Source organism: Oryza brachyantha, chromosome 12 (genome assembly GCF_000231095.2).
Source record: "Oryza brachyantha chromosome 12, ObraRS2, whole genome shotgun sequence".
In the NCBI taxonomy this organism is placed as follows: domain Eukaryota; kingdom Viridiplantae; phylum Streptophyta; class Magnoliopsida; order Poales; family Poaceae; genus Oryza; species Oryza brachyantha.
Window position 1 is genome coordinate 1 of NC_023174.2, and position 126,654 is coordinate 126,654.

At 39.6% G+C, this 126,654-nt stretch overlaps 13 protein-coding genes and 2 pseudogenes across 17 annotated transcripts; 5 read left to right on the plus strand and 10 right to left on the minus strand.

The window, feature by feature from the left end:
* Window positions 1-7,631: 7,631 nt before the first annotated feature.
* On the plus strand, window positions 7,632-11,877 carry LOC102715170 (cathepsin B-like protease 3). The gene is made up of 12 exons (XM_006664899.3): window positions 7,632-7,747; window positions 7,847-8,000; window positions 9,097-9,171; window positions 9,260-9,340; window positions 9,433-9,589; window positions 9,718-9,722; window positions 9,815-9,889; window positions 10,001-10,126; window positions 10,277-10,495; window positions 11,231-11,344; window positions 11,467-11,502; window positions 11,607-11,877. Exons 2-12 carry the CDS (start codon window positions 7,929-7,931, stop codon window positions 11,733-11,735), a joined length of 1,089 nt encoding a protein of 362 aa, XP_006664962.1. The 5' UTR covers window positions 7,632-7,747; window positions 7,847-7,928; the 3' UTR covers window positions 11,736-11,877.
* A 298-nt stretch (window positions 11,878-12,175) lies between these two features.
* LOC102715817 (protein LEAD-SENSITIVE 1-like) lies at window positions 12,176-13,614 on the minus strand. 2 transcript variants are annotated; one of them, XM_015843488.2, is made up of 2 exons: window positions 13,239-13,354; window positions 12,176-13,148 (listed from the first exon to the last, which is right to left on the minus strand). In XM_015843488.2, the coding sequence occupies exons 1-2, from the start codon at window positions 13,303-13,305 to the stop codon at window positions 12,439-12,441; spliced, it is 777 nt and encodes a 258-aa protein (XP_015698974.2). In that variant the 5' UTR covers window positions 13,306-13,354; the 3' UTR covers window positions 12,176-12,438. The 2 variants fall into 2 exon arrangements, with proteins under 2 accessions (XP_015698974.2, XP_006664965.2); XM_006664902.3 differs by lacking the exon at window positions 13,239-13,354 and adding an exon at window positions 13,367-13,614 and having other exon boundaries at window positions 12,177-13,148.
* Window positions 13,615-14,256: 642 nt separating this feature from the next.
* LOC107305505 (mucin-2-like) lies at window positions 14,257-17,092 on the minus strand. Its single transcript, XM_015843489.2, has 4 exons — window positions 16,915-17,092; window positions 15,071-15,685; window positions 14,933-14,978; window positions 14,257-14,783 (listed from the first exon to the last, which is right to left on the minus strand). Exons 1-4 carry the CDS (start codon window positions 16,979-16,981, stop codon window positions 14,522-14,524), a joined length of 990 nt encoding a protein of 329 aa, XP_015698975.2. The 5' UTR covers window positions 16,982-17,092; the 3' UTR covers window positions 14,257-14,521.
* A 2,359-nt stretch (window positions 17,093-19,451) lies between these two features.
* On the minus strand, window positions 19,452-30,267 carry LOC102716092 (ABC transporter G family member 41-like). The gene is given in 24 exon segments (XM_040529448.1): window positions 19,452-19,718; window positions 19,815-20,020; window positions 20,023-20,068; window positions 20,181-20,352; window positions 20,484-20,717; window positions 20,985-21,118; window positions 21,880-21,963; window positions 22,558-22,848; window positions 23,094-23,402; window positions 23,585-23,658; window positions 23,732-23,869; window positions 23,981-24,134; window positions 24,229-24,332; window positions 24,466-24,626; window positions 24,940-25,253; window positions 27,132-27,416; window positions 27,987-28,149; window positions 28,151-28,283; window positions 28,437-28,527; window positions 28,608-28,661; window positions 28,895-28,971; window positions 29,059-29,218; window positions 29,356-29,440; window positions 29,509-30,267. Coding segments are annotated over 24 exon segments (4,437 nt in total). The 5' UTR covers window positions 30,210-30,267.
* Window positions 30,268-31,595: 1,328 nt separating this feature from the next.
* LOC102716373 (autophagy-related protein 8D) lies at window positions 31,596-34,279 on the minus strand. The gene is made up of 5 exons (XM_006664903.2): window positions 34,249-34,279; window positions 34,122-34,186; window positions 32,332-32,384; window positions 31,880-31,998; window positions 31,596-31,793 (listed from the first exon to the last, which is right to left on the minus strand). The coding sequence occupies exons 1-5, from the start codon at window positions 34,277-34,279 to the stop codon at window positions 31,702-31,704; spliced, it is 360 nt and encodes a 119-aa protein (XP_006664966.1). The 3' UTR covers window positions 31,596-31,701.
* Window positions 34,280-35,239: 960 nt separating this feature from the next.
* LOC102716650 lies at window positions 35,240-39,265 on the plus strand (annotated as a pseudogene).
* A 984-nt stretch (window positions 39,266-40,249) lies between these two features.
* Window positions 40,250-43,173, minus strand: LOC102716927. Its single transcript, XM_006664904.2, has 2 exons — window positions 42,400-43,173; window positions 40,250-41,855 (listed from the first exon to the last, which is right to left on the minus strand). The coding sequence occupies exons 1-2, from the start codon at window positions 43,171-43,173 to the stop codon at window positions 40,284-40,286; spliced, it is 2,346 nt and encodes a 781-aa protein (XP_006664967.2). The 3' UTR covers window positions 40,250-40,283.
* A 4,892-nt stretch (window positions 43,174-48,065) lies between these two features.
* Window positions 48,066-51,856, minus strand: LOC102715366 (caffeoylshikimate esterase-like). The gene is made up of 3 exons (XM_015843523.2): window positions 51,271-51,856; window positions 50,498-51,036; window positions 48,066-48,685 (listed from the first exon to the last, which is right to left on the minus strand). Exons 1-2 carry the CDS (start codon window positions 51,694-51,696, stop codon window positions 50,509-50,511), a joined length of 954 nt encoding a protein of 317 aa, XP_015699009.2. The 5' UTR covers window positions 51,697-51,856; the 3' UTR covers window positions 48,066-48,685; window positions 50,498-50,508.
* A 1,052-nt stretch (window positions 51,857-52,908) lies between these two features.
* LOC102715639 (caffeoylshikimate esterase-like) lies at window positions 52,909-57,501 on the minus strand. 4 transcript variants are annotated; one of them, XM_015843524.2, is made up of 8 exons: window positions 57,349-57,501; window positions 57,059-57,152; window positions 56,907-56,939; window positions 56,360-56,506; window positions 55,484-55,605; window positions 54,753-54,890; window positions 53,983-54,081; window positions 52,909-53,337 (listed from the first exon to the last, which is right to left on the minus strand). In XM_015843524.2, exons 1-8 carry the CDS (start codon window positions 57,397-57,399, stop codon window positions 53,104-53,106), a joined length of 918 nt encoding a protein of 305 aa, XP_015699010.1. In that variant the 5' UTR covers window positions 57,400-57,501; the 3' UTR covers window positions 52,909-53,103. The 4 variants fall into 4 exon arrangements, with proteins under 4 accessions (XP_015699010.1, XP_006665023.2, XP_015699011.1 ...); XM_006664960.3 differs by having other exon boundaries at window positions 55,484-55,614; XM_015843525.2 differs by lacking the exon at window positions 57,349-57,501 and adding an exon at window positions 57,268-57,345 and having other exon boundaries at window positions 55,484-55,614.
* A 3,886-nt stretch (window positions 57,502-61,387) lies between these two features.
* On the minus strand, window positions 61,388-62,851 carry LOC121055963 (exocyst complex component EXO70A1-like). The gene has a single exon (XM_040529348.1). The coding sequence runs from the start codon at window positions 62,849-62,851 to the stop codon at window positions 61,388-61,390; it is 1,464 nt and encodes a 487-aa protein (XP_040385282.1).
* Window positions 62,852-70,912: 8,061 nt separating this feature from the next.
* LOC102709803 (phototropin-1A-like) lies at window positions 70,913-82,736 on the plus strand. Its single transcript, XM_040529290.1, is given in 23 exon segments — window positions 70,913-71,287; window positions 75,786-76,266; window positions 76,338-76,520; window positions 76,638-76,729; window positions 76,835-77,153; window positions 77,155-77,395; window positions 77,508-77,578; window positions 77,757-77,863; window positions 77,971-78,020; window positions 78,127-78,210; window positions 78,735-78,794; window positions 78,875-78,964; window positions 79,220-79,296; window positions 79,417-79,501; window positions 79,615-79,695; window positions 79,911-80,014; window positions 80,219-80,268; window positions 81,199-81,305; window positions 81,668-81,790; window positions 81,871-81,922; window positions 82,047-82,159; window positions 82,225-82,365; window positions 82,470-82,736. Coding segments are annotated over 23 exon segments (2,823 nt in total). The 5' UTR covers window positions 70,913-71,274; the 3' UTR covers window positions 82,569-82,736.
* A 4,654-nt stretch (window positions 82,737-87,390) lies between these two features.
* LOC102709239 (protein TONNEAU 1a-like) lies at window positions 87,391-90,221 on the plus strand. Its single transcript, XM_006664943.3, has 8 exons — window positions 87,391-87,641; window positions 88,183-88,315; window positions 88,671-88,759; window positions 88,861-88,983; window positions 89,416-89,552; window positions 89,641-89,666; window positions 89,747-89,903; window positions 89,985-90,221. Exons 1-8 carry the CDS (start codon window positions 87,555-87,557, stop codon window positions 90,007-90,009), a joined length of 777 nt encoding a protein of 258 aa, XP_006665006.1. The 5' UTR covers window positions 87,391-87,554; the 3' UTR covers window positions 90,010-90,221.
* A 14,444-nt stretch (window positions 90,222-104,665) lies between these two features.
* On the minus strand, window positions 104,666-107,933 carry LOC102709524 (annotated as a pseudogene).
* A 3,183-nt stretch (window positions 107,934-111,116) lies between these two features.
* LOC102708769 lies at window positions 111,117-118,031 on the plus strand. The gene is made up of 14 exons (XM_040529254.1): window positions 111,117-111,347; window positions 111,434-111,734; window positions 111,809-111,936; window positions 112,144-112,303; window positions 112,397-112,509; window positions 113,305-113,388; window positions 113,477-113,525; window positions 113,614-113,705; window positions 113,969-114,098; window positions 114,187-114,263; window positions 114,336-115,936; window positions 116,289-116,486; window positions 116,578-117,327; window positions 117,552-118,031. The coding sequence occupies exons 1-13, from the start codon at window positions 111,340-111,342 to the stop codon at window positions 117,114-117,116; spliced, it is 3,480 nt and encodes a 1,159-aa protein (XP_040385188.1). The 5' UTR covers window positions 111,117-111,339; the 3' UTR covers window positions 117,117-117,327; window positions 117,552-118,031.
* A 623-nt stretch (window positions 118,032-118,654) lies between these two features.
* On the minus strand, window positions 118,655-124,066 carry LOC102704208 (probable LRR receptor-like serine/threonine-protein kinase At1g67720). The gene is made up of 15 exons (XM_040529786.1): window positions 123,643-124,066; window positions 123,011-123,548; window positions 122,417-122,922; window positions 122,195-122,327; window positions 122,036-122,107; window positions 121,886-121,954; window positions 121,729-121,800; window positions 121,468-121,536; window positions 121,117-121,271; window positions 120,802-121,043; window positions 120,282-120,408; window positions 119,961-120,029; window positions 119,665-119,848; window positions 119,399-119,534; window positions 118,655-119,274 (listed from the first exon to the last, which is right to left on the minus strand). The coding sequence occupies exons 1-15, from the start codon at window positions 123,722-123,724 to the stop codon at window positions 118,954-118,956; spliced, it is 2,775 nt and encodes a 924-aa protein (XP_040385720.1). The 5' UTR covers window positions 123,725-124,066; the 3' UTR covers window positions 118,655-118,953.
* Window positions 124,067-126,654: the final 2,588 nt, after the last annotated feature.

Sequence of the window (126,654 nt, forward strand, 5' to 3'; positions counted from 1 at the left end):
ACCCTTGGGAGTTAACTAACCTAATCGGATAAGGATTTGTACTAACAACTAACTATTTACATCTGGACTCTAATTACACAAAATCCAAAACAAACTCTAAGATAAAAACTAACTAATTTACACGGACTCTCGATTAATACCGAATCTATCTCCAACCCTTGGGCCCAATCGGACTCTAATTTTTGTCCGATTCAAACTCTATCGGCTGTATCCGTGTTGTCTTCAATCTCTCGTTTCCAGCCGATGCGCCTTTTCTTGTCCAATTCGGTATTTAATCGTGTTTCAATTCATAACGGTAATTTGCCAAAATCTGACGTTAACACATATGCAACAATACATCATTATAATCCCCATCCTTCCAAGCAAGGAGAACACCCCCTCTTGTTCCAACAGCCGGGAGGTACACATCCACCACCTCTAGTTTAGTCTCTTGGAGGCACACTACGGCAACTTGGGCATTAACAATGGCATCTAACAGCCGCTTGTTTCGCTGCATTATTTAAACCACGAATGTTCCACACAAACAAACTGAAACTTGACATGGAAACAAAACACAGCCACACTAAACCACCGCATTTCCAGCATAGACAACCCCGCCTACGCCGACGACTCCGTTGCTCGGACGGGAGAAGCGGCAGCCGCGATAGGCAGCTCTGCTCCAGACGCAACCTCTAGACCTAGTAAGGCAGCTAGGGTGGTCACATGCTGCGAGGAGAGCAACTCGTCGAAGAGATCAACGTACTTGTTCACAGCCACCTGATTCGGCTCTTCCTCCTCTGCAATCAGCCCCATCTTCTTTGTCACCACTTTTTGCGCCTTAGAGATCGAGTGGCACCTGGCCCCTCCGCCCTGCTGCTCGATCCACGAGCTCCTCCTCAGCCTGAATCCATCGGGGAGGACCACCTTTCGACCTTGCAGCTTTGGCACCGAGGCGGGAGGCCTTTGACCGAGCAGCGAGGGAGGTGGTGAGTTTGAAATTTGAGTGATGAAGGCCTCCACTCGGCCTTGTTCGGTCTGGCTCATGGCAGTAAGTGGTGGGCCTTTCATCTGGGCGGTTGGTGGCCTACGACATGTGTAGGTTAGCAGCAGCCCAGCCGCTAGCGGCCCGGAATACGGCCTAGAAAGCAGCGGGGAAATCCCAGTATGCGCCGTGATTCTCGCCTCCGACGAACCCTCTTCAAAACTTGCCACCCCGCCAAGCTCATGCACTTCCGCCACAGCGGCTACTAGTGTCATCAATGCACCCCTCCCCCTGCCATTAATGCTGCAGGCGCCACATTCGACAGGTAATCTTTGAAGAGCAGACGCCTCGGGGAGGCCCTCTATGTTGCTCTGACCGATAGGGCACCAGGAGCAGATACCGGGCGTGGGCCCGCTTCGGGTGGTGTGCCTCCTATTGGGAAACGTCTCGCCGGCTAGGCCCTCCTTGCCCATCGCCGGCGGCCTGGCTGGTCTGATCTCCACCGCTGCGCTCTCTTGCTCCAGGCACTGGGAGACAGAGCACCATCGCTCCATCGGTCACCTCATGTGTCGCCACCGCAGGAACAAAAGACATTTCTGGCGCCACCAGCGCGCCCCGGGTGCCCCTGCCCGGAGTAGTCGCTTGCTAGATAGGGACCTCTAGTACACCCGTGCCCGCCCTCCGACGACGACAGTTCCGCTAGCGCGAGGATGGCGTTGAAGCTCCGGTGTTGTTGGTAGGGAGCTCGCTGCAGGCCCCTGGCCGTTCCGCTCGGGCTGCCGCCGAACGACTGGCTTCCTCCCTTTGTGCCCCGCGTTGGTCTTGTACCGTTGACCCTCCCCGGGAAACACTGGAAGAAATTTTGACGGGGACCTCGGCCGAACTCATTGTCGTCGTCCCCGCGCATCAGGTCAAGATAAGCCTCGCACCCAGTGGGTGGTGGAGACGGATCCACCACCTCCAGCACATGGACCAACACTTTGTAGTCCAAGCATTTCTTCGTCGGGGGAGGCGGCGGTGACTGCAGGGAGGCCGCGTTCTCTATCTCCATGGCGATCTCGTCGTTCGGGTCTGGGGGGTTGACGGGGGTCGAATTAGGGATGGCCAGAAGAACTTCCTTGGGGATGTCGTTCGGCGCCGCCGCCTAAGCAACCACCTCCAGAGTGCGAGCATCCATGGAGGAGATGACAGCGCCATCCCGCCAACAGAATGTGCACCGCCCCTTCTTCCCATGCGTGGGTTGGTAGGCCGAGCTTGGTCAGGTACGTTGGCTCTGATCCTTCTGCCCCCGCCCGTTTGCTCCACTGACAGAAATCAATCCGGCAAGCCCGGACGAATGGGTTGCCGAAGAAGTACAGGACCACCCGACTGCAGTCATCAGAGTTGGCGAAGGAGACCAAGATGTCGTGCGGGGCACAGACCTCGACGCGGACGTTGTGGCAAGGGACCCCGCAGTCGGTGCCCAGGGCCGCCACTAGCATCTCCGAGGAGATCGGCAAGTGGCGCCCCCGGACTGTGGCGAGGAGCGCATGCGAGTACAACTGTTGCTCCCTGTCTTGCATCCCCGACGTCCAAGGAATGCAACAACGCCAGACGCCGGCCAAGCGGAGCGTCGGGTCACCGCAACAAACGAACTCCATTAGCACAGCTGTTGATGGGGGACAGGAAGCTTGGAGGCCTTCGCTGCTTCGAGCGGCTTACTAGCCGCCGGAAGCTACCGCGCGGGCGGGGGACACCGGAGCTGTTGTCGCTGGAGCTTCTCCAGACAATCACGTTCAAGATGGCCGTCGAACCAGCAGGAGTAACATCTTCTCGTCCCTGGGCAGGTGGCTTTAATGTGCCCCAACCCTAGACACTTGAAATAGTGCCCTTGGAACCAGCGGGGGATCAGGCAGCCTGCGGCCTGCAATAATGCCGGTGGTTGGCTGGTCGGAGGTCGCCATAACTCCTTGCCCTTATGCTCGGTACCAGGGCCCAGCCTTCTTCTTTGTCCGCCGCAGACAGCACTAGGCCCGCTCAGCCATGGAGGCTGCCACATCACGCCACGACTGAGAGGACGCGGGCCCCAGATGCCTCGTAGGTTGTCGCAAAGCACCGCCGCCTGCCGCCGAGGAAGACGAGCCAGGAGCACAAGGGACGCTCATGGAAAGAATTCGCTAGAGCAGAATCATGAAATGTCCGCTAGGTTTGAACCCCACTAGAAGCAGCAAGAACTCTTTGCTGATATTTTGGTACTTCAATTCTCTCTTGGTATCCTTTGTCCACGTCAAGTTTTGTATCCCACTGCCTCTTGCATTGGTGACTCCTTTCTACATATGACATTTGCAGCTTACCAATACTGTAATCAATGTGTTGGTAATTGTGCCCTGCGTAGCTACATGTTGCCAAATGTGAACTTAACTAACTCGGATATCAAAATTTGTACGTTGGATTCTCTTAGTTTTTTCCAGGGTTGATCAGTGGCGGAGCCACCAATATGGCAGGTATGGCGGCCGCGGATGATCTTTCAAATATAAAGGATCAACTTCAAACCTTTATTCGCCATGTTAGAAGAGTTGATGAATTTGCTAGTTGTTTTGATTTGGGGAGTTTGGCAGTGAAGATGGTTGAAACTAAAAGACATGTGATGTTTCCATTGGTCTATCGTCTAATTGAGCTAGCACTACTACTTTCAGTGGCAACTGCATTTGTGGAAAGAGCCTTCTCGGCTATGAAGATTATCAAGACTGATCGACACAATAAGATGGATGATGACTGGCTTAGTGATTTAATGATATGCTACATTGAGAAGAAGATATTTAAAGAATTAGATGATGATATAATCATGAAGCGGTTTCAAGCCTTAAAACATCGAAGAATGAGTCTTCCTCGAATAGCTCGTCGCAATTAGTGGTTAGTGCTTATCCACATATCAATTAATTTTTGGCATTTTCATACTATTGTGATTCATATTGAGTACCGAGTACCATTCGTATGATGATTTATAAGTTAATGCATTATAGCTTCATTTTATTTTACATATGTGGTTTTTATATATAAATTAGAACTTAGTAGTATTGAGTTCGCCATAGGTAGATTTTCGTCTTGGCTCCGTCATTGGGGTTGATGAGTGTTGTATTCAATACGCATGTGTTGGATTTGCCTGTCTTCATTAAGCATTTATGCTATTTCATTTGCTGCAGTAACAAGGAAAACTTAGGTTGCAACCGTGGCAAGGTGATGCTGGAGGTTGTTATTTAATCACGTTGAGTTAAACTCGATGGGTTATATGAAGAGATATGGATCATCAAGGAGAATTTTGACAGAGCACTTACTATAGATGATTAAATAATTTATCTAAGCTTTTTATGACAAGTTACACTGTTATGAAACTTGAGGTTATCTTGTAGTTCTGGTTATCTAAGTTGCTATTCGAACAAGTTTGTATGACAACTTCAACAAGGAAGTGGTCATACGGGATGAAAATCTAGTCTTGTTTTTGGATGATAGTGTTAGACAAAAAAAAATATGTTCTTCTTGAAGGCTTGTTTTCTAGCAGATGTTCGGACTTTATATTCTTGTCCTAACTGTATTTGAGTGAGTTGCTGTAAGACAACATGATATGTTCATGTTTGCCTTTTTTTTCCTAGGCTCTGTACACCCCTGGTTGATGTAGAGCCCAGGTGTAATTTTATTTTAATGAAATTCTTTTCATTATCTTAAGAAATAACTCAGTGCAAATCCATGAGCACTTACCTATGGAAAAATTCAAGAATATTTTTATCTAGGCCAAACTTTGGACTGTTTGGCACTAGATTCGTGTGTTCATTGTTAAAAACATATTTTGGACTGTTTGGCACTAGATTCGTGTGTTGTAACGTTGTTAAAAACATTGTGGGCATAAACCTTTGCCAAGCAAATCTCATCATTTAGCTGCGCCCCTGAAGAAAACAATAACATATCACAGATGCAACTGAAAGAAAAGGGTGGCGTAGCATGATTTTCACTACACAAGAAATGGTCGAATAATAGCCAAAAAGGAAAGGAAAGTTGTCACTATTTCATGCAACTACGTGGACAAAGTGCTCATTCGTTTCGATTGCTCAAAGCCACAAATATCTGTAGTAAATATTGGTGCTATATGTATACTTTTTTATGTACATGTTGACTTGATCTTCTATCTTCTACGTACGTGCCTATCTTCAAAATTTGTCGGGTGTATTGTACAAGAGTGTTGTGATTTGATCATCCCGTTTTGCCATCCACGACAAAAGGTGGTGCTAGCTAGCTATCTGATCTTTTACGACGTGTCTGAATTTGTCCCTTCCCGTCTGATTTCTTGAATCCTTTGCTGTAGCCTTCTCCTGTGGTCATGTATTTTCCACAATCCATGACCAAGAAGATGCAAGAATATTATCGGTCTGCCATAATAAATCACATATTAAATAATTTGCTCCTATTATTGATCGACCCATTGTCCATTCATAAAGCACAAGAACATAACAGTATCAAAAGGTTACCAGGATCCACTCAAAGCCAAGGTAGAAAGCCAAGATTCCTTCAAGAAGAGGGGAATATATCTTCCTCATTTTCCTCCTTTCATACCAAGCTGAAAATCCAAGGGCTAGAGACTTCAGTTATCTCTGTAGTATAAATTCATGCTATATTCAGTTAACATTCACGAATACTTAATTCGAGAGAAAAATTATCAGTTTTAGCCATAGTACTATATTTTTGGTAATTAACTTCGACCAAAATTGATGACTGGAAAATAGCAGATGTTTCTCCTGCCCAAATTTCATACTCCCTTCATCTCATAATATAAGGCATAACTATTTTTTTATTTGTCCCATAATATAAGGCGTGCATGTAAACATGTATTAACTAGCACATATCTTTTCCCTAAATTTGATTATCTAAGTTTTTCACTATTAAAACGTCTAACCACATTACATGTATGTATCAATGCACCTAGGTAATCTAAACGAGAAGGTTGTTATAGGTCTTTCTTGGTCTTTATGTTGGTGTTAGTTATACCCTATATTATTTAATAGAGGGAGTAAGTTCTAGCACTGGGATCGTTGGACCATAAATTAATGAAAGAGAAAAATAATTCAAAAATTTTAGCCATCGGCCGCTATTTCCATGAGTTCTAGCATTCGATCAATATTTATAAGCATTATCGCTTGCAAGAATTGAACAGATAGTTTTCAACTTTTTAGCATTGGAATAGTTGCCATCAACATTCACGAATGCTTACCTTGAGAGAAAACAATTCATAATTTCATTTATGAGACTAAAATGTATATATTATTTTCATTCTTATTCATGTTTGGTAGTTATGAGACCTGGAATATAAGTATTTACGTAATCATGACTCTGTATATCTAATTACCCTAGAGAGTCTCGATTTTATCCACGGTAACAAAAGAAATATCATATTTTCTCTTATATTTATCCTTACGAATCGAATTTTTAGTTTTCAGTCTTTATTTTTTAAACTTTTTTATCGTAATTTATTTTTTAAACATTTTCTTTTAGATTTCTAAGAGTATATATACATCTTATTTATAAACTATTTTTAATTTATAAATATTATATTTGCATATTTTTTTACCGTCTGTCACAGTTAGAAAGAGCGAGACGTGGCTCCGAGAACAATAACAGTGAGCACGGCACGCAAGTAATAATCGGTTGGTGGAGGAATAGGCGGTCTCCCAAGGATAAGAAAAAATCGGCGGTCTCTAGTGTGCATCATCAGTCATCACTGCCGCTGCACGCCCATCTCCACTAGTCCACACTTCTTTTAATTTTATTTAGCACAGTTTCCAAAAAAATTTCCGAAAACATTGAATTTTTGAACATAAGCATTAAATATTGATGAAAATAAAAACTAATGACATAGTTAGGATCCCTTTGAATTATAGGAATGAAAAAACGGAGTAATAGAAAAAATATAGGATTCTGATAAGAATATGGCCCTATTCGTTTTAAAGGAATTGCAAAGGAAAAGTGTAGGAATATGAAATCCTGTAAACTGTATACTGTAGCAACGTTCGTTTCAAAGGAATACACCTAAAGAAAACTATAGAAAAATTTACTATCTCTTCACTATTGAGGTCAAAACATAAGAAAAAAATCCACTCCAACCTCATTTCACAATACAAGAGGAAAAATTCCTATGTTTCTGAAACCTATAGGTTTACACATGCATTCCTATCCTATTTTTATATTTTTCCTATTCCTACGTTGTAGAAATCCTATGAACTGAATCAGCCCTATAAATATAAAACAGAGGATTGCAAAACACAGGAAAAATGTAGGGTTTTAGGACCGTTTAATTGGATTACAGAAAAACACAGGAATTTGAGAAGAGATAAAGACTCAAAAGGATTTTTTCCATAGGTTTAACCTCTTGTTAAATTTCCTTCAAAACTTGTATAAAAGACATTCCATAGGAATTTCATAGGATTTCATATGATTCATTTCTTTGATTTAAATGGCTTTGTAGGAAAAATTCCTATAGGAATAAAATCCTCTAAAATTCCTATAAATTTTCTTTGAATCAAATGGCACCTTAGAGTACTTTCAAGCCTAATTAATTAATTTTTTCGTCTTGGTAGCAGCAAGGGGAGCTAGCTGGTTTCGGAAGGAGTCACATCAGCACAGGTATAAATAAATAAGGAAGACAGAGGCGGGGGAGCAGAGGCAGGGAAAGGAGAGAAGAGAAGCAAGCAATCAAGCAACTAGGGAGGTGAAGCCGTGAAGGTATCCAGGCTCCAACATATTTTGCTCTCCAGACTCCAGGTTAGGATCTCTTACCACTCCAACTCCTCCTGACCCTCTCCGATCCGCCATACACATCTCTTAATTAGGAGTAGCTTGTTGATTTTTGCAAAGTCGCAGGACGGGAGAGCGCAGCCTACTGAAGAGGGATCTCGCATTCACACCACAGGCAATCAGCTAGCTTACCTGAGAATCGAACGACATGACCACGCCTCTGCAGCATCAACTGTTGTTGCTTATCATCCTCGTATTCACCTGTGCTTCTGCACCCCAGGTCCCCTTTTTTATTCCCCCTCATCACCTGCACTTCTTTCTTAATTTCTGCTCTAGTCATCTGATTACATCGATCCATTTCGACCAGCAATTCACCTTATTGTTGTACAAAACCAGTAGATAACATTAAGATCCAATCAAGTATCTTTAATTCTTTACTGGTAGAATCCAATCGAAATTTCTTCTGGCTTTTTCTCCCACAGATCTGTTCCATCCATTAATTCATTTTTACCTGTGCTAGTTCCGCCAGGCACATAGCCAGTAAGTTTTGCTGTTAGAGAAAAATATTGAGTCACGGGACAAGTCCCCAACTCCTCTAAAAGGATAACATATCAATTAAAAGCTAAGGAATTCTAGCAAGTAATTCTACAGGCACCACACCATCCAAAGATGAATAAAATAACGTTGGTTACCAATTCCAGGAGCAGCACTACACATAATATCCTTCGCCTCCAGTGATAGCATCGAAAAGCAAGAGTGGAGCTAGCTGGTAGACATGAACATAACCTGCATAATATTAGCCAATTTTTGTCATAAAAGTTTATCATTGACCAACATAGTTCACTACTCCCAGATAAAATCAATTTTGTGTAGCTTCCATAAGCCAATTTTCCAAAACTTGTGTACATTGAAGACATTTCTACAGCCCATATAGTGGATGGTCCTTCCTCTGATTGTTGAATGGACTGTAGTGGTGTTATAAATTTTCTGCTATGGAGGAGGCAGATATAGATCTGAGTTAGCATACTTGGTCGGGGAAAGAAAGGTTCTGATTACTGCAACTAAGGAAAGTTACTAACAAAAAAAATTATCATTCATAGAATGACAGAATAGGAAGATAGGAGCAAGCCCCTTCAGGCTTCCAGTCTAATAATTACTCTATCCTCAAATTGCTATGTCCAAGGAAATGTCTCTTGATTAATGAATCTCCACATTTCTGGCGATTTTTTTAATGAATTTCCTTTTCCCCTGCAAAAATGAAAGAATAGAAACACCTACAGGCCTCCTGTTTCCTCTACACCGAAAGGAAACAGAGAAGGAATTGTACCTTGAGTTATGTTGTGAGCTGAGTCACATTTGTACATACATATGCACAGGCAACCAAAGCTGCAAAGTCAATCCCAGATCCCCAGCTCACAATCGAGGAGGGCGACAGTTCGAGAATCATCCAGGTGATGCCTTCCCTTTCAATGTCGTCGTTCTCACCTTATCTTTACCCATGGTATATTATTGAATTACTATCCTATTTTGTTGTCACAGGACGACATCATAAAGACAATAAACAAGCATCCCAATGCTGGCTGGACTGCTGCACAGAATCCATACTTTGCAAACTACACTGTAAATAACAACACCCTCCTGTTGTTAGTATTTCAGCATCAAAACATTCATCTCCTGTTCATTCAGTGGCAGAGAATAATCCTCCTGTACAGGTTGCGCAATTTAAACATATCCTTGGAGTGAAGGCAACACCTCATAGCTTGTTAAGCAATGTTCCTGCCAAAACTTATTCAAGATCACTGATGCTTCCAAAGGAGTTTGATGCCAGGTCTGCATGGTCACACTGTAGCACAATTGGGACAATTCTTGGTAAACTCAATAAGAATCTCATTATTCAACTGTAGTTGGTTCTAGTTACTCAATGAATCCACTCACCATGCTTTATTTCCTTGATAAATTCCCACCCAACCATGGGAAATGCTGATTTTCGTGGGCAGATCAGGTAAACTATGCACATCACCTTAAATTGTTAATCCCATGATGGTTTACAACGCAAGATTCTAAAAGTTATAATGTCTTGGTTGATCATGGCAGGGTCACTGTGGCTCGTGTTGGGCGTTTGGTGCTGTGGAGTGTCTCCAGGATCGTTTCTGCATTCATTTCAACATGGTCAGTGAATATGAATGTCAAGTCTGTTCTTATTGTGAAGGTTTCTAAATTCTAACAGGTCTTGTTGGTCCTTATCTTACATAACCAAGCTACTGTTTTTGTTCCTTGTAGAACACTTCGCTTTCTGTCAATGACCTACTGGCATGCTGTGGTTTTATGTGTGGTGATGGTTGTGATGGAGGCTACCCTATCATGGCATGGCGCTACTTTGTTCAAAATGGTGTTGTTACCGATGAGGTATTGTCCTTTTTCTACATGCTACCACATGAATGTTTCTGCATGATCCAGCAGCAATTCCTATCATTGTGAATTATTTACCTGGGCTCTTACAACAATAGTTCAGCTTGATATACTTAGAGAATGCTAAATATTTCCATTGTTTTGCAGTGTGATCCATACTTTGATCAGGTTGGTTGCAAACACCCAGGATGTGAACCTGCTTATGCTACGCCTGTGTGTGAGAAGAAATGCAAGGTGCAGAACCAAGTTTGGCTGGAAAAGAAGCATTTCAGTGTCAATGCATACAGGGTAAACTCTGATCCACATGACATCATGGCAGAGATCTTCCAAAATGGCCCTGTAGAAGTTGCTTTCACCGTTTATGAGGTACCATGGACTTTATTTTTTTTCCATGCTATTTTTGCAACGAATTTTTAAATGAAGGTTAACAGAAGTTATACATGACTGTAGGCTGCTCAATTACTGCTATGTCAGCTTTAAATAAAATATGATATGCAGAGGTTTAGGAAGGACAAGGTCGAAGGAGGAAAAAAAATGAAAAACAACCCAAACAGAAAACCATGCACCCTATTTATAGGATTTTTTTAACATACCCTCGAATGATTGTTAGCTGTTCGTTGCGTTAGATCCAATGGATTTGATTTATTATACTACACCGGTAGTAGAAATTTTATAGGGGTAAAATTGGAACTAAAATATATCACATTGCGATAAATTTGTGTCATATATCATATTAAAATAAATGAATTCGTATATATATATTGCTAAAGTTTTAAATAAAATGTTTAATATATACTTATTAAAAATGCATAGTTAGATTTTAATTTACTACACTACTACTGTCCTAGTTATAATATTTTATGAAACCTGGAACATTTATCTGAGCATTTTTTTTTTTGGTGCACTGGATGGGAACATGTGCGTACTTCAGTAATATTTCAAACATTAATTGATACAATCGGCTGGACACTTAATTTACAGCTCGTACATTTTGAGACTTCATTTATAGCCTTCTGTGGTCTATTACATGAGCAAAAAATAGTATGTTTTCTATCTTGGATGCATATTATACTGCTGATTTAATACTGCAATATTGTCAAGGATTTTGCACACTACAAATCAGGAGTATACAAGCACATCACAGGTGACGTGATGGGTGGTCATGCTGTCAAGTTGATTGGATGGGGAACTACTGATGCCGGCGAGGATTACTGGGTATCTTGTTTCTTTTCCATACTACGTCATTTTTGAACGAACATTTAAGCCTTAATTTGTTTTGGTTTTTGACCCAGAGAACAGTTCTAATTTGCTTTATTTCGTCTTTTTGTGTGTTGCAGCTGCTTGCAAACCAGTGGAACAGAGGATGGGGAGATGTAAGTTTGTGGCAAATACCGTGTTTTTTTATAAGTTCAATAGTGAACTGTAGCATAGTTTGTATTTGCAGCTATTATTAATCTTTGGTCGGTGATACTCATAGGATGGGTACTTCAAGATCATAAGGGGCAAAAACGAATGTGGCATCGAAGAAGATGTTGTTGCTGGTATGCCCTCGACGAAGAACATGGTCAGGAACTATGGTAGCGCCTTCGGAACGGCCATAGTTTGAACGATGTTTTTGGCCTCAGATACGGTTGGAAACATGTAAATTGTCCTGGGTGGTTTGTGGCTTTTGCATATGGGCAGACCTCTCGAGACTGATAGAAGTTAGGTTACTTGTCCAGAAACATATTGGACTAATATCTGAATAAATTTTTTTTATGCTGGCTAGGAGCACACGGTGATCTCAATGTAATCGAAAAACACTGTAACTCTCATCTTTTAGCTTTTGTTTATGCTTATAAGCTAAAATTTAAATTTTTAATCTTAAATTTAGAGTTGATTTTAAAGTTTTTATTGTATTTTTTTTAGTTCTGACTTTTAGATCGCTATAAGAACGTATATAAAAGTTTTATTTGCTAAATTATTTTCTCAAAAAAATGAAAAGGTGACCTCAAGCATTTTGTTCAGTCAACTGCAGCAGCAAGCAACTAGATACACCTGGTTCAAATTACTGGAAAACACTGCAGAAATTACGCAAAAAACCCATCTTAGTTCAATGGAAACCGAGTGTTCTGACAATGGCTGCATTAATCGATTTCCTGGAATGACTAAAAACAGATGTACAATTGATCAATACATTTTGCATCCCATTCAATGTACAGAATGCAGATAGAGTAAAATGGAAACGATGGCCGGTCAATCAATAACATGCATATGGTCAGAATACAAGTATAACAAGCAGAAGCACACTGCTTTCCTGTTATTAAGCGCTAGCTCAGCGACTCTGAAGCGCAGCCGCCGTCTCCGTCTACATGGCATTCTTGTTGACGTTGTTGAGAAGCAGAAGCAGGATCTCGCGGCCAGTTCTCCACTAGCCTTTCTACAGGGATTTTGATGACATCGCGCCGAACACCAATATCCGACACATATCGCCCCACACAGTACATGCCACTTGTCACAATCGCCAGTCCACCAGCACTAGTTGTCAGGAAACGGAGCGGCGATGAGGCCACTGCGCTGAATGCAGCCGTCAGGGAGGCCAGCTGCCCACTGCGCCCAACACTGAAAGAAGTCTCCACAAGCAGCCCTGTCTTGCAGTATATAGCAAAGTCCTCGCAATTGTTCTTGAACAGACTATACATGCCAAACCCATTATTCAGGAGGTGCTGGGCACGGTGGATCACAACATCAGCAGGGTCCGAGGCAGCCAGGGTGCATGTTCCCCCACGTGCTTTTGCAAGGAAGAAAGCAGGGGACACCGCATAGTCGAACATGTACAGATTGCCCCCATCTAGGAAGCAATCAAGGCATGATGTTATGACTCCCTGCTGCTTAATCAAGTGACCACATTTCTGGCAGGGAGGACCCTCCGTTGCTGGAGATGAGCTGAAAAGGAACCTGTCCAACAACGTCCCAGTTCCAATTTCATGTCCAGCTGCTCTTGTAAAATGAATAACCATGGCATCACCGATGTATATCCCTGACAAATGAAGTCCAATATGGCCACAGGTCAGAAACTTGAGTATCCTTAGTCCTCAGCAAACACGTCAAGAGGAAAGCATGAACTGACTTGCGATTGAACCAACTCCAGATGTTACTAGCATTTTGCATTCAACAACAATAGGAATGAGGTACATGCGGTTCACTGGAGCATTGAAAATCAGAAGCAGTAGAGGGATGATGAGTGAGAAGAATGACCGTGGTGGGCATAGAGGTAGGCGGCTCTCCAAGAGTAGATGTGATCCCCGGCGGCGATGTCCATCCGATCCACCCGATTGGAGAGCACGCCCACCATTGTCCTGTCAATCGAATCGATCCCCTTCCCCTTCCTTGGTGAATGAATCTGATGAGAGTCACCTCACCTCACCTGGGCAAGGGATCCCCAATTCCCCATTGCCATCGACTAGATGGCTTGGCTGGGTAACCTACTTCTCCACTCCGCTTCACTTGCTTAGCCTCGAAGGAGACGCCTCGGCCTCGCCCCAACGACAAGGCTGGATGCGGATGGTTTGGGCCTCATTCTTAACCGGCCCAAGCCCAACATGTCTCATATTCTGTGCACTGCCAGTGTTATGGGTGGAGCAAGTAAGCAAGCTAGCTAGCGAGCTATGGAGCAATCTCGGATCATGAAAAATAATGCTAAGCTAGCTAGCTAGTTATGGGTGGAGTGTCCCAATATAAACCTCCCTTCCACATCACTTGCAACCAACCCAACCGAATCTTCTGAAAGGACCAAAATGCAGAGCATTCTGAAGTGCCAGTCCTGATTATTCAACTAGTAATCAACTTTTTGGTAATCTGAGGATTTTTGATGTGGAGAGTCCATTTCCTTTGGAAGTTTAACAAGAGCAATAGAAAGAAACACAGAAAGAAAAAGGGAAGGTTGACCAGTCAGTAGGTACGATGAGTGGAGCAAGTAAGCAAGCACTCCTTGCAAGCAAATACAAGACGGGTGGTATATGTTGATTTGGTGTTGAAAGTTTTCTTAATTTTCAATCATCTGGATTCTGGAACACGTGTGACTTCAATTTCGCTCTTTTTCACGCACAGATCCGTACGTATTGCTCTTGTGGCTTTGATGCTCATGCTTTTCATGCCATTCAACTTTGTACTGAATCGGGAGGTGTTTCCCATGATTGCTCCCGGACCATATCGCCCAATTACATCCAGCAACAGGATCAACACTTAAAAGTCAAAAAAGAGAATATTTTTTTTCTTTCTTTCTTCACTACAACAGCTACCGACCAGACTATCAAAAGCAAATTAACCCTAGTTGCTACTAATTCCTACAGTTCCTACTATCTGCCATACAACTTGGACGAGTGAATTCCCTAGCCTTTACATCAGCTGTAACTACTCTGTTTCCAAAACTATTCCTTTGATGTATGCAAATGCAAGCACTGAGAACAAAGCTGCCAATGACCACCAATTGGGAGAGATTGTGCGCCAACAGTTGCTAGTGTCTGCAATATCTGACCCAAACCCAGAACTGGAAGAACCTGAGCCACCCGGGTTTAGAACTGATGAACCTGAACCAGACAGCGTAGTAGGAGTAATAGGACTAGTGGATGATGTAGTAGGAGTCGTCAAAGCAGGATTATACCCAGCTACGGAGCTGCAAACATGAAAGCTGTAAGCACAATATTTCATTGTTTTTGAACTGAAGGACCTCATCTCAACTCACAAGCTCCCTTAGAAAATATAAATTGAAGGGCATGGTCAAGCACTAGTTTGTCAAGCTTGCACAGTTGAACTAATTTTTACCTTGATGGTGACAACATTGATGATGCCAAAACACAGCTTTCTGAGCCTGCAAAGGAAAGATACACACATTACAGATCTTTACAACATCAACATGAAAATGCATGAACAGTTGTATAATGAGAGGATACTCATTCTTACTAGGATTAACATTGACAAGCACCGCTGCGCCCCCAAAGTCACAGCTGGAGGGTGCAGGGCTCCTCTGGTAATAGCTGTTGAAAGCATAAGATGCATGCGCATCCAAGGTATTTGGATAATAACAACTGCCCGATGGTTGTATTGCTGAGCAATCTGCTCCTCCAATACCACATGCATAGTCCAGTGCATTCTGAAGTGCAGGTTGTGCTGAGCCAGCCTTGGCCACACACCATACTTGCTGCCCTGAAACAACTGGAACTGTAGTCGGACCGGGAGGTGACATGCTGAAAGCAGGCACAATTGGGTTTGTTGTTGGGTTGGTCGCTGGTGGGGAAGTAGGAAATGTTGAAGGGGAGGTGACAGGAGTGATGATTGATGCAGTTGGCGCGGAGGTTGAAGGAGTTGGCAGTGGGTATGTCACAGGCGCAGGTGAGATGGAAGGATTCACCATTGAGGGGGCAGTGATGGGTGTAGACAGAGGGTTCAACGAAGGAATTGTGATGGTAGGATTTGTGGAAGGAACACTGATGATTATTGGTGTTGGGTTTGTAGATGGGACTGTGATTGGCATCACTGGTTGAGCTGGATTCAAGTCGTCATGGACAGTTTGTTTGCCTGCAGTTTAAACAAATAGGAGTAATTAATTAGTCATCCAGTGTCACCATCAGCAAACCAAGGCAAGGTTTCTCAAACTTTTATGTCCTGACAAAGCTGAAATAGCATGCACATATCATTCAAGATAAAACCTAATAAATAAAGAGTAGTACTTTTTTTAGTCTTTACGTAGTCTTTTGTGTGATGTAAGATGGGATTAGCAAAAGTGTTTGCGAGGAGTGGATTCTGTCTGGATGTACTCCCAGGGCAGTTGCTTTTGTTTATGGAAAAATATTTTCATCGCTCCATTGAATGTCCACTTCTTTCTTGCATTTATCTAAATAGTTATTAAAAAATTTGAAAAGAATCAACAAGATAGACTAATACGAGACATATCACTCCACAAAGATACAAGTTCAAATTCAACTTTTACAATTGTAACAAAAACAACAAATTCAACTTTAAATGTGCACATACCAGTTTTAGTTTAATTTGTTTTTTTAGAAATTGATTTTGAAGTTACATGTTTGTGGAGTGATATATAACTCACATTAAACCATCTTGTCAATCTTCTCCATTTTTTATGACTATTTAGGTGACGTGCATAAAAGGTGTCTAACAGATGTCGATATCCAAGCGAGTGATGAAAATTTAGGGTTATCTCCATTTTTTTCTCTTTTGTTAGTCCAGATATTGTTCATTTCGATAATGAAATGGGGGAGGCCCTCCTCTCTTTTTCAAAAAAAATACCTTTTTTTTTAATCATCACTCATTTTGTATTTACCCATGAGTAGGATAGGATCGTGATTCAGACAATTTAGCAGGACTAATGATCCATTTGGGGGTCCTGAACACAAATAAATTTAATTTCCTATCCATGCTCAAGTAGCATTGTACTCTGGTAAGAATGTTATGGTGTTCTCCCATATTCCAAACAAGTCCAAATTAAATCTGTCAGCTCTCCAGACCAAACAGGAATGGAGTGTAAAATCGCCAGAATGCTGTTATAAAATCAGCAATACCTCAACCTAGACTAAAATTGGTGCAGGAATAAAAGGGTTAGGAGAAAGAAAAGTCTTAATCATGTGCCAGCCAAATGGAAGAACGAATCAAGTGAATTAGTCAGTGGAAAGGAAAATAGGAAGGCATCGGAACATACAGATGCCGAGACCAAAGATCTGGCCTTATGGAGGGCAGCAGCTAAACATTACTACCATACAAACTGAATTGAAGGGCAGAGAAGAACAGACCTGAGCAGCAGGGAAGCGCACAGGAGAGGAGGACAACGAGGAGCAAAGGAGCCCATCTTCTGGCCATCCTTGTGCTGCTGGGAAGCTCAAGAAATAGATTTGGGAGCGAGAGGTGGAGCGCCGGAGCGGGGATGAGAGCGTCCGTGTGCTCGCCCAGAGAACACGGTAAAAAGGAAACAAGGACAATTTTATCACTTTGATTACAAGGACAATTTTTAAGCAGAAGTAAGTTGTGTCGGTTCTATTTTTATGTATAAACCACTCGTTCGATCCAATTTATCATACAATGACATGCTAGAGGAAACAACTTACTATTGTTTCTATTTTTTCCCTTCCAATTTCTTTCTTTTTATTCTTTTCAAGGGAGAAGGTTTTTACCGTGCCACTAAGAGTCGAAAAGCCTAACAAATCAATGCCCACACATCTGCTAGCCTGCATGAACAAAACTTTCTGTATATAAACTTTACTTCGTGCATATATATATATATAGAGATACATCTTTTCTAAGGCAATATTTTAAATGTAGAAAATTCTTATACGCCAATTTTAAAACTTAGTATAAAAACATATGTAAACTTTCTAAGCAGTAGAACCATTCGCGAGTTAATAGGCGCGGGAGTGTTCGCTATTAGACCGACCTGCCAAGGGCTAGTTTACCTGGTGTGAACTATAAAACTATAAAATTTAATTTATGATAATCCAATTACTCTTTAAGTTTAATTGAATTTGATAGATATATCTTATAGTTTTTGTTCCGTATTTTGGCAATTACAGCGGTAACGTGTGATCGACGGTGCTGTTGATCCTAGACTGAACTCCAACTGATCGGAATTAGGTCATGGAAAATTGATTTGAAAGAGGTAACAATATATCGCCGTTATTATCTATCTATCTATCTATCTATCTATCTATCTATCTATCTATCTATCTATCTATCTATCTATCTATCTATTATAATATAAACACAGCTCGAAAATGAGGCTCCACGTCATTCTAGGGGCTAAAAATTTTCACGAAGAAAAATAAGAAAATAAATAATCGTTGGATTGTGATGAATCTATATCAATGGTTGTGATTTAAATAACTATAACAAAAATTAGAAATATAGTATTTTCCATCTTTCAGCACGCTTCAAAACAGCCATGTCGAATGTGTCGGCATTGGGGAGAGTGTGATGGAAGATTATCGAGTGTACGTTGCAGCAAAAGAAATTGAGATATATATGGCATTTGATTTCTTTCAATTGAGTCATATTTGGTTAGCATATTTGCGTTAAGATTAATTCCATGTATATAGGAGTCGGTACTTGGTGTTTAGATATTTCCCTAAATAGTTTGTAACCTTCGAACAATTCAATCTATACTCGTTTTTTTATGTTTATTTACTTTTTATGCATTAGTTTTTATCCTAGTCTATCTTTGTCGTTTTGCAATAATAAACGGTCGATGCTTCTCCCTGAAAGTAAGAAGGTTATCGTTTGCTAGTTTGCTCAAAAACTAGTTGTTCATCCTAACAGAAGTACAAAGTTATGTTCTTTGCAATTTTGCTTGTAAATTAGTCGTTTGATTCCGCGAAAGTGAATTTATTTACAAATCTGCTTCGCTAGCCGTTTTTGATATTTCTGGAGGCATAACCATTCTTGTTTATTTTATCTTTGCTTTATACTTGAATCTCACCATACTATGATGAATCATTGCACTCATATTATAAGCCAAGTAACAAATAAAAAAATTGAACTATGCTTGGGTGTAAACGTCTTTATTTAACCCTTTCAGTCTTAAGAACGTACTTCTTGCTATACCCTTTTATTAGCATATATCTGAATTGTGTTGCTCCCTTTACTCCATAATTGTATCCAAAGTTTCATGAAATAATTTCTGAGCTAGCATTGTGACTTGAAAATATTGTGCGGTTAGTATCGTTATAAATTATATCTATATATACATGAGTTCTTATCTTGATATTAATTTTTTTTTAATTTTTAATTCAAATTTCAGATTTTTCTAAATTGTATTTCTACATGGAACCTTATTTTAATTTTATTTATTTTTCAATTCCCAATTTGTATTTATACTCGTATTCTAAACTTGTACTCATATGTAAACTCTTTTCTGCATAATATTTGTTTTTTGGTCCACATTTTAGATACTTCTTAATTGTATTTAAACATCGACCATTTCTCTTAATATTATTTTTTTTGACCTAAATTTTAGATGTTTTCAAATTGTACTTATAGATGGACTCTTTACACAATATTGATTATTTTTCAATTCTTAACCTGAATTTTGGACTTTTCTAAATTGTATTAACACCCAAGCTATTTTTTTAGTTTTATTTATTGTTAATTCTAAAATTTTACTTCTAATCGAATTCTAATTTTTTGTTTTTAATTAATATGGGATTTTGTTGTCCGTGAAAGCGAACATGGTTCATGTTACTATTAGTTTATATGTATAATATGTTTCAGTATGTCTAACTATATATGTATAGTATACATATATGTGAAAAGGAAAGAATAGATGACATTTTTGTGACATCTATCGCATTTGGAAGTTTAGTTTGGAGATGCTGAGACTAAAAAGGATGGCGAAAAGAGTAGGGAACATGGCTAACATAATGGCCGATAGTGGTAGTAGGTCACGATGGAAACTAAAGTAGTCACTGAGGAAGGCTGCAGTAGTTTTGGTCTGCCCAAATACGAAAATCTCCCGATCCTCATCTCCGAATTGTGTGGTGAAAAAAACGTTGAGCGTCCATGACAAGGGGGAAGCGTAGTACAACCATATCCACCATCTTGGTATTTGCTGCCATATCAGTCAATAATATATTTATGCATTATGTAATGACATGCCTATGATATAAGCAATGACTAATTTATGTGAGATGAAGAGTTTGCTTACTGGTGCAGGGACAATGAAGCTAGACATGAGGTTTTGCAAGGTGTAGAACATGGATGCCATTATTGACACCACTTGGATATTAGGGGTGAGTGACACTATCATCATTCCTAGGTAAAGGAAGTATAGTAGCGTGCAAACCATAGTGTATACAAACCAAAAGAACTTGGTTGGTGTCCATGCATACCCTATCATCGGGTAAGATATGACATAAATAATACTATTTGCACCATCACGTAGGGGATCTCCATGGCAACCTACTCCAGTCACCCAAAGATGAAACATGAACAAAATAAATGCAAAAGCATGTTGAACCTAAATATTAATGCAATTAAGTCATTTACATATATGTTTGATGATTTGTGATACCTGTGCTAAGGAGTATGCCCAAGGAGAGTACATTCCAGCAAACATCTCCCTATATACGACAGAACGCTCAATGGAGATGAAGGGCATTACCAATTGACAATTATTGATGCCAGCAAAGACAGTGGTTGCATATATACACCCCATTATGGTGAATATACCTTGTTGGTTATTTCTGCCACAGCAATGAAGAAAAATGAACGGAGAAACATGATCAACACAAATCAATTTATCCATATGTATACATATATATTTTCTCCACATCTATTTTTGTGAGGTTGGATAATAATGGATCACAATACATACATGTTGTTGATGTCACCCTTCTGCCAAAACAATGCACCAAAGATGATGCAGGATACTGCCATGAATATAATCCGCACCAAGTTGTAGGAAGGGCTCCTCCAATAAGATAAACATTGCTTCCAAAGACAAGCTTTTAGTTGCTCCCCAAAATTTTGTGGAAACCGTGTTGGGAAATGGATATCACTCATGCCTGGAGTTGGTTTGCTCAACAACTTCACTAGAGTATCCTTGTCCCTTCAATCACCAAGTATTTATTGTTATTATAAACATCAGACAATATTTTCTTAAAATTGTTAAGAGTACCATCAACTACAAGTCTACAATATTTCACGGTGAGACATACTTATTTTTTATTTTAGTTATTGATACTGCAGTTGACATCCATGCATGATTTTATTCTTCTTTAGTATTGTAAAACATACCACCTTGCATTATATATGCACGTTATTTTGGGCTTATAGATGACAATAAAACTACATGTAATGATTTTTTAGAACTTACTTGCACATGGATGACTCCCTATAAACTTCTGAGAAATCTACTCCTAGTCCAGCTTCCACAGATGCACAAGTAACTTCTAGCATCCAAGTTGATGGATTGTAGTTATCCTTGATCTTGGGTACCCCGGGTATTGCCTAGAAAAATGAAGAGAAAATCAAGTACTTGGTGAATATATTTTCTAGTTAGGGCGATAATTCTAATTTGAATATTATTTGCTAAGAAGTATAAATGATTATGTTGGTTGCTCTAAGTGCAATGTGTGGAGAATGGGTCTATTAAGAACAATTTTATGTACAACTATACTAACCTCTTTGCACATGAGCATACATTTGTATTTGCTAGTCAATTGCCCCCATTTAATCATGAAAGAATCATTCATTGGATTTCAATTTACGCTTATAGCATATTAAATGGAGACCTATTGTAGCAGATGGACATGATACTTAGCATAGAGAATGGAGTAAATTCCTTACGTGCCCCTAAAATTTTGTATGGCCACTTCTACGCCTTTGAGATTTGCTTGATCCCTCGTGTAACCTTAAGTTTTTATTTGGATCTATTACAAGCCCATTCAATTAGCTTACCATTTGTTTTTGATGAAATGACCATACTGCCCTTTGCATATTGTAGAAAGTTAGAAATGTTGAGTATATGAATCATTTGGGTTGTGAAAAACAATAAGGGATAAGTTTGTAAATATTTGTTTTGAATTTTAAAATCCCCTAAACCCTCAAGGGTACCTAGGGAATTTACTCTATAGAATAATAAATGGGAAATGTACAAACCAAAGTATTATTAGTATATGCCTTCTAAAAAACAAGGAAAATCATGTTTTGTTTAGCTATGACCTTTATATAAACAGCATAAAGATGAACAAGTTTAGGTTGTCAATTACCTGGAAATATTGGATTAAATTACATGAATGGTGCTCAAGTGGCCCGGCATAGATCAACTCTCCACCCCTTTTCATTAGCATCAACTACATACAAGCATTATAAGATAATTAGTTTTATATATATATATATATATATATATATATATATATATCATGGAACATCATCAATCATTCTTCTAAACAAAGAATCTTGCACTGTTAATTTCTTTGGCATCGTGAACACTAGAAAAATTGTTGTATGCTTTGAGTAGCCAACTAACAAGGTTGGATATTTTCTTGTGCAGCAAATTGAGCCACAAAGTTCTATCTGAGCTAGCATACGGTTTTTTCTGCTTTTGTAGTCAATCCTCATAAACCTTATGCTATTCTGGGAAAGCCAAAAAATGGCCCATGTTACTTCTGGCTTGAAGTTGATGAAGATTTATGAAATAACTCTAGGTGTTATAATAAATTTGCATGTATTGTTAATGCAGTAGGTTTATCTAAAATTTCTATCATTATGTTAGCATCATATTTCTACAGTAATAGTTTAATTGTTTTAGCATCAATTTCCTTTAATCTTCCCCAAAGAAATAATGTAAGATATGAGCAATTTATACCACAATTTTTATGCCTTAAGAGCTATAATTTATATGTCCTTAATACTTGGAGTATGTATTATAGTAACTTGTAAGATACCTCATCGAAGGCCTCAAATATTTCTATACTTGGTTGGTGAATAGTACAGACAACTGTTTGGCCTGTTTCTGCGACATTCTTCACAGCACGCATGACAATAGCAGCTGCTCGTGCTTCCAAGCCTGATGTCGGCTCATCCATGAATATTATTGAAGGGTTGGACACAAGTTCAACTGCAATAGTGAGTCTTTTCCTTTGCTCTGTAGATAGTCCACTTACTCCTGGTAGTCCTACTAAAGCATCTCTAATTTCATCTAACTCAATTGTGTGAAGAACATCATTGACAAATTCCTATGATGGAAAAGAATGTGTTAGGCCACATTTTTATCTCAACTGTTCCTACCAACTATGAGCCTAAAATGCAAAATAGTAAATCCAACACATTACAATTTTTTTATATACTGAAAATAAACCCCCTTAGGTTAGAAATATTTGATACCATATAGCATCGGTGGCTATTACACAATAGAAAATATTACCGACTGAAGGGAGTATTTTTTTTAGTTGATTTTTTATTTCAACGGCAAATAACTCACTTTCCTTGTTTTTGAATCAATTTCTGTTGGAAGGCGCAACCAAGCAGAATATGCAACAGATTCCCCCACTGTGATTTGCAGAGAATGGATATCAGTTTGTTCACAATAGCCTGAGATCCTAGCAAAAGTTTGCTGAATTTTAGGATATCCTCCTACTCTTATATCTCCATCAATAAAGCCACCTGTTTTCCTTCCAGCAAGAACATCAAGGAGGGTTGTTTTTCCTGCTCCAGTAACTCCCATAAGTGCTCCTGTGATGCTATCGAGTAATTGTAGCTTTCGCTCCATGTAACCTTGCTCCCTCATTTCCTGCATTAAAAATTATCCCATCAATGATTTTTCATATGCTATGCTCTTAAGCATGTGGTGATAGAACAAGTTGAATATTGCTCTCTTTGACTTCACTGGAATCCATAAGAATGCCAACCCATGTGTTTCTCAACCAAGCATAACATCTAAAGATGCATTGACTATTAGTTGTTAAGAATTACCGCAGGGGTGTCTACATAGTAGTTCACGTTTTGAAATGATATCGTCAATGGTGTGAAAGGAAAAACCATCCTCCCTGCACAAGATTACATAGTTACTTTTTTTAACACTAACTATGTGTAATGGTGAAATGTATAAATTAAACTAACTAGTCTGGTTAGGTGCTAAAGTATTTCCTGCTTGTAATTTAGGCATCCTCTTGTCCATGTCCTTAGACATATCTTTGCGACTTTCATTAATTGTGGCAAGCTTATCACGGGATATAATTGCTCGAGAAGTTCCTGCAGCTGGGAGATCCATATATGAGATTAAAATAATTCTTGAGTGAATGCAAGTGTTTAAGAAGTGAACCTCCCCAAATGTTTGATTCAATAATACTTCATATATATTATACTTACCTTTTTTAACGGTCAAGCTGATGGTGAAACCTACATTAAACAGCAAAACAAACCCAATTAATGCTCCAACCGATATCCAGTAGAAATAGCTTGAGAAGTCAAGCCCTCGGTCCATCAGTATCCTCCTTCCAAGTGTTACATTGTTCACCGAGTTCTACAAACATGTGAAAAATTAATATTTTCATGTTGGAATCTCAGCATAAAATACTCAACATGTTTCGAAAGATAGGTTAAGGATCAATTTGTACCCTTAACCACCTTGGTGCCAAAAACTCATTTCCAGTTAAGCCAATCTCAGCATATGACAATGGAGAGATCCAAAACCCCCATTTTAGCCCGGTTGGCATATATGCTATAAAAGTGACACATAAAAAAGTGTTAGCATGTCTCTTCAACATTATATAAAGTATGACATACTTAGTCGAAGTTGCAACTTCTCTCTTATTGACATGGTAGAATTTATGGAAACAAATGTAATGGCTTACACCGAGGAATTATAAAGCCCCCAAATAGAAGGATGACTAGAAATGACATTGTACCACCAACTGTACCAGCCACCATCGTTTGGAAGTATGATGCAACACATCGGAACAATGATAATGCTCCAGTGTGGACAAGGAATAGGATAAAGAGTTGTCGAAAAAACCTAAACATAAGAACTGAAGGTGTGAATAATAGAATAATATTCAATTCATCTTAATTACATATGCCAAACAAATAAGCACTGAAAAGAAAATCAAGATAGTGTTATACAACAGAATCCTAAAACTGATTTTGGTACACAAAATCACTACAAAACTACTATTAACAAATAAAACTACTCATGTCTGGGCTAGAAAAAAAATGTTTGACTATAGGCCAGGATCCATCAGTGAGCTCTCGGGCATGAAACATATAATAAAGAGTTGATAATAAAAGATTCTAGTGTAACTGAATGAGTAATTTATGTGCAATTTTACCTGGATGCTTCTAGAGTATAGCCAATGAGGTAGTACGATATTGATGTCCAAGCTATTGATTCAACTAAAGAAACTGGAATCTTTAGGATAAAAGCTGGTATTGCATATGCCCATGCAGGATAGAAATAGTAGCCTCTTTGTTTGTGAAAGACTGGGAGTCTACTAACTGCCATGGCCAATTCAGAGAAACCGTTCACAAAAATGAGGAGAAGAGCATAGAAAATGGAACCCATGTAATAGTCCGCATGAGCTCTATCGACCCCCATATGTGTGCATAGAAATACTGTTCCGGTAATAATGGCAAGTAGTCCAAGCTGTAATGAAAATATGTTGTATGTTGATTTGTTGAGAAAATGCAAAATAAATTCAACCTCTGGTTTATATAAATTCAAGTTCCACCAATTATTAGTAAATTATGTAAGACATACTCTTTCAGCAAAAAATACAGCTTGGTATGAGTACAGTTACGAACCTATGTAATTCGTGAGCTTCCAAGTATTTAAATTGCACATCGTTATGAACTGAAATAGAATAAAGATTGTGAAATCTCTCGGTCCGCTAACTTTTCTCTACTAAGAACTCAATGGAGATTTAGATACGGCCAAGTAGTCATTCCTAACACAATCAACAAGAGGTCATAAATGGCTGTCAGCACTTAATCTGTACAGATACTGTAGGATCGAACAAGATCAAACAAACCTACCAGAGGGGGGTGAATGGTAGGAAAAAACAAAACCCAAAAATCTTTTGCGGAATAAAGGATTACCTCTGTCGAAGAAATTGACGCAGGCTTGCTACCTTGATCGCGTCGCTCCTGTGTCGCCGCTATCTTGATCGCACCGCTCATGTGCTGCCAAACAGATCATCGAATTGCGCCACTCCTATGACGTCAATCGGATCGTTGGAATCCAAAATAAAATCACCAGTAGATGAAAGCCAAAAATATAGATTGAATGATCTTGACTTTATTGCATCAACTGGTATTTACAAAGTGCACCAACAGCACTCCTATCAAAATCGTCGATCTAGAATCAACAACTAAATCTCACAAAAAGCACACCGGGGGCATACCCCTCGGTCTCTATTTATATCAAAAAGTCTATCACCAAATAGGAGTAGGACTCCTTATACTAATATGACTCATCTCTTAGTTTTCCTAATTAAATCCAACATGCCAAAATCCGGCGTGCTACAGTAGTCCGACTGCTACAGTAATCCGATCCGGTGGCTACAGTGCCGCGCGCTACAGTAATCCGGGTGCTGCGGTACCGTGCGCTACAGTACCAGCGCTGCTACAGTGTGAACCTGTAGCAAATTCCTTTCCTTTTCTCATCCAGTTTTGATCCGATTTACTTCCCGATTTTTCCGGCGCTTACACACACAACATGTGAAGCCCGTTACGATTCCATCCCACACGGTGTTGCTCCACCATGTGCCAACTCGTATTCAATATCGTCACCTGGCATCCTCGATCGTCCGGACCTCAGCTCCTCCCTGAGCCTAGTCACGATCCCACCGCCATTGACCGATATTGACCTCAAGTCACCTGCACAACTAGAGACAAACCAACCGTTTTCGAGCACAGATATCGCAACCTGACTCACATTAGTTACACACACTCGCACCAACACCTTAATTGTTTCCAAACCAAATTCAATTTATAAACCAAATCGCAAGCCAATTGTTCATCAGAAAAAATTAATCATGCTTATGATCTTACAGATACTTTTGCATCTAGCAGACTAGCACACCTATATCTACGCACTGCTTTTATATTACCCTAACATGATATTAAAGCTAAGAATTTTTTTAAAATCCTTGTTTCAAGTACCTTGAGATATCACGTTTTTCAGTGTAAAATTTTGGTACCCTGAGATACCATAATTTTACACTAAAATTTTTAGTACCTTAAGTTACTTTTAGAGGATGGTAAAAAACACTAAAAGCTAAAGTTCAAAGTAATTGAAGTGAAATTAAAATATTGTAGGAGTTTAAATTTTCTTGATTTAATGGAAATCCCTGATTACAACTGTCATGTTTGGGCACCAAGCTATGTAACACTAAGTGTAGCATTGCAAATTTAGGTGTCAAGGCTGTCTTCTGTTGTATCATAGAGTCAATTTATTGATACTCAGTGCATGATTTTTATAATTACATTTTCTTGAAAGGTAAATTAATTTTCACTTGCTTACCTGAACACTTTTTGTTATGTAGATGAAGACATTCCGTCTCATCAGAAGGATTTCTCTTGCAAAACATGCCTTAAGTAGATCCCACTTCGAAAGCGAGTATACATTGAAAGATAAACCATTCTTGTGTCCCTCTGATGTGTTATGAGGCTTTGAAATATCTGTAGCAAGATTTTGACCATCTTGAGAAGCTCTAAACTTCTCACAGAAGTAGTCAACTGTAACAAAGTTGTATGTATCCTCACTACTACGATTCCAGTATTATCGTTGGTCTTTCTTAGACAAAACCTATACATAAATTTGAAAGAGCAATATTAACCAGCAAGTTTTTCGAAGAACAATACTAGCGGACCACACAACATACTAACCTATATTCTTAATACTAAAAAAATAATTTTGAACCTGTACCAAAATTATAGGTACACTAGACAAATGCTAAAACTCAAAAAACATTTCTGTATAGAAGAATGGCTGGTAGAAATACCATAGAACATAATTTGCCTGATTTAGATTATCCATACCACAGCAGTTGATATGCTTAAGTAAAAAACAAATTGACATGGGAGATTCTATTAGAATTATCGGATCTCAAATATCCATAGCAGGCCAGCAAAACCATTTAGACAAAATAGAGGACCCAAGTATCTTTATCCTTTTTATTTCTCAAAAATCTTATGAAATAGTAGCATTAGATTATGTTAGTAGTTCAGGATCTACACACACCAACACCAATGCACAAGTTAACTCAAACCCGACTCAAGATTAACTTCCGACAAATCTTTGATGCTTCTAGAACTTGTCTTCAGACAACTACTTCAGCAATTAGTCAAACTATTTTCAATTAGCAAGTTTCAATACCTCCTGAAGAAAATCAGCAGCTCCTTTTCTTTGTGGGCACTTGAACCCACATGATTCAAAAAAATTCATAGTACAATTCTTTGATCCATGGTATACAATTTTTCCTTCAGCCATCAAGATAATATCATCAAAAAGTTCGTAGGTTTCTGGTGCTGGTTGAAGAGACCAGTATGGTAGACTCAGAGATATGACATAGCTGCTGGAGGCAAGAAACAATTTGGAAGGTAGTAGAGCTGTCCAGCCCAGTTGATATTTCATCCATGAAAAGCGCTCTCGAAGGTCCAACTATCATCTCCCCTGATTATAATTAAGATAAACTTTCAATATTCATTTAATCATTTCTATATTATATCATAAAGCTTGTAGTGTTTTAACGTAATCATTTCTAGCGTATAATTGGAATATGACAACATCCTAAAAGTATATTATATATAAATGTGGTTAAATAACCTGTGGTTAGCCTCTTCTTCTCACCACCTGAAATGCCTCTTCTCATGACATCTCCCACAATAATGTCAGCGCAAATGTCAAGCCCCATAATCTATAAGGGATGAAGTTGATTATGCACAAGGTTAAAAGTTAATATGCTATATCCTGAAAATTCTTCATTGGATCAATTACCTTCATGATATAATCTGTCTGCATGCTCCTTTCTAAGCCTTCCACAGATATTGCCTACAAAGATACATGAATGAATTGTAACAATTATACATGAACGATAAGTGCTAAAAATGAACTGGGCATTTTTCTAGAATTGAAAGGAGAGACCGTCGATGATGAATTGTACTAGGAAAAGGGACAAGGGTTCACTCTTGTTGATGTGACCAGAAAAATGTTTATAGAAATGAATGTATAGTCGACAGTCGACACACGTGGAAAGTAAAATACATGAAAGAGAGTTAGTAAACCTTCATGTACGTATCTATGTCAGGGTCGGGGGTAATCCCAGCCTCCTTCTCCCTCTTAATGACCTCCTTCATGATTTCTAATTTGCAGAAGAAAAACAACGACATTGGTTAAGTAGAGGGAATATTAAGTAACAAATAGATATAGGCAATTTAGCTATTACTACCTGCTCTGGTGCCAATGCCCTGAAACCTTGCAGAGAAGTCAAGCGTCTCTCTAACGGTCATCTCAGAGATATGAAGATCATATTGTGAAATGTAAGCCGATGTCTTATCTGGAACAAAGGTGTTGAGATTCGCACCGTTGTACTCAACTTCGCCGGTTACCTGTAATTAATGCAATGCATGCAGTTAATAGCAAAATAATACAATGTGTAGCGGATTAATGATGATCAATATATTTCATTCCATATGGCTAGCTAGTGGCTGCTGGTGGATGAATCAGAATTAACTATAGTATTAACCTTGGGATTTTTGTTGAGCTTTCCTGCGAGTGCGAGCAAGAGGGTGGTTTTGCCGCAGCCGGGGGGCCCAAGGAGGAGGGTCAGCCTGCAAGCAGCTAATTGGATAAGCAAGCAAGATAGCTGGAGGAAGGAAGAAATGAATGAATAGTTGACCTGGAAGGCTTGAGGATGCCGGTGACGTCGTTGAGAATGGGGATCCTTGCTGCATGGCGGCGGCTGAATCCCAGCGCGGTGGTGAGCAGCTGCTGCACGGAGAGCACGGTGTTGAGGAGCGTGGGGAGCGGCTTGCCTGAAACCACGTGGCAGTCTGCCTCCACGCACACGTTGCACCACCGCACCTCCACCGTCGGCTGCCGCACGCCCACCCTCTCCATCCTCCGCCGCTGCTTCCGGAGCAGCCGGAGGTTGTCCCGTTGGATGTCCGCGATCAGTCTCTCCACTAGCACCCTCCGCTCCGCCGCCCCCAGCCGCCGCACGTCCACCGCCTCCGACGACTGCACTGACGTCCGCAGCCTGTCGAAGGTGGGCAGCCTCTCGATGGCCGCCCATCTCAGCTCAGCTTCCTCCTCTCCGGCAGCGTCGTCCCCGCCACCGTCCCAGCGCAACGAGGACGACAGGCTCCTGGTTGCCGCAGCCCGAAACGATGATGACAACGCACGCACTGACGCCGCCTTCTCCGCTACTATTACTGCTTCTGCTTCTGCTGCTTCTTCTTCTTCAAATTCTCGAAGCTGGTGCTGCTTCTCCTCCATCTCCACCTCTTGGTTCATCATATCTAGCTGCTGCTCTGCTTTGCTTGTTGCTCCAGAGTAACTTTTCCTCTTGTTGACATAACCCCAATTAACAACATGCATATTGCCATATTAATTGTGTGGACTGTGGACTACGTACAGAAGTGGACGGAACCACTCGTACTAGTTCGAATATTGATGGGTACAACCTACAGGTCAACCAAGTAATATGCCGTCATGGCACTCCACAGAATCAAACATCTTCATCTCACGGACTATTTGGATTGAGAGATTTTTTTAGTCACTCGTCGTATTGGATGTTTAAACGTTAATTAGAAGTATTAAATATAGACCGATAACAAAACTAATTGTATAAATAAATGCTATTTTATTAGACAAATTTTTTAAGCCTAATTAATCCACGATTAGTAAATGTGTACTGTAGCACCACATTTGCTAATCATGGACTAATTAGGCTCAATAGTTTCATCTCGCGAAATAGTTCAGAGTATAAAGTAAGTTTTATTAATAGTCTATATTTAATACTTCTAATTAGCGTCCAAAACATTTCATGTGACATGGACTAAAAATAGTCCTAGTAGAAACAAACGGGCTCTCAATATGTATGTTCCTGGCTTTTCTAATCCAAGCTAAGCTAAGCAATGACGCCACTCGCACATGCATGATTTCTATTTATATTCAAGGCCTGCCTAGCCTAGCCTAGATCCACCTAAAAATCTAATCATCACAACTATCACTACAAAGTCTTAGTTATGGAGTATGTATTTATTATCCGGTATCTATCTTCAGTCCTATTCCTACTTTCCTAGCCTAGCTAGCTGCAGTTCAACTAGACAAATATAGGCTTTGTTTAGTTTCTAAAATTTTTTTCTAAAAACATTATATCAAATTTTTAGACACGTAAATAAAGCATTAAATATAGATGAACCAATAGCTATGTCAGACGCAACTAGGTGATGGGAAAAACACTCTGCTTTGCAAAGATGATTGGACTGAAGGGTCTCTTTTGGCTTTGCTTTTCCATAGGATTGCAATTTGACTTTCGTTAAGCATGTCCTAGCCTTACATGTGAAACAAAAGTGGTTAGAAGAGAGTAAGCTCTGGCTGCTCTTTACAGAGTCCCCTGACTTCAGATGTTAAACTCTAGACAACACTTACAGTTAAAACTTTGCATCTTCTCTTTGAAAATGAGTCATGTTCGTTTGCCTTGCAAATTTATCTGGAAGATGGAAATTCGTTTGAAGATCAAGATTTTTCTATGAACATGTTCTAAAGGGTAGCATCCTTGCTAGGAAGAGTGGCTGGCATAGTTCTGGCAACTACTGCCTTCTGATTATGTGTTGCTAAAAGGATCTAATTGTTTATCTCATCATCATGCACAGCATGCTGTTGGTGGAAACTGAGGGGAATATTGTTGTGACCCTCTCTCTCTCTCTCTCTTCTTCAGAACAGAAACGATCTGTATTTCATTTATTTCAATCAATGTACAGTATAACACTTCATTGCATTTTCTAATGATACTAGTATATGTACATGCATCTTGATGATCGAGCCACACATACAGATGCAAGAAAGCAGATTTCCACGGAGTTGGTCAGCCGAATGTCTTCTCGCTGCTGTAGCACATGTAGATGAAACCATCGCCCTCATCTCTGAAGGACTCATACACGCTGCCCATCAGCTGAGCTGTAGCCACAATAAAATTACATATCGGAAGCTTCAGTAGGGCATCAAGCAGGACCCAAAAATACAGCCCAATATGCAAAGCTTACCAGTACGGGGCAACGTGTTGCTGACAAACACAAATAATGCTGTTCCTGGAGACAAATGCAACCTTGAACGAAGTACAAAAATAAATTGTCCAATTGGCATGCCACATGGAACTAGGTACCTGCAATCACTGCAGCCTTTCAGGCTTCCAAATTCAACAATCTTCTTAACTTCCTCTGTTTCATCCTCTGTTTCATATTATAAGATGTTTTGACCTTTTTCAAAGTGAAACTACTCTAAGTTTGATCAAAATTATAAAAAATATAGTGGCATTTTTAACATAAAACAAACATGCTCTCACAATATATTCAATGTTCTATCTAACGAAACAAATTTAGTGTGGTATATATTGCCATATTTTTCTATAATTTTGCTCAAACTTTAAGATGTTTGACTTTACAAAAAAAATTAAAACATCTTACAATATGAGATGTAGGGACTAGGGAGTACTCACTTGCGCTTCTCTAATTCTGGAAGACTACTTCTTGAAAACCTCTCAACAATAACCTGCGACCAGGCCCGTCTATGGCCATGAGCGGACGGAGTGACCGCTCGGGGCCTCCTAAATTGAAGGGCCTCCAAAATCTACGACAAGAGTTTACTTAGTCCCTTTTTTTCACTTTTATTTATGTTTATAAACAAAAATTTAAATATTTAACCTTAAGATATAAAAGTTTGGGTCTTTTTATCGTAGTTTATTTTTCAGTTTTTACTTAACATGTGTATAAAACTTTTATTCATAAATTATTTTTACTTATAACTATGTTGCCAAATGATAAGGACATAAATTTCTAAGATTTAGCCTATGCCGGTGGACGATAATTGAAACACGATTGCTCTAACGTTCGTCTGTGCCGTCACGCCGCTAAGTATCTCACCTTTATTTGTATTTTAGGGTCCCCATTTGCATTTCGCTCAGGGGCCTCAAATTTCTAGAGACGGCCCTGCTGCGAACATAGATACTTGAATGTTTGCATGATGTTTAGGTAACACATATGCAAACTAAATGTGACCTTCAATTGAGGGAAGAAAAAAAATGCAGAAATGAAAGTAATCAGCTTTGATTCGTTCCCTTTGGATTCAATGATCCAGATAACTTAGGATAGGTACAAATTCTATTTTTGGTTATGTTTCAGGATTTCTGTCCATAAGGTCCATCCAGTACTCGTTAAACCGATTCACAACATACAGTTGACTGAAGCAAAAATCGTGTGCTAAAAAAGGGTAGGCAGTACAATTTAAACTATTTCTATGTAGGAATACCCCCAAGAATGCTTGATATGAGTTTGACCCCGATTACGTGCAAAAAAAAAAAGAGTTTGAACCTGAGACCTGGATGACTGATTCAATCTGCGATATAAAACAGGCCATGAAATACAAATGGCCAACAACTTGCAAATAACAGATGCCTCCTACCTACCCTTTTTTGCTTTGCTCAATGGTATGAAAATGGAAAATTTGTGATTACGGCCAACTTGCTACATGAATTAAAATGGAATATGTAATTCAGGCAGCAGTTCCATCTTCTTATTAAGTGCTTGAAAATAAAAAATGTGTTGTCGTGGTTAAGTTCTGTCCAGGTTTCTCAGCACGCTGAATTTACCAAAAACTTCCTTCCCAACATTAATAAAATTAAGCCTATGACCTTTCACCGTCTCACCCAAAAAAAAAACAGCTTGAAGTATTGACCAAACAATGGATTGACTATTTCCCTTGACATGAAGCTGCCGCATGCAAATGGGCAGTTCTGTTGGAAATAAGTAACAAACACAATGGATAACTAATATAATAGAAAGTTCAGGCAGCATTTGTTTTTTCCAATCATCAGTACAGGTAGAGCTCCTACAGTCCTAACCCTAGAGTTGTTCCATAGCTCAAGAGAAACTTGAATGATCTTTTTAGACAGAAGGCATTACACCCTGCTTTCAGTAGAAATCAAATAGTGTCTATATGGGTATTTCAGCGTACATGTAAGCATCCAGCAAAAACATAAGGCGATTAAAGTAGCGGAAATCATTCCTTTCAATATTGTAAGACAAACAAAGCAGACAGATAGGTTAGTTCAGATATACTGCTAGTATTATTGTGGCATAGGCGTATATTTATTGAGTGTATCTGTGCATGTGAAAAAAACATAATAATGGTGAGTTTCCCTGCAAAATTTGGTGGCATCCAATAGGCAACAACAGTAAATGAATGAGATGCCGGCCCAGCAGTCCGCAGGGTGAAAGAAATCGTGATGGCATCATGTATGGGGATCCTTTCGGGGAAGGAGGCGATCATGGCGGCCGACTCTTTGGCCCTCTCGTCTGTACATAAAGAAATTGATTTAACATGAAAATCAATCAGTAGTATGAATCAATTAACTAACCCAAGGTGAACTCTTCCTTGAAGGGCTTCATCGCTATGTCCTTTCCTTATTCCATGCGAAAGAATCAATCAGCTATTAAGACAGTTTCGTTTCTACTAATCTCTATATAATGAATCCTGGCCTGATTCTCAGGCAGCCAGCCGCGTCACGTGGCACAATATACTCCTAGCGTTCGCCTGGGCACACGACCGTTCGATCGCGATCGACGGATATGATCGGCGCGGTATACCTGGCTGTAAATATAGGAAGTTTAAGGGGGTTTTTTTTATAAAATTACTAAACCCTCGTCCCCTAGAGAAGGGATGAAAACGGATCGAATACTGTTGGAAACTAGCTCTATCATATTCGTTTTTATATTTTTTATTCCGAATCGAAATCGGAATCGGAAACTCGGATATGAAAACGAAATCGAATATTATCAAATACAAATACGGAGCGAATACGAATCGAAGCAAATATGGTGACGAATATTAATCGGAACATAAAAACCTCTTAAACTAAGCTTCACATATCATTGAAGAAATATAACTTGTTATTTTTTAATATAAATATATAACTTATCAAATTTTTAAATATAAGTAATTACTATTATCATAAAAAGAAATATATGTGACGATTGTGTGGTCGTGGACACCTAGACTGTTTGAAGCCAGTTAGCCAGAACCCGCTAAGAATAACACTACTTGGGCCGTTGGGATGGACTTCTTTAGGTCGAGCTGATTTGATTGAATGGTTAATGCATAGGTCCAGATATCCGGAAAAAAATCTGGATAGTATCCGATGGATATCACCCGTACCGTATTTGTTTTCGTATCTGAAAAAAAATCCGAATTCAATTCCGAATCTGAAAATTTCCGGAACTATCCGACTGAAGCTATCCGAATCCGAAAAACGATCCGGTTGGACGAAAATTATCCGAATCAATTTATCGCTCCGACCTCCGGCCTCTCCACCGCCGCCGCCGGGTCGCCCCGCCGCCGCCCTCCGTGCCATGGCCGCCACCCGCCTCGCCGTAGCCGCCGCCCGCAGAGCAGCCTCGCCGCGCCGCGGCCGCCGCCACCCGCAACGCTGCCGGGTCACAGCCGCTCCTCCACGCCGTGAGGGGCTCGGCAAAGCTTGTAAGTTATTTTAATTTAGTGGAAAGCTCTATAATGGTAGACCAATGGTTTTGATGCTCATTATTATCTAATTATCGTATTATTCTGTACTGTAGGTTAATGATACTGACGTCATGAAAGAGGCAAAACCAAGTTTATATGTAAAAAAGATACTACCCATTTTACTGAAGAATAGAGTTGTCCGCTTTGTAGGATTTGATAATCGTTCGTCTTTTGACCCAATACCTTTTGACCTTCACGTATTATTATTTTTTAATTGCAATCGTTTAACCTGCAAGGACACCTGAATGTCAAATTCCGTTAGTTCTCTTTGATGTTTTTCACTCTAGGTTTCACAAAACTTGTACACAGCAGCAGAGTTCTATAATACATATAGTGGACCTTTTTCATAGCTTACATGTTTAGAAGACAAAAAAGAAGCTAGTATATATTTGCTAATTTGCAATCCGCAAATTTTCTATTGTTAAGATATGAAGTTAGCAGCATCATTGAAGTACACATGCAAGAATACGACTTTAAAGTTAATTGCATGCTCTGAGTGTATATGTTCATCTACTTTTCTACAGAGACTGCGTTGCATCATTGAAGTTAATTAATTGCATGGTCATAGACCCCATCCGTCGCCTTTAGAGGATAATCTTTTGGGTCATTTTACTAGAAAATCTGTTCTCAAGGGGTACAAGAATGATGCAACGAAATATCTAGCTTTTCATCTCAGGTTTGAGATTGACATGGTTGCATATTCTATGTGTTATTTTGGTGGTGGAAAAGAAGAGGAAGAGGAACTAGAGATCTATCGCCAAATTCACTTTCCAGCCCTGACAGAACTAAGGAAGACAACAAAGTACGTATGCTGTTTGATACTGATATTTTTCTGCCTTGCATATAGATGAATATAAATTATCATCTTGCTGTCCAACTTTGAAAAATCTTCCATGCTAAACCAGAAGCTTCTAAAACTTCCATGCTTAACCAGAAGGCTACTTTTATTAAATGCAAAAAAAAAATCCTCTACCTTCGATTAAACCTTGCTTCTCTTTTGCCACTTCAATTTTTCTTTCATGCACATGACTATCTCACTGACATGTGGCTGCCGAACCTATCGTGTGAAAAAAGTACATGATGTTTAAGTCCAGTTTATTAATCTATTGCCCGCCCTTTCAGATGGTACCTATCTTTGAAAGTCCCACTATCATGTTAGGTTGCTCTCTGCTGCTTCCTTGCTACGTGAAGGCAAATGCCCCCTTGCACCTTAAGAGGCTGTGCTTATATATGCTAGCAGCTATTGGTTTCATTCCGTTTTATTGTTGGATTCATTATGTCATGAATGCAGGCGATAAACATTGACCACTTAATCATGCGCACAGTTTCAAATATGAAGATTACCTACTATAAGCATTTATTAAACTCTAACATGCAGCTCACATTCTCTTCGAATAATGAGTATCAATTAACAAATATAATTATTGATTATTTTGTTATGATTTTATTTAATACTAAATTAACTTGAAGTATGTTTTACAATTTTGCATATTTGACAAAAAAAAGTTAAAAAACAAAGCGTCAAACATAAATCTCAAAATTAATTATGTTATTTAAAAATATCAGAGAGAGTATTTAGGTGTGCGCGGCATTGCCGCGCGTTGTTACGGTGTCTAGGGTTGGATTGGTTCTCGTTAGGTAGCTAGTAGCTGGAGGAGGAAGAAGACAAGGGCACCATGATACGGAAACGACGAGGAGAAGGAAGAAGAGAAAAGCGGAGGCCCAAAGGAAAAAGAAGAGGCCCATTCAAGTCCAGTCCAGCCTAACCTAAGTCACTCACATATAAGTCAGTCCACTGTGCAACCAACCCAACCCAAACCGAACGATAGAAGAAGATAGCGATATGTCGCTCAACATCACCAGCAACAAGCGCTGCCACCGTCCCTCTGCCTGCCGCCGCCACTCCCTATCACGCCGTCACCTTCCAGGTGCCTTTTCTCTACCCGTTCCCCATCTCCTCTATCTCTCCATTCATCCACGCTCTCCGACTCTGACTTGTTAGTTAGGGTTTAGGGTTTGTTTCTGCCTAGGCTACGGCGCCGCCCACGGCCGATGCCCATGCCCAACGTCGACACGGTCACCAAACTGTACATCTCCAACCTCGACTACGGTGTCTCCAACAAGGATATCAAGGTAGCACCACCCACCTCTTTTCTCCAAATTTATAATCTTTCTTTTACCTCCCCTGACCCTGACCTATTTTCAATTTCATATATTTCTATAAAATCACATCTTTCGATGAATTTAGCCTATGATTTGACACCTCTACACTCACAACTTAACCCTTTTGCTTATGAAATGCAAATTCCCACACTTTTTCTTCCTTTATTATACTCTATGTCGCCATAATATGCAACTTTACCCACCCAGACGATTCATATCGTATGTTTCAGACCTTTAGAGCATTCATTAACCTTTATTTAGAGTTTATTGTCTCATTCTCCAAAATTGCTTTACAATGTACTTCTACTTTGCTCAGGAACTCTTTTCCGAGGTTGGCGATATGAAGCGTTACTCTATTAACTATGACTGGAGTCGAAGATGGAAGGTTCCAAACACCACCTTTTTGTCCCTATTATACTATACTATACTACATACTATCATGTATGCATCCTTCCCTCCTTTTGTGTTGAAATGCTGATTATTCAAACCCCTGTTTCTCCAGGGAACTGCAGAGGTTGTTTTTCCCAGAAGATCTGATGCCCTAACTGCTGTTAAGAGGTACAACAATGTGCGCTTGATGGCAAACCTACGAAAAATGAGCTCATTGGAACAAATATTGAGCTGCCACCACCACCTGCTATTTTTGGCTTCGCTGCACCAGCTGGATACTTCAATTTTCCTCCCAAAAGGTTAGTAATTTCTGTATACACATCGCTGTTTCTCTCCTCCAAATATCACTTGTAAGACGTTGCACTTTAAGAATTAACTGCTAAGATAAACCTGCTCTGTTGACATAGTCTCTAGTACTTATTTAGTTTGATTGGCATCTCCACAAATAAGTAGCAGCTGATACTGACTGTCAATCAAAGGTTCTCCAACTCTCCACTAAGTTTTGTACAGTGTTAAAGAGTCAGTGTTTGAAGATTTTCCTGGTCCTTTTTTTTTTACATTGGGCTCTGAGAAGACTGAAGTTTGATTATATCAATTCTGGAAAATATCATTATGGTTTTTCAGACAAAATTTGAGTTTTTGGCAATATCTGATGGAGATATAGAAAATTAAAAACAAAATAGGTTCTCCTGGGATTTGAATCTGTGAGCTCACACTCAGCACGATGAAATATACCACCAATCTGCGTTAGATCTTGCAATATAGTTGTTTGTTAAATTGCTTCAACTATACCTAGAAATCTTGAAAAAATCAACCAAGACTTCTTCTAGGTGGTCTTTGAGATAACCTTTTTTTCTTTCTGAAATTGTGAGCCCTGATGAGAGTGCCACTGAACTGCCTTGAAAGTCCAAGCAGGGCAAGGATCACCTGATACATGTATCCCTTGTATTTATGAAGAATCATGTGAAAACTTGTTTGTTGCTCAATGTTACCTGTAGATAGTGTGACGAGTGCTATTAGAGTGTCTAGAAAATGTGGTGTGAGACTGAACATCAGTATTACTGAATACCATTTAAAATTGCTTGAATATGCACTCTGTTTTTTTTAAGCCTGGTTTCCCAGAAAGATTTTGAGTAACATTTCCAGTGCTGAAATTTTCAGTGGACCTGGAAGGGGTGAATTTGGCAGTCATGGTCAGGGGCATGGTGGGGGTCATGGACAAATTGAGGGGAGACTGGTAGTCGGCAGGTTTCAGCTGAAGACCTGGAGACAAGTACAATGCGGGAAGAATGCAAATCAGCTAGATGACTGTCACGCTTTGTTTGCCTTGTCTGCATTCGAGTCAGGAAACTAGCTAGTACGTCTTCCTTGGTCACCTTGTTATTTTGTAGGGATAGATGCGGACCAACATATATATAAACTCCTCTGTTTAGTTCGTATGTTTTGAGCAGGGAACGGTTACCCTTAACCTGGTAGGGTTAGGGTAGAAGCTAGGTCCATTTGCTTCCGGCCAGCATGTTGGAGGGTGAGCGCTGGTTGCACTGCAGGTTGGTGTTCTAATATAGCTCCCTAGTTTGTGAGAGGTGTAGATGGGATTGCAATAGAAATGTTTCAGGCATATATTTTCAGTAAGATTTTAGCGCTAGCTAGACCGTATGCGCGATCTGCATCGAGGTGTTTTACTTTTAGTGTTGCAGCTCCTGCTTGACGGCTGTATTCTTTGCGTTAGATTATTTTTTGATTTTTGCACATGCTTTCTAAACTGCTAAATAATTTATTTTTTTTAAAAAAGTTTCTATATAGAATTTTATCATCTCACCTTTTAGTGTAGATTTTCAATTTTATAATAGTTAATTTTATAATTTATATTATTAAATAGCTATAAAAAATTAGATAATTTTTTTATCTTTTATCAACTAAAAAAACACAATCTTAGTATTACAAAAGGAGTGATTGTTTGGCATTTTTATGAAAAAATCAAATGACATATTTGCAAACAAAAGAAAAATTGTTAACTGGAATTGACATATAAATTGTATTTATATGTCAATTATTTATTTTAAGCTTATAAATGGACCCTTCAGTTAATATTAATTACTTAAAAAAATTAATCTGCGTTTTGGATCTTCTTAAATTGTATTTACTCATTGACTCTTTTTTTAAAAAAATTAATTTTTGTTTCTGGAATTATATTTCTAATCAGATTCTTTTTTGTTTTTCGGTTAGAGTGGAATTTTCTAGCCTTAGGGTTAAGGTTTAGGAAAGATGATTGAATTGATTATGTGTTGTTGTACACAAACAAACATATATGGTAGAGAGATCCTAATGAATTATAGTGATATGCCGAGGAAGAGAGGAACGGAGCGTGAGGTCGAGCATGTCAGCCTCCATCTGCATGGCCTCCTTGGCCATTTCGCCCATGCAGAACCCAATCGAAGCCATGGCTGATGCTCCTTGCTGCTGTTGTGGCTGCTGCAACAAGGCGTGGCCGAGGAACGACTGCACCAACGTCTCTGGTGCCTCGTCGTCATCGCAGCAACAGCTGCTGAGCCGGATGCCGGCCTCCAGGTCCTTGCGCTGCTTCTCATCGTCGCTGGGCCGGTGGAGAAGGGCGCTGGTGTGGTCGAGGGAGGCGGAGACGAGGCCGTGGAAGCGGTGGATTGCATCCGCCGCCTCATCTGCTGGTGGTGTCACCGCAAGCGCCTTCGTGTAGAGGCAGAGCAGCTGGGCCATCCTGTCCAGCCTCCCTGCTACCTTGTCGTAGCAGCTCGCGGGGAATGGCACCGACCACAGGAAATGGGGCTCGCCGGCAGCCTCTGCCACATATCTCTTGAGCAGGGCCACCTGCTCCTGCACCGCCTTCACCTTCGTCGACGTCTGTCCACCCCAAGAGTCGTCGTCGTTGAAGCAGCATGCCAGGGTGGCGAGGCAGCGCGCCAGCTGCTTCGTGGCCTTGGCGGATGGCCTGGCGGCGGGCTGGAAGACGAGGTCGGCCACGACAGTGCAGGCGAGGCCTATGAAGGTCTCCACCAGGCGCGACACGGTGAACGCCATGGGCGGCTCGTCGTAGCGGCGACCCACGATGATGATGCCTGACACCGCCGCCGCTACGCCCCCAGCTGGGCCGTAGGCGCGGCTGCGCTTTAGGAAGCCGGCGGTGAGGATGAGCCAGGGGAGGAGCGCAAGGAAGCGCAGCTCCATGAGGCGACGCTTGTCGATGAGGAGGCAGGCCAGGGCCCCGTACACGGAACCGAGGGCGGTGCCGTGGGCACGTGCAATGGCGAGAGCCCAGGTCCACTCGCGTTCGGTCGCCATTGTGGTGGCCACGATGAGCCCCGCCCAGAAGCCGTGGTCGCTACTGAAGAGCAGGCCGAGCAGGACGGCGAGGCCCAGCGAAAAGGCGCACTTGGCCGCCGCCACCAGCCTTGTCGTCCTTGCTTCCTTGTGCCATGGCCACGGGCGGTGTTTCCTCTGCTCTTCATCGTCTTTGGTGTTTCCATCGCATTGGGAGGCAGCGTCTGCAGGCGGCAGCTTAGGAGGTGATGATCCGTGGAGGAGGAGATCCATGCAGAAGAGGAAGGCTAAAGGGGGCAGCTGCTCCGGCACCACAACTCCATACCCATGTTTGGCCATCTCCATGCCGCTGCAACTGCGTCTTGTGAGCAGGGTGAGGCGTACTTGGTCCGTGGCCTGCTGCAGCCATGTTAGTGTTGGTGTTGGGCAGATGCTGCTGCTGTTGGGTGCACGCTTGTGCATCTGGATGCAGGCCATCTCCATCCCTCGCAGAGGCATCTCTATCAAGTCGTGCACCTGTTGATCCTCTTCATCGTCATCCCAGCCGCCCCCGCACCACCGTTTCAGCAGCGCCGGCATTCGCTCCCACTGCAAATCACCCTGTAATGCACGTATATAGTAATTAATTACTTATAGTTAAAAGTACGAGCATTTTTTACTGTCATTACGATGATATCATGATATAATTACCTCCTGGTTCTACTCATCTAGTATATATGAATAAAGGGTAATTTTAACGTTCTTAGAAGAAAAGAATACTTCTATGTTTCAAAATTTATACTCAAAAGTACTTTGAGATACAAAATTTTTGCACTACAAAGGTGATAACTCCCGATATTTTCTTAAGCACGATAAAATTACTCATAAATCAAATTATATATATCCCTACAAGTATCATGAGACCATTTTCCTACAAGCTGGTATAAACTTTTGACGAGGATTCCTTGATATCGATAACTAGATTTCTAGTGCGTGCTAGCTTGTACAACTACTATGTACTTGGGACTTATTAGTGCAGCTTATTAATCATTATGACGTATGAAAGGCAGAATTTAGCACTAGATTCTGACGGCTCTTCCGGACCATATATGTGTTGTATACTACTGTATATATTATATAGTATGGTATAGTATAGTATATATACTTGGGCGGAGGTTATGCGGCGGCGGAGGAGGGCGGCTGCGGAGGCGGCGCGGTCGGCCTGCGAGATGATGCAGGCGGCCACCCACTGCCTCCGGCGTCCGCAGCAATAGGTCGACGACGATGACCCTGCAGCAGCGTCGAGCTGCATTAAGCGGAAGGCGTGGGCCAGCAGCCTGACCCTCTCCGCCGCGACCTCCAAGTAGGCGGCCTTGTTGGCCCTGACCTCCTGCGTGGCCAGCCGCGGGCAGGGAAGCAACACAGCCAGCAGCGCAGCCACCACCCCGAGCGCCGTACACGCCACCACGTTCGCCGGGTGCAGCAGCACCGCCCCATCTCCATCTGACCGCCGCATGCTCTCCTGCCTGAACCTCGCCACGTATATGATGATTATCTGCCCCAGCGCTATCCGCTTCGCCACCGCCCCCGACCCCGGCAGCGCCACTGCAAACGTGCTCAGCGCCACCACCACCGTCGTCGCCACCACCGACTCCCCGGCGCCGGTGCGGTGCGCCAGCCACAGCGGCAGGACCGACGGCACGGCGCCCATGGCGGTGGCCTGGACTGCGCTGAGGGCGGCGCGCACGGCGCTGCCGAGGGTGGCGTCGACGACTATGATCACGGTGACGACGTAGGAGAAGGCCGGGAAGGTGAGGTGGCAGCGGATGGCGGGCGGGGCGTAGATAGAGGCCACGCCGACGATGGTGCAGGCCAGGGCGGCGCGGAAGCCCGAGGCTAGTGAGGAGCGCCAGCGGCGGCGAGGCTGCAACTGAGCCATGATTGCTATATCGTCGGTGGCCGGCGATGATGGCATGTTCTGATGATTACGTTACGCTAGTACGTACTCACCTATATATCTATGAAACGTATATGCATCGATTGATCGATCATCCGCAGCTTATGATCGATGCATCGCTCGCGTGCATGCGCCATATATATATTGGAGTTGGAGCTCCATCAGCTCGATCGCGTCAGCAGCTAGCAACCGCGCGCTGTCCTGTTAGGTCTGCAATCGCATATTTTTTAAAGTAAAATAAAGTAGAGGAGTAAAGTAGGAGCTTGTTTCTTTCAACCATAAATATTTTTAGTGGCCACTCTTGCTGCTCCACTGCTTTTGGAGCAAACTTAATTAGCTAGCTGACCTCACTATCCATGCATCCATTCAACCATCGATGTTGATATCGATTGATCATCCGTAACGAATTAGTGTAATTTTGCGATGGAATTGAAATTCTTTACCATGCATCGATGATCTAACGTACACATAAATTGGGTGTCTTCCACCTGGATACGCACGGAAACAACGTACGTGTGGATGCTAGCAGCTGCTATATCCATTAATGCACGGTGCATATATACATGGGATGCGGCCAATAGATCAGCGATCAATTAATGCAAATTACAGGGCCATCCGGACATTTCAAAAGACCAGCTGTGGAGAATGGATCGATCGGTGGATGGCTGCAGGAGAGCATGAAAGGTTGAAATGGCATATATGCATATGCAGCTAGCTCACAGTCATACTGCACCAAGCATTCATTGATTCATATATCCTGCACGGTTAATTGAAGAGATCTGGAGCTATACCAACTTGACATAACTCTTATGGTCAATTGGAAATACTCAAATTAATATCATCAGCCTCTACGAGTCTATTATGTGGCAGAATAAAATTTCTAGCTACCACCTACGACGATACAAATCAATGTTAGAGAAATTTTAGAAATTATGATGTCACCGAATAGATACGCGCATGCATGTTAGTAGCCTAATTTGATGTTTTATTGAAGGATGAAAGCATCACCGATGTCACACAAACATCACCACCTATAAGTTCTTACTTTGTCATGCTCCTTTGCGTCCACCTTTTATTCAGGGATAGGAGCTGAAAGATGACTCAATCGTGTGTTCATTGGTTCTCCATCCCACGGTGAGAGAGCAAGGTGCCCAATGAATAGCAAAACTAATATTCCTCTCGTTCCATATTAGAAGACTTATTGTTCTTGGCTAAATTCATACGTATGCTAATGAATCTAGACATATACATATGCAAAAAATATATATTGATACGTAGATAAATCTAGACAAACATAGAAAATCTTATAAATATAAAATAAATGAAGTATGTTACTATTATTATTCTAAAAGAAAATGTTTCGAGTAATTAGCTAGCTAGCCGTACGTACGTGCGGTACCTTTTCAAGTATAGACGATGTTACGGATGTCCCTAGGTGAAGCCGGAACGGCAGGACAGAATCGCAGACATGCATGCATACATATTGTCTTGTTGCTTTTGGCCCTTGAGGTGCATGGAAGGGGCAAATGCATCTCCAGTAATACCTAATTTGTTCCACTGCCTGTTGCCTGCAGCATGCATCATCCACACATTCTCTCTCTCTCTATATATATTTTACATGCATGCATGTTGGCCAGCATACCTAGAACAAAGTTGGTTAAAGCTATATATCGATCGATCGAGCATCCAATATTCCATTAAACTTCCGCGCGCGCGCGCGCGTATGTGTGTGTGTATATATATATTCGCTCAGCTCGTTGCTAGTTGATATTATCTGGTGTATGCCTAGCTTGCACACAAATTATGCTAACCCCACACACATATCTATTCCTATTTACATACTCAATCCCTATAATTCTATAATTATTGTTGTTTTGAATAAAAGTATGGTCAAACTTTTAAAATTTAATTATTCATAACTTTTAAAATATTTAATTTTAAAACACTATGACAACATGTATATAGATGGGTCATTAAGAGTATTTTAATAAAAGTAAATATTTATTTATTTTTAATATATTTAATAGAAAATCATAATAAAAGATAGATATAGAAGATCTTATCGTTGTCTTAAATGACAAGAATTATTAAACTAGATGGACTGCATATTGTGCTAGCTTTCTTGACTGCTTTCTATTTCCAATTTAGCAATTGCCAATTGCCAAATTGGTCACTGCATATGTATACAACTCTTTTTTAAAATATAATTTCAACCGCATATATATACAACTCTTTTTTAAAAAATAATTTCAACCGAGCCCAAACCCCACTATACTCTGCAGACATGCTGTGGTTGATTAAAGCGTCTCAGCCACTTGTTTAATTTCTAGCGGACTACATATATATGTGAAAAAGCTGAGATTCTCGATAGCTTTTTACTTGACCACCCAAATATAAAATTAAGAGCATCCCCAGCTGTGCATCCATCCCATCCTCCTTCAAAAAATAGAGAATGAAGGGTAAAAATTTAGCTTCAGCAGAACATCTATCATATCCTGTATTTTTGGATGTCATCTATATTAAAAGAGAGAAACTCTATATTTGGATGTTCTCTCTGCATCCTCCAAAGAGATGTGGATGATGACAGATATGGATGATCTGCTGGAGTGCAAAGAAATATGAGAGATAAAACTGTTTTAGATGATCATCCAAATAAAGATATATATGACCAAATTTAGATGAGCTGATGGAATGCTCTAATGGCTGTCATTTCATATCCATTCCTTTCTTAATTACTCCTATTAAAAAAAATCTTTTGTTAGTTACTAATATACCCTTATATCCTACTTAATAGCAATTTGCTTCACTGAGGTTGAGCCACGTCACTCGGAATTAGGAAAACGGTAGGATTAGATCCTAATGGGTGGATTTTATCAAAAGGGCTATTTAGCAAACGTTTGTGTGCCATAGTTCCATGCGAACACTAGCAATCTTTTTTGGCATATAACTTTTGTTTATACATATAAAGTTTGTAGCATCATTGTTGTTTATAGATATAAAATTTACATATTCGATTTGAGTTTAAACTAAAATTTGATTTATAATTTTAAATTCAAATGTTTATATACCTACATTAAAAAAATTATATGTACAAAGTTTATATACTTAAAGTTTATACATAAAATTTGATACGCTTAAAATTTATACATGTAAAGTTTATATGTCTAAAATTTATATATGTTAGTTAGACAAGGTGTTCGTACGGAGATCATCCACGCGAACGTTCGCTAAATAGACTCACCTGATTTTATCCCCTCTTTCTCCGTCTGGTGGGTGCAGTCCAATTTGTTTGCACACGGAAAGCCCAATTTTGATGAGCAATGCCACCGCGAGACGGATGATTGCTCCCTGCGCGCGTGTCGCCTTGCCCCCTGAACCTGAATGAACGCGCGCGCTAGCTAGCACCGTTAGCATTTCCTCTTCCTGTCGAGGACTATCCCCACTTCTCCGATCTGGATGGTTGGCTGGCTGCCATAGAGTCACCTGCTTCCTCGGCTGCTCACCTCCTACGACACCTTTTCACATTCTTCATCCTTGATACTCCCTGCCAACTTTTTTATTTGACGCCAATGTCAAACATTTTCATAGGGAGGGAGTATTTGATAGTTGGTTCATATTAACCTTTCTTTTTCTTTCTAGCAGATTACCTTATTGCTTACTACCTCCGTCCTAAAATAAGATCGTTTTCAGTTTTCTGATACAATGTTTTGACTCTTTGTCTTATTAAAAAAAATTTGTGATTAATATTTTTTATTCTTACTAAATGATAAAATATGAATAGTACTTTTATGCATGACTAATTTTTTAAGTTTTTATATAAAATTTTTAAATAAGACGAATGGTCAAACGTTGGACACGGAAAAACAAAAAATAAAGTTATTATGGGACGGAGGTAGTAGATTTTATCACCCTCTTCTTTTTCTACCTTCATATTTCATGTATTTCTCCTTTATGACAATTCCGGTTGTCCTGTCCTTGATTAAGAAGGTGTTTTCTGAAAATGTGGACGCTACCATCTTTCTTTTCCTAATTTTCCCCAACAAAATATCATTAGGTGGTTTGAATGTATCCAATGGATGTATTGCATGAATTGATTTGATAGAGAACAAAACATAAGTGCACACATGGAAACAGCGCGCAGGGAGATCAATCAAAGTTTCCTTTGTCTAAAAATTTGATGATACTCGATTCTAAACATTTACACACATGATATTTTTTTTCTTACCTCTGTTAAATTTGTCAACATACGTTAGATCTCATCGGCTTTTGAAATATTGTTTCGTATATTTTTACTTTTTTGTTAAAAAACCTTATCTTTTGGTTTTATATTTGATTACATTCTGTTAACTGAATTGTTAATTCCACGTTGCCTATGTTTTACCTTTTTTCTATAGTTTTAGGCAATTTTGATGTACACTTGATGCAGCCTTCCCATGCTCAGCTGATAGAGTTTGTTGCTCTAGATGGTAGATTCATGGGTTGTAAGGCGCTATGACTTGATCAAGTGATCCATTCACTACTACAGATAACACCTTCGCACGCGGTCAAAACTCATTTTCGCTGGCGGTTTGTATGGCCCTCCTAGCTCTTTATGTTTGTGATAATTGGCTTTAGGATATAATAGAAATCGGTGAGTGTGTTTCATAGAATCCTGCTAAGAACTTCTCTTATTCTAGGTGGACATCTCTATACAATTTATTGTTAATAAAAAAACGATTTCTCTGGTCATTTAATCTATATATACTACTCATGATGGTCCAATCATTGGAATGCCTAAGCGAAAAACCTAGCTCAAAAAAATTAAATGTGATTTTGTTCTCTTGAAGTGTGTGCTCAAGTGTGTATCTCAAAATTTTTTTCTCAAATTTTGCCTTCAGAAAAATCCTCAACAGTCTGGATAACAATCTCCAATTCCAAATTCAAATTTCTAGTCCAAACTTCCCAAAAATCAACTCCAAACCAAAATATGTTTTCTTGTTATTTGCGCCAAACCTCTCGTCAACCCAATAGCCCTTTCGCCACTGCACCCTTTCCCTATGCCAACTTCACTAGCCCACTTGCGCCACTCAACCTATCGTGGCCCATGAGGCATACTTTCTCACATACACTCGCCTAAGCAGCCGTCGACACCCTTGGGATCACGTGTCAGGACCGCCTCCCGATCCCAACATGGCATGCCCACCTATCAACCTCTCCGACCTGCCACCTCATCCTCCATCCTCCTCCTCCGGTCGCCGCACATCGCTGTGCTCCTACATGACCCAATACCGCCCTGACTGGCTGACTCACTGCACCTTTCTCCTCTTTCTTCGTCCGATTCCCATTGTTGCCTCCCTCTGGAATCCATGCTGCAGCTACTGTCTCTATTTCATTGTCTTTGAACATCCACCATTGCTTCCATTGCTATGCTCTGTTCACTCGTGCTAGCACCGACCTATCAAATGTTACGTCTGTCTCCTCGAGCGCTGCATGTGCCCATGCCGCCACTCCTTAGCTAGTGGAAGAATAAAGAAAACATAATTAAGGACTTAGAACTCTTTAGTTATATGGCAGATGAGATCAATAGGCTTTTAACTAAAAATGAAAGCTACATGACCATATCATAATTACAACAATGAAATTCATGTGAACAACTGAGAGTTATATAGTACTTTAATTTCATTTCCACATTAAACGAGGCCTTCATCTAGCCTCCAAAGGATGATCCAACTGTCAAGAATTTTGGGATGATGGGCTCAACGCATGTTGAGCTCTTGGTTCTAACCTATGTAGGATATATTGATAAGCGCAGGAAAGATATTAATTCTAAATGTTCATCACCGAGAGGATGTGCAACTGTAACACATAATCCCTCCTTTTTTTTTACTTATAAGTCGCATTGGGTTTTTTCTAAGTCAAATCTTATTAAGTTTGGCCAAGTTTATAGAAAATATACTAATATCCATAACACAAAATTAGTTTAATTAAATCCACCATTGAATTTATTTTCATGGTATATTTATCTTTTTGCTAAAAGTATTGCTATATTTTTTTAAAACTTCATCGAACTTGAATAAATATTGCTATAACTTGTTGAGCTTTTCATTCCAACTTATAGGATAAGTAACATACCTGAATTATGACAATGAAATGCACTGTTATGGGATGGACAGTTAGAAGGTGTCGTATTCCTAACTTCGAAACTATTACACATATTACTACCCCTTGGGGTCTATTTCTGGCCATCATAAGTGGATCGGTACTAGAGTTACATATTTGATTACATGATTCTTCTCTTAAGAGAGTAATTTGTAGGGGTACCACATGGATTTTACATAGGTATAGGCCTTTCTGGGCCAACCATAATATGCACCCACTTGATGGACCTTCGTGGGGCACCATTTATCTTCTAACGTTGGCCTTAATCTCCCTAAAGGTTTCTTTGGCAAAGACATAACCTTCGTCGAAGGTGTCACCACCAGTCGACGGTCCTTCCTATTGAAGGCTAAATCTTAGAAGAGGTCCTATCACCTCGAAGGCCCACATGGCCATTTCATAATTCAGCCTACTTTAGGCTTCTAATGGGTCGGTACTTGGCCTCAAATCCAACATCAATCGAGGCTTCCATGTAACCCTCTAAAGGAGGATCCAATGGTCAAGATTTTTAGAGTGACATGGCTCAATGCATATTAAGCTTTTGGTTACTGTATAGAATATATAGATAAGAGCGAGGGAGGTATTAAGCCTAAATGCTCATTAAGTTTGACCAAATTTGTAGAAAAAATAGTGATATCCATAATACCAAATTAGTTCAGTTATGTCGATCATCGAATATATTTTTATGATATTTATTTTATGTTGAAAATATTTCTATATTTCTAATAGAGTTGGTCAACTTTAAATAGATTTAACTTACCGTAAACCCAAAGTGACTTGTAATATAAAACGGATGGACTAAAGATATATCAAAAGATATATCAAAGTATATTATTATTAATTGGAATTAACTAATTAATTAACTATAAAACTTTATATAATTTTTGAGTGAAAATCCTTCAAATTTAAGGACATGCAGTATATTGGAGCGTAATTATTATTATATTATAAGAATTCAACCAATTAAATGAAGCGCACGGCATGTTGGCTAGGCGTGCGCATTAGGTCCTAATAGTCAATCACCGGCTAGCTCACACGTTGTGCAGAATTTTTCCACCTCCCCATGAATCTGAATGCAATCCGGCCAATGATCCAGTAATTGGAAGTTTTGGATAAACTAAAAAGAATGGTCTGAAGTTTTATAGCAAATCCACAGATGGAGTGAACATACATTAGGTGTCGTCAAGACGAGGATACATGTTTGGTTGGCGCGTCGTGCTTGGCCTTGAGCTGCGTCTCCGTCTCCGTCTCCGTCTCGGAGTCCGATCTTTGGTGGAGCCAGTGGACGATGTCGCAGAAGACGGCATCGATGTTGTCGGGGAGCTCGCCGGAGGTGAGGGCGTGCCACATGCCCGGGTAGAGGTTGAAGGTCTTGTCGGCGGAGGAGGCGGAGCGGAAGAGCAGGTCGCTGACGGAGGGGTCGGTGACCCGATCGGCGGCGCCGTGGAGGAGGAGGAAAGGGAGGGAGACCTGGGGAAGGATGGAGGACTCGAGGAGGAGGCTGACGCGGAGCAGCTCGTAGGCGGTCTTGAGGCGCGGCCTGTCCTTGTAGCACAGCGGGTTCCCGCGGATTTCATCTCTCTTCCATTGCATCCTGTACGCCAGGTCTATCACGTCATTTGTTGGCACCACGCGCCACGTCGGGATGATGCTCGTCATCATCTTCAGCACGCTCACCACCACCGGATGCGGCCTCATCTCCTCCGCGATCTATATATGTACACTTAGTTAATTTGCATTTGCGTTCATTGTTAACAGTACTTACGTAACGTACTCAATAATCAATTCATTAATCTCCCACTGCCGGTGCCGGCCGGCAGCGTAGAAAACGAGAAAGAGACAGATTGGTGGATGCATGACAGGTCCGCAGACGCGTAACTAAATAGTCGTTAAAGAAAAGTCAATAGTCAAAAGTAAGATGGAGAGTAGTTATGGTGGGAGGACCTTGCACATGGGCGCGACGAGAATGGCGCCGGTCCAGAAGACGGGGCGCATGCGGTGGAGCAGCAGCGCGACGGCGCCTCCCATGGACTCGCCGAGGAGGAATCTGCGGGGGAAGGATGCGGCGACGGCGGCGAAGAAGGCGTCGCAGTCACGGACGAGGGCGTCCATGTCGGGGACGTATCCCTGGAGGCCGTCGGAGTGGCCATGGCCCTCGTAGTCGATGCCGTAGACGGCGTAGCCCGCCCGAGCCAGGCGCTCCGCCGTGCCGCGCATGGTGACGCTGCACTCCACGGCGTAGCCATGGCAGAGGCACACCACGCCTCGGGGCTTCGTCGGAATCCAGCTGCAGGTGAAGAGCCGCATCCCGCGTGAGTTCACCACCGAATCCTCCGAGTACAAGTACCCTTCATCGCTGCTGCTGCTCATCGCCCTCTCCGATCCGATCCTAGGTAGGCAGCTAATTAACCAATGAATGATCGATCGCGAGCAGAGGATCGGAGGCAGTAGTAGATCGACCGACTCAAGGATCAAAATTAATTTAAAGAAGCTAATTAATAGGGAAGGAAGGCCGGAGCGGAGAGACGTACACCAGGAGTACATATATAATACAAATCCAACCAGGAAAACAAGGGGATCAATAATATATGGGCCGCGTCCGTCGTCGTTGATGCGCGCGCTGGATGTATATATTTAATTACTAATTATTACGAGTGCTAATCGATCGGTTTTGAACGTGCAGTGCGCGCGTGCAACACGTGGACCGATATCCACATATAATCTCAATTTCATTCAAACCTTGTAATTAATAACCAACTAATAAATTAATCTCTTTGTTTTTTTGGTTTAATTTGGTCCTTACAAAAGAATAAAATATTGCACCATATATCCCAAGGCGTCCGACCTGTCGGACTGTTCCGTGTATCTGTCATTCAGTTATACGTATCCCTATCTCGCGATGCCTGTCAACATCAACCTCCTGCCGGCCTGTATATAATTAAGGTGTTCGGTATCTTCCAAATTCAAACCTTGCATGACCAACAAACTACGTATTGTAATTAATTAAACCGTTTGAGATAGCATACTAGCTAGTTGTTTGAGGGTATTAATAAATGAATTAACTTTTAACAAATTTAAAGCTTTCGTAAGAGTATTTAAAAAATTATTAGATAGTGTTTTTTTTTCGGAATTCATGGAACAGATCATTTGCAACCTGGTGAAGCATGGAATTTTTTTTTAAAAAAATATCCAAATCCAAAAATCAGAAAAGAACATGCATGCATGACCTTAATTATTAGTATGTTTTCAATTAATTAGCTATTATACATAAGCACAAAATTAAGTGCCGCTAATTGCTTGTTTTGAGATATATGATGTCTTCAGTTCAGTTAGGATGTAATTAATTGTTAAGCTTTTCTCAGTACAAGGTTTTGTTACGCGGTTTTCTGTAGTGTCATGTCATCAAAAATGTGCACGAATTAAATAAGCTCTCAGTGTGGCTAACATATTACTACCTATGTTTCATAATATAAGACTCTATAATATTAACTAAATTTATATATATGTATACTAATAAATCTAGATATAGTCAAAATGTTTTATAATATGAAACAGTGAAAGTTGATTTAAATATGTGGAGAGATGAAACAAATTTCTCTCGGTGGATGTTTCAATCTAGTTTCATAGTCTAGTTAAATATGTACCCTAAGTTTTATCCCTACAAAACCCAACTTCACTCCCTCATCATATAAATTCCATGTTATACTATTATCTTTATGTATGTGGTACGATATTGATAAGATTAAAATCTTTATAAAACTTGTATTGAGAATTGCCTTATAGAATTGCAGCTTGCAGTGATGATGCCCTTTCATCTAGCCACCTAATGATATCTGCAAATACAACGTCAATATTCTCCGTGGGTTCACCGGACGTGAGAGCATGACACATCCCCGGGTACAGCTTCATCATCTTGTCTTTGCTCTCCGCTAACGTGTAAAGTGCCTCGCTCACTGACGGATCCGTCACAGCATCGTCACCACCATGGACTATGATGAATGGCAGCGTAACCTGCAATTATTTTGTATAATATAGATATGACTTTCACTCACAAGTATATAATAAAAAATCATCTTCAAAGGTCTATTAATTAGGAGATGGATTTTCATCGCTTAGGTGGATATCCACTTATTTCTTGCATGTTATGCAAATAGTCATAAAAAATGATAATATGGATAAATATAACATATAAATATCATTGCATAAACATGTAAGTTCAAATTCGACTTCTATGAGTCGTAGAAATAACAAATTAAACCAAAACTAGTATAAACTCATTCACAGTTAAATTTATTATTTTTGTTATAACTTGTAGAAGTCGAATATGAATTTGTATGTTTGTGGACTAATGTATCTTATATTAATATATATTTTTCAATTTTTTCAATAATTATTTAGGTCACATGCAAGAAAGCAGTGGATATCTAAACAAGTGATGAAAATATTTTACCTATTTATAATTACCAGTTGTCTTGAGAAATGCTATTTTTTTTTACAATTATATATCTCAAATAAGCAAAATAGAAAAGTATGGATGTACCACGACCAAAGCTATTTTTGTAATAAACAATACATCAGTGACTAAACTATAATATGTCATCCACAAAGTTCAACTCATTATGATATTATTAATTTAACGTCGAATATTGCCTTTACCTTGTCAAGGTTGCTTTCGATATCCAAACTTGCCATAAAAAGTTCATAGCCTGTCTTTAGCCTTGGCCTTCCCTTGTAGCAATAAGGATTGTTTCTTACCTAATTATAAATATAAATTTAAATTATTGACAGTTTGATGAGACTAAAACGAAGTGATGTAAGCATAGATCGCTGGAGGTTTTTAAGGGCATGAAGTCAAGCAATCTTCTAGGAGTATGGCCATGGTGGCAGCTAGGAGAGAAAGATGCATAGGCTAGTTTAAGTCCAAGCTGCCCAAAGGCATATGCTAAAGTGAGTGGCTTAATTCAAATTCAAATTCTTGAATGATCAAGCCTTTGGACAACACATGCTCCAAAAGAGAAATCAGGGAATTTGGAGCGGGTAAATTCATGCATGCCAGGTATAGCTTAATACCCAGTCTTTCATGTAGTTGGAGCTACATGCATACATGGAATTGGTAATACGAGATATGTTTTCCTACTTAATTTGCATGAGAAATTAGGAATAGGGTTGCATGATGTTTGGTGGCCTATTTTGAGTTTCGTTGGGATTGGGATTGAGCAAAGGGTTTGTTACATCCACAAGATTTCATTTTTATTCACATCTTGTACTCCAAAACATCAATCATGCATATGCTAGAATTTAATCTCTATTCTCTAATGGTCTCAACAAATTTAATAATAGTTCGATAGATCAACTAAATGATCCCTCGCCCCTTCTACACTTTCATGTTAATTCAATGCGGTTCATATCTTTTTTCTTTCCCATACCTCTGCACGCCATTCCTCGTTTTTAATTGCCCTATCAATCACATCTCCGCTGGGAATAATTTGCCAAGTAGGAATCACATTGCTTAGCTTGCTTAATATTGTTATCACAATTGGACGAGGCTTCATATCTTCAACAATCTGAATCACAGGTTGTCGTCATGGTCAACTCAATGAAATTTATGAACATATATTACCACAAGATGTCTCATGTGCATCCTTGCAACCCTATAGTGCTTTCCTACTTACTCCCTCTATATGTAAATGTATGACGTTGGTTAACTCAATTTTAAAGTAACCAACGTCAAACAAATAAAATTGGGGGAGGGGGGGTATTTTATCAAAACTTGGTGGAAAAGGAGAAACTGTAAACTTGCCGCATGGCATGTGTAAAAAAAGAAAAGCACCAGTCAACAGTACTTTTCTCCTTCTTTATTTTATTATTCTAATTAGCATAATGTCTCTTTTTAATTTGTCTGCATGCATGTCCCCATGTGATTTAAAAAAAATGTGGTCTGGCAAATTGATTAATTTGTACCTATCCCATAAAATTATTTGATATTTTCTAGGCCTATTTACACTCAACTAGCAGAAAGCAAGTACCATGAGGCTACAAAGCACATAAATATTGATATACTGCCAAATTGGTGTTGGAAGTACATATGTCTTCAAATATTGAAACAATTTTTTGAGAGGATAATGCACATTTATTAGAGAACACTTAAGTAAGCAACCTTGCACATGGGGGCAACCAAAATGGCACCATCCCAATATGTGGGTTCCTTCCTGTGAAGCATCAGAACAACTGCTCCCCCCATTGACTCGCCAAGCAAGAATCTCTGTTTTCTCCTGTGCTCTGCTTTCTCTAGTACAAAAGAGAAATATGATATATTTTTCAATCTAAATTTTATAATCAATCCCCACTCGTATCAATCTTCTTATATATACATGTAATACTTGTTAGGAAAGTGTGTGGATTTCTAGTGCTCTGTAGTTCTACATGTATCATTTTCTCAAAAGAGAAATAACATACTTTCAAAAGAGAATCTTCGTTTGTGGAGATAATATAATTTTATTTGAAACTCACATCTAATCTAAGTAAATTACCGATATAATTATATTTTTCTTAACTAAAATCTTGTCCAATGTATGGCTTACTAGCTCCATAAACTATGGAGATGGAGAGGCGTAGTTAGACAAGGTTATTTAATATTGAAATTAGTTATATGGTTCCCTATGTACTTAATGACATATATCATATCTGAATTTTGTGATAGTATTTTAACAAACATGGATATCAATAATGTGCGGTTTCATGATTTTAGAACTAGAATTTGCAACATAGCTCCTTTGCTCATAATACATAGTTTTAAATTAAGCATATAAGACATAAAAAATACATACTATTTCAATATAACACTATCACTTGCACTAAATGGCATTTATTTTTATAGGAGGCTAACTTTGCAACAAACATGGGATGAATATCCAAAATAATACTCCCTCCATGCATGAATGTATGACGTTGGTTCAATTTTGAACCAACCAATGTCCTACAAATAAAATGGGAGGGAGTATGAGTGAGGCCAATTAACTTATGTTCAACATACCGCAAATAGTTGTAAAATAATTAGAGCAATCAGACACAACATCGCTGAAGCTGTTAATATAGCCTTGAAGACCATCGGACTTTCCATGGCCCTCATAATCCAACCCATGCACCACAAATCCAGCCTCTGCCAAGCGCCTGCCTGTGCCTGAGTGATCAATAATCCATCAACTTACTCCTAGTTCAATGTTTTTTTGTTATGCCTTAATATTAATATATAATTAAAATAAAAATACACAAGCAAAAAAGAGAAAGATATCATATTATTGTTTAACATGTCACATATATTTACACTTGTGTAATGTTCATTTGGAACCAACAAATGTGCTTTTTATAATCCTTATATAGGAACTGTAAGATACAAAAAAATTAGTGCTAAGTTTTTCAGATCAAGATCAAGATACTAAGTTATACCATAAATTTACACTATAGATTATAATACTTGATGGTAGCTCCTAAAGGGCCATAAAATATCTCTCAGCACTTTATTCAAGCTATTTTAATTTATATAATTACATTGAAGGAACAACAACAGTTATATTACTTACCTCTCATTGAAATACTGCACTCCATTGCATATCCTAAAACATTCGAGCAAATAGAATGATAGTAAGAGGGTATAACAACAAATTATCCCATGTGTTTAGCTACCACTGCACTTAAAATTTCAGAGTAGCATATTATTAGTAGCTTGCATTACCATGGCATAGGAAGACTAGAGCTTTTGATTCATTATTTAAAGGGCTCCATTGGCATGCAAAGAGTTTCATTCCACGCATATTTGAAACATATTCCTGCATGCAACCAGTGTAAAATTTACACAAAATCTTCCAATCACATATTAGAAATAAAACCTTGAAAAGCATGAAAAACAATGAAACATTTGATGGTTGTGCTTCAATTTCTTACACTAAAAGGACGATCACTATTATTCATATACAGTTAAATCATATCCTCGAAATAAGGTTTGATACAAGGAAATCAACGAACCTCTTCATATTTGATAGTATCCTCTGCCATTTCCAATTTGAAGGATGCCATGTGGCCATGTCTAGAAACTTACATTTAAGCAATCCGTGTTAGACAATGGTCAAAGAGCTAATTCTGTAAGGAATGGCCTAAGGGCATCGATCAGTTATTCAAAGTGTGAGGATAGTTTTAAAAATGTGTCTTTTGTGTGTGGTGTTATTTGCATGCATGCATGGAACTATAAATGGAATCTGGTTAAGGATGCAATATACCTAAGTTTAGTTTACAAAGTTTGTCACAATTAGCTTATCCTAAATTTGAGACACAACATTTTTTGCCGTACCCACGACAATGCCATACATTTATTAACAAGAGGAATTTACATTAAGTGAGAAGCCAAGTATTTGAGGGTTAGCCGCATGGATGCCTAAACTCATGCGTGCAAAAAATCGTTAATAGAACATATAACAGTTGATGCCTAGAGATCTCGATCACACCGAGTAGTTACTACGATCGTAGCTAATATATTACAGTGGATAGAGATGAAACCCCCTGGTGGCATAACGGTAGATTGGATTTCCAATTGTTTGCTACCACTTGTTTTGAAAAATCTAGCAAAACGAGGAACATATTTTTTACATGGAAAACTCCTCCAAGATGTAGATAAAAAAATAGGGACATCGACCAGCAATAAAATATACGAATAGATGATTACAATATATGAGAATAAGAATAGGTCGTTGCACCCTTCATACGTAGCTTACAAGGGATATATAAAGGATAAAAAGGCTAAGAGTTATAATAGAAAAAGAATAAACTTTCATACTAAAAAATCTTGATTTTGGAAGTTGCGCAACTAGCGTTTGATTTTGGAGATTTTGTTTTCTGGTTAGAGGAAGACATGGACTTTTAACTTTTTTGCCACTCTTTATCGGGTGGGTTTAATCCCTCTCACAACACTATGTGAGAGGAGTGTGGCAAATCCGTTGTAATTCACATGTAAGACTAACAAAACATTATTTTTTTAGTAAGACAAGACTACATATAATTTGCAAGCCGCTAGGATACAAATATTATGTAGATTCTTGCTAAATATATGAAAGTTCAAGTGCAATTAGTTTGGCTTTGGTGATTATTGAGAAATCCAATTATATGACAATTTTATAAGTATTCTTTGTATACTCTCATTCGGATATGAATATTGAAATGGTAAGAGGTATGTAATATACTCCTCATATTCTAAACCTTCCTGTCGGGTCTAAAGCATAGCATGAACTCTTTCATTACCCTATATCATTTATGTGCATATCTCTGCCTCAAGAACATATGTATGCACATTTTAGGGGGAACTTAAACTATATTTGTTATATTGTTTTATTGATCCATTTATCATTCCATATCTATGTGAAATCTATATGCTTATACTAGGTTGTCGTTCATCACCAAAAAGGAAAAGATCTAAATATCTTTAGTCAACAATTGGTGTAATTGTTATTTTGGTGATTTATAGTGAAACGGTTTATAGAAAAACGATTTTGTGTCTAATCTTGTTTAGTCTCTTTGCATTGATAACATGGAGATGACGAATGTATGGACTTATTACTACGTCTATAATTCTTAACAATGCATTTTATTCTTTTTTAGGATAAACTCCCATTGATTCTTCTATAAATATGCATATTGATGCTTCAAGTAAATATCTTTTATGCATATATTTCGATGGGGTAAATCCTAAACATTCATGTATTTGATCCAATTCAATCACTCACATTTTACTCGGAGAAAATTCCTAATGTACACCTCCAAACTCAGCCAATTCCTTGTATGCACCTCAAAAATACCCAATCTCAAGTGTGCCCTCAAATTTTTATTTCGAACCCTTCCATACCCCTCTCGTCAAGTCTCCGTCAAATAGCTTGTTGGATTTTAAAAAAAAAACATATTGCCTTATCGAAACCCTACTAAGCACACCAATCTGTCTCCTGCCTATAGCGCCGCCGCAACTCTCTCTCCTCTCATCTTCACCGAAGTGGGCAGCGACAGCTCTGGGCTGCAGCGGCCTCTCCATAGCCCAGCGATGGCTCCCCAGCTCGTGCGGCGGCGGCCTCCGGCTCGGAGACGGTCCCCAACCAGTGCGACGGCAATGGCTCCCCATCTTGGGCTCGGCGATGGCTCCGGATCTTGGGTGGCGACGCTGGCATCCCAGGTTTGTGCACCATCTCTGCATTCTCAATGGGCACAATGGACATTTCAAAGCAAACTAACACCAAAACTAAAGGAGACTTGACGAGAGGGGGTGGAAGGGCTCGAAATGAAAATTTGAGGGCCCATAAGGGATTGGGAATTTTTGAGGTGCATACAATGGATTGGCTAAATTTGGAGGTGTGCATAAGGAATTTTCCCTAATTATTAAATTGAGCTTACTTTGGAGTATATGACACCTATGGTGTTGATTATTTTCGTAAATGTATTCATTATCTTTTTATATATGTGATTGGCTAGTCAACAAATGGAGGCCGATAACCGGATCATTGGAACTAATATTTTCATTGAGTTGAATGAGAGAAATAGGTCCTAGATTTTAAAAATGTATTGATTCTAAAGTAAGATCATGTCACCCAAAAATACCAATGATGACAAACTAAAGATTTTGGGTATAAAGTGGCTACCCATGGTAAGATGGTGAAGGGCAAGCGATACTCAGTCTCGATGGGCCATGTGGTGGTGAAGGGTAAGCTAGAGGATTGGTGCCAAGGGACCAAATCCAGTGGTGAAAAGCGACTGAATACTTTGTTGTGATGGATCGTGCAAGACCATTAGAAATTACAAGTCACCCACATCAACCATTCGAAGAATAAAAAGGTGAAATGATTTTGGCATCACGATATCTCATGATCAACGAGGAGGATAGCAAGGCATTCGTATTGGTATAAATCTCTTCTATTTACTTTTAAGTATAAAATTACAACCTTTTAAGTTGTATACAACGTTGATGTGTTTGTGTATGTTTCGGTGCTCAAATTGATCTACCCAAGTGCTAACATGAGTGAAAACCAAGTTTTGATGTATCCTTTTTGAGTGCTTTTAGAGCTTAGCTTAGGTTTGGTTGGATAGCCATCTGAGTGAGCTTTTCATAATGTCTAATATAATAAAAAATGAGCTCCAAGCAAAGAGCCTTGCCCAATTTACCTCTCTAACATCCGAAGTTCCATTAAGGGTGGAAATTCAATTAATTCCTGATGAAAGTTCCGTTTGAAGTTGATTCGACTTTGTTGCATCTATTAAGAAAAATAACATAATATTCATTAGGTTTTAATGTAATTTTCATATGTGCAAAATCCTATATTGAGATATTGGAATACATTGGAAGTTTAGTTTGAAATAATGAAATTCTATTATGTGTATAATGGCTAGTTTAGAGGGCTCGGATATTTAAATTCCTCCATCACTCCATCCCGTGGGGCTATGATTTTGAAGAGAAACACCTATCTAAAGCCAAATAGCTCATCCTCATTCTCTACCTTGGTGATATCTCTTCGTGATAGTGATTTTGGAAGGAGGTTTGTTTCAATCCAACAAAAAGTAACAAAAAGCAACAAAAAACACCTAGAGGTACCGGTACCTCGTGGTACCAAATCGTTTCTAATTATTGGATCTAACAGTGCACATCCTATTCAGCCAGATCTAATGGTGGGAAACGATTTGGTACCTCGAGATACCTTTTGTTGGACCGAAGCAAATCTCTGATTTTCAACACTAGCTAGCTATACGTCCAATAGGAAACCACTAGCTAGATCCGATTTCATATTTATCATGTACTGCTCCTTAGTACGGAAGCTGGTTTTTATCGCTATCAGTTTAGGAGAGACCTTCGTCTCCAAGAGTAGCAAACACAATCAAAGATCTTTTAATATGAACTCAAGTGCTCAATGGATACAGTGAAGCTCACTGGCTCTCTACTTTCCGTTCTCTCAATCCAACTCTCTCCTCTTTTTAAAGAGACTTGCTCCGATCCAATAAAAAATACCCGATTATACGTATAACTAGCTAGTGTTGAAAATCATGGTCGATCAGGATGAGAGGCGGCATTAAACAGAGCGCCGATCATGGCGTTCACGTCCCCCGGCGTCAGCCGCAGCGCCGCACCGTGGCGCCGGTAGAACATCCTGTACTTGGGCACCACTGCAGCAGTAGCCGCGGCCCTCAGCGCGTCGCCCATCGACTGGTCTGCAGTGACCCAGTTGTCCTGCATCGCCACGGTCTCCATCAAAGCCGCCTCCACGCCGTCCGCTGCGGCGATTGCCTTGAGCACCTTCTCCCACACCGCGCGAACGTACGCCTCCACGTGACGCCGCGTCGCCCTCGCCAACTCCTCATCATCCCCATCCCCGAGAACCTGCTGCAGCTTGTTGCAGCCGCGCACTTTCCTTCCGACGTAGTGCGTGTTGTTGGCGAGGAAGAGGTGCCTGAGCGCCACCTCTCGGCAGCTCCCGCCCTTGGCCTCGATTTTCCGCATCAGCACCCGCAGCAGCCAACCGATGGACGGCTGTTGGTTTATGCGATCAAGGGCGCCCTCGTAGTCGGCCAGGAACACCAGGTAGTTCATCACGTAGCGCGTCAGCGGGTGCACTGCGCCGCCTGCCGCCGTGGCTTTGGACGGCTCCTTCTCGATGGCCGCCTCCAAGCTGCCCAGTGCTCCCTGTGCCGCCTCACCGGCTTTAAACAGAACAGAGCGGGCGCGCTTCGCGACCTCTGACCTGTCCCCGAACACGGACATGATTGCCGGCAGGACCTCGGTGAGTGCGTCGTGCACGTCGAGCACACGGAACAACCGCTCCGGCGCGCGGCGCGCTCGCGCCACGGCGGCCTCAGCGACGGCGACGAGGTTTGTGGCCTGGTGGCTGGCAACGTCTTCGAACACCGCGTCGCCGACAGACGCGTCACCAGCGAAGACGGTGTCGCAAAGCTCCTTCTCCGCAGGGAAGACGGACGAGAAGGCAACGCGTGCCGCGGCGAGCCAGGACTGTATGTTGTCGTCGACCTGGTCCCAGGTGAGCTTGTGGAGCTGCACGACGATATGTAGGCGGCGCAGGGTGGCGGCCATCGCTGCGCGGCGACGCTCCTTGAAGGTGGAGATGCACTCCTTGCCATAGCCGGCAGTCATCATGGCCAGGGCGAGCGCGTGGAGAGTGCGGGCATGGTGTTCCCCGCGGGCTGGTGGTGAGAGGAGGAGGCGGAGCTCGAGCTGAAGCCTCCGCATGGCCGTGTCGAGGAGGTGATGGGCCTGGGCGAGGCCGTTGCCGTTGTGGGCGTTGGTTGGGTCGGAGGCGAAGAAGAGCATAGCGCGGTGGAGGTCGAGGGCGGCGTGCAGGAAGTGGTCAGCCTCCGAGGCGGAGGCGTGGAGGAAGAGCGAGGCGCCGTCGTCATCTGGATGCCACTTGCCGACGAGCGTGGCCGCAGCAGCGACGGTTTCGTCGACGACGGTGGCGGAGAGCGTGCGGCGATGGCGCAACGGCATACTCATCGTATCGTCCTCGATCGTTGGGCTTGCGCATCACTCGCTCTGTACGTATCGTCTATCCTGTAGTATTATAGACAACAATGAGAAGGAGTAGGCAGCAGCATCCGTCCGTCGCCAATCCAATTTTAATTAGTTTCTTGCAACTACGTACCCGTAATTGTTGTTTGATCGAGTCAAGCATAAGAATTGTATATACGATCGACTATAGTGCGTGGCCGGCAGTGGTAACAAAAATCCAACAATTAGCTAGGGAGCTTCTGCTTCTGATTAACAATTTGTTTTTTCTCCCTTAATTAATTACGCTACATTTTTTTTAATAACTTGTCCTTTAAGACAAGTATAATAAACGAACAAAGTTGTTTGGCAAACACAAGGAACGAACACAGTTTTGGTCGCCCTAATTAAATTTCGTGACAAACCAGAGAAGGTAACCCTGCATTGTTCATACGATTTATCTCGTGTTACAGATAAAATGAGCTCTACCGAATATACTTATACTTGTTCTAATATAACTCTCTTCCCTAGCAAGGGTGAGATTGAGAGAGATTGATATATCCATAAGAAAAGAAATAAAAATTAGGAAAATTTGCAAACGTGCCATTATAATTTTACAAAGTTGGAGATATGTCATTGGTATCACATGACATGTGGAACCCGCATGAGTCAATGACATGTGGGTCAGGATGACATATCTCCAATTTTGTAGAATTATAATGGCATACTTGAAATTTTCCCTAAAAATTATGTCTCTCCCTATGTTTGTGTTTGTGTTTGTGTGTGTTGTTCATCTACTGTTTTTATGTGCGCATAATAGATCAATAAAAATGTCTTCTCCAGATCGATGCAAATAGGTCACTAATTTTTCAAATCGTTATCAACAGAGTTAGCCCGTTGCATTGATTTGGGTAAGAGTTATAATTGATCGATTTATTTTTAACTAACTCTATTTTATGATGTAAGATTTTCTAGTATATATATTGATGTACCACGTCCACGTGTGCTTGCATGTATGGTCGTCGGTTGAGGTGTCCAACCGCTACTAGATCAGCCACCGCGCATGATGCAGTAGTCGGGCCACCTGTGTACTGAACAGGTGACTGCATAGCGCACGCATGTTGAACCACCAAGCCAGAGGCGGCATTGCCATGCGTGCACATGACACATGTAGTTGCATGTGAAACGATGTTACCAATATGTGTTGCTGCTTAATTCTCGTGCAAACGTTGCTCTGATTCAGAATCCGGTTCAAAATTGTCGGTGCGTTAATCAGTGTTTTATATTTTCAATCTATTCATGTACACCGTCTTCCTATACATATCTATATGTTACACGTATGATATGGTTTTGTTACTTATGTATTAAATGTCATGGTTTATTTATGAAATAAAATAATGTGCAACGGCTAGAATAACTTGCAGTGACTTGTGTGTATCTACAACCAGCTGTATACTTCACAGCATACACCTGTCATGCCAAATAGGACAGCCAGCTGGCCGCTCATACAATGTGGCATGCATATATGTATGGTGGACTGGCAACAAACGAATTCCTTGGCTAAAAAGCAAACGTGATTAAAGCTTATTAACTCAGTGACAGACAATTGAACTAGCCAGCTACATGATTCTTCACGAGAGAGACATAGGGATAAGAAATTTTAAGTAGTTTCTAGTTTTAATTTCAGCACGAATTACAGGATTATAAAAGCGTGCCATAGCCAACACATAAACAACAAATGTAACCAGAGGGGAGCACCATGCACCACACGAGCCGCTCTTCCTCTTATTCTTCTTTGGATGTCATCAATGGTCGCTCGATCTTATCCCCGCCATTGCAAGAGCGTGAACTGCTACAGTTAGCGGGGAGGTACAGCGCAGAGGAGCGGCAGGAGCGCATCGAAAAGTACCGAAGCAAGCGCAAGCACCGAAACTTTGGCAACAGAATCACCGTGAGTATTTATACTTATTACCAGTACCTATATTTCACATTGTAAGATCTTGTATTTTTTCCTCGATTTTATATGGGTGTTAATAAATCTAAACATACATATATATATATATATATATAATATTAATTGATCTACGAAAGAATATGATCTTATTGTATAAAATGGATGGAATACTCCAATAGTATGCTATATTGCATTGCAAGCTGATGCATGTGAATATACTCTTATTTGATATTGATTGATCAGTATGCTTGTCGGAAGAGGCTTGCACAAGGGAGGGCGAGAGTGAAGGGGCGCTTCGTCACCAACTCATCTGGTAACGATGCACTTGCACATGAGCCACCAATTAATGGTGCTTCTGCTGCAATCCAAAGCATCGTGCCGAAATGGTGGCCGGAAATGCAGGCTTCTCTGGCTGAGGATGAGACATGCGGTGGCGCGAGCGTGAACCTCCACATGTGTGATGCTAACGAAATGGAGCAGCTCGCTGCCTACATAGGCGTCTCCTCCATCGACCTCTACACCTACCTGCACTGCTCATCACCGCCTAGCTAGCTAGCTACATTGATTGATTTTTTTTCATAGATTATTTCCTTAATTTAGACTTGCAAAACAGGTCTGTATTCGCTCAAACATCATCTGCATCGAAAAGTTTTGAGGAAACAATAGGGCAAGCATTGCTGCATTGGTTTGTTCATTCTCATTCATTTTTGTCTTATTAATGTACTATTTTATTTGTTCGATAGGAAGTCTACTACATTCATGCATGGTTGTGTTCACAGTTTAGGTACAAATATAGTTCATGTTAAGTTGATATTGACAGGTGGAGATACCATGCTTGTAGAAAGTAGAGACTTATCAAATTACCCTACGATAAAACCGGGTGGCATTTACATTGACTTGCGGACAAGGCAACTTTTGCCTTCATGAAGGGAGGAATATCATGGATGATGGACCTTTAGGTTGGCTGGCCCTAGACCCGGCCACTCAGCTAGGATGCTAGCACAAATGGCAACACACACACGGAATAATCATCGATGAAAAGGAACCGAGAAATATGCATCTTTTTCCTATTACTGCCTCTTGTGCCTCCCGTTGCTCTCCTAAACTCTACTTCTCTAGTCCTATTCCCATGCTTATTCTTAGTCTAGTTACCAGGCAATTTGTTATTAATGATAATAGTGTGTGGTCATCGAAGTATATGATCTAGTACCTAGAACTACGAGCCCATGGATCAGAAAAAAATCACCATGCTAAAATATTTGTGGGCCAAAACTACATGGTTGTGACACACTCTTGGCTTCATACTGGCTAACAACATATATAACACTTCTTTAGGGACGCTGAATTCATACGCAGAGATATTGATGAATTAAAAAACCATTGGATATTACGATTGTTACATACTATATGGGAAAGAGGGGAGTAATTTTACCGCCCTTGATAAGTTACTAAGAGGTATCACTTTTCCACGTAAATTTTGGTACCTTCATGTTCCTGGTATCTCTCGGTAACTACTTAAAAATTATAAAATTGCTTGAAAGAGGACAACTATGCTACTCATGCAGCGGGAGGACTATACGGTAGGACGAATGATTGTACTTTTGTGTAGTTTAGATAGTCTTTAATTAATAAACATATGTTTTATCATTACTTACTCTACCGATATATTGATAATGAATTTAAATGTAACAGTACAAAAATATTTTATGGCAATGTAGCAGTATAATTTACACATATCAATTTCTAATTTTTCTTTCAAATTATTGATGATTTAAAGTTTTGCGGTTTGTTAGATGGCTAGCGATACGTTGTTTCATTGTCATTATGACACGCTATTGTGCTATAGCCTATACATCGAAACGTGATACAAGTATTGACACCTAAATTTGATACAAATCAAAATTATTGATAAATTTAAGAAGGGAACGGAGCATCTGTGCAAAAACCAGTGAAACAACTATTCATTATATAATGGTTTGACTGGGCATCTTGTAGTGTGACTATCGTTAAAATTTTCTAAAAATAAAAATTCTACGATCATATTATAAAAAAAAACCAACTAAATTGGGCGGAATAAATAAATGTTTGAGGAGACTATATCATAATTTTTCCATAATACTAACTTCCTATTTTCTATAATTTTTAAACATTTTAGGAGACCACCGGTGTGCATGGCATGTTCTCATGGATACTTGTAAGTTGTAACCCTCCACACACATATATATATATGTATGTGTGTGTGTGTGTATATATATATATATATATATATATATGAATTTTGCTACGGTGGGTGGCTGTGAGTCACGATCCATAAACATAACAAAACATCTCCAAATATTGATTTATTTGGCTCAATAAATTCTTTATATCAAAATTTATTAGCATGCAATAAATTATTAGGTCTTAGGGCCATTCATATAAATACTCTCTCTTATTAATAAAATTAAATCGTAGGGCTTCCCTCACTGTCTTTTAATAAAAAAGTTATTTTCAGAGATGTTTAAGTATTTGTTCTATATTTTTTAAAATGATAAAAAACATTGATTATTTTATTAATATTGTATAGTCACTTCTAAAAAATCTCAAGTAAATACTTAAAAGTTTTCAAAAATGGAAAGAAAAATTGCATTGTATAAGATTTTGATATAAACAATTTATTATACCATATATATATCAAAATTTGTATGTAATTTGATATATTTTTGGATCATGACTCACGGAGCAGTATGTGAGTCATGATTCACCGTAGCACGTCTCTATGTGTGCGTATATGTATATAAAGTGGATTTTTAGAACATATGTTCATGTACACGTGCAATCTTAGCATGTCATATATTCTTAAGATGTGTGCACCATATTAGATGAAGAAAATCTTCTATTATATATTTTTGTATAAACGTGTATATATATATATATGTGTGTGTGTGTGGGTATATCATGTATAATACTTGGTTGTATCAGGCCCTATCTAGTTTCCTAAAAGTTTTCCCAAAAATATCACATCGAATCTTTACAGATATAAATAAAGCATTAAATATACATGAACATTAAAACTATTTACATAGTTACGGGTGAAATCGTGAGACGAATCTTTTTGACCCTAAGTAGTACATGATTAGCCATAAGTGCTACAGTAACCAACACGTGCTAATAACGGATTAATTAGACTCAAAAGATTCGTCTCGCGGTTTCCAAGTGAAATCTGAAATTTGTTTTGTAATTCGACTATGTCTAATACTTTAAATGTGTGATCCTACGCATCGATGTGACATCTCTCCTAAAAATTTTTGGAGCTGAACGCACCCTCATTGATGGTTCCATCATGGGATAGTATAATATTTGCATAATAGACACTATAAAATTTATGTTAATTATATTGTATTATGGTACGTGCATAAAATTTAAATTTAAATTATATTGTATATTTATTGGTGAATTGGAAATTTTTTTGAATAGCAATTAGAAAAGGTCATGCCAATTTTTTTTCTATTGCCAACTAATATGTCATACATGCATCAAATATATCATAGTATTTATTTCCTACTTCTTTATATTTATTAAATATTTTTTAGGATTTTCTTCCTCGGAGCAAACATGCTACGGTTTTGAGCACGAACCACACAATCTCTACTACTGAATTCGGTGCACATTCTTGAGCGGAGAGAGCGTCCACGTGTCAGCATGTAGCTCCGGCTTGGCACTCATGTCCTACTCTGGTGTATTCTCATTAGAGCAAGGCTAATAACATAGCCAACAAGCTGGCTATAAGGGTCTTTGTAGTCTTCTCTTAGCCTATTTTTATAGTAGTTAGCTTTTTATCATTAATGTAGGACCCACATGTCTCTCTCACGTAGTTTCTTGGTTTTTGTGTCCGAACTGTCTATAAGATTACAGTCCCCTTCTTCTCTCTCCTCCACATAATCATTTAGCCACCTTACAACCTACCATTATATTTACTCTTAAGGGTAGCTCTCACCCTGACAAATAAATAATAACTGAATTTGTATCTCCTCACAAAATAAAAATAATACAAAATTTACAAAGCTTTTCAAATATATTTATTGAAATAATCCATTAAAAAATTACAATAATAATACATATGCCTATGCCATATTAATTCTAATTCTTAAAAAATTGCCATGCCAACATCAATGTCAAAGTAATATTTTTCTACCTTTTGTATACCTATGTCAATTAAATATTTTAAATAAGGGGCAATTTCGTTATTGCCCCTGTTTAGATCTCTAATATTAATTTTACCCTACTTTTTTAGGGTTTTCATTTTTCCCTATTTTTTAACTCAATCCACAGACTGCCCCTCTTTTGGATGGAGTATACCAATGGTGTTAAGTTAGTCGTTAAAGTATTATTTTACCCTTTGTCGGAAATTTTATTTTTATCATTGTATTCTTAATAGTGCTTCTATTAATGTATATATACTAGTGTGATTTAGAACGGAGGGCAAAACCGCAAATGATAAAAATACAAGAATAAAATGAAATTTTCAACAAAGGGTAAAATAGTATTTTAATAGCTGACTTAACAGGTAGTACCCTTCGTCCAAAAGAGGGGCAGACTTTTGATTGATTTAAAAAAACAGGATAAAAATGAAAACCCTAAAAATGAGGGGTAAAATCAAAATTAGATATCAAAATATGGGTAAGAACAAAATTGTCCCTTTAAAAAAATATAGGAAAACTTTACCGATTCCAAAAAAAACATCCACATATTAAAAAGTTACATTATATATTGATAAGGTCACAAAATGTATTTCGAACAAGTTAGGAAGTCATTCACAAGTACTCTTTGCAAGCTCTAAAATCTTTCATTTTGATCCTTAAACATGCAAATCTTGCATTTAGGTCCTCTGGTCTCTTCCAAATTGAACTATATACTCTCAAGCTATCTTTATTCTTCAAAACTTCTGTTAATATTTGAAATATGCCCTTTCATATTTACATCCCAAGTATGGCGAAAAAAATAATACAAAAGTTCTAGATTTTTTACTTCAAGGATGAAGAGGAAGTGTTTTGGCTATAAAAAATTAGATAAATAATAATTATTAAAACAAGGAGAAGAAATGTATGTCCTCACGAAACAAAAAAGATGTTTCATCATTAGTTGACAGGCTAATCACTCCCTCTAGTATGATTATTTTTATCATTTTGGATAATGTTAAAGACAAACTTTTAAAATACTTTCATAAAAATAAAAAAAATATTTATTTATTATATATTACAATAGAAAATATTAATCAAAGATGAACTTTGGAGACCGTACGTGTTCTTGTTGAAAACGACAAGTATTATAAAATTAACTGGAGGGAATACAATTTAAGATATGCAAATACTACCAAAGTGCTTGGGCTAGAAAAACACTTAAATTTTATAAACATGCAAATATACTCTCTTCGGTCAGAAATAATTATCGTTTAGGTCAAGATTTGATAAAACTTATAAAATTCCTACCATCGATTATTTCTTAAATTATTAGTTTAAATACATAATAATTATTTCTTAAATATAGATTCTTCTTGAAAAGTATTATCATAATATCATAAAATTATTAGGTTATAAATTTATTTTAATATAAACCTGCTTGTCAAAATTTTAGAAATTTGACATGTTCTAAAATAACAAATATTTTTGACCGAAGAGAGCATATTGTAAACATGGATATTAAAAAGTAAAAATTAAGTACATTAAATTCTCTTTATATAATGAGGTATCAAAGTAATTAAGTTGAGCCAACCCTACGTTATATGGAATATCATATGCTAATAAATAGGCCCAAAACGTATGCAGATACGCTAAAACCGATCGGGTTTGGTGCATAAAACCATGGAGACCGCGTAGTTTGAATTCAATTTTTCTTTTTTGAAAATGATTTTGTTGCGGTTTTTGTGGTAAGTGTGCTACCGATGTGTAGCGGTAACGGCTCCAATAACGGTTTTCGTAAACCATGTATAGAGCTATATGCAAATTTAATTAAGATGAAACGTGATGGGAGTATGGTGCCGTTCCTGCAGCCACAGTGTCCATGCTGTACGGTTGGTTTCACTTATAACAAATTGACGGCTGGCTAGCTGGCTGATCCTGTGGATATACGCCCACTCCATATACATGTGCCGGTCTTGTCTGGTATATATGTCGTCCTAGTGTGTGTATATGATCGAGCAGTGAAGTGAAATAACGAATTCCATTCCCGAATCGGATGTACTGAATTAAACACAGAAAAGAAAGATCGATACCGGCAGCTACTGGGTGGCGGCTAATATCCATAGAGGAAGAGGCATCAGAAGCTACAGGGGCCAACAAATCAAGAAAGCAGCAGCTATATAACTAGCTAGCGAGTTCAGAAGAGGGGGCCGCACTCTCTGAAGGGGAGGATCTAGGGAAGAAGGAGGCATGGCCTGGCCTGAAGACTAATTACCTTCAATTCATTTTACGCCAGCTAGCAGAGATCGATCCCTCCGTCCATGGCTTCCAAAGGTATCATCTAGTATCTATGTATGCTATTTAATTTCTAGCTGAATATATCTATCGGATAGACAGAGACGATTAATTAGTTTAGGAAAGAGCTAGCTTAATTAATAGGTAGCTATATCGGAGTGTTTCAATTTGCTAGATCGTTCCTGCAGTTCTGTTCTTTCTTTCATTAGGATTTAGGCAAGCAAATGGAGCTAGCCTGCAGGGTACATGTAAAGCTAGCTAGCTCTAGGCTGCAGAGAGCTAATCTCCATCAATCTGTACGCACTGTGGCTAGCTAGCTAGCTATTTAACTAATTAAACTATATATGGGCAAGTATCATGTTAATAAACTTATTTAGCTAGAGATGGTCTGCTTGCTGCAGTGATAACAGTGCAATTAGGTAGCTAGAATAACTAGAAAGCAGAGAGAGGGAGAGATGGATGGATGGATGGAGTGGCCTCAGGGTGAGGGGAAAGTCTGTACGTAAGATCCGGCCTTATCCAGTCCAATCCTATTTTCGCCCTCATTATTGGTTGGATCATATATATGGATGCATCACCATCCATCTCATCAACTGGAGTTACTGCTACTTGCTTCTTGCTGCTACTGTATTCTGCCCACCAAATTGCAATACTGATATGGATAGCTATAGGTAGCCCACGAGACGACGACGTTCCTGTCCCTGCTTTAGCTTCGTCTTCAATTGATCCATCGATCTATATATCGGTTTCCATCATGTATGTCAACTTAATTTTAACACCCTTCTTCTTAATTTTCCGGATTAATTACCTCAGACTGATGCCTTCGATCTCGATCGAGTCCTCTGTATTATTAATTTTTAGATAACGGAATTCATTTATTAATTTCAACCTTTGATTTGTAAAAGCTATAGCGTGTGCTAATGGTAGCATGACACTTATGTCACGGCGAAAAGTAAAATTGATATATCGATTGAAATCAACCAGCATGGGCATCTGAATCCATCACATTCATGCATGTATAGTATATCTATCTGTATATCCCCGGCAGCATCTGCATTATACATATGATCCTTGAATATAGCCACTGGCTAGCTAGAGAATCCAATTCCCTGCCTATATATATCCTCTTTTTATATACTACATTTACCTTCCACTACTTTTTCTCTCTTTTTCGTCGAGAAACTTTTTATATATACTTTTCACATCATTTTTTAAAACGCTTATATCGACTTTTTAATTATAAATATCAGTCCTTAATTTACTACGGGTGTATGTTCAGAGTTGTTAAGAAAGCTTAGCATTTTAGTCTGAGGGAAAAATAACTACAATTAGGCACATGTAGTCTGAAGGAGAACCCTTAGACAGGCATGCACCAGTGCCTAGCTTGGGGAGAATAGGCAAGCAAGTGTTTTGCTCTTGTCTGCTATTCGGTGGCATGAATGCTAGGAACAGGGACTCAACAATTAACTTATCAAGGTCCCAAATATATCTTTAGCAACCGTCGATCCCTTGGTAAGTGAACGATCGATTCATGACTCCATGTGCTGAAAATCATTGATAGCACCAAACTTTTTACGGTTTTAACTACTAATATCCATCGATATCAGCTAAGTGTCCCCTACATATTTATCTGTCTCATAAATAGAAAAAATTACATTTCTCCTCTCAAATTTTTACTTGGTTAAAATAGGCCACCTTCACGGTACCTTATATATGGTGGTAACATGACAGCACAATTCAAATCTAAAGATGTTTATGGGTATTTAAAACATGTTACTCAAAATTTGCTAAGTTTCCTTTACCTGTTCATATTTTCAACAAGATATATCATATGCGGATTTACCCTATATAGTTATATGTTTCACTCCGGTCTTTCCACTCTTTCTTAAGTTTTACTGCCATACATGCATATATGATGTAATATAATAAAATCGGATTTATCAGATCTAAAGGAATAGACGATGAATAATCATTTGAAGATAAAATACAAATATAAAAATATGTGGGTAAAAGCTCATTGGGGTTTATGAGCTCGAGCGGTGGCCACGGTGGTATCACTAAGGTTGAACTACATATCATGAAATATTCCAATGGAATGGCGGTGGGAAATAGATTTAAATATCTTATATATAAGAGATGGTGCCAACTATAACCTCAACTACATAAAAATCATACTATACATATAATGGAAAATGAATGGATAAAAGGCCAATGAGTTTGATAAGCTCGAGCAGTGGCCATGGAGGTATCACCAAGGAAGAAACTATATGGCTTGAAGAATCCAATGGAACGGAGGTGGGAAATTGATTTAAAGATGCTATATCACTAGTACAAATCCTCACATCTGTCATGGGCAGTGTTTGCCTTGTCAGTCGACTATGCTGACTAGTCGATACTCAACGGCAAACCAACTCGATCACGAGGTAAACGTTGAATTAGTCGATGTGGCTGATTAGTCAGTCAAAGATGGTATAGTTGGTTCAATTCAGTAAGTATTAGTTTGTGACTAGCCAGCTAAACGGGCTAACTAGGATATAGAAAAGTGGTACAAGATGAAATTTTGGGCCAACATGTGTGCTAAGGGGCTGAAACGTATGCTATGGTTAGGACCTCGCTATTATTCCCATCCTTCATGCTCTCTCTTGCCTCTCACAATAAATTTAGTGACGACAAATAGTTGGATATGCAATACCTTCAAGATAATTTATGCTTATTAAATCTTAGTCTTTTACTCCTTTGTGGTTTTTCAATAACTAATGTTCAACACCCACTAGTATGAAAAAGTGCTCCAAAACATGCTAAAATAGGTATGCTTGTGTGCAAAATTTATTTTTGGAATATTGGAGCCACTGAGTATGACTAGTCTGTACAATAGCTAGTTGGTGGGTAGCCGATAAACTACCAACCGATGTCTAGGTAAACATTAGAAATGAGTCATCTGTGATGGGTCAAATAGAGTCATTACGTATGACCCTAGTTGTGACACGCAGACTTGGTAGTTGTTAGAGACTTTCAAAGTAAAAATGAGTCATTACTAATATGCAACTCATTTGCAACGGCTCGTGTTCAAGAATTGTTACACATGCCTTATTTGTAACAGCTCCATATTAAGAACTATTATAGATGACATATACACATCTATTATGGGTCTCTTATTTTTAAGTGTTATAGATGACTATACCAAACAAGCCCAAATATTTGATCCTCTTCATCTTCGCTACTCTTGTTCCTCCACCCTTCCTACGCTACTGTCGCATCTCCCTCCCCTCTTTCTCCACTACTCCCAGCCAACATCAACCTTCTTATGCCTCAGGTCTGACTTGTTGCACCTCTTCCTCCAATCCTGCCACCACCACGCTCCAACGCTAACCCGCCTTTCTCTTCCTCTACCCATACCACCATTGTGCCCCTAACGTAGGCCCGTCGTTCTTCTTCCTCCACCCAACCACCATCACGCCACTTAGTTCGATTACCTGCCTAAACTTGGGGAGACTAGATCCAGTGGTCCTTGAGTTCAAGGCAGTCGTATCGGGCAGATCTCTCCACCCCGTGCTAGGATCTAGTGGCCCTCAAGCTTGAGGTGCTTGGATCCAGGGACCAGCTCTACTCCATGCCAAGATCAGGTAACGACTTGTCTAGTAATGGCCTTCCCCCAACAGCTCAACATCGACATCCTCAACACCAGCACCCCTCGTCGACTCTAGTAGCGTGTCCCTGTTAGGTTATATTCCATCTCCGTGTTAGCCTCCACCATCCCTGGTACCTCGTCTATGTTGGCATCTATAGCCTAGCTTTGGGTGCCTCCTTCACCCTGGTGCCCCTCTAGGAATAACCCTGACAACCTGTCCTTATCTATGTCGACCTCCCACATCTCCAGTATCTCATCTGCATCTACATTTGCAACCCAACGCAGACAACTTCCTCAACCATGCTGCAACTTCCGTGGAGGCCTCCACTCTACTGCACCTTCACCTAGCTCCCGTTCTCCCCCTTCTCTCTAAATTTTGACTTGAATGCAAATTTTGATGTATTATCATCTATATGCCCTGGGATTTTGAATGTAAATTTTGATGTGTTATCATCTATATGCCCTTGGATTTTGAATGCAAATTTTGGTGTGTGAAGTAAAAGTCTATGCAATGTAATTTTCATGTATTTTGATGAATATACATTGGATTTGTATTTGTTGTCATTTTGTGAAATGCATTGAATTCGAGATATATGTGTTCTTGCACCTTATCATTTTTGCGAAATATCATCATTTGTAATGGCTCCTAAGTCCTAACATGTCTGAGATGTCATAGATGAGCATATGAAGCTATTAGATATATAGCGTCTCAAAATATGAAGTCGTTATAGATGACTATCCACATCTTTGACTATTGGATAGTAATGGGTTGCTAAGCTAATACATATGATTGTTTTCAATCGTTATAGATGGAAGGTTTTGTAGCAGTGATAGTCATAAATACTTTAAGCAGATAAAAAAATTATCATATACTATTTAATATTATATCATATACTCTTGTATACGCAGGCGTAGGAGTAGGAGGAGGAGGAGGAGGAGGAGGTGTGGAGAGGGGGAGGGGGAGGGGTTACCAGCAGCAGCTGCCACGCGACTCCCGGGGATCCCTGGAGGTCTTCAACCCCTCCTTCCTCCCCACTCCCACCTACACTCTGCGCAAGGACGACGACAATGCAGCGCAGCGTGCGGTGGAGTGGGGCCTTGTCCTCCACACCGACCACCACACGGGCCGCCCACAGGGTGTCTCCGCCCGCCCCTCCTCTGGCTCCGGCTCCGGCTCTGCCCGCACCAGCTCCGAGGAGACACAGTCCCATTCCCAGAGCGTCGCCGCCATCCCCCGCGTCTCGGAGGAGCTGCGCGCCGCGCTGTCCGCGTTCCAGCAGACGTTCGTGGTCTCTGACGCCACCCGCCCCGACCACCCCATCATGTACGCCAGCGCCGGATTCTTCAACATGACCGGCTACACCGCTAAGGAGGTCGTCGGGAGGAACTGGTCCGTCCGTCCTCCCTCCAATTCGATTCTACAATCCAATTCCTTCCATTAATCACATCACTGCACTGCAGCCGCTTCCTTCAAGGCTCTGCCACCGACCCTCATGAGATTCAAAACATCAGACAAGCCCTCGCCGCTGGCTCCAACTACTGCGGCCGCATCCTCAACTACAAGAAGGACGGCACGCCCTTCTGGAACCTCTTAACCATCTCCCCCATCAAGGATGAGGATGGCAGGCTCCTCAAGTTCATCGGGTCAGTCGCCTATTTTCTCATCCCGTCCCGTCCTTAAGATGGTTGTATTTTATTATACCCAAATGTGTTAATTGTCTCAGTTTTTATTTTAATTCACTCATTGGATTGCCATTCTAGGATGCAAGTTGAGGTCAGTAAATACACCGAAGGGAATAAGGATGCGGTCGTTCGTCCAAATGGACTGCCAGAATCACTCATCAAATATGATGGTACCACTAAATGTTCATCTTGTGCTTTGAAATTATTTTAACCTTCAACTCTTGGAACTTTACAAATTCTGGTTTACAACTTAAAGGAATCAAAAATGTTTACAGCTAGACAGAAGGATCTTGCCCGTAGCTCAGTCTCTGAGCTTGTGTTGGCACTCAAGAATCCACGCTCATTGTCAGAATCAAGCAATAGCACCTTAAAGAGAAAATCACAAGAATCAATAGAAATGTCGATGAACCAAGTGCCTGGCAAGAGAAGCTCTGAAAGTGGTTCTCGCCGGAATTCTCGTAGCGGAACAAGGAGCTCGCTTCAGAAGATCAGTGAAGTACCTGAACAAGGGAATAAAACCAGAAAATCTGGTCTGCACTCATTTATGGGGTATGCATACAAGTCAAATTATATGGCATGTTCCTTGAATTTATCTTATGTCTAACTCAAGTTGCACATGCAGTTTTCTTGGTATGGGCCATGGAAGTGTAGAGAAGAACGTGCTGAAACCAAGAGATGACGATCCGCTGATTGATAGTGATGATGAAAGACCTGAGAGCTTTGAAGACGAGTTTAGGAGGAAAGAAATGAGGAGGGGTATAGACTTGGCTACTACACTTGAACGTATCGAGAAGAATTTTGTCATCACTGATCCAAGATTGCCTGATAATCCCATTGTATGATCCATCCCCTCTTGTTCCTCTTATGCCCCCACCTGTTCTTTATATTAATATGGATACTAAATTTCATGAGTATTAAGTTTGATGTGTTTTTTGGTTGATATTTCAGATATTTGCATCTGATAGCTTTCTACAATTGACAGAATACAGTCGTGAAGAAATATTAGGAAGAAACTGCAGGTCAATGATGATCCTATTTTGTGCCGTTTTATTGCATTCTACTGGAAGGCTTTTAATTTTTCTAGCAAATCTTAGGCTTTTGTAAATTAGCTATTTTTAAAACTTTAACAGTATAGGTTAGCTTTCACGTAAAAGACTAGCACATTACTTACCTGATGCTTTCTTCTCTGTTGTGCAGGTTTCTTCAAGGTCCTGAAACTGACCGTGTGACAGTTGGGAAAATAAGAGATGCCATTGATAACCATGCAGAGGTCACGGTTCAGTTGATAAATTATACAAAGAGTGGTATGCTACTGATCACATTGCCAGCATGTTCTTGTTCTTGATTTTTAAATCTTTCACAGTAATGAAAACAAGCCAAATTTACCTGTTAATCTTCATCACATGGACAGGTAAAAAGTTTTGGAATCTCTTTCACTTACAACCAATGCGTGATCAAAAGGTACTGTAGTAATGTACATGGGAAAAAATTGCTAAGTTATTCGATATATTGATCTGCAATTTCTTTGCATGTAATTTGAGATGCATTCAATTTGCGTGTGGATCAGGGTGACGTTCAATACTTTATTGGGGTTCAGTTGGATGGAACTGAGCGTGTTCGGGATGATGCTGCAAAAGAGGGAACCATGCTGGTTTGTATCTTTTTTTTTAATAGCTGTGCAACTAACAAAAGCAACAAAAATTGATATCGTTTGTCTTCGTAACTGTTTTATCAATGCCATGCTTTTGTAGTCTGATAATTCTGGAATTTTATGAATGATCTAACTGAAATTAAAAAAAACATTTTCTATACCTAGAAGAGTAGCATTCTCTTCTGACAATTATTTGCAGCTTTCTCTCATCATTTTCATTTTCAATTTTCTCATTTCATTTTTCTGCGTAATTTACCCCTTTATGTCTCCATGTATAGAGCGATTTATGATTAAAAAAATATTGCACTAGATTATTGTGTCAATGCTACCGAACTGTTTGTAAATGTTTGTGGCTAATTGTACTGAATTTGGACAATGCAAGCCCAGAACACCGTATGAATTGTTGCATTGTTCTGGATTAACTGAACTGTTCAGTCTTTACTAAACTTTGCCATGGACCTTAAATTTTCTGAAAGCATAAATGCCAGTTTGATGAAAAATGACCTGAAATATTTATGTCTCAGATTAAGAAAACTGCAGATAATATTGATGAGGCTGCAAAAGAACTCCCAGATGCTAATTTGGTAAGACTAAAGCTTCATTCCTTGGTTCGTCAGATAATTATATGCTTGCAGTTCTGACAGTAATCCATGGTCACATTCAGAGACCAGAAGATCTATGGGCTAACCACTCAAAAGTAGTCCTGCCAAAGCCACATATGAAGGATACTGCATCATGGAGAGCCATCCAAAAAGTATGATGTGCATGTAGTTTACCAATCTTGTATGCACACATCAGTTTGAGGTTATTGCATAAAAGTATTATCTGGACAAACTTGGTAGAGTATTTTACCATTCTGCATTTCTGCTATAGCATTCAATAGCCTTTACAAAACACTGGTTATTTGACTATTATATTATATATCATCACAACCAGGGGATTTATTCTGCTGTACAAATGTAGAATAACCACCTCTACAGAGCACTAATATTTGATATTTCTCTTGTAGGTTCTTGAGAGTGGTGAAAGTATTGATTTAAAACATTTTAGGCCAGTAAAACCTTTAGGATCTGGTGACACTGGAAGGTAAATCCTTTCATGGTTTGGTTTGAACCAAAAGGTCAAAGTACATTAAATTACTATCATCTTGTAATTTGCATTAGCGATTTCAACACAAAATCATGTGTATTATTATTGGAATTGTAGTGTGCACTTGGTAGAGTTGCTAAATACAGGCAAATACTTTGCCATGAAAGCTATGGATAAAAGCATCATGCTTAATCGCAATAAGGTTTTATTCTTATTTCATCTTTCACTCTACATTTTTTTTGAATACATGACAATGTTTACACCTCCAGTTATTTCCATCGCAATCTATCTCTGAATGAATTCTAATGCCTCTAGGTCCACAGAGCTACTGCTGAACGCCAAATCCTTGATCTGCTGGACCACCCATTCCTTCCAACATTATATGCATCATTTCAGGTTTGCTCTATTAATAAGCTAGCTAAGATATCCTGTTTCTAAAGGTCAAAAAAAAGATATCCTGTTTTTGTGTAAGCATGTTCATTGTACTCTGCTTATGTGGATTCTATCCCTATTCTTAAGCCCTAACTCTCCAACATAGCCACAGAAATCTTTTTGCAATACATCAGTTTTATGTGGTACTTTCTGATGACTTTTACCCCAAAATATGGCAGACAAAGACACATATATGCCTCATTACTGACTACTGCCCAGGTGGTGAGCTTTTTGTGCTTCTAGACAGGCAACCTCTGAAGGTTCTACACGAAGATGCAGTCAGGTCATAATTTAAAGAGCTTCTTTTGCTTAGATCTGGTGGGATGATGTGTATGGCTTTGATTGAATGTGCATGGACCAGATATGTGCTCAATCGATTGCAGCACACACTTGCTACTTCTATCTGTTGTGATTTATTTTGTTCAATCCAGTTGCTTTTATGAGAAGACAAAGAAGTGTCTGTATAATACTATCGCATCATCCACAGGTTCTATGCTGCTGAAGTGGTCGTTGCGCTAGAATACCTGCACTGCCAAGGTACATATACATTATGGTAACTTGCATGCATAAAAATTCTCTCTCCTGTCGATGATTATCAATGTATAGGTTTGCTTGTCATCATTACTTAATGTTCATGCTTATGGCCATTCATATTACACTAACTAGGGGATTGCCCCTGCACAGTTTTGCACAAAGCTAGCTAATTCACAGAGAGTTAGATTTAATATACAACTCTGAAATTTTATTTATATAGATACCACTATGTAGAAGTGTATTTGGATTTCATATATAACTCTTAGCTTCTATTTCTCTAAGGTTTGGAATTCATATACAACTCTTAGATTCTATTTATATAGGTTTGGATTTCATATACAACTCTTAGCTTCTATTTCTTTATGGTTTGGATTTCATATACAACTCTTAGCTTCTATTCTATAAGGTTTGGATTTCATTTACAACTCCTATATTCTATTTCTATAGGTTTGGATTGGATTTCATATACAACTCTTAAATTCTATTTCTATAATATAATTGTATTTTGTATACAACTATGTTGATCAAACTATACCATTATAATCTGGACCTAACATGATCTAACTGTTGGTTCTCCAAAAAAAAGATCTAACTGTTAAGATTTCTTTTTCTTAGATTAATATGGTAATTTCTATCATCTAGAGCAAACATGATGACTTCTTTCAAGTTGTCTTTATAATATAATAGAATAATAGATGGATAGAAAGATAGATCGATCCTATAAAAAGTATTTGTCGGCTGTGCATGCATGCCATACATAAATATTGAACCGTACTAGCACTTCTCAAATCCCAATACAGTTGTAGCCATACAAGATATCCGTGCAGTTACTCTGGGAAATAGATGCCCGTTTTGTTTTGATAATTTATCACATTTAGCTGGAAAACAGTTACACTACTTCTAAATGTGCGTGGTTGCCTTCTTTGTCTTCAGGTATAATATACCGAGACTTAAAACCAGAGAATATCTTACTTCATCGAGACGGGCACATCTCCCTCACAGACTTTGATCTGTCTTGCCTGACATCTTGCAGACCGCAGGTAATAATTTGACAAATCTCTTCTCACAAAAGTAATACTAATTTATTAACCTCTTTCTCTTTGAAACAAATGATAAGATGCCACCGTTTTTATGGTAATGAAAACAGAAATCAGCTTTGTTTGAATATGCTTTGCTCATCGTACTGCTACATAATTTTGGCAAGTTGTTCTAAAGAGTAGTTCTGATCTTTCTGGTAAGTGTTTTTATTGGTAACAGTGCTAACCAATTATCAAGTGATAGCACATATCATCATATTAGTAATACAATATTATTTTCAATTTGTTGTGCATTTTGTCACATATATCAATAACTTCATTATCATCCCAAGCTTCAACAATTTTTTTTCTGTTTTATTTGGTAGGTGTTTCTTCCAGAAGATGCTGATGAGAAAAAGAGGAGGAAAGGCAGGGGTTACCCCATATTTTTTGCTGAACCTATGCGAGCATCCAATTCATTTGTTGGCACGGAGGAGTACATTGCGCCTGTATGTGTTTGGGAAAGTTTGATTCATTCCCTATACTTTGCTCTTTTGTTCTGAGTTACCGCATCCTTGTCATTTTTCAGGAGATCATTACAGGAGCTGGCCATACTAGTGTTGTTGATTGGTGGGCTCTAGGTAATTCTTTCTCTAACAAGGCAGTCCTTATAGCTTGTTCAGTTGTTATGAATAGTTTTGGGAAGCTACTACTATATCAGACATGGGTACGAGGTTGTGTTGATGAAGGTGTTTATTGCTTCAGGAATTCTTCTGTATGAAATGTTGTATGGTTACACACCTTTTAGAGGGAAAACGAGACAGAGAACGTTTTCGAATATCCTGCACAAGGATATAAGATTTCCTGCGAGTATAACGGTAAGCTAGAAGCATGAATTTAGATTAAAAGTAGGAGGAAAGAAAAGCTAAGTGAATGCGTGCAGGTGAGCCTGGCGGGGAGGCAGCTGATATACAGACTGCTGCATAGGGACCCTACCAACAGGCTGGGGTCCTACGAAGGAGCCAACGAGATTAAAGGGCATCCCTTCTTCCGCGCCATCAACTGGCCTCTTATCCGAGCCACGGTAATTTAAATACGCCTCTCTCTCTATAGCTTTAATACGGTTGTCTCGTCATCTCATCTGATTATGAATTGAACTCAAAGTACTATACCTTGCATTGCATGCAGCCTCCTCCAAAACTGGAGGCCCCACTCTTCTCGGACGACTCCATGTCCATGGAGGAGAAGAAGGGACTAGGCGCTGATAACCACACCGATATGTTCTGAACACTATCAATGGTGATCTCATCTTCCACCGAAGAAAAGAGAGATTATTGCTTTTGTGTAGGCCAAGATGTCCTGCAAATCTGTCTGTAATCTATCGTATCGTATGCGGATCATCATAATAAGCCGGCCCCAACGTAATGTATGTTCTACTAGGTTTTTCTTGAGTAATTTGTATGTATGGATTATCTTCTTCATCAGTAGTGATGGAGTATAGTAGAGAAAATAAATAGTACAGTATGTATGTACTCCAGTCCAAATAAAATGAAAGATTGGGTTGATGGGCCTCTGCAATTGGGCTTGACCAATATCCATACATTTTTTATTAAAAGTAACAAAAAAATAGATTTTTGTTTAAAAAATAGTAAATTAGATCTCTATCTAATTTTTCAAATAAAAATACTCCTATTCTTTTTTTAATTTTTTAACTAAAAAGTACATATAGATAAAAAAATATTCTTCTGCCTAACTGAGAGAGAGACCAGTAGAGTGTAGAGGGGCAAGGGAGGCCTCTCCTCGTGTTCGCTGAGGCGAAGGGGAGGGAGGGTGGAGGATGGCTTGGCTGCCGACGGACAAACTCATCTCATTTCAATTTTACTTTCTTTATGATGACTCACTCTTCTCATCTCCCAAATTTGCTCTAGTCTTGGCTCAGAAGAAGCCAAGGACAAACTTAAATAGTTTGGAGCAGATCAAGTATTCACAGAAGGCCAGCTAGATATTAAGAATATCAAGACCTTGTGGTACTTATCTCTACAGACCTGCATTTCCAGTTCTTTAATCATCCTCAAACCATCTATTCCTACTTCCTTTTAGTGGTCATACTATTCATATTAAATATATGAAATAGCGTGGTCAAAATATATTTCTTCAAATTTGGCGTTGTATTAATTTAATTGGGAACGCTTAGGCTCCTAGATGAACTCAGTCACAAGTTCTCCTAAACTTTGACAACTATCAAAAAATGTAACCGTAAGAAACAGGTTGATTTCAATTGTTTCCTTATACTGGTCTATTTTGTTTACTGTGGTATCAGGGTGCTTTGCCAGAACCTACATTAGGATTGAGCTGCGTTGGAGGAAATGATGCTTCTGTCATACTGAAGATTTTAAGGTAACACTATCAATTTAAACATGAGTCAATTCTAATTAGAACCGTCTTTATCTTCCATATATGATTGATTATAAACTCTCGTTAGGCAAGGCGGCACAATGGTGACTTATGGTGGAATGTCCAAGAAACATGTTACTGTATCCACTTCATCTTTCATTTTTAAAGTTAGTACGCCAGACTCAGGGGATTGTGTGTCACATAAGCACAAGTCATATGACTCAGTCAAATTGATCAGTTAAGAAGAGAATTTATTTTTGCATCAATAGTATCACCTGTGAAGTACACTATCCTGGTATGTCAAAATGTGTTCAACTATTATTTACTTCCTCCGTTTCATAAGTGACTTTGGGTTTGTCATAAATTAAACCTCTTCAAGTTTGAGTAATTTTTAGAAAAATTTACTAACATCTGCAACAACCAAATTATTTTCATTAATCCCACCATTAAGTATATTTTTATAATTCTATTAAAATACCTATGATTTGCTATGGAAATATATTACAAGATGTTATAGGACTTTTGCTATATTAATATCACTTGTTTGAACCAAATACGGACAATTCCATAATATCAGCAAATACCATGAGCTAATTTACAAAAAAAAAAACCTGTATAGAGCATTGGGGTGACAGATTTACTGCCACCACTGCTCGAGACATCTAAAGTAGTATATTTGTTTTGTGTTAAAAATGTTGTTGTATTTTTCTATAAACTTGGTTGAACTTGAAAAAATTAATTTTATAAAAGTCCAAAGTGACTTATAATATGAAACGGTCCAAACGGACGGAGTAGCTGCAAAAGAAAATTTCCTAGCACCAATCGTTTCCTTTTTGCTACTATTATGCATCGTGTTGTCTTGATGTCAATTATTTAACATAGTTTTTTTAGACAATATTTAACACAATGCTATGTTGTGAACAAGGATCTTTCCTTGAAAGGATTTTTCTGGCTACAGAAGTGGATGAGTTGAGATAAGGCAGAGGAATCTAGAAAAATGATAGACTACCTGCTGGACCTGGTGCGCAAAGGCGAGCTCAAAAAAATGCTGCTCTCTTGTTGAATTGTTGTTGGATATTGACACAGTATGAAAGAAATGAATGTTTGTGAATCGGTTCGCTTGCAGGATGGAGTTGACGCTCTTGATAAGGCACTCGGCAAACATGGGAGTCAACCAAAGCAGGTTCTTATGTTCTAATATAAGGCCAGGACAATGGATGAGAGATAACTTATATTCTGTATATTGAAAAGGATGCAGACTAGATCAAATAAAATAGGAGTAGAAAAAGAATGTAAATAGTGCATGTGTGTGTGGCTACCGAATTGGCGACCTCTTTCAGTGTTTTTCTTATGAAGCAACACGATGTTTTGCAGTCAATGCAGCGGATCCATGTACGTGCCAGGTGGCCCAGGTGCTATTTAGTCCAATGACCCTTCAGTCCAGAGTTTTCTTCTTTTTTATTTGAGAACAAATGTTGACAAGGGAAAAACATGTTCCTATGTCTACTGCTGTATATTGCAAGTGATCCATATAACTTAAGATAGGCCACCATTAGATATAAAACGAAAATTTAACGTACCATTTATTTGTGGTTTTGTTAGGAGCAGACGTTTGTGCCTAAGAGGAGAGGAGGATGGACTTTTGTAGTAGTAGTAGAGATATCACGTGCTCTAATAAAATGGGTTATGGGTATTGATTGATGTTCTTCTACCAGGGAAGAAGGCGAGAAGCTTTATATATAATACGGAATGCATCAAAGGGTTTTGTTCTTTTAAAGACTAGAGACTATCTGATTTTTTTATAATTATTTAATGATTCAAACAATAAAACTAACTGCTAGAAAATAAGAAAAATATCTTAGAAAGATGAGACATTGAACTTGTATGAAAAAATGTTTTGTATAAAATATATAGTTTAGCAGTTTGATAAGTATGCGCGTAAAAACTAAGGAAAAAGTTAAGGATAATCTGTGTAAAAGAACGCAGTCCTAATATAGACCAGAAGAGAGCAAAAACACTTTTTTTCAGTTTATCCTTAAAGAACCTCCAAACTAAAAGAGGGCCTTGTAAGGCTGGTTTCTCACTTTAATCTAGTGTTTTTTCTCTTTAATCTTTTGCTATCGTATTCTAGCTACATGCTAGTTTTCTTGAACTTAATACAGTCGTTTGTTTATACTTTTGGGTTTTTTTTTACCTTACAGACACACTTTCTAAGCTTCTACATGATTTTGTTTCATAAAGAAAAAATCTTTTTAAAAGGTCCCCATCTAATATATGTAAATGTAAGGTTTTTTACTTAGGCCGCGTTCGGTGGTAGGCTTGCTTACCCAGATTTCTCTTTTTTCTATACGCACACCTCCTAAACTGCCAAATGATGTATATTGTATAAAGATTTTCTATAAAAAAAGTTGCTTTAAAATATCATATTAATCTATTTTAATCTTTTATAATTAATAATTAATTAATCATGTATTAATCAATTACTACGTTTTCTGCGCTAGATAATTTACCCCAAAACTCCATCTGCCGAACACAGACTTAGTTGGTTAAGTTATTTATACATCATTATGTCATCGAATGACTATCTCAAAAATAAGATAACCATACAATCTAAGCTATCTGAAACACCACCGGTACGCAGGATAGGCAAAATTCAACTATACTAGTTAAATACTCATGCTGTTATGGATTTTATGATATGTTATCAAATTTTCTTATATGAAATAGTCACCTTAATTTAAATTTATATGTATATATAAATATATATTTAACTAGTTTTTAATATCAAGAAATTAAGAAATTTGAGGGCTACGGGTTATCAAATTTTCTTATATGAAATAGTCACCCTGATTTAAATTTATATGTAGATATCAATCTATATTTAACTAGTTTTTAATATCAAGAAATTGAAGTGCTAAATTGTAAAACTGTAATGAAAATGTAGGTGGTGCCACCACTATTTTTTTATAGGGTTAATTAGATTCGTGTCATTACAAATTCCGCGGTTTAGAAATATGCCATTATAATTCGTATATTTGCATACATGCCATTACAAATTCTGTAGAATCGCTTGGATGCCACTCCATACACTGAAACATGTTTCTTGGACTGTCATATTTACGTATGGACCGGATTACCCCGTGTGTGCGTGTCAAGAGGCTAGGGAGGGTCCGAGGGTGCCAGCTTGTGGTCATTCTTTCCCGTTCCCCTTTTCTTTCACCTGAGCAAAACCCTAGGTGATTGCGGCAGCAGCGACAACGTGTGGCGGCGGCAGCGGCGGACGTGGCAGGGGACGGAGGTGTCTGGCGACAAGGTAGTTCTTTGGTGGCAGCAGAGGTGTCGAGCGGCTGCTTGCTATTTGCGGCCACCGGAGCATGCTGCTTCGCCGCCGCCGCAATCGCCTAATTAAGGAAAGGGGAACAGAATAGAATGACCCTAGCCAATACTATCCCTAGCCTGTTGACATGCATATGGGGCAATCTGGTCCATACATAAATACGACAGTCAAAAAAACATCTTTTGGTGTATAGAGTGGCATCCAAGCGATTCTGCATAATGTGTAATGACATGTATACAAATACGCGAATTATATGATATATTTTTAAACCGTGAAATTTGTAATGGTACGAATCTAATTAACACTTTTTATAAGAGTATAGATAAACCAACAAAGGGGTAATATTCTCTTCCCCTTTAATTAGGTCAATACATAGGGTGAGTCCTATGGAAAAAAGAAAAAATGTTTAGGGTAGCTGCGTGCAACCCAGATCTAGCTAGTGGAAACTTGCAATTGAAACATGCGCAGGGAGAAGTGAGAAGAGGAAAGAGGCAGCAACCTCCACCCCCATTCGCATCCGCCTCCTCCCCACTGTGCTGGTGATGGACGACTACGCTCGGGAGATGATGGAGCTGAAGACGCTCGTCACGCGCACCCTCGAGAAGAAAGGCGTCCTCGCCAAGATCAGGGTACGCTCATCCCCCCCTCATTCCCTTCCCACTGCAGATCTACCTCCTTTGCCGGATCTACGGATGCTTCACCCTCGCCGTTAAAATCTGTTTATTGCCTTCCTCATCTTCGATTCGATCCCTAGAAAAATTCTCTTCTTCACAAAGGCAGGCAGGCCGCCCTAGTGTTTTATTTAGGTTTCTTGTTCAGGCTCAGATTGCTAATCAGAAAGGGATCTCACCCTGTATACCTTGCCCTACTTTTGCTTACAGTCTCAATTAGAGCGTGAAATGTTGATCTACACACATGCCATGCTGGCAGGAAATGCCTCGTGTGCCAAAATTATGCATTTAATTTTGTTAAATCTATGTCCAAGTTTATATAATATTATTATTGATGAAAGAAATGAATAGCCTGTACTTGTCCTCATCTGTTGAAGCCAGGTTATGCTCAATCAAAGCCAGTGTGCTTTCTTTAGTTTCAAGAACCATTACATGGGAAAACTCTCTTATTGGCTCAAGGCATGTTTCCTCATCTTGTACTATCCTCTTGCTTGAATAGGCTGAGCTAAGAGCGAGTGTGTTCGAGGCCATAGAAGAGGAGGATCGTGTAGTGGAGAATGATGATGGTGGGAATCCTGCTTTGCTTGGTAGCTGCAATGACCGAGCTAAGCAGCTCCATGCTTCACCTTCAGGTTTGTGTTGTAAATTGTATTATCTTTTACTTTTACTCAGAAGTTCAGATTGTTTGCCATGCTGCTTCAAAAAGAATTTATATGGTATGTATAATTCCCTTCTTTCCTTTATTGGGTTTTGCTTTCATACCATTGCATGAACTTGCAATTTACCATGATGCCACCATTGTACCAAATTTCATCTTTATTCTCTTTCTTCTACGCTTATGAAAGAACTCATTTTTACCCTCATGATGATTAGTCATTCTTTGGCTTCAATGCTTGTGCGCTTATGTTTATTCTAAGAAGCATTTGTGCTACATAGTTTCTTCTTTGTTTTTGATTGGTTTACATAGAAGATTTTCTTTGCTCTCAGGTAGGTTGTTAACAGCACTTGTAAGCGAATACTTGGAGTGGGCCCAACTAAGTCACACGATGAAAGTTTATTTACCTGAATGTAATCTGGTAACACTTTGCCATATCTCATGACTCTTGGATGCGTAAGTCCAAAATTAAACATCTGCTAATGCTGCTATCCGTTGTTTGCTGTTGTATTCGTTAATCAGCCAAAGGACTTCTGGAAGAATGAATTAAAGGATTTTTCTAACAAAAGTGGAGCTGAAGGGAGCAGGAGTGCTGAAAGTGGTCCCATGCTTCTAGATGTTCTTGAAGGATATCTCAAATATGAGGTTATTTTCTTGCTAACTCAGACAGTATTGGAATAAATGTATACTGTTTATGAATTTTGGTCCATAATACAACTGTTTTATTATTATTATCCACATTTGCCTTCACTGTTCTATAGCCCATGAATTAACTGTGCACACTTCTAACCATACCATGTGTAAAATAAAATGTGTAAAATAAAAATATTAAAATCAATAAATAATTATCCTTGAATCTAAAACTTATGTGCATAATCATATGAGATATCCAATACTTTTGTATAGAAAATCTACAAATAGCACACACATGGCTACATATATTTAACTATGAAAAATCTAGAGTGGGAATGTATGTAGAACCTTTAATTACCCCAAGTCCCTCTTCTTATAGATCTAGTTTTAATATTTATTTGCTTATGTTGCATGATTTTACTTAATTAAATTGATATTGAGCAGAATTTGTCTCAAACAAGGATGGCTGGTAGGAGAATTATCAACTCTGAGTCAGATCATACATTAAATGCTGAACAACGGAACAACATGAGGAGGCCATCATCATCCTCTTCAGTTACAGGCTTGCCTCCTATGGGAAGGTAACAGCTTACTAGTATTCAGTTATTCATCTTGCAGATGTTTGTTGTTTCCTCAAAACACATGTAATATTTTCCATGCAACTTGCAGGCCAATGCCATCATCACAAGCATCAGGTACATTATATATAAAATTCTCTCAATTTGTTTATTTTACGCTAGGGTGTTTTTCTAAAGCGAGCGTTTTGCACATTCAGACCGAAGAGGGGGATCTTCAGCTTCAAATGCCAGGAAGGATGAATACAACTGGAGATATGATGCTGATGATATCTCAGAAGAAGTATTGCGCGCATCAAGTGCTCTAGAAACAGTCCAGCTAGACCGGAAAGCTCGCAATCTGACAACTTCTTGGAGGTTAGAACTCTTGTCTTGCTTTCTTTGCACCTTCCCCTTTGCCTGGCCAATCGTTCATGATCGTAGCATTACTCTTTACAGGCATCCGGGTGACGGTGCTGAGTAAAATCTCAAGGTGGGATGGATCCAACTCGCCATTCCCCTGCTTGGACCGCTCCCTTGGGGCATATGTATCGTGTTGGTTGCTGTGATGGGATTGTGCGCTTGCGCAGAGGAATGCTTAGTGTTGATCATACCTTCTGTACTCTTAGCTAATTTATTTATGCACCAGAAATGAGTTTGATTTTGTGCTGGACAATTATGTTCTTTTGCGCATAATTAGTTGCATGTAGTTTCTAACAAATTGTTGGTAATGCCTGTTCCAAGTTGCATACAAACGTGTCCTCAAGCGGCAGTTTCCTCCAAATCCAACCAAGCAAATCCAGTTTCCTGCGCCTCTTGTAAGATGTAATTCATTCTTGGGAGGCATTCACCTTTTTTTTTTGGAGAACCAGCAGACTATTTGTAGGAGCCTAGGAGGAGAAAAACAAAAATACTAGACCAAGCGGTTGTTTAGATAGGGCTAAACTTTTTAGCCTATTTCACATTAGATGTTTGGATACTAATTTGAAGTATTAAACATGGATTAATCAAAAAACTAATTTCATAAATGAGAACTAATTCGTGAGAGGAATTTTTTGAGTCTAATTAGTCTATAATTAGCAAATGATTACTGTAGCATCATATAGGCTAATTATGGATTAATTAGGCTCTCATGAATTAGTTCAAGATTATAGATGGGTTTTATTTATAGACTATGTTTACCGTTTATAATAATTGTCTAAGTATCTGATGTGACTAGAGACTAAAGTTTAGCCCCTAAAAGCAAACACCCCCTAACTAGAACAGAGCCTGGTAGCATATATCTCCCCCTCCCGGTGATCGTTGCGACCGGAGGCAATCCCTCCCCTCCCTTTTTCAGGCCGGAGTGTGTGCTGAGTGCCACCTCCGCTGCAGCTTGTATCTCCTAATTGAAGGTTGAATGGTGATGAACTCTTGGCTCGCTTGTCCGATAGCACAATCTACCAAAGTTTTTGGAGAGCCTAAGCCTATCTATTGTATCTTCCTGCTGATCGCACAAGACATAATAATTCGGCTGGTGTGAGAGGATTCACATATTTGTCAACTCCAGTTCCCAGCAACATTCATTTGGTAAACCAATTTCCACGTAAACAATGTTAAACCAAGGTACTGGATTTGATTACATTTGGACTTTTGCAGAGTACTTCATTTGGCAGTTTATGTCTAGCTGGTAGAGGCACCAATTCGGAGTCTACAAACAACTCGGTCCACTGACATTATTCCAGGATTATACCAGAAAATGCTACTGGTATCTCGAGATTATGCCTTCCCTCTTATCATCCACGTACTCGCCTGTTTTTCATCTCTGCTAACTCCTGCAGTGCACATCAATACACTTTAACATCTTAGCACCACTTAACAAGGACATATATATAGCAGAGCTTGACGAATCCTCACTGAGAAAAACGCATTATATTCAGACAATTGTGAGTATCATGCATGAGTTCTTCGGCATATAGAATTTTAAGTGGAGATATATACACAAATCTTATTTCCCCTTTTTTCTCAAATCAAGAAGTTAACAAGGCAGTCCCTTCTAGTTTGCAGTTACGCCTAGCAATGTCAGGATAGATACTAAACATATCTAGATTGCTATCAAGCCGACGAACCGATGACTGATAACTTATCGGCCGGTACTCCGATAAAACGATGAGCAAAATACATTGATCTGATATAAACCATTAAAACGCAATCTACTAGATCGGACCGAACCGAGACAGTGCTAGATTAAATATGTCAAATAGCAAATATCAAACCAACGTAGATCGCTCAAAGTGGTCGACCAGATCAACTCAAAACACGAAAGTGATCTAAGTTGAAACTGATACGATAACTAGCAATCGCACGACTAGATTAGAAGATTGGACCGAACCAAGACAGTTCTAATCTAGTCAATACGATTACCTTGGCCTAGCGGAACATAGGACTTACCCCTCCGCCGAAGATCGAAGCGATGCAGCCCCGCGTCAGGTGCCAAGTTCCGCCGGAGTTGAAACCTCGGTTAGGAGGGTGACGATATGCCAAAGGTAATTTATCTAATTGATGTGTATATTATTTACAATGACCCCGAGCATACATATTAATACCCTCGGATGGAGGCTAGGTCGTGTTAGACACGACATACAACTCCTGATAGATAAAAAGAAATAACAAACTCCTATTTAGATTCTATCTCTAACACACAAGTTCCGATTGGACTCTAACTCTCTTAGAGATAATGGAAAAATCTAAACTAAACTTTAACTGATAGATAAAATTAAATTACACGGACTCTGATTATTCCCGAATCTATCTGTAACATTCTAGGCCCAATCGGACCCTATTTCTCATCTGATCCATACACCATCGGCTGAATCCGAGTCGTATTCCGCCTGGTCTTCTATCCGATTGCCCTGTGTCCTGTCCGATTCGGTCTTTAATCACAGTTTAATCTCCAACGGCAATTATCCAAATTCTGGCGTTAACACATGCCCCCCAGTTTTAGAGTATGAGAACTCATACTTCAAAATTATCTTCTCTGCTCCGGCTTTGGTAACTCCAAAATTTTTCTTCTTCTGCCTCCTGCCGCAATCGGCTTTCATGAACCAATACTGTTTGAACTAGATGAGCCAAACTTGCAAATTTGTGGCAAAAGAATTTGTCTTTGATATGTTCTAACAGTCCTTCGAATGTAAGCTCTGTCATCTGTTTATTATTTAAGCTCAAACTATAGCATCGACTGTGAACATTACGAAACCTTTGTATGTATTCCCTGGCCGATTCTCCTTCCTACTGCTTAACCAGAATTAAATTCGTAAGTCTCATCTCATCCATGCTAGCAAAGAATTATTTGTGAAATTGTTTCTCTAGATCAGCCCAGCTTCTGATAGAATTCGAAAGTAATGATGAAAACCATGTAAACGCCGATCTAGAAAGTGACAGTGGGAACAACCTAACATTCAGAGCGTCATGAGCCGATGCCTCTCCATATTGTGCTAGGAATTGGCTGACATGCTCAATTGTGGAAACATCAACTTGCCCTGAAAATAAAGAAAACTTAGGGATCCTATATCGGCGTGGCAATGGAACCCTATTGAACCACTCAGGATATGGTCGCCGATACAGATCTATTTGCCTTTTTGGTTTGATTCCAACTCGTTCCCTCATGATCTCAATAACTCTATCGCCCAACTCACTTTCCCTTGCATCGTCTTCATCATGCCAATATTGATGAGATCCCTCTGGCTGATATTGCCCCCGAGTTGAATTCCCTGAGCAATGTATTCATCTGAGTGTTGTCTTGATTAAACTTTGCAATGTACTCACCAACACTCCAGATTGATCGAACAAGGCACGACAAACCGATTCATCACCTGTATCTTGAAATGTCTTAAGCTTCGGCTTGGGGAATTGAATCTTCTGAATTGGCCGTTCTGATGTCATGACGAAAGATTGAGGGCAATGCTTCTCAAAATCTACCACATGTTGTGCCACCAGTCACCTCTGTTCCTCTATCAAGTCTTCTATTATGACCAAGTTCTTGGTATTAACTTCTTCGGAAGACATCTTTGACTTTTGCTCAAACGATCGCTTGTGAGTATAAATAGCACACGAGTCCCACCGGGCGTGCCAAAAATGTGTTGACGCTGAAAATAGTAACAACGGTCACACACGTAGGCCTAGGAGTTAATCTTAGACCACTCCAGTGTAGGACCTAATTCTTAGAATTGATGCGCAGGCGTGCCAAACAGTTTGATCCTACAACTGACAAGATGAGCAGTAAAACAAGCCGATCGGCTATCGAGCCGATAGGTAGCTAAAAATCTAGCCGATCGGATGTTGATGCAGTGGTATTTAGCCGATAGGATGAACGATCAGCTGTAAAAAGCTTGGATCGGCTAGAAACTTAATAGAAATAGATTTGATTTAAATATTACACCAACGTAACCTGCCAAGTTACTTATTAACCTTAGTCGATCGGACGAGCCCCTATAACCAGATCGAACCAAACATACATAGATCGGACTTAACCAAGACTATATGCAGTCAAGCACGATATAATCATAGGAAACACGAAAAACGATAGGGCTAATAAATAAACTGATGAATTATTTGGAATAAATTAAATCAACAACGAATGATTTGCTGTGATCGACCAAGTCCAATTTGCATGTAATCCTCATAAGCCAATGCAACATAAATAACTACCGATCTAACTAAATTAAGCCGATTGGTATAAAAATAATACAGTAAGGCGATCGGCTACTCTGTTGGTATAAACATGATGAACATGTAGATCGGCAAATATCACCGGCTATAAATGACTGACAAACAACCAAGATCTATAAAATATCTAGCCTAGATTTCTAAGAATAATCATAGAAAATCGGACCCAACCGAGAAAGTTCAAGATTACGCCTAGCAATGTCAGGATAGATACTAAACATATCTAGATTGCTATCAAGCCGACGAGCCGATGACTGATAACTTATCGGCCGGTACTCCGATAAAACGATGAGCAAAATACATTGATCTGATATAAATCATTTGATAAACGCAATCTACTAGATCGGACCGAACTGAGACAGTATTAGATTAAATATATCAAATAGCAAATATCAAACCAACGTAGATCGCCCAAAGTGGTCAACCAGATCAACTAAAAACACGAAAGTGATCTAAGTTGAAACTGATACGATAAGTAGCAATTGCACAGCTAGATTAGAAGATTGGACCGAACCAAGACAGTTCTAATCTAGTCAATACGATTACCTTGGCCCGGCGAAACATAGGACTTACCCCTCTGCTGGAGATCGAAGCAATGCAGCCCCGCGTCAAGTGCCAAGTTCCACTAGAGTTGAAACCTCAATTAGAAGGGTGGCGATGCGCCGAAAGTAATTGATCTAATTGATTTGTAGATTATTTACAATGACCCCGTGCATATATATTTATACCCTCGGGTGGAGGCTAGGCTGTGTTGGACACGACATACAACTCCTAATAGATAAAAAGAAATAACAAACTCCTATTTAGATTCTCTCTAACACATAAGTCCCGATTGGACTCTAACTCTCTTAGAGATAAAGGAAAAAATCTAAACTAACTCTAACTAATAGATAAAATTAAATTACATGGACTCGGATTATTCCTAAATCTATCTGTAACATTCTAGGCCCAATCGGACTATTTCTTATCTGATCCATACTCTATCGGCTGAATCCGAGTCGTATTCCGCCTGGTCTTCTATCCAGTTGCCCTGTTTCCTATCCGATTCAGTCTTTAATCACAGTTTAATCTCCAACGACAATTATCCAAATTATAGTGTTAACAGCTTGTGACCGTTGGATGTAGCCGTTGAGGGAGGGGTATAAAAGGCGGCGGCGACACTCTCTCACCTCTCTGTGTAAACCCTAACCCTATTTGCATCGATCCGTCGCGTCGTCGCTCTCCCCATCTCTCGCTCTCTCTCTCTGTCTCTCGCTCTCTCTCCTCTCTTCTTCTCGAGCTCCGGTGGCTTCTTGAGCCGCTGGTGGCCGGCACTTGCACACGGCACCACCATCGAAACAACTCATCACCATCTCTCACCGACGACGTAGTATCATCCTGTCCTTGTCGTCCTCCTCGTCTTCTCTATGCTCGCCGTGGTCGACCTCGCCGGAGCCGGAAGCCAGTCACTCTGGTGCTCTGAATCGAGTGTAAGTGTCAGGATCGTCCTAACCCTAACCCTAACCCTTCGGTCTTTCTTTCAAGCCATCGAGGAACCAGGGCGCCGGCACCAGCGACTGGAGATGTCGGACGAGCAGGAGGAGTGCCAAGTTGGCACGAACGAGGAGGATGATGACGACTTGCGCGAGGATGCTGCAGCCCTCTTCGGGATTAACCTCAAGGAACACATCCTCGTCGACGATGAACATCCCGCCGCCGCTGCTGCCGATGATGGTACTGGCGATGAGAACAGTGCTCGATGCGTTCGTGCTAGTACCTCTACTGTGTGGGATGATTTTGAGAAGTTGTACCGAAAAGAAGGTGACATGCAGTAAGGTATGCGGCTAAGTCCATCCATTGTGGTAAGCAATACTCTGCTCTCTCCTCTGGTGGCACTGGTCACCTCTCTCGGCATATACCTAAATGTGTAAAGAGGCATGAGAAGGTTCGTCGATCTCAGTCTCAAATCTCTTTTAATCCAAATGGTAGTTTCCGTAGTTGGGAGTATTGTCCTCAGGTTGCTCGTACTCAACTTGTTCGATTGACTGCTACACTTGATCTGTCTACTAGTATTTGTGAGTCTGATGCTTTTGCAGACTACATTAGAATTGCTCATAACCCTAGATATCAACCTGTCTCTAGGCAAACCAAAACTAGAGACATACAAAAATTTTGATGATTTCTAAATAACTAAATATTTTGATATCTTGTCTTGTGTTTGATTGTTTAATGATTTCTTGTGAATATTCAATGATATATTTGCTCTTTTAATCTTGTCAATATGGTCTGATCTATAATCTGTTTGATTCCGTGAAAATTCAGTGATATATTGCTTTGTATGCTCTGTTCTGTATTTTAATTTGTCCAGAATTCAGTTTTTGCATTGGAGTGTGATATTTTTTGCATGTTAGTGCCAGTGCTGGCACGATCTTGTAGTGCCCCCGTGCCTAGTAGCATGGGACGACACATTTGGTGTAGCCTAGTGCCGTGCCTGGGCCTCCATGCCAGCACGGCAACACTAACAGGCACGACACAACTCTATTCCCGTGCTAAGTAGTGGTGTGCCTAGCCGTGTCATGCCTGGTCGTGCTAGTGTCATGTCGTGCCTAGGCGGCCCGTTTGGCCAACTATATTCGTTGGTTGTTTGATGCAAATTGAAACGCATTTCTGCTACCTTTTCAATGTGACAATTCGATGCTGTTGAAGCTATTTATTTTCTTGAATCTTCTAGCTAACTCATTTATGCCTAAGAGGCTAATGTATTTCTTGAAGCTTCTAGCTAATTCATGCATGGTTAAGAATCTAATTCATTTCTTGAAGCTTCTAGTTAACTCATGCAAGGATAAGCCTCTCCAATATTCATGAAGCAAGGATCAAGTAGTAGCTAAAAAACTATGGAAATCTCTAGAAAAATATAGTGTTCATGTGTATGTTCATGTCCTACTAAGTAATGTCTAGAATAATCTAGTCAGTTGTAGAGTAATCTAGCTTACTATCCAATATGTTAAATGGTGGACTATAAATAGGCAACCAAGGATATGTGGAGAGATGATGTACTATTCTATATTGAATTGAATGAGACCTAGCTGACAACATACATAGATTTCATAATTTATCATTGTTTCTCTCTGTGTCCATCTTATTAGAGATCGGTTGCATTGTTTAACTAGATTATCCCCAGATTATTCTCGGCTTTTACACGCACGCTTCCCGAACTGTTAAACGATATATCTTTTGCGAAAAGTTTCTATATAGATCTTCATCTCACATTTATAGTATAGATTTTAAAATTTGTAATAGTTAATGTTATCATTTATACCATTAAATAGCTATCAAAAAATTAGATAATCTTTCATCACCAAAAGAACATAGACTATATCATGCCACTGGTATGGTTGTGTGTTGATCAAAGAAAAAAAAAGGTATGTAGACATATACTAAATATTTGTATAAGTGAACTTTTTAAAATAGTCAAGTGATGTATAATTCATTATAATGTTCATAGATGATCATTGTATTAGTATTATTGGACATAGAGTAGAATCAGTAACTCATGCCCTGCTCTTATTTGGCATGGCCATGGGTACTTCTTCTCATCCTCCACCTCTGCTTCTTAATCTACTACTCTTGCTACTGCTTGTGTTGTTATTACTGGAGATTGTATAGCTTTTCGTCCAATCAATTTATAGCTCTAATACTTATTATTATTGAGGTTGAAGAGTATGGTTAAAGGATTTAAATCAATGCAAAATATTTTGTTTGCACTCGTGGGAGATGTAAAAGCGATTGATCCCTAGTAATTAGATTTTTTTGTGTTGCTCTCTATTAATCTTTGTTCTGCTGATCTTATGAAGTTGTCTCTTGACCAACAGCTGGATTTGCCCAACTTGTTGGGACTCGCTGAGCATCAAATTTGCACGCTAGAGAATCTGTTGTCTCTCCTTGGTGTGTTGTTATGTCATCTCATCATAAAATCTTGAAAGAATGATGAAGATGTCCTCTAGACATAGATAATCAATCTGAACTCGCCCACTATGTGTGACATGCATATGTATGCAAAACAACACAAGCATATGTATGCAAAACAAAAAAAGCATTAGAACATAATTAAATTTATATGCAACAGCTACTGTTGTACTGCAGGCTAATTGCTAGTTAATTAGAGGCCAATAATCTAGGAATTAAAGGATCAATCATTATATTTATATGTGCATTCAATGCACAATGAAGAATAAAAAATCTGTCAGTTGCAAATAGTGATAAATGGATACTCTACTCACATGTCCTGGTATCCCGAGGTGTACACTATTAGTACACAATAAGAGAGGATTGTAGGTATGTAGGCTTCCTGGAACCTGAACCAACAAGATGCAGACTGGTTTGTGTGTTGCGTATGGAAAATCACAAAATATAAGTCGCTATCCCTGAAAAGTAGATGCACACAGGATCCATCCGTGTCGACAACATTCGCAATGTGAAACGTTGTAACATCTTGTGATTTGGTGATCGCTGCTAGGATATCCAGTTGCATTGTAAGAGTTAGGGTGCCAGCGAGCCTCATAGAGCATATGTAGAGCATTTGCCGATACATTTTTTTTGAAGTGGTGTCATGCCCAGAGATTTCTCATACGAATTTTTGAACTTAAAGGTGTATTAAAAATCCTGTACAAGACCAGCCAGGGTACACAAATAGACAATGTTGATTAACCATCGTTCTTAGAAAGAACTGAAATTGAATAAATAATCTAACGAAAATGCAGCGGAAAGATAACGCAGACTAGCTCTAGCGTAGCACGGCTCCAGTCCACAGGCAACGAGTTGACGGCAGATAGCTCACACGGTCACACCTCCATCGGATTTAACTTCTAACTCTGAAGGGGAAAATTATACAAGGCTGAGTATAAACCACGATGCTCAACAAGTAGAATGAAAATATGAGTCAACAAGTAGCATGAAAATATGAGTAATAAATGATGCAACGGATCACAAGGAATAGCTAGGGTTAATTTGCATAAAGTAGCATTTAATAAATAACAGAGATTCAAATAGAATAGCATAAATAAATAAGTATTTGTAAAGTACCAACATCATTGTCCAATATTACACCACGTTGTAACAGGCCCAACCACTACCACGTTACACCATGTTGTGGTAGTCCTAAACCAGCACCGAATTAATCAGGTTATTAATGGTTCGACTAATCGTAGTAAATCTGACAATTCGCCCCATAACCGTAGGCACAGCTATTCCAATAGGTTTACTTTGATCAGAGGTGTACTACTGTACCCATAATACACAGTTTCACTACACATGAACGTGCACCGACATACCACCATGGTATACCGAAAAGGAACATATGATAGGACCCATCACATAACCCTCCTTACTCAATCGTACCACACTGCAGGTTTCGCTCCCTCCATTAAACCAAGTCGAGTAGCCCCCTCATGCACCTAGGCGAATCCGGAAGTAGCACTGTCGTAGGGTCCATCCATACTCTATCACGCTCACCCTGGCCTGGGTACATCGACTAGTTCGAAGCTACACTTCAAATCTCACTTTTGTCCATACTGGCTTGTGGTTAGCACTAAAATAACTTCCAGGGTTTCCTACAAACCGATCCTTAATTGTCATGGGCACGACTCTCAAAATCATGCACCCACAGGCCACCAATATCAATATTTTAGTTGGCATTAACCTGCACTGGGTATTAAATCATCATCAACAGCTATTCATAACTAGCCATGGTTAATGTGTGATCCCATATGCTACTTGTTCTAAGCAAAGCTAAGCATAACCTAGGCCTAACTCTACTCAAGTTATCCCTGGTATGACATAAATAAATATGGACAAACAACAGCATAATAATAGGTCAACCGTAAAATAGATACAATAAATCCTTTAAATAAAACAATGCAAGTTTGAATAAATAAAGCGGGATAATAGGATCAATATGATCAAAGATGAATGCCACTTGCCTTGATCTATTCCCCGGGGTACATCGGCAACGATTTCGAAGTAAAATCGGCGTGTCGACGGGCTCCGAATCTAAACAATAAATCACAAAAATAAATAAAACAGGCATAAACTCTACTGAAATAGCATAAGATTATATTTTTAATGGATTCTTGGTATTATTATAAATTTAATGAAATTTAAATGGACTAAAATGGATACCGTATGAATTAGTTATGAATTTTAGAAGTTTACCTCTCTTTATAAACTAAACAGAAAAATCTTTAAATCATTTATTACACAATTAAATGAGATGGCGATGTCAGCGAGGGGTGAGGTGGTGCTGAAAGGTGGGGGCAACCTGTCGATGGGAGGGGAAAGGAAGGAGGGAGTGACATGTGAGCCTGAGGGGGAGAGAGAGAGGGGAAGGGCGACAGACGGCTGGCAAGCATGCCTAGGGGTTGAGAAAGACCAAGGAGGGAGAGGGGTGTCCGGCTGGTGAGTGGGCCCCGCCAGTCGGTGGGAGAGAACAGGGGAGAGGAGAGGGGAGTGGCCGACGACGTTTGGTTCGGCCGGCGCGGTGGCGGTGGCCCAATTCGAAAAAGAAAGAAAAAAAGTGAAAAAGGAAAAAGAGGGGGAAAACCTCACTTTGCCATATTTTAAATTATTTTTTGGAGCAAAATTTTATACTCTGCAGTTCAAATTTAAATTCAATTAATATTTTCCATGTTGCCGAGATATTTTAGAATATTTCGGCGAACTTAGAATTAATTAAATTAATTCTTTTGGGAGATTTTTCCTGAGTTAACAATTTCTTTAATGATTTAGGCTTATGATAGAAACTCAGGGTGTGACAAGTGGTCACCCGGGGGGCAAGAATTCGTCTCAAATAAAGATAGTTGGTAGGAGAATTATTAACTCTGAGTCTGTTGATGTCGAAAATATGATCCGACGTGTCACACACGAAGGCCTGGGAGTCAATCTTCGACAGCTCCAATGCAGGAGCTAAATTCTTAGAATGATGCGCGGGTGTGCCAGTCTGTTTGATCCTGCAACTGACAAGATGAACGGTAAAACAAGCCGATCGGCTATCGAGCCGATAGGTAACTAATAATCCAGCCGATCAGATGTTGATGCTGCAACGGTTAGCCGATAGGATAAACGATCGGCTGTAAAAAGCTTGGATCGGCTAGAAACTTGATCGAAATAAAGTTGAAATAAATATTAGACCAACATAACTGCCAAGTTACTTATTAATCCTAGTCGATCGGACGAGCCCCTATAACCAGATCGAACTAGACGTAACTTAACCAAGACAGTATGCAGTCGAGCACGATATAGTTATAAGAAACGTCAAGATCGATAAGGCTAATAAAAATAAACCGATGAATTACTTAGAATAAACAATGAATCATGTTTTGCGATCAGCTAAAACCAATTTGCATATAATTCATAAGCCGATGCAATATAAATAACTGCCGATCTTACTAAATCAAGCCGATTGGTATAGAAATAATGCAGTAAAGCAATCGGCTACTATATTGATGTAAATATGATAAACATGTAGATCGGCAAAAATCATCGGCTATGGACGGCGGACAAACAACCAAGATTATAAAATACCTAGCCCAGATTGCTAAGGATAATCGTAGAAAATCGGACCCAACCGAGACAGTTCAAGATTAAACCTAGCAATATCAGGATAGATACTAAACAGATCTAGATTGCTATCAAGCCAATGAACCGATGACCGGTAACCTATCGACTGGTACTCCGATAGCACAATGAACAAAATACATTGATCTGATATAAATCATCTAACAAACGCAATCTACTAGATCGAACCGAACCGAGACAGTACTAGATTGAATATGTTAAACAACGAATATCAAACCAATGTAGATCGTCCAAAGTGGTCGACCAGATCAACTCAAAACATGGAAGTGATCTAAGTTGAAACTAATACGATAACTAGCAATCGCACAACTAGATTAGAAGATCGGACTAAACCGAGATAGACCTAATCTAGCCGATGCGATTACTGTGGCCCGACGAAACGATGGACTTACCCCTCCGCTGGAGATCGAAGCGATGCAGCCCCGCATCAGGTGGCAAGTTTCGCCAGAGTTGAAACCTCGGGAAGGAGGGTGGCGATGTGCCGAAATTTGTTGATCTAATTGATGTGTAGATGATTTACAATGACCCAGGACACACATATTTATATCCTCGGGTGGGTACTAATCCGTGTCGGACACGACTCCTAATAGATAAAAAGAAATAACAAACTCTATCTCTAACACGACACGGTTTCTAATAGATAAAAGAAACAAACAAATCCCGATCGGACTCTAATCTCTTAGAGATAAAATAAAAATACTAACTCTAATTAATAGATAAATTTGCGCCGTCAAGCCCTGGGCCTTCACGATTCCTTCTCGAATTCGGCTTCTTGTGGATAAGATTTTCTATCGGTGATTGCATCTTTCCTTATCCGAATCCAATACGAAAATTTACCAAATTTTGATGTTAATAGAGTCAGATAAGATATTAAATGTTGAACGGAGGAACATGATGAGGCCATCATCGTCCTCGGTAGCAGCTTATTATTCAGTCATTCAACTTGCATATGTTTGTTGTTTCCTTAAAACACAGGTAACATTTTTCATGCAACTCGTAGGCCAATACCATCGTCACATGCGTTGTATGTAAAATTCTCTTGTTGTGTTTAGTTTTACGGTATATCGCTTTACACATTCATTGCGAAGAGGGGGCTTCCAATGCCAAGAAGGATGAATACAAGTGGAGATACGATGTTGATGATATCTAAGAAGAAATGTTGCTTTGCGTGCATCAAGTGCTCTAGAAAACGTCCACCTAGACTGGAAAGCTCGCAATATGACAACTGCTTGGAGGTCCTTACTCTTGTCATTCTTGCATGGCCTTCATTTGTTTATGATAGTAGCATCTCTCTTTCCAAGCATCCGGGTGACGGTGCTACATAAATTTGAAGGTGGAATGGCTCCAATTCACCATTCCTTGAGGCATATGTATCACAATATCATCTTTTCGCTTCTGTTTATGCTTATAAATTAAAATTTGAATATTCAACCTTAAATTTGAAGCTGATTTTGAGGTTTTTCGTTGTAATTTATTTTTTAGCCTTTAAGCACATATATAAAAATTTTATTTACTAATTATTTTTGTTGGCAAATATGTCGTTTGTTTTTTGTATGAAAAAGCGAACCAATCACCCCTCATTTTGGTTGTTACAATGGGCAATGGGATTGTGCGCTTGCACGTAGGAGAAATGCTTAGTGTTGTTGATCATGCTTTCTCTACTCTTAGCTAATTTATTTATGCACAAGAGATGGGATTTGATTTTGTGCTAGAAAATGATGTTCATATGCACATAATTTGTTGTGTGTAGTTTATAACAAATTGTTAGGAATGCCTATTCCAAGTTGCTTGCTCTCCAAATCCAATAAGAATGGTTTGAGTCCCCTCTATATATTGTCCTCTGATGTGGGTCTCTGTCATGTATAGACCCATAGACATGCGGGGCCCATATATTAGCCACTCAAACTCTCATAGGAAGCGATTCGTCCGCATCCAACAAAGCAAATCCAGATTCCTGCGCCTCTTGCAACTCATTCTTGAGCAGAATTCACGTATTTGTCAACTCCAATCCCCAGCAACATACATTTGGTAAACCAATTTATGTGTAAACAATGTTAAACCAAGGTACTGGATTTGATAACATTTGAAACTTGGTCAAGTACTACATCGTTTGGCAATCTATATCTAGCTGGTAGAGTGGCAGTTCGGGGTCTACAAATTGCCTATAACAACTCGGTTCACTGGCATTATTCAAGGAGTGTACCTGCAACAGTACAGAAAATGCTAATTGTATTGTTCCAAGATTGATCTCGAGATTATGCCTTCCCTCTTATATATCATCCACGTACTCGCACGCATTGCATCTGCTAACTCCTGCAATGCACATCAAAATACTTAACAGTTTAGTACCATTTAACATAGACCTATATATACACCATGGAATGAGATACTCTGCTGTTGCATGTGCAACGGAAATTGCACCTCGGCTCATTCTATACCCTCCGATTTACTATATACCAGATTAACCACTATCGTTACAGTTCTGCTACAGAAACAAGCACAAATAATTGCGAGTGCTATGCATGTGTTCTTCACCATATGAAATTGAGTGGACTATATGCACAAATTTTATCTCCCTTATTTTTCAAAACAAGAAGTTAATAAAGCAGTCCCTCTATTTTGCAGTTACCTCAACCTTGATACACAATGGCATCAAAAAATTCTTAGATAAGGCATTCATGGCAGATATCCTCAAATAGACTAGTCAGCAAGGTTCTAAACCAAAGTGCATGCATTCTTACACATTGAATGTATTCTACACCAACAGCTTTTCCGGACACACATAGCTATCAAATTTGAACCTAAATCGATTATGTTGTGCCAGAGTTATCTTACATGAAGAATTTAAGGCATCACGTAATGCCGCTCCAAAATGGAAGCCCGTGAAAGGATAGGTAGGTACATTACAACTTTACAGCAATCATCTAGGAGTAACCTCTAAGGAGGCTGTGGGTTTCTAACATAACATCTTAATGAAACAACTCTTCTACTTGCCATTCTAAGCCAGCACTTGCAAATGTTTGGAACAAAGTAACAACAGCAAGTTCTGAATCAACATTACAGCATAAGCATACCTTTTCTTGCGGCCACTGAATGCTTCAGTGACAACATCAGAACCAATAGCTTGATCACATCCTTCTAACTGGTTTTCTAACCCAGCATCATTAGTGGCGACCACAGTCTCCACACTTGATAATGACGGCTTTTTCGGAGGATAAGGTTTGGGGTGGTTGTGTTCACCGTTGTATACAATTTCAGCAATCTGACCATCTGGTGTCATCTCCACCTTCCTCTTGACAGAGCATGTTGGGTGAGTGCACTTGTAGTAGCTCCGTGGGAACTCACTCCCTTTCACTTGCTTCTGTCCATACTTCCTCCAGCTGTAGCCATCGTAGGACAAACGGTTCTTCACACTGGAAATTGGCTGCCTGACACTGTGGGACACTGTCAAATTGTCCTGACAGGTTATTTTTGCTGTGTCTGCTTTCTTTTGGTCGTATGTTGAGCCACTGTCTTCTAACTAAAAAAATTCAGCATACTGTCAGAAAATGACCACATGATGATATAAAAGGTAGGTTCAAGTTCATCAACTGGGTAGAAATATAAAAAAATATAAAGCATCATTTTAAAAGAAGGCACAAAGTTATGTAACTTTCAGAAAGAAAATAAAGTATCTTTCTTTGCAGGAAACAAAGAGAAGTTAAATTTTGTGTCAAACTGACTATGGTTGCAGCAATTCTTGTTGATGAACCACTCAGTGGGTGAGTGAACCGTGTTGCCTTCGGACATCTTAATATGATTGTCTCCTTCGGGGAGGTGGCCCATGGAGAATCAATGGCGGTGGAGTCTTTCTGAAGCACTGAGAAGGACCTCAATCGGGAAGAAGGCCTGGATGCCACAGGCTTCACAGCAGTGACCTTCTTGTGACTTTGCATATCCCACTGATGAAAAATATAGCACAATTTATGAACCAAAGGTATATTTTAGTTGCAACAGATATTTTTGCATTTAAAATTGCGAATTCACAAAGAAAGAAGGTACAGTTAAACTAAATTTATGAACACAAGTCATAGATGTGTTCCCTCCTGATGATATATGTGTGCAAATTAATAAAAGAGAGAAACAAAGGGGAACTCTTACCAGGCAAGATGTAAAACAAAGGAAATGAGGCAAAAGAAAAAAAAAAAGAGAAGAGTGATACTAGAATAAATAACATGCATGGAAAAAATCACGAATTTATGCAATCTTTAGCTGAATTTTGAAGTCTGGCTGAGATCAAACAACAAAACAAGGGAACGTACTGAACAATGCTTTATTTCAAGATGTTTACCTGTTTTCCCCCTTGTGCATGTAAAAAGAAAAAATTGAGAAAGAAATAAAATTTTTGGTTTTTGGTTCACATACCCAAAGTCTCGTGTGCTGCTACAGCCTGCAGGCACGGACTGGTAGATGCAATAGACGGGCAACTAAGGAAGTGGAGTTGAAGGCTGACAGAGAGAGCAGAGAAGGAAGGTTAGTTAGGGTGCATGCATGAGCATGACTGTTAGGTCTGGAAGTGGTAGGTAGATGCCAGAAAGTTGCCCTCCTTGCTGCAGTTCACCAAATGCAAATAGCAAGGAATTAGCTCTTCTACCATTACTAGGTAATGGCACCACACCGTAACAATTTAGTCTATTGATCACAAAACATAAGATAAGACCATGAGCTCCAACACTGATTCAACCATTCTCTATACTCAAGTAACTTCCAAAGTATTAACCATTACCAACAGTGAGAGTATTTAAACCCACAAATCCTGCACAAAGATTACTGCATTCTTACACAATACCTATTCTACTATAGTTGTTGTTCTTGTTTCAAGCTCATGGAAGAATGCATTATTAGTACTGCTATGATATACATGCATCCCAGAGAAGATAGATCCTCCCTCAACCAACCAAGCATCTCTCTCATAAGTAATAAGTCACACAAAAAAAAAGGAATACAGCCGAAGTGGCATTACACTGGTCTATGATGTAAATTATAGCATCTAAAAGCATAGAATACGACCACATGCTAGGCAGTTTCTGTGAACCACAAAACATAAGAACGTCAACTCCAACACTACTTCAACCATACAGTCAAGTTACTTGTAAACATAGTCACAATAGAGTTGTTGCATCAACCATAACCAACAATGAAGAGTACTTGAATCCTGCAAAAAGATTACACAAGGACCTATGCTGTTCTACCTATTTTTGTTGTTGCAAGCTGACGGAAACAGAGAGACGGTTAAGCTGAAGAGCTGTGCATACAAATTGAAATAGAAGAGCTAGCCATCTTGGCTGGTGTTGTTCTTCTTGTGTTGGATGAGGCCATCGATGAGCTGCAGAACCTCGGACCTCATGGCCTTGACGCCGTCGGCGTTCACCTCCCTCTTGACGGCCTCGAACCAATCGGATTCCCCCTCCTGATGCCGGGTCGCCCACCAGTGGCAGATGGCTCTGGCCACCGCTAGCACGAAGACGCCGCAGTCGTAGCCATTAGTCTGCCTCGGCGTTGGCCCCTCGATGAGCGGGATCCTGGCGGAGGCGGGGAGCAGCGGGCGGAGGACGGCAGCAAGGCGGCGTGCGGGCAGCAGGTTGGTGGGCGGGAGGGAGTCGTGGTGGACGAAGCGAGGGCCAGAATCGGGGTGGGTGTTGTCGAGGACGAAGAGGGTCCAGTGGGAGCCGCCCTCGGCATGGGAGACGTCGGGGTTGTCGTTGACGGGGAACAGTGCGAGGCGGCGGGAGGCGAGGCGGAGGGTATCGGCGACGGCAGCGACGGAGGGCGGGTCAGGGAGGTTGGAAAGAAGGTAGGGGATGGAGGGCGGGAGAAGGAGGAGGTCGTCGCGGGCGGGGAGGGAAGAGGAGAGGTGGGCGAAGTAGAAGGCGATGATGCGATCGTTGAGGAAGTGGGGGCCATGGAGGACGGTGAGGTCGCAGCGGAGGAGCACCACGTCGCCGTGGCTCAGCACCCGCTCCTCCTCGCCGCCAGCGCGCCGGGGACGCATCTTAAGCCCTATTCTGGAATAATTGCCCCCTGAAAATGGAAAAAATTGCAAAAATATATCAAGGTCATGGGGGTTCCTCTCATACAATTTATGCAAATGCAATCTCCTACAGTCCTATAACCATGTTGTTTATCTCTCTCTAATTTTATACAGTACTTTTTTTTACGGTGTTAATTTTTTTATTTACGTTTGATCATTCGTCTAATTCAAAAATTTTGTCCAAATATACAAAATTATAAATCATACTTTAAGTTACTTTAGTAATAAACCAAATCATAATAAAATAGTCAATAATTATATAAATTTTTTAATAAGACGAAGGGTCAAAGGTAGATAAGAAAGTCAACGGCGTCAAAAAAAAATCAGAGGGAGTACTATTTTGTAACAAAGATATTAATTTAATCCTATATAGATAGAGGTAGGTGATATATATATATGTAAACATCTGCCGCCGTTTTTTAATTTAGGGTGTGTAATTAGGTGGTAAAAAAGCTTAGGCATACTTTGTGGAACGGCAATGTAGACAACAATCACCATGCACATGGTCTACCAAACGGACTAGACAAGAGAGGTATATCACACCAATATACCAATCCACTTTATGTGCTAACACATAATAAACATGATCACAATCTTTTTTACAACCGATCATAATCATAAATCATGTTGATGTTGGTTTCCTATGGGCAGAGCAGGCGTTGGAGAGGGTGAGATTATGGGGTCGGCAACAAGAACACGAGAAGCTTCCGACATCAGGCTAGGATGAGACGATCCAGCTAGCCATCAATCCATTCCTTTTTACTGGTTTTGCTTTGTTTGCTAGGTGGTTCTATAAGTCAGTTCATGGTGAGTTTGCAAGGAATATGATAGGAAATAAGGAGTAGGGATGACAATCATACTCGATTACCCGTTGATAAAAACCCTATTAGGATTAGGTATGTTCTTCATTTTATACCATGGTATGTTATTGATCAAAACCCATGCCCAATGGGTAAATGGGCATGGACACAGGTAACCACTACCCATGCCTGGTTCGTCCGTTTACCCGCCAAATCGACAAGTGGGTTTATTAGTTCATAAAAGTTTTAATGTATAATTAAGCCAAACTTTAGTTTAGATCTTACACTATGATATGGTTATTTTAAGTTAAATTCATGTTTAAATTGCTTAAAAGATATTATGGTTAATACATAATTCATAAGTAGATTATTTATTACAATTTTTTTCTATTATATGTACCATGTATATAAATATAGTGATGGGTAAATGGGTAAGCCTGTGGGTACGTGGCATCCACAGCTAATGGATATGTGCAAGTTTTCAAACCAGCCACGGGTATTTGATATACCCGTGGGCACAAAATAATCTTGTGGGTATGGGTATATACTATTTGTGTCTGTCATACTCGATGCCACCCCTAATAAGGACCGTCACAGTGTGTGCGCTGTGATTACGTCTTTCATCAATTTGCAGTCATATTGTGCATATATCTCAAGGATTTGGGATAGCTAGGATGATAAGATGATTAATTCATCGTCAGGTTCAGAATGGTTTCATAGCTGATTAGTTTGTTGATATGCTTTGTAACAAATTCAGTAATGCATGTTCAATCTTTACACTAGAATGCTTTCGATCGATCTCTGGCGTGTAAAGATCACAATTTGCAATGCCAGACCAACAAGAACACCATCGATACATGCAATGATTATATAGGGGATGAACTAAAATGAAAAGCAAACAATAGTTATAAATTAATGGCAGAAGAAATTCAATATAGGCAGTGGAGGGAGGAGGACCTTTTTTTGGTCGTTGAGGAGGACGTCCTTGAGGCGCTCGGTCTCGGCCGGCGACAGGGTCCTCGACGGCGGCGAAGGGACGACACCTGACGAGGGGATGCGTCGATGTCGAGAGAGACGCCGAGCTAGATGGGGATCGATCAATTGATTTCTTCCTTTGGATCTGGCATGTGACCTAGGGGCAAAAATGTCCATAAGACTAAAAAACTGTATAAATGAAATTAAGAAATAAGAAATACATTAAAAACAGAAAAAGTTGTACCAACTATACTAATTAACAGTTCTAATGATATATTATAGATGAAATGCAAATTAGGTAGTTAAAAGTCCAAGCACACAAATTTGATGGTAAATTCTTGGAATTTGGACTCTAGAGGAGTGGTCCGAGTGGAGGTGATGGCACAGGGGTCGACCGGTCGAGTGAGGAGGGGCGTCGACACTCGACGACCTAGGGTTTGCTATCTAGGCCCGGTCCAATTATTAGTTTTTTTTAAAAAAAATCCAATTCCTCATGGGGATCCCCGCAAAGATCTTTTTTGTCCAAAAATGGGCCCCGGCCCTGATAGGGCGGGACCCGCTCTTGGGGAATTTGCCAACCCTACCATCAAAGTAAACCAATTTTGGCAATCTAGAAGGATGTATTGCCTCTATTACTGATGTATACCCTAGTTGTAGTAGCAAAAGCATACAAACATTCATAGACATAGAGCTACACATATATGATAATATGATTATGGAATAATTGAATGTTTGGCAATGGTCAGGTCCAATTAAAGAATCACGGGTCATTTAATATACATCTCTGTATAGTTAGGTTATTTTTGAACAATCTTTTACATGCTATACTTTTATCTATACCGAATACCGAATAGTTATGGATGGTTTTAATTTATTATTGCAATAAATGATACGTTATGATTTTATAATTATTAACCTTTTTTGGTAAAATGAGGTCTTGTTTAGTTTGCAATTTTTTTTTGCAAAAACATCACATCAAACTTTTGCACATATATTTGAAGTATTAAAAGTAGTCTAAGTACAAAACAAATTTTAGATTCCGCTTGGAAACCACGAGACGAATTCTTTGAGTCTAATTAATTCGTCATTAGCACATGTTAGTTACTATAGCACTTATGGCTAATCATGTCCTAATTAGACTCAAAAGATTCGTCTCATGATTTCTTCCATGACTGTGTAATTAGTTTTAATGTTCATATATATTTGATGTTTTATTTAGGTAGCCGAAGATTCGATGCGATGTTTTTTGGAAAAAATTTTTGGAACCTGAATACACAGAGGCTTAGCCTGGATAGGTGCTCAAGTAAAGTGAGTAGAGGAGGGCACAGGGAAGGGCACAGGAGGAGGAGATCCCGGACGGTCGTCTTCCTCCATCCGATCCCTCCTCACTGCTTCCTCTTCCTCTCCTCTCGTCCTTCCTTCCCCACACATCACCACCATACCCCAACCCAAGCATTCCGTCCCCGTCCCCGTCCCCCTACACGCACAGGGAGAGGGAGAGAGAGAGAGCGAGCAAGCAAAGGAGGCAAGGGCAATCGTCGCGAGTCCAGGGGCACCTCCTCAATCCAGCCCACCCTCGCCGCTCCCTCCACCGCCGTCCTAGGGTTTCCTTCCTCCACTCCAATCGCGCAATCGGACCCCCCAATCCCAACCAATGTCAATGTTAGTCAGTTACTCCTCCTTCTGATCCCCTCCTTCTCGATTTTCCTTTCTTTCTTTTTGGGCCCGATTACAATCCCTTTGATTGGGAATTTTTCAATCCAATCGGAGGGAGGGAGGGAGGGACTTGTTCGATTGGATTGGATTGCCGATTCCATAGGATCATGCCCCCACTTCCACTTCAATCAACCAAAACCATCTTTCTTTCAGGATCCGAATCCCCCCTCTCTCTCTGATGTGATTGATAGCTTAGGGATTCCCTCCATTTATCCGATGTTTGTTTTCCACAGGATGACCATGAGCGACGATGGAGACCGCACCTGCCCTCTCTGTGCCGAGGAGATGGACATCACTGACCAGCAGCTCAAGCCCTGCAAATGCGGCTACGAGGTTTCTTTCCTTCTTACGCTTCATCTATCTATCTGTGTCGATGCGGATTACATGCCATAACACATGGACCGCAGATTTGTGTCTGGTGCTGGCACCACATCATGGATATGGCTGAGAAAGAGGACACTGAGGGCCGCTGCCCTGCATGCCGAACTCGCTACGACAAAGACAGGATTGTCAAGATGGCTGCCACTTGCGACAGGTCTCTCTCAAACCTCCCAACTTCTGCTTTCACTCCGCTAACTTCACTCACATGGGGAGATGACCACACCACAGCATTACGTGTTCAACAAAACGAAACGCCAACCCCGATTGTCATCAATTGTGGTTTGCAAAGCACATGAACGACTTCTTTTATCTGTCTATTGCGTCCAAAAATTTGCACTTACGTCTATTTTGATGGAAGCAGGACAGTTGTCGAGAAAAATGTGGACAAGAAACAGAAGACCCAAAAGGTTAAGCCAAAGGCAGCAACTGTGGAAGCTAAGAAACATCTTGCTAGTGTCAGGGTTATCCAGAGAAACCTGGTGTACATAATTGGACTACCTGCAAATTTATGCAATGAGAGCGTGAGTACCATATCATGCACAGCCACATTCTTTTTCATTGAATAATGTGTATATTTTTTCTCGCATCAGCAGTGCTATTCATTTTTGTTTCAGATACTTGAGCGTAGGGAATACTTTGGTCAGTATGGCAGGGTTTTAAAGGTTTCAGTTTCTCGGACGACCGGGGCTCCTTCCCAGCAGGCATCAACAAACAATAGTATCAGCGTGTATGGTTATGGGAATCTCACGCTACATGTTTATGATGTTTCTCGTATGGAAAAACATGATCCATTACTTATTTCAGTACCGATCCTATAATGATATTGATATAACAAGCGATAGGGTTATATCGTATTGCCTATGCAATTGGATGTTTTAAAGTTATGTTCGCCTGTGCTTTCGTAAGCTTAGAGCATTTATGAATAGGCAAATAGGTGAATTATTGTGAAAGTAAATGCTAAAATATAGATGAAAAACGATGGTTAATTCTAGTATGACATGCCCAGGTGACCATGTCCTTGCAATTAATGTCAGATTTTTCTGTTAACAGTATGATTTGACTAAGAACCATTAATTTCCACATCCATTTTTAAATCAGCGAAAGCTACACTTACAGCCTTGTAACCAAAACAAAATACGTAGATTTCTATTGTCGAATAATCCAGGGACTTTCAGATAAATGCATAGGTGACTGCTTCAGTCATATCATAGTTCTTACATTAGCTATGATATATACTAGTTGGATGTTTACATCATCTATCTGATTTGAGGGCTCAGAACCTCTACATATGCAGATGCCAGGTGTTTCTTAGAACTTAACTCTTTAGAACTATCAAAATTTTCCTGCTGGTGGACTTTTGAATTATTTGAATGCTAGTTCTGTCTTTCTCTTAACAATCCCTAAGCACCGTTTGGATCCATGTAATCTTGGGATCCAAGTAGATTCTAAAATATGTTACATAGATTCTATATAAACTAAACTGTATGAGTTGAAAATTGGCTCATTACTTTGATATTCTCAGATATATTACATATGCCAAAGAAGAAGAGGCCATCAGGTGTATTCAAGCTGTACACAATTTTGTTTTGGAAGGGAAAGTGTTAAGGTCAGCATCTATGCTTTGTAGTCTTGTTGCAGTTTTTTTTTTTTTTTTTAATAATGTGGTTAGCCTAATAGTTAATGATATCTTGCAGAGCATGCTTTGGTACTACAAAGTATTGCCATGCATGGCTACGGAATATGGTATATTCGTTGCTTCATCCTGGCATCTTTATTTGCCATTACTCTACCCAGTGCTATCCTTCTGAACGCTTATTTTGTTTTTTCGTAGACCTGTGGAAATCCAGATTGTCTCTATTTACATGATGTAGGCAGTCAGGAAGATAGTTTCACTAAAGATGAGATAATATCAGCATATACAAGGTAAGATGAACTACATTAAACATATAATGTGGAAAGTCCCACTGTTATCATGCTTGCATCTGGTTTAAATCTAAGACATTATTGTGTCAGTCCTATCTATGCACTGTTCCTTGCCAAGCCTACTATCGCTGTTACTATATAATGCTCTTTTGTTCTGAGAATTTCTAGTCTGTCAACTTTTCCCTACACTATGCTTTGTTAAATGCATAGACTTTTGGTAGTTCTGATTGATACTTTCTACTCATGATCTCTTATTCCTACAGGAGTAGGGTTCCCCAAATGGCGTCTAGTGTTTCTCAAAGACGTTCAGGGACTATACTACCTCCTCCGGCAGATGATTTATCATATAGTGCAGTGGTTGCAGCTAAACATACAACCAAGAATGGGATAAATGTATATTTGTATACTGAAAAATCCATTGGTACATGTTCGTTTCTGTTTGATTTCATGCTGCCACATTAACTGATCTTATTTTGTACAGAATACTGCAAACCAGTCCAGGCTTTCACCTCCAAATAGTAGTTCTGGGAGATTCACACTTCCACTGGCTGCTTCATGGTATGGTGCTGGTTAGATCTCATGATATGTTTTAAAAGTATGAGTATGTTGCTAAAATATTTTTCTGAGCAGGGGGCATCGTGATTTGAATACCAGGACGCCAACAACTGGGGTGTCATCATCGCAATCTCTTACTAAATCAAAAACAGATCCACAAAGTAATTCATTCTCGAGTTCTTTGACTGTTTCAAGTACAAAGCTACCTTCTTCATGGAATGATGATACAAGCACAGTTCAAAAAATGACTGAAGATCAAGATAGTTTGTCTAAAACCTTGAAGCCATATAAGCCTGGTATTGCAAAGGAAACCCAAGTTGTAACATCACCGGAGTCATCACTGGACATAGATTTCTCTACCATACCTTCAGCTTGGAACGATGATGATGTCCCATCAGATGTGGTGTCAAAAGGAGGTGATGAAAAGCAAGATGTAAATGAGAATGGGAAGCTTATATGTTCAGTTTCTTCAAAGCCAACTGAATCAGACTATCTTGCATCGAAGCCATCGACATCACCAAAGAAAGACATTGCAGTAAACAGTACCAGGCGAAGCCCTCCAAATTGTGTATCAAGTTCAGCAGTTTCCAAATCAGAAGTAAAGGATGGTGACAGTGATTACCAAGTAACCAACATGGCTTCTAAAACACCTACTTTGGTAGTAGTAAAGGACCAATCTAATCAAGCAGCTATTGACACAGTAATTGAAGATACTAGATCTGATAGCACAGATATTGATGGGCTATCAGTTGGAGTATCTTCGGTAACTTTAAGCAGAAAAGATGGGGTTCAAAGTATGGCAGAAAACCAACAGCTGGATGGAGTCTTAAGTGCTTCAGTTGTGGTGCCCTTGAGTCAGAATTTGAGGCTTGCTGATAATGAGGATTCTACATGTCAAGCTAGTTCAGATAAGCATCGTGATTGGTGTTCAGATCTCCAAAGTAGTGTAGCTCCTCCATTAAATGACACAGGAAGTTCTGCAGTAGCCACTGATAAATCTCATGTTAGGGTGCTGGATGCTACTGATCAAGCTTCATCTTCACCATATGTCCATTTCCCTAACACGTCTCCTTTTTCATTGTGGAATTGTAAAGAAATAAGCCATACTTCCACAAGTGATAGAACTTCCGCAATGATGCAACCTGGGCTGTTATCTTCAAATGACAGCTCTTCTACCATGTTTAATGGACGTCAAGAAGCACTAGGAAATATATATGCACCTGGTAAGGTTCCTGAACATCACATATTAAGAAACCATCAGCCTGGAGCAGTTAACGTAGGCGGTGTTGACAAGGCTGTAATTGTAAATGAGGATGAGAGCAGCATAATTTCTGATATTTTGTCTTTGGAGTTTGATCCATGGGATGAGTCGTATTCGACTGCTAACAATTTTGCTAAGATGCTTAGTGCATCTGAAAAGAATAATGCGCTTTTCGATGCACCTTCATGGAAAACAAAAACCTGCAGTAATGAGTCTAGATTTTCGTTTGCTAGACAAGACAACCAAGGAAGCTTCCTAGAGTCATCTATGAGAAATTATGGAAGTGAGCAGAATTTCAGTTTGCCATCCCAAAATTCTAATGGAAACATTTATCAGAGTGGCATTTCATTTAAATCTCCAGAGGAAGGTTTCTTGAAGAGCAACTCTCTTACTATGTTGGATATGCTAGCCACTGGTGAGTAGTATGAATTTATAATACATGCAACTTGTCTAGTAATGAACAGTGAGATGGATTTTAGTGCTGCAGTTAATGTTTTTGGTTTAATATTCATTCTATATATTTGAGAATATTAGTGTGTCACAAAACCAAGATGGTTTCTCTAGGATGTAGAAGGAATACAATCTTTGTGCACCCACTCCCCCATCCCCCTCTTTTAATTCAACCTTGGTAATCTTATACCTTATGTGATTGGGTTGCCGGTGTATTGAAGATACAATGTACTGTATTTTTACGTTGAACCATTTTGGTGTTTGATGTTTCCACCATGCTACTTCTATGTACTTACAGAGTAAAATTTGTCTTTCAGGCACATCAAAGCCTAAAGTATCGGCGCCTCCTGGATTTTCAGTACCAGCAAGAGTTCCTCCTGGGTTTTCATCTGGATTTTCATCTCAGGAGGGGTTGAACCCGCCTCCTGGATTTTCATCTCACAATGGGCCTAATCCCCCCCCTGGATTTTCTTCACAGGGTGGATCTAATCAGGTCTATGGTTCAGCATACTCAGGTTCTCTCTCTCTCTCTCTCTCTCTCTCTCTCTCTCTCTCTCTTGCTTCTAAAACAATTTCTGTTTCTAATACTTTTACAATATTTTGCAGAAACTCGACCATTTGATGATATTTTGGGTATAAACACTAGCCATTATCAACCTCAGTTATCTAGACAATCAAGTGATATAGAATTTATTGATCCAGCTATATTAGCTGTGGGTAAAGGGCGGATGCCTGGAATTAGTGATTCAGGGTTGGAGATGAAAACTTCCCCTACTTTTCCAGCACAGTTGCAAACATCAAATGATCCAAGGCTTCAATTACTTATGCAGCAGAATATGCCTTCCCATCAAAATCTTGGATTTGCAGACCATATTCAAGATGCATTCAACCCTATGAATGATAATTATCTTGCATCCCGGCTTATACCTCAGAACCATGGTTCTCTATCCTCTTATGCACATATGTCACTCCAACAACCTAGAAGCTCACACCTTACAAATGGTCATTGGGATAGCTGGGGTGATTTGAGACAAGGGAACAATGTTTCCATGCCTGACATGTCAAGGATATTATATCCAACTGAAGCGAACAACTTCCACATGCTGGGTTCAAATGATCTGTATAACAGGGCTTTTGGACTGTAATTATCATTGGGATATGCGGCTTGACCTGTCACCCAGTCTAACTTGGGCATGTCTTCAGTTCTTGAATGTAATTGGTTGTACAGGTACAAGATACTCAGCTTGGTAAATGTTGAGCTTGTGGGTTAACAACAGAGTGTTCGTGAATGAAAGGTATTGGATTCAGTTGGATCAGCATGAATGTGGGTGCTTAATCAGACGTTTCTAGCACCAGGTATGTGTTTCACCATTCTGTTCACTTCTTTACTATATCATGCATGGCTTTCTATCCCTTGTCCTGAATTCGTGGTGTGAGCTATCTTCTCCTAGCATTGGTTAGTACTCTTTACTGTTTGTGCATGGTCTCTTCCATTTTATTCTCCACTGTAGGATTCTGGAAGTTGCTGTATATGTGGGCACACTGGCAAGTTACTGACCATTTGCAATGCTTGTCATCAGGTTCTGTTTTGGGCGAGAGGATATATATACATTAAAAGATGCATCCGTGAGATTGTCCTTCAAGTTTACATATACTTGTGGTGGAAGCTAGCTCGAGAAGATATATACTGTTTAGGATTTGTTTTTTGCCCCTTTTTCTAGTTTTGCCGTCATGTGGAAATGTTTTCTTGTTTTTTGTTTTGTACATGGTATGTTACTTGTCGCAAGTTGCTGTTCTGATGCATATGAGATGATTTTGTTGTTGGGTACTTGGGTTTACTAAACCGAACGTAAACTGCTTATAGCTGAATTGGCTGTTGGGTACTGAACTAAAAACAAGGTTGAGTTGGTTGGTGCCCTGTTGACAATATCAATTGATGAGGACATTTTTGTTCCTTTTTCTTTAAATTGTTTGTTCAAGCAAGCATCTAAGTTCCATTCAGGATTTAGGATGCCGCATAAGCAGAGTACACATAATGTCCGTTGTACCAAAAAAAAAAATAAATCGAAAACGCATAAGATGTCCGCTGTACTAAACAAATGCAAGGAAAGTGTAAATTTCGCAAAACCCTAGGCATGTATAAAGCAAAATCTCATATATTGTGATTTGTTTTCAAGAAACATCATGTTTTGAGACTAAATGTTTCAAGTAACCTTGTGTTTAAGCTTATATTATCAAGTAACCTTGTATTTAAGCTTATATTATCTATTTGGCTAATATATTTATGATAGTAATTTGGCTAATATATTTATGATAGTAATTTTAAATTTAGTATGACATATTTTTAAGTATAAGGCCGTATTAGCTACATTTTAACATGTAGTTATTGACAGTATGTTTTTATAATAAATAATTGATTAATTAATTGAATTGTGGTTTGTTTTTCAATCATGCCGCGTTTACCAGTAAGAAGATAAATTAGACAGGAATGAGGTGCATTTTAGGTCTAGTTATATGTGAATATATATTAAAAATATCATATATAACAATGAAAATAAATATTTTACATGAATATGGGGCTCCTACGAACATTTTGCCCTTAAATATGGGGTAATCTGAAAGTTACTCGAAAGGAAACTCGCTGATAATCTTGGGTTCGGCCAGTAATTGCTAATATGAATCGATCTTGTTTTTGGTCGCTTTTGACATAGTAATAATACGAGGGGACGAGACAAAGGAGCCAATATGATATCCATGTAAAAATCGTGAGAATGTACACGATCATCCATCTACACTTGAACTCAAATTCAAAGGTGACTGAAGCTCAACGACAGATTCAGCCAGCCGTTCCCAAAAATTTCGCTTCGGCAGCAAATCTAATACATGCACAGCTTAACCTAAGTAGAATGGAAACATCTCTCTTTTTTTTTTCTCCTCTCTTTCAAGACACAATCATCAGGCAGACGTGAGTGGATGCTGGAGCTACCTGAGACCTGGGCGCATGAGCAGCTCGTCGAACGACGCATTCTGCTCCAGATCCAAACTGTCCATGTTCACCGATGGAGACGTCTTGGACATGAGCTGCTGAATGGTGGAGGGCAGCTCAGGGCCTCCTCGCTCGATGGCAATGGCGTCCTGGATCTCCTTGAGCACCTCCGATATGGACGGCCTCATCAACCCCTTGGGCTTCACGCACATCGTTGCCACCTCCGCAATCTTCCATACTGACTGCAGGTCATATCCTGCGTCCAAGGACTGATCAATGATGCCATGGATATCTCCACTCTCCATGTGCGACCTAGCCTGCCAATTCGAGATATGGATGATTCAGTATCAGGGAAAGACTTTTCATCTATCATAAGATCTAGTAAACCATTATCTAAAAAAATAAGATCTAGTAAACATCATGCATGGCAGGACTTCTTACCCATTCAACAATGTTACGGCAGTGGAGCCCAAAGTTGTCATTTGAGATTGGCTCATGGCCTGAGATTAGCTCGAGTAAAATGACACCAAAACTATACATATCACTCTTCTCTGTCAGTTGCTGCGAGACATAGTACCTAAGCACACGGCAAATGGTGAGTTTGGGGATCACTTGGCATCAGATGTTACAAAGGTATTTAGCACTTCAATTTTCAACGCCATGATAACAAAAATAGACTTTGTAGGTTTCAGTAAAGAAGGCCTTACTCTGGGTCCAGATACCCAACTGTTCCTCGAACTATACTTGATACATGAGACCCATCGACAACAGGTTTTGACAAGCCAAAGTCTGCAACTTTTGCTCTCATGTTCTTGTCAAGGAGAATGTTACTGCTCTTGAGGTCTCTGTGGATGATAGTTGGGGAGCATCCTGTGTGGAGATACTCTATTCCTGATATTTTTAGTTGTTTCATGGAAATGGAGGACTTCAGAATATTTGGAATGCAGATTGGTAGAGGTACCAGAGGAAAACTTTACACACAAAGCAAGGGAGGAAGATAAACCTTTTGCAGCATCTTCTGCTATCTCAAGACGCTTGACCCAGCTGGTTATTTTCACATCAGCAGGGCCTCCTGTCAAAGGAAGATAAAATTCACATCAATCCAGCTCAATGCTGAAGAATCATGCACGGATTAGACATGTAGAGAGAACAGCAATGAAGCCACATTTTATGTTTACCATAGAAACTTCTGAAATATTGAAAAAATCGTGGAAATCCTAAGATTCTAAAATATAAATGCACATAGAACGTTTGCTTATAAAAGAGTCTACACCAACAGTGTGACGCTGTTTCTGCAATTTACCATCAGTTGGAAGGGGCTTACCACGAAGGTGCTCTTTTAATGTCCCGTTATGCATGAATTCATACACAAGTATATTTTTCCCATCTTGCTGGCTGTAACCAAGGAAGCTCACCAGGTTTCTATGATGAATTCTTGAAAGCAATGTTACCTGAAACGTACGTATCAGATACTAAGCAACACATCACAGTAACCATCCAAAGAAAACGTATACAAATTGCGTTTTCCACTAGACCTTGACAAAAGGATACATGAGGAATGTTTAGATAGAGGGTGAGGGTCCATAGGATGCCCCACACAGAAAATGTTCATTATCTTGGACTAAAAAATAAATTGAGGTTATGTGCTAGACAACATGGTCACATCCCATTAGTAAGTCTATCAATTAAGGAGGAAAATGGATGTGACTCAGAATATATCTGGCTTTAGCTTCTGCGGCAAGGTTTAAGTCTACCAACCAGTCCTAAGAAGCAGCTACCACAATTTTCATTTATGTCTTTAATACTTCAAGTGGAAACTAAATTAGGGTAGAAAAGAAACAGACCTCATTCAGGAATTCTCGGATGCCCTGATAGGAATCATTTGTAAGAAGTTTGACTGCAATTTCTCTCCCATCTGTAAGCTTACCATAGTATACTATGCCAAAACCTCCTGAACCAATTCTTCTATCAAATTTGTCAGTAGCATCTTCAATTTCGGACAGTGTAAATCTGTGTGCTGATTCTGTGGCCACTTCACTGAAAAACGAACCTAGTTTTTTTGCTGGTGCCGCAATAACAACATTTTCTGGAGATACAAAGTAATTACTACATTACCATACACCATAACAGATATGTCCAATGAGCTAAAGAATACTCACCGTCTGATGATTTCTTCTTTCCCTTGCATGTAAACAGGTAGCATCCAATAGCAGCAACAAGAACTAAAATGGCCCCAACCACAACACATACAATAATTACAATAGTGTGGCCAATGTTGCTGTGTCCCATGTGAAGGTCACTGTTTCCTGAGAAGCTGCAGAAAGGTAACAGATCAGAACAAAGAAGGCAATCCTATGCACATACTAGCTACTTGATTTACATGTGGAAATACATTGTCACTGAAGGTACATGAAATTTGTTTTAATTCACACTGGACCTCATAGGCGCAACAGCATACACTGATTATATCAAATGATTAAGCTAGATGTTCAAATAAAAGCTACACATACTTGAAAATAATGCTCTTTTTGAAAAGCGCTTGTGGGACCTCTCCAGACAGCTTATTGTTCTGAATATACCTGTAAAGGCCTGAATCAGTAAAGGTATTTTCGTTTCCATACTGTGAATAAAGCATTTGTATGAAAATGAGACAAAATCTGTAGCATAAATTCATATTGAAGATCATAAGAAAAGAATAACATATTTATTGAACTTGCAATATACATAGCATGGGAGCGGAAAGAAGAAGAGCACAAAAGAGTAGAACTTACAACTCTTTCAGGTTAGGTAGTTCTCCCAAAGAAGGTGGTAATGCACCGGTTAATTGATTGTTCTCAAGGTGACTGCAGTGCAGAGAAAAGCGCCATTAGTGCTAAGTTAGAAGGATACAATTTCTAGGATATACTATGGAAATAATGGAAAGCTCACATATATTGTAGATCACGGCACCCAGTGAAATCAGGAATTTGACCAGAAAATGAGTTACCATCAAGCTTTCTGAATTTGCAGAAACAAGTTATCAGAAAACTGCCAACAATCAAGAAGGGAGAGTAGAGAATAAAACTATTCTGATCTTACAGTTCGACCAGCCCAGATAGCTTTGTTAATTCCACAGGAATACTCCCTGTAATGTTCTTCCCTGATAATGTGCTGCGAGAAATGATCCTTAGATCTCAAATACTTCAAATATTGAGCATAAATACTGAAAACAAAGGCAGATTGACACGATCATCATACATTGAAAATATTCTGGGTGCTGCCTCTGAACTGCATTGCACCCAAGACCATGACGCTGGTAAGCAAGGATCACCACCCTCTTGTGCCCAATCTGCTTGAGGATATCGTGAGACCAAGCTGGCCATGATGTTCGCTGTCAATATTACCAGGAAACCAAATTAGAACAGAATAGAATATTTTTCATTTCTTGTACATCACATATACAGAAAGACAATTGCTGACCATCTTGAGATCCCATAGCAATCTGTACATATTTGTAGATCTCCATGGCATTCAAGATAGGTCCCTCTGATGAATCATTAGTCTTCTTGAATCCAAAAGAAAAAACAAATGGAAGAGGAACATTTGTGTAGCCTGGTTCATACAATCGATACTTTCCCTGGGCATTCTCCTCTACATCAACAGTTGGTTTACTGAAATCTGGCTTGCCTGGAATGACCAACTTAAATTTCCTAGTTTGATTTGGGGCCAAATCCTCAATTTCTGCAAAATATGAAACCGCCCAAGCATTCCCTGGGAAATCTTCCAAATCAATCCGGTAGGTCAAGGATCCATCTTTGCCAACCACTGCAGTTTGCATGACCCTTTGAGGTGGTTGTTCGTTGGTACTGACGAATATGGGCTTTGTAGTTGATATTCTCTGTGTCCCTGGAGCAACATCGACAAGGTAATTTGCTCGCCTGACTAAATCGGACTCCCATATTCTATCAAATGGGTCATCAGGGTACCTGAGCAATTAAAAGAAGAAGGAAGAAAAAACACTTTTCTTAAGCTAGATATTGGCAAGGGAAGTATGAATAGGTAGCGCATATGTACCTGACTGATGCATTGCTTTCTGCACCAAAATTGATCCTTGCAGAGAGTCTAAGGAAGAACTGTTTTTCATCAGTGGTGTAGTAGAGGGAACCATTAAATTGGCGAAGCTCGAGAGTAGAAATGAAGGGCTGTCCGGTGCTGGCATTAGAGAGGCAAACGCTGAGTGTTGGAGCAGCAGCCAGGATAATCGCCTCCTGAACTACTGGGGTGGTGGCATCATCAACGACAACAGTGGTCCATGGGGTTGCTCCAAGGGAGAGATCAAACTTTGGGTAGACATTGCTGTTGTCGAAGTTGCCATAGAGAAAGGTGGCCCTAACAAGGTAGCGAGTTCTGTTCCTGACGTTCATGGTGTAGCAATACTTCCTGTTGTCCGCGGGGAAATAGCGAACGGTTGCGTATTGGTGCTGCAAGACTTGATTTTGGACCAAGAGGTTTGCTTTCTGTCCACCGGACACAAACTTGGCATCGGAAGTCCACTGGATCCCAATGCCATCCGTGTAATCATCGTCTCCGCCGCAATCCAAGCTGATGAAACCTGCATCAAACAAGGAAATTAGCCATCGGCTGCAGGTCCAGTGAATATATGGTTCCATCTACCAAGAAGAATCTGAAGAAAAAAAAAGATTCACCAGGCTGGGCAGTGGAGAACGAGCAGAGGAGGAGGAGGAGAAGAGCTGCCGTAGCAGTGGCGGCGGCGGAAGCGAACGGCATCTCCGTCACTCTCTCCGGCCAGTCTCCGTGTAGTAGAGATGGGATGGATTAGCTTAGGCTGAACTGAAGCCTGAATGAATCAATCCATCCGGTCGTTGCTTGGAAACAAAACAAGAAGGAATTTGGTACTAGTATTTGGTAGAGAGAGAAAGAGAGAGAGAGATGGACAAGGGAAGTTAAGTGAGGTAAACAAGATGCAGCAAACACCTTGTATTTGTTCGATCTGGAAGGAGAGGAGAGGTGAGGAAAGGAGAAGGAGAAGGAGAAGAAGACAGGAAGGGTCCCACTCCCAGCTCGCCTGCTAATCTCTGCTGCTTGCTTGCTAGTCGAAAGCAGGAGAGAAAAGCAAAGCAAGCATGAAATGGAAAGGCGAGAAGAAAGAAAAGGTCCAGCTATCTGCTTCTTGCCTTTTTGCTTTGCTGAGCGCTCAGAGTGGAGTGGCCCGCTCAGCTAGTGCAGTGCAATGCAATGCAATGGACCACCTCAGCCTCAGCCTCAGTGCTAGCGTGTCACTACTGGAGTTACTTCTCCTTACGGAGTAACTCAATCATTAATTATACATTTGCTACTTAAGAACAGACAAAGTAAGGGGCTGTTTGGGACAAGGGGCTAAAGTTTAGCGTTTTGCGCTTTGTCCCATTAGATATTTGGACATTTATTATAAATAGTAAACGTAGACTATTAATAAAATTCATCTATAATCTTGGACTAATTTGCGAGATGAATCTATTGAGCCTAATTAATTCATGATTAGGCTAAGTGATGCTACAGTAAACATACTCTAATTATGGATTAATTAGACTTAAAAAATCATCTCGTGGATTAACACTCATTTATGAAATTAGTTTTTTATTAGTCTATGTTTAATACTTTAAATTAGTGTTCCAACATCCTATGTGATATGGTGCTAAAAAGTTTAACCCCATCTAGACACCCCTTAATTAGCTTAGCTTCCAAGCTCACACTTAATAAAAAAGGACATCTCAGTCTCAGTATAATACTACTCTCAAGTCCAACAGTCCACGGCCACGAGGACGCCTGCCTACTACCTCTCTTTCATGTTCTACTATTCCACCACCAGTTTCTACAACTACTGTACAACAACATTCTAACAAACTGCAACTTTAAAAGTTTAATGCTAACATCACTCCACTTTGTCTGTTTCTTAAAATAATTTATAGTTTATAAATTGTTCAACCTACGAGGCTCAATTTCATACTGTATGATTGTCTTACCACTGCCTCCTGTTTTAATCACGTTCGGTGACTGTTTTATCACTGACTAGTTTTAGATATATGATATACTGGCTTTTTTTTCAATATATTTTACTAGTTATCTCCTACACAAATATTTTTGTAAATAGACAAACATAAGGCATGTTTAAAGTTCTTTCGATGACAGATGCAATGACACTCTTTTATGTTACAGTATCTTCTACTTTGCAATGGCAATATTATAGTAAATTTAAATCTAACTATATACTTTAAAAGTATATTAAATATTGTTAGGGATATGATTTAAATTATAATCTATATAATATATTTAGGTTATATTATTAGATTCCTAGTATGACTCATAGTCTTTTTCTTGTAGGACTTATAGAGTTTTATAATAAGACATAGTATTTTTCTCTTATGACTCCTAGATTTTCCTTTATATATATTTTTTCTAAGTTGCATGGAAAGGATGCGATGACCTGTCGTGTGCTCTTTGCATTGTAATCATCTGCTCATAGTGGTTATTGCTGGTAGGCGCCCGTGGTTTTTCCCGTAAGAGTTTTTCACGTTAAATCCGTGTCTCACTTATGCATCAATTTTCCTAACAAATATTTTATTTGAAACTTCGGTAAGATATATTACCAATTCATCTATTTTAATATGATATATTATACATAAATCTAATGCAGTGTTATATATTTTGGTTTTAGTTTTATTCCTACAAAAATTTTACTACACATACTATCAACGTAATATAAAAAATTAGATCCGTTAGATCCAACGGATGACTCATAGTCATTGAAGGGTACCTTGAAAAATCCTTTATTTATTTGACTAAGTAATTATATAAAAACTGTATCAAAGTTAAACCGGGAGGGGTAACATTTTTTATATTTTTTGATTCAACAGTAGCTACCAAGTATTTAAATGGGTGCCATAAATCCAACCAATAATTAATAAACATTCCTATAGCCAACTAAATTGTAATATACCAGGAGAAAAATAAGCAACCGCAAGCTCTAACTTTAATTAAAGAAGACCTATAGTCATCAAAAGTTATATCCAATATACTTCTTATGTACTAAAATAACTTTAATTTTCACCCATACCACACATACCAATTCAAAAGCAAAAAGAATAGAATAGTCATTCACTTTATTAAATCACAATACATTCATCCTCCATGTTATCAGTTACTAATGCATTTATTTTCTACTTTCGCGAACACAGATACAATAGTGACTAAAAATAAACATATTATGGGACGAAGAGGATATAATAAAAATACGATCTTATATTTGGATGGAGATGGTACCTTTTTGGGTTTGAAGGATATCCAAAGAAAACGATACAAAATAAACACTATCTACAAGTTTGGTTCAAATCATTATTAACCTTGGGACAAAAATACATGAATAACCTTCAGCCTGAACAAACATGAGTATTAGCCATCAGCAAGTTTTTCATAAGTATAACCCCCTTAGGCCGAAAAAAAATGCCCCTTCACCTTTGATCCATAATTTCATTAGCATTAACCTTGCGCCTAAAACGCCTGACTACAAGCTGTGGCATAATTCTACACGAATATTATTCTTTAGCCTAAAATACACCTTTGACAAAAAAAAATGACTATTAACCTCTGGTCCAAAGCTTCGTGAGTATTAACATTGGGTTAAAAACACATAAATATATGCATTTGGCCCAAAATTTAAT

Excerpts from the sequence above, each read along its gene's own strand:
- LOC102715170 (XM_006664899.3), top strand. The coding sequence starts at position 7,929 with ATGACCACGCCTCTGCAGCATCAACTGTTGTTGCTTATCATCCTCGTA. Across the intron at positions 8,001-9,096 it reads CCTGTGCTTCTGCACCCCAG|GCAACCAAAGCTGCAAAGTC; the intron begins GTCCCCTTTTTT and ends ACATATGCACAG. Across the intron at positions 9,890-10,000 it reads TCTGCATTCATTTCAACATG|AACACTTCGCTTTCTGTCAA; the intron begins GTCAGTGAATAT and ends TGTTCCTTGTAG.
- LOC102715817 (XM_006664902.3), bottom strand. The coding sequence starts at position 13,463 with ATGGTGGGCGTGCTCTCCAATCGGGTGGATCGGATGGACATCGCCGCC. Across the intron at positions 13,149-13,366 it reads CTACCTCTATGCCCACCACG|GGATATACATCGGTGATGCC; the intron begins GTCATTCTTCTC and ends TTCATTTGTCAG.
- LOC107305505 (XM_015843489.2), bottom strand. The coding sequence starts at position 16,981 with ATGGCCAGAAGATGGGCTCCTTTGCTCCTCGTTGTCCTCCTCTCCTGT. Across the intron at positions 15,686-16,914 it reads TGCGCTTCCCTGCTGCTCAG|GCAAACAAACTGTCCATGAC; the intron begins GTCTGTTCTTCT and ends TTTAAACTGCAG. Across the intron at positions 14,784-14,932 it reads TCAATGTTGTCACCATCAAG|CTCCGTAGCTGGGTATAATC; the intron begins GTAAAAATTAGT and ends TCATGTTTGCAG.
- LOC102716373 (XM_006664903.2), bottom strand. The coding sequence starts at position 34,279 with ATGAAGCCCTTCAAGGAAGAGTTCACCTTGG. Across the intron at positions 34,187-34,248 it reads CAAGGAAGAGTTCACCTTGG|ACGAGAGGGCCAAAGAGTCG; the intron begins GTTAGTTAATTG and ends CTTTATGTACAG. Across the intron at positions 31,794-31,879 it reads CAACACGTTGCCCCGTACTG|CTCAGCTGATGGGCAGCGTG; the intron begins GTAAGCTTTGCA and ends TTGTGGCTACAG.
- LOC102716927 (XM_006664904.2), bottom strand. The coding sequence starts at position 43,173 with ATGGCTCAGTTGCAGCCTCGCCGCCGCTGGCGCTCCTCACTAGCCTCG. Across the intron at positions 41,856-42,399 it reads GCCGCATAACCTCCGCCCAA|GGTGATTTGCAGTGGGAGCG; the intron begins GTATATATACTA and ends CGTGCATTACAG.
- LOC102715366 (XM_015843523.2), bottom strand. The coding sequence starts at position 51,696 with ATGAGCAGCAGCAGCGATGAAGGGTACTTGTACTCGGAGGATTCGGTG. Across the intron at positions 51,037-51,270 it reads TCGTCGCGCCCATGTGCAAG|ATCGCGGAGGAGATGAGGCC; the intron begins GTCCTCCCACCA and ends GTACATATATAG.
- LOC102715639 (XM_006664960.3), bottom strand. The coding sequence starts at position 57,399 with ATGGCATCCTTCAAATTGGAAATGGCAGAGGATACTATCAAATATGAA. Across the intron at positions 55,615-56,359 it reads TTATTTTACAACTATTTGCG|AGAAAGCAGAGCACAGGAGA; the intron begins GTATGTTGAACA and ends CTTTTGTACTAG. Across the intron at positions 54,891-55,483 it reads TGGTTGCCCCCATGTGCAAG|ATTGTTGAAGATATGAAGCC; the intron begins GTTGCTTACTTA and ends CCTGTGATTCAG.
- LOC121055963 (XM_040529348.1), bottom strand. The coding sequence starts at position 62,851 with ATGAGTATGCCGTTGCGCCATCGCCGCACGCTCTCCGCCACCGTCGTC.
- LOC102709239 (XM_006664943.3), top strand. The coding sequence starts at position 87,555 with ATGGACGACTACGCTCGGGAGATGATGGAGCTGAAGACGCTCGTCACG. Across the intron at positions 89,553-89,640 it reads GGCTTGCCTCCTATGGGAAG|GCCAATGCCATCATCACAAG; the intron begins GTAACAGCTTAC and ends TGCAACTTGCAG. Across the intron at positions 89,667-89,746 it reads GCCATCATCACAAGCATCAG|ACCGAAGAGGGGGATCTTCA; the intron begins GTACATTATATA and ends TTGCACATTCAG.
- LOC102708769 (XM_040529254.1), top strand. Across the intron at positions 113,389-113,476 it reads TTGGAAGGGAAAGTGTTAAG|AGCATGCTTTGGTACTACAA; the intron begins GTCAGCATCTAT and ends GATATCTTGCAG. Across the intron at positions 114,264-114,335 it reads CTTCCACTGGCTGCTTCATG|GGGGCATCGTGATTTGAATA; the intron begins GTATGGTGCTGG and ends TTTTCTGAGCAG.
- LOC102704208 (XM_040529786.1), bottom strand. The coding sequence starts at position 123,724 with ATGCCGTTCGCTTCCGCCGCCGCCACTGCTACGGCAGCTCTTCTCCTC. Across the intron at positions 121,801-121,885 it reads TGCCGTGATCTACAATATAT|TCACCTTGAGAACAATCAAT; the intron begins GTGAGCTTTCCA and ends TCTGCACTGCAG. Across the intron at positions 119,275-119,398 it reads GCCGTAACATTGTTGAATGG|GCTAGGTCGCACATGGAGAG; the intron begins GTAAGAAGTCCT and ends TCGAATTGGCAG.